General features: G+C 41.4%; 3 protein-coding genes and 1 long non-coding RNA gene across 24 annotated transcripts; 2 read left to right on the top strand and 2 right to left on the bottom strand.

Moving 5' to 3' along the window:
* Positions 1–54,526: 54,526 nt before the first annotated feature.
* On the bottom strand, positions 54,527–87,635 carry LOC102945325 (nuclear receptor coactivator 5). 17 transcript variants are annotated; one of them, XM_037877726.2, is made up of 12 exons: positions 87,391–87,586; positions 83,399–83,465; positions 79,158–79,190; positions 75,884–75,964; positions 75,075–75,157; positions 74,073–74,288; positions 69,491–69,617; positions 66,599–66,798; positions 65,438–65,713; positions 64,429–64,647; positions 60,489–60,626; positions 54,527–54,890 (listed from the first exon to the last, which is right to left on the bottom strand). In XM_037877726.2, the coding sequence occupies exons 1-12, from the start codon at positions 87,581–87,583 to the stop codon at positions 54,829–54,831; spliced, it is 1,695 nt and encodes a 564-aa protein (XP_037733654.2). In that variant the 5' UTR covers positions 87,584–87,586; the 3' UTR covers positions 54,527–54,828. The 17 variants fall into 17 exon arrangements, with proteins under 17 accessions (XP_037733654.2, XP_043382133.1, XP_037733653.2 ...); XM_043526198.1 differs by having other exon boundaries at positions 74,073–74,285; XM_037877725.2 differs by having other exon boundaries at positions 87,442–87,586.
* A 5,098-nt stretch (positions 87,636–92,733) lies between these two features.
* CNEP1R1 (CTD nuclear envelope phosphatase 1 regulatory subunit 1) lies at positions 92,734–101,319 on the top strand. The gene is made up of 6 exons (XM_007059653.4): positions 92,734–92,934; positions 95,422–95,493; positions 97,543–97,616; positions 99,118–99,227; positions 99,333–99,387; positions 99,971–101,319. Exons 1-6 carry the CDS (start codon positions 92,754–92,756, stop codon positions 100,010–100,012), a joined length of 534 nt encoding a protein of 177 aa, XP_007059715.4. The 5' UTR covers positions 92,734–92,753; the 3' UTR covers positions 100,013–101,319.
* Positions 100,009–139,122, top strand: HEATR3 (HEAT repeat containing 3). 5 transcript variants are annotated; one of them, XM_027822132.3, is made up of 15 exons: positions 100,009–100,148; positions 110,657–110,829; positions 111,959–112,046; positions 115,365–115,513; positions 118,008–118,117; positions 118,841–118,981; positions 120,443–120,726; positions 121,938–122,028; positions 125,338–125,495; positions 130,657–130,739; positions 131,060–131,196; positions 134,000–134,088; positions 135,772–135,915; positions 136,016–136,192; positions 137,353–139,122. In XM_027822132.3, exons 2-15 carry the CDS (start codon positions 110,711–110,713, stop codon positions 137,473–137,475), a joined length of 1,893 nt encoding a protein of 630 aa, XP_027677933.2. In that variant the 5' UTR covers positions 100,009–100,148; positions 110,657–110,710; the 3' UTR covers positions 137,476–139,122. The 5 variants fall into 5 exon arrangements, with proteins under 5 accessions (XP_027677933.2, XP_037733309.1, XP_037733308.1 ...); XM_037877381.2 differs by lacking the exon at positions 100,009–100,148 and adding an exon at positions 105,286–105,420 and having other exon boundaries at positions 115,401–115,513; XM_037877380.2 differs by lacking the exon at positions 100,009–100,148 and adding an exon at positions 105,286–105,420.
* On the bottom strand, positions 104,118–105,035 carry LOC122462537. The gene is made up of 2 exons (XR_006285147.1): positions 104,899–105,035; positions 104,118–104,241 (listed from the first exon to the last, which is right to left on the bottom strand). It is a non-coding gene; the product is annotated as an uncharacterized LOC122462537 (long non-coding RNA).
* Positions 139,123–144,179: the final 5,057 nt, after the last annotated feature.

The raw sequence follows: 144,179 nt of genomic DNA, 5'->3' as shown, positions 1-144,179 counted from the left end.
AAAGGATAAAGTCCTAGAAACACCACTGAGGAGTGCTTGCTTCAGGGCTTTAGCTCTAGGCACTGTCTATTGGCAGGGGAGTGGCAGAATCCAGAGAGGGGACATTCTCTCTTACAGTATTTGGAGGTATGGCTGGGTTGAGACTATTGGCAAGAGCAAGATCCAACCCACACAGCTTCATTCTTGCTGAGAACCTACATCCTTCAGCAGCCTGCATTCTTACTGGGCCCATCTCTCCTTGCTGTTGGTCCCCAATAGATTTCACAGGCCGAGAATCAGCCTGGGAGAGGTGATGCTTTTCAGAGCTGGGATCAGATGGTAGAATTGGCATTGGAGACCACAGTGGCTTTGTGCACAGAGGGAGCTGGCAGTCCCCTAAAACAACTGTGGAGCATCTGCCAACTAGAGGTGAGGGGCTCACAAGGGGGGAGAGGGGGGTTCCAAGGAGTTTAACTGGTAATGAAGGCAGGTGCATGGAAACATTTTGCCCTCAGTTACTCTGCTGGTATTTAGCCCATAGTATGGGATGAAAGTCCCAAATTGTTCCAATGAACTGCAACATGCAAATAAAAAATGTGGTTGTAAAGATTCTCTGCTTACAGGGAAGAAACCTACAACTTACTCAGTGACCTTACTCAGGCAAAATTCCTGCTGGGCTGAATTTTGATGCACCCAATTAGTCTATGGTCAAACCACCACTGCAGCCAGTTGGCATTTTGCCTAAGTAAGGACTGAGTAAGAGCGAATTAAAGACCTTAGGATTTGGCCTATAGTGAAAGTGTTCTTTAGGGGAAATAATAAATTTTATTTAGGGGCTTCCCCTAATCCTATAAAGTGCTGTGAGATTTGCAAAAGGTGCTATATAATCAATAACACTATTAACAAAAAGGGGACCAAACGACAGCTACCACCGATTAAAATAAAGCCCCTGGTACATTGCAGAAAAACAACAATGCAACCATTTCTCTAGTATCAGAAGCAGGTCTTTCCTAGTGCCATATAACTCATGTTAAAAATCACAGCAAAAAGGCAGGCTTCCTCGAAGCTGTTCAGAAGTCTTTGGAGGCTGCTGTTATGCTTCACCTTTTTAATGCTTTATGTATTACAGCTTTATTTTCACCTGAGGCTGTGATCCTAAGCTTCCTCACAGCCTTATCTACAACTCATATTTCAAAGCCTAATTTTCTTGCCCCCAAATGTAGAATAAAATAGCTTGCAAAAATGGCTGCAAGTTCTATATTTTCACAGCCTTTCTTCATAGGTTCTATATAGGTACAATTCCTCAAGGGCCTAAAGACTTCCTAGAGAAGTAGTGTAGCTAGAAGATATTGCTTGACCTAGCGTAACACTCTGTCCACCAAAGCTGGTGGAAAGATTATGAAATTTTAATTGGTCTGAGAGCAAGATATCACTATAATTGGAGCCCATGTGTCTGAATAAGCCTGAGAGCCAGGGACCTGTTGGAATTCTGTAACACTCTGTGGTAATTCTAGTGCCAGAACCTACCTATGCCATCACAATAAGCACAATGAGAGTCCATCGCTCCCATTCACATTTCAGTCATTGATGTCTTTTCAGACTAGCTTGTTGGACTGAGAGAAGGATATTAGTCTTTACTGTTTTCAGGCCCGTGCTCTTTTCTATTCCTTACCCTATTATGCAGTGAATTGTAGCACTAGGAAATAACAAAGTTTTAAGAATGTTCAAGACAAACACAATTAGGGCTGAAGTCTGCTATTTGATACACAAGTTTTTTGCCATACAATTAATCTGTGTTTGAGAACTATCAATGACCTCTTCACCAAAACAGTTGTTCCCCTGGGACACTATCATTCTCCCAAAACCATGATAGGCCAGACAGCTATACCTACTGCAGCTGTGACAACACATCAATGGGCACAGGGTGCCTGAAAGTGTCAAGTTTCAGGCCCACCTACTAGCTATTTGTATACCACCATCTGGTGGAAAACAAGAAACATGAATAGCCTCTGACTCTGTGAAGCACAGAGTCCTTTGGATGGAAAGAGCGGCATATTATATATATGCAAAATGTTTAATTTATTATTACTGTACAAATTTAGTCAATACAGTGTCGCCTGGCTACATGCAATCTTACAAATCATTCTGCTGACTCAGATCTAAATATAGACTCCAGAGTGTGGGGATTTGTTATACACTCAGAAGGTCCTTATGTCCAGAAGCTAATGCATGGATTACACTCACTCACATGAGTATCTTCTAAATCTTTGCCAGACATGACCAATGCACTGTACAGGTAAACTGTAGTCTTGATTTCACCATGAAATGTGTCCGCAGTTTTCAGCAAAAACTGATGGTCTGGCAGAGACAGTCTTTATCTAAAGGTCAAAGCAAATTTCACTTGCAAAACATGCTCTTTTTCCCCCCAGATAAGTATAGATTCTAGCTCTGAGTTAGCCAAATGTTTTCACTTCCTAGTAGCTGTCTGCTACTACAGTTGTATGCATCTCTTTTAGCTCTAGCCATCCCTGCTGCTAAGGAGTTATCACATTTCTGCTACAGTGGGAAATCTTGACTCCTGACATCAGATCTATTTAAAAAAAAAAAAAAAAAAGGCTGATGAAGCACTGTCGTTTTTAAAATGCAGCACAGCAAAAGTTTTGGCTTCTTTTCTACTATCAGACATAGGTTCACCGCAACGCCATATAAAGTTAGCTCAATAGAAGTAGCACCCCTGCACTGAAGGAAAGAATTGGGCTCTCTGATTAATTTAATTGGAGTTATTCATGATTTACACCGGTTTGAGTGATAGCAGACTCAGACCCTCTGTGACTGCTCTGCATTTCGTTCAACATGTGTGACTGCCCATGGTCACTTCTGGAACTGGTGGAGTTAACACCCAGGCTGGCAATGGGAATGCAGACACTGATAACAGGTGCCTCTGAAGTACTGACTAGTTTGTCCAGGTCATTAATTGTGCTGAGGAGGTGGCTATTTATTGCTGACAAAACAACAAGCTGAAAAGGTAGAAGGATATTTTAAACTGGTTGCATAGGACAGGAGTTTGCCTAGTGGGGCTGTCTGCTAATGCAGCTTGCATTGTAGTTACTGTTTCCAAACATGATGGGTGAATTCCTGGCCCTGTTTAAATCAATGGCCAACACCCATGGACTTCAGAGGGGTCAGGATTTCACCTCCCTCATATGAGAGCAAAACAAAATGAAAATTCTTCCGACAAGAACAAAAGAAGAGGTTGTAGCATGTAACATGCCTCCCAGTAAAGAGATGAAAGCATGCCACAGACAGCTCTGACAGTAACTTGTCACTGCCTCAGACAGAAAACTGCTCTACAAAAAGTAAGAGGGAGCCTTATTTCTGGAAAGGCCATTCTGATGCAGTTGCAGATTGTGTAACACTTGGAATGAGGAACAGCATTTTTAAATGGCATGAAAGTCAGTCTAGCTTATAGGGTTCAAGAACGTAATTATATTGGGATTGTGGGCCTGGTCTTCTTCAGCGTCATGACAGTTAAAGTGAATTTTTTTTTCCAAAAATAGGAGCTTGGACTGCAGAGTGCTTTTCCCTGCCAGGGTGAAGGTCTGCTGTAGAGGCCAGACATGTGTCTTTCTTGATCCCATAAATGTTTTGTGATAGGAAGCAGGCAGACTTTGAAGAAATGCCTTTTGTGATTCTGACTAGGAGAGATCTGTTCCCTCATGGAAACTGTGATTAGTTTCGGGGTTTTTTCCCCCCTAAAAGTCACCTCCACTGAATTGTTATAACAGAATTTACATGTTGTTGAAAGTGTCCTTATTTACTGTAAGGACTGTTTCTTCTCTAGGAGGAATCCCAGTCACTGATTAAAGTAGCATGTGTGTGCCCTTCTGTAGGATGTTTTTTTCCTAAGGCCAGATGTGTAAGTCATAGAGCTCCCTACGCATAGGTGCTGCCCCAGTTTGAAGAAACATACAGCTCAGTTATCCAGTGTTTCTGTTACAGAACCAACCCTTATCAGAATGAGGAGTACCTTTGCACAAGGTGTGGAAATGGGTCTCTCACCCATCTGTATATAGGATATATTTCCACTATAGAGGGGTTCACTTTTTAAGAGTGACATGTAAAGGATAGATGTTGAGTTTGTGCCCTCTTGGCTTCTTTATGGGCTGTAGAGGACCCACCTAATTTTTATTTTGTTACTCTGGGGGGAGGCTGGGGAAGTGTGTGCAGATCTGCTTAGGGATTGTTAAGAAATTCAGGTCTTGCTTACTCTGCAAGACTGTATGGATGACTGGAGAACCAGAAGTTTATGACATCAGATATCAAGGAAGTCAAACCTGATTAACTGAAAAGGGGAGTGATTTTTATTCAGATTGTTTAAAACTCTTGAACAGATTTGTAACTAAAACGCCCTGGGCAGAAAGCTCTGCTTAAGGCCCCGGTACCCATGCATCCCCTTCACAGTTAAGGGCTGAGAAAGTTCCCAATACTCAGCTGAGTCAGCCAATTGGTCCTCCAACAACAATCAAGCCTTCTCCTCGCTGCACATACTGTTGCCAACCCTCCAGGATTGTCCGGGAGTCTCCAGGAATTAAAGATTAAACTTTAATTAAAGATAATGTCATGTGATGAAACCTCCAGGAATTCATCCAACCAGAGTGGACAACCCTAGCTGCACACAACATGACACTTCCTGGTATTTTTTTAAGGGAGGTGGGCAGAAGCAGAAAAAAAAAAAAACCACCACACACACCACACACAAAAACAAAAAACCCAAGGCATTTTAGTTCATTATAAATGACACCACTGTTTCTCCCCTCCTCCCATTCTAGTCACCTTGGTGTGTGCTGTACATTAGTCCACAGACCCACTTTGGATGGAGAGCCCTGAAGGTGCCTTTTGCCTGTACAAAGCAAACTATTACTTCTTATGTCTATAACACCAATGCCAGTGTTCGTGCTGCTTGAGGAAAAATTAAGCACTCTGTCTTTCATAAGATGACTTATGAAAGATGGTGCAGTAATGACACCACATGATGCTTTCACAAGCTAACGTTCCTGAAGGAATTCTGGTCTTGCCCACATCTTGTATCTTTGTCCCACATCCTCTTCAAATAGATAAACATCTCTTAAAAAATTATCATACTGGAAATGAGTCAGTGACTGACACTGCTGATATAGTCACTGCTAAATCCAAAGTATTTGTAGCAGCCTGACACAGGGCAAGTGCACCCCATCCCCCTTTGGGGGAGGGGCAAAGGCATCATAGCCTCATGGTTAAGTCTACCTAACTACCCTTATCTTCAAGGCAGTGAGGGCAAATGGCCAAAGTCTATATGGTCACCCTTCCTCACACGGCTAGGTGACCTAGTGGCCATTGTCACTATGTCTGCCCTCTTCTTCAGGGCGGAATGGCCTAATGTCCAGAGCCTATGAGGCCACCCTCCTTTGCAGGGCTGTGCAGCCTAGTGGACAGTCGGAGAAGTGGACCGCTACCTAGGGGTGGGTGGCAGCCATGGTAGGGGGTCTGGGCCCTCCCTACTCCACCGAGTCTCAGCCCAGGTCTCTGGCAGTGGCGCGTGTGCTTGCGCCAAGTCATCTGGGATCTGACTGAAACACGCTAATGTCACCTGGACCAAGGGCTAATCTCCCCGGGCTACTTCCTACCCTGTCCCTGATGCTGTGGTCTGGGCATCTCCAGGGTCTCTGGGTTCCTTGATCTGTGCATAGGGTTGCCAGGTGTCTGGTTTTCAACCAGACCACCTGGTCAAAAAGGGACACTGGTGGCTCTGGTCAGCACCACTTGACCGGGCCGTTAAAAGTCCGGTTCGCACGGAGCTGACAGGCTCCTTACCTGGCTCCGAGCGGCCCCTGGAAGCGGCGAATATCCCTTGGCTCTAAGGCTGAGGGATGGCCATGGGGCCTCTGTGCGCTGCACCCGCCATGCCACGAGCACTAGCTCCACAGCTCCCATTAGCTAGGAACCGCACCCAGTGGAAGCTGCAGGGTCAGCGCCTGCAGGCAGAGATAGCACACAGAGCCTTCTGGCCACACCTCTGCCTAGGAGTGGAGGGACATGTCGCCACCTGTGGGGAGCCACATAAGGTGAGCACCACCCAGAGTGCATATCCCAGAATTCCTCCCATACCCCAAACCCCTGTCTCAGCCTTGAGCCCCCTCCTACACTCTGAACCCCTCAGCCAACCTTGAGCACCTTCCTGCACCCCAAGCCCCTCTTCCCCAGCCCCACCCCAGAGCCCGCACCCCCAGCCGAAGCCCTCACCACTACCCCATATCCCAACCCCTGCCCCAGCCCAGATCTCCCTCCCACACTCTGAACCCCTCATTTCTGGCCCCACCCCAGAACACACCACCCAGCCCAGAGCCCATACACTCCCACACCCCAACCCCCTGCCCCAGCCCAGAGTCCCCTCCTGCACTCCAAACCTCTCAGCCCCAGCCCGGAGCCTTCTCCTGCACCTCAAACCCCCCAGTCCCACCCAAGACCCCACACTCCCACCCTACAGCCCATACCCCCTTCCTTACCCCACCCCCCTGCCTCAGCCCAGCGCCCCCTCCCACATCTGAACCCCTTGGCCCCACTCAGCCATAAGCACCGACTTCTGCTGGCACCAGTGGGTGCTCAACCCCCCTCTGCCCCGACTCCATCCTTGCCCCTCCCCCATTCCAACCCCTTCCCCAAATCCCTGCCTCCTTCCCTGAGCACACCATGTTCCTGCTCCTCCCCCCTCCCTCCCGGAGCTTGTTACACTGCAAAACAGCTGTTTTGCAGTGGCAAGCACCGGTAGGTAGGCAGAGAAGTGGGGACATGGCATACTCAGGGGAGGAGGCGGAGGCCAAGGTGAGTTGAGGCGGGGAGTTTGGCTGCCGGTGGGTGCAGAGCACCCACCAATTTTTCCCCATGGGTGCTCCAGCCCCAGAACACCCATGGAGTTGGCACCTATGCCCCCAGCCCCCTTCTGCACCCCCAGACCTCTCATCCCCAGCCCCACCCCAGAGCCTGCACCCCTAGCCAACGTCCTTACCACCCCCCCCACTCCAACTCCCTGCCCCAGCCTGATAAAAATGACTGAGTGAGGGTGGGGGAAGAAGCAGCAAGAGAGTGAAGGGGGAATGGAGCGAGCAGGGGCAGAGCCTCAGAGAAGGGGGGACAGGGCAAGGGGGTTCAGTTTTATGCAATTAGAAAGTTGGCAACCCTATCTGTGCAGCTTCCAGCAGCTCTAACCCCTCTTGGGTGTCCATAGGTATCTCAGCATCCTCTTGGGTCTAAGTGCTGCTGGCTTCCACAGTCTGGGGCTTCAGCAGCTCCCAGGCTGGAGCCTGCAAGGTGCATCCTCTCTCCTTAACAGTCAGCTCAGATTGAGTTTAGTTGCTCCCTTTTATACTGGTGCTACAGTTGGAGCACACCCAGCAGAGACTGGGGGGGCGGAGCTTCCTCCACTCAGAATGTGAAGTTAACCCCTTCTTGGCCAATGTGGGGCAAGTGCACCCTGGCACACAGCCTAAGTTTTGGTGTTATTTATATATAGTACAAGTCGAAAAGAGTAGTGGTTGAGGGGGAAAAAGAGAATGAGGCATTTGGTTAGAATTGTGTTTTTTAACTTGTTCTGTTATGGCACATCAGAGTAGCTCACAATAGGCCTTGAAAGAGGGGTTAAGTCTGACTAATCCTCAGGTGGGAGGAAAGGTCATTGGCAGGATTTTAATTACAGGCTGCTGGCAGGAGGTGCGGGCTCTACCTGATCTGATAAAACATTTTTCTTTCTACATGCCTACTGATGCTTCCCCTTTAAGAGGAACAAAACAAAATGTTCTTTGCACAAAAATGTCTTGATATTATACCTGGGCAAAGGAAGGCCAACCCTCTGCAGCTTGCAGGAAGTTTAGCATTAAGATGACAAAGCAACATAGTGTACTATACTAATGGTAGAGAAGCTGGGATGGAATGTCTACTAAGCCTCCAGGAAATTATAGCAAGCCATTGCTCATACTATCTATGGTACTTCTGTGGCCCCCATAGCTATCCTCAGAACACCCTTGTGATTTAGGGAAGTACTCTTATTTACCTTTTCTTTGGGGGGGGGGAACTGTGGCATAGACACTTGCCAAAGTCACACAGGAAGTCTATAGCAAAGTATGGAATTGAATCCTGGTTTTCTATGCCCTAATCACTACCCCCATCATTCCTCCTCTCCAGTGCCATGACTACTTTAAGCTATTGCTCATACCCCTCTTTACCATATCTCCCTCCCACAACCTGCTCCCACTTATCTGCTTATCTTGCTCTTTCTTCTTGTCAGAATCCAAGATGTGAGCTCTCGGGGCATGGGCTGTCTTTATTTTACTGCAGTGAACACTGCCTATCACAACAGGATCGTGATCCTTCACCGAGGCCTCTAGTCAATACTGCAGTATAAGTAAACAATACTGAACGGAAAGGGAGGAAAATAATAAATAAATCATAAAAATATTTAGCATTTCTATAGCACCTTCCATCTGAGCAAAGTATTTTGTAAATCTAATTGAATTCAGCCTTAATCAATGAAGCCTTCATTTCTTAATTAACAAATTAAAAAAAACCACAATATTGTATATCTTACAAGTGAAGTAGTGGTGTAATAGGATATACTGAGTACATTAAATCTATTTTTTCTTTCTGTATGAGAAAAATTAATAAAAAAGGAAAATAAAAAAACTAGTTTTATATTGAGTGGGAAGAGAGGGAAACTCAGTTCCCTTTGTTGCAATAAATTATATATATATGTACAGAACAATCTTCCAGTCATTCCATTCAGCAGAGTACTGCAAAGATTTCCATTAATTTAAGTATGGACCTTGCTATTGCTGTTAGGAAAGTAATGATTGTGCATGGGCTTCAGAGCTGACGAGTTAAGAGGTTTTCTACTAATGTAACCTTCATGCTCTACCCAGTTTGTCGTAGGTGGTGTGGATTTGTCTAAGCAATATGATGAAGCAGTCAAAACAGTAGGCGCACACCAGTTGGTTTTTCAGCATAAATGCCCAAACGGTTAGTTTCACATTCAGGAACCTTGCGACACTTAGAAAACTGAAGGTTGAAGGTTCATTACTAGGGCAGGGAGAGTATGAAGTCTTTTGCAAAAGACTTCATCGACTGGAATCATCTCTTGACCTAAAAGATAAACTCTTACGAGAGCTGATAAGAAGAACTAGATTCCTGCTGGGGTTTATTGCCATTAGGTTTCATTATAACTGACTTTTTCCACATTATTTCACTTTTTAAGAAACAGTCTTTATTTTTTTAAATAAAGAGCTGTTAAATGTATTTCGTATCAACCAGGGCCTGGATAAAGCAATTCTAATAACAAAGCAAAATAGAATTGCAGATGTAAATGCTATTAATACATCCTTTCTAATTAAATTCCATCAGAAATCATACAGGGTATTTCTGGCCCCATCCTCATTCTAGTCCCATCATTTTTTGATTAACTATCCCCATGCACTAGGAATTAAGGTGTGTCTGCTAACTTTTTTGTGATCGATGTGCTGTTTTTAATATTAACAGCAACATCTTTTCACTGTTCTCTGAGCAGGGTTGGGAGGAGAAATATAATTACACACAATGGGTGTATAATTCATACATTCAAAATAACATTAAAATGATAGGTAGCAAAATATAACAATAGAGCAGCCTGCCTGTCATTCTTTTATGGGTTACTGGCACCCTCCAACCCCATTACAAACAACTCTCTTGAGTGAATATGTCATGAAGATGTGAGATAGATTAAAGCCACCGGTCATCCTTTGGGAACTCAATACATAGGGAATCCTTCTGCATGAGGTTGCAAGATATCTAATTTAAGTTTATGCTGAAACTGTACTTAGGCGCACACTGTCTCTGGAGCCAAGTGGCTGGAGTCCACAGTGTGCTAGAAACAATGTGGGGAAGTGAGCACATATTTTCTGATCTTTCCCCTGTAGTCAATCCTTCTGGAAAGGTATGACAGACCAAATTTCTCAACTGTAATCTCAATGCTCCTATTGGGAGATAACATTATGCAGTTTGATGTATCTGGGGAATCAAAGGCCCAGTACATAGCTGACCTTTTGCATCCAGAAAAGTAATTCTGTTGCCCTCAATATATCCTCTTTCACCAGAAAGACAGAACTAAATTTCCTCTAGTCACCAGGAAAGCTAAGCACTCTCTTAAGTATGGAAGCGTTTAAAAAATTAGGATTCTTTGTGCACAACTGACTTATAATTACACAACCTCTCCTGCTGGCATTGAAAGTTGAATGGGATTGCACAGGGTGTAAATCAGTGGCTAAGGTGCATATCCTGAGTCCTGTCCATTGAATCTAGTCACACAAATCAAGGTTTAGTGCTTTTTATTCCTGTTAGTCCTATGGAGCCAACACAGCTATAGGAGATAGCAAGTTGGATTCCATTCTGTCTTGTGTATCATTAGCCAAATTGTTAACAAAGTTCCAGTTGCAGAACCTTCATTACTGGTTATGATGCATGAACTAAAAAGAACCCCAGCATAACAGTCAGATGCCATCTATTTACTTGTCAACCACACAAATCTGATATGAAGTTACTAAGAACTAACAAACAAGATTATCTTTTACCTACTCAGTTTTCAGAGTTCAAAGGTTTATAACTTGGGGTAGTGGTGTAATTGAAAACAATTTGTTCACCTTTGCATGGGTGGAGAAAAGTTTTAGTGATGGGCCCCTTTCTGAAATCTTGCTTCAGGCTTATAAATGGTTGGGACTTTTTAAAAATTATTTGCATACTGCTTCATACAGGTGCATTTAAGCACAATATTTAATTCACAGATCTCATTCACTTCTTCCAGATTCTGCCCAAAGTAAGACTTATCTAAGATTTTCATAAATCCATTACAGCAAGTTTTCTAGCTCACATAACTTAGTGCATAATATTGGAGATGTACATTTCAGAGTAACTCAAAATCTCGGAACACAAGAAACATGAAATACCAAGGTCTGAGGATAACAATACTATTACATTTTTTCCATGTTTTATCACCTTTTCTTTAAGTATAATTTCACTTTCCATTCTCCCTCTCCCCATGTGTATGTGTTATGTGGACGTGAGTAAAAGAAAGTATGTGTAAGTGGATATATTTTCCAACTTTCAGTAAGCAGACATTCATGTATCCGTGCTCCATGGCACCCTGGAGTTCTTATTGCAATATTTTTGCATCAGCTATGTTTGTTTTGACCAAAATGGACCTTAAAATTCTGTAACACACACTTAGGACTTGATTCATTGCTCCACAATGCAACCCTCAACCCAGAGGATCCAGCCACTGGAGGATTCTCCCTGTGTTGGGGGATCCTTTGGGGGTGTACAGCAGCTGGGATCGGAGACATGGCTGGCAGAAAGAGGTTGTGCACTCTGCCGTCTTAAGCTGCCTTAATAGCCTGTTGATCTCACATGAATTAGAGAAGTTTTAAGATTACTCTAGTTTATATCAGAGACTACCCTGGCATTTGGACAGCCCCAGCGCAGGGGCAGTACAAAGACAGTTTAATCCACTTTTGTACTTCTTTCTGTCTCCTGAGCTGCACTGAGTGCTTCTCAGCCATAGTCCAGGACTGGGCCCTAGAGTTTTGGGATAACGACTTTTCAGTGTTGCAAGACTAATTTAATCCAATTTTATTAACAGAATATTTTAGTTTGTCTTTTTAATACTCTCTGCATTGTATAAATGTAACACATTTAATGACATCAGATGTAAGAATTTGATATGTTAATTACAATAGTTCCAGTGTTTTTACGGAGCTATATGGAACAGTGCTGATTGTAATAACCCCTGTGGAAAATAGATCATTGGAAATGAAAATGCACTATTTCAAATTGCAGCACTGAAAGCAATCAGAAAGAAATGGGTTTTCTTGAAGTCTAAAATTAACTGAAAACTTAATAATTGCCATGATGCCTGTCCCAAGTAAAAGCAACAGACTTTATATGACAGGAATTTAAATAACTCTTAGATTTAATTTGTAATTTGCAGATAAATTAGATCCATCACACCTAAGCTATGGCTCAGCCTCACCAAAACCACAGAACCTATGTGACTTCTTCAATATCTAAGACACTGATCCTGCAAATGGACACTTATGCTCATGTGGGGTCTTGCTTTCGTTATCGGCTCTTGGAGATAAATAATACAGTAACTGGCACCTACCTAGCACTTATCTTCAAAGTGCTGTGCAAACATTAACTAAGCCTCATAAAAACCCTTTGTGATAGTCAGACGGTGCTAATAATATCTGGCTGAAGGGGAAACTGAATCACAGACGGGTTAAATGATTTGCCTGAGGTTACCCAGAAAATCAGTGGAAGAGTTGGGAGTAGAACTGCTGATACCTGGTATAAAGCTCATTCTTTTAGACCGTGCCAGCATTCCAGAAGGTCAGGGCCAAGAGTTTTAGAAGTAGGAACCTCAACTTAGGCTCCTAATTCTATAGTTAGCACCATATCAGCATTCTGACAAAGAAGGATTAAGAAAGACTTTTATGATAATTTTTCCTTCAGTCCTATTCCACTTATCTGTGTATATAAAAATACTGCGTGCCCCTAAAAAGAAAAGTGTGTAAAACACGCTCAAGGGTAGAGATTACAGTCTGTGAGACTTATTTTGTCTCTATGCAGACTCGAGTGAAATACATTTAGCAAAACAATGGGTGAATTTCATGCCTCTGTATTTCATTGCTTTGTACATCACCAAAACTTTCATGTCAGACAGTAAATTGTGATTATTCAGACTGAACTATCCCCATAAAAAGTACATTTGTGACTTTGTTCCAAACAGCACAACTAGATATATTCTAGTTTCTAATGCATGGCACTGCAATAAATGGACTTCCCGTTAATTACTGATGGTCCATTTAAAAAAGGAAAATGTGAGGTCAAAGAATAATTGACTCTTGGAAAAATGGAGTGCTATTGGAATGTGAATACAGGTTCGATTTTGTGATTTATGGCAAGACATAGTTTCATCTGGTATTTGGGTTACATTTCATTTTCCTTGGACTATTTGTTGCTAACAGTTGATTAATTGTTAGTATGCCAAGAAGGTTAGATGAGAGAAAAGTTGGCTATGCTTTTGAACTTCTACAGGAATAGCATCAGTCTGTATTTTTAAATAAGAAAATTGTAAAATGTTTTCTGAGTTCAAGTTTACCTCCAAGTATCTGTTGTTCTTTCCCTCTCCCTCCCCCCAGATCCCCACATACAAACACTTATGGTTTCCTAAAACTTATTTTAGTGTTTTCTTGTGCTACTTGAATAAAGTACTATTTAACAGCATCAAGGCAAAGGGCATGAAACCCTCTCCATTTTACCGGTTTTATGGTAATGTGACACCACTGACTTTACCTGAAGTAAACCAGCAGAAAACGGGTCTAGCAAACTGGAAACTGAGTCCCAAAGATCCCAGCATAACAGCGGGAACAAGGTCCCTGGCAATAAAGAATGAATATCTATCTGTGTAGGCAATGATATCAAAATCATCACTCTGGCATCTAGCAGTAACAGGCGGCTGACAAGTCTGCAATGCAATAATATCCATCAACTGCTTTTTTACTAGAAAAAATTACTATGATTTTTTTTAAAGTATTTGGGGACCAAATCCTGAGGTTCTGTGCTCAGTCTCCATCTGGGGAAAAAAAATACAGTGTTCTTCTTATTAGAGTAAGAACTGAAGATGGATCTCAAAGTTTATCCCAATGGAAGTTTTAGATGTATATCCTCAGCTGGTGTAAGTTGTCATAACTTCATTGACTTCAGTGTACACTACCTGAGGGTCTGCCCCTTTGTCAGAATAGGAACTTCAGGGTTTGGCCTATACAACTTGGAATAAAGTCTGTGATTTCCATATATAAGAGGCTGCTCCCTTTAAACGATCTGAAATTAAAATAATTAGAGCTATATCCTGAGCAGGTGTAAATCAAAGTTGCCTTTAAATCTGAATTTATGAAACAGCTTCCCTGTATTTATTTTATTAGCATAACTTAGTATCTTTAACTGCTCTAGGTATGCTTCAGAGAGTCAAACCGTATATGTGCATTCCAGGAAACAACAAAAGCTCGGCATAAAAACATAATGGGCCGTATTTTCAGTGGCCTCAACCCAACTTCTGCATTTGCACGCACAAGGTTTGGGGGGGTGAAGGGGACTGTGCCTGGATGACAGCTACCAGACCACACAGCTGCCATTTGCACCCAGCCATCAGAGTTCTTGGGCACCCACAATTACTTACCCATGTACTTGTGTGTGCTGTTCATGGCACGCAGATTTAGAGGTTGCTTTTGAAAGCTGGTCCAATAGGGTTGAAATGTAATATCCTGGCTAGGGCTGTGCAAAGCTATTGCATGCTACTGACAAGTACAATTGTTAGGTTAAATATCTTACAAATACAATGTAAATACATTCAGGGTTTATGTGAAAGAATATGGTACTGTAGTACAAAGAATGAAAAGACCGAGGTGGATCCAGCCTGCTGGCTTTGTAGTAGCACAATGCTCTCGCTCTCCAAGGGGGGAAAAAAGATTTGTTTCACTTCTGAGCCTCTCCAAGAGGCTGATTCTGATGGCATTATGTCAGACTTTGAGATGGTTTGGTTCTCTCATTTTCAGGTTCCAGGGAAGTTCAAGTCAGTATCTGCCTAGGGAGGAGGAAGGTTGAAATTCCAGCCCAAATCGTGATTTAAATTGTTCACATTTACTTCAGTGGGAGCAGGATTGGGCCTTTTAAAAGGAAATTGAGCATGGTGAGTGAAATCCTGGTCCCCCCTTAAGTCAATGGCAAAACTCCCATTGACTTCAATGTGGCCAGGGTTTCACCTGTTAGCGTGTAAAATAAAGCCCCGCTTGACTTGTCCACAGCCCCACTTGAATTCTCACTGCCTTCAGGAGGTGCTTTTGATCAGCAAAGTGGCAAAGGAGAGCTAATGCTCAGGCCCCTGAAAAAGAGCATAAGGAGAGCTTTCCACTCACTAAAATGTAAATTGGATTGGGCACTAAAAAATTGTCCACACACCCTCAGCTCCAGGAGCTCCTCCATTTGAATCTTAAGATGTACATTGTACAGCCTGTCTAGCCTGATTCTTCACCACCTTGCTTCTTGTGGAGTCACCCAGATCTGCACAAAGTGAATGTAAAACAATGGCAAAGCCGAATGGCAGCACTTTAGCCCAACTTTACTCAGTGGCAAACCTTTATCCTTCAACATTTCTACCCTTATCTTAACCACGACTGGGTGTGTGGCTTACTAATTCATTATCTTAACATGCACTTCCAGGAAATAATAATAATAATAAATAATAAAAAAAGAGACTCCTGGGCCAGAAGGAGGTTTCCGGCACAGTGCAACTACTTAATAGTGCAAATTCCTTTGTATTTAGGTATCTACATTTAGGAATCACCTCTCTCCATGTTTTGCCAGTTTATTCTTCTACTCTAAAGAAGAGAATGAGAAGAAGTTTATTTTTGTTAGGGTTGCTGAATAGCATGATGAACAGGAGACCAGCCATGTGCCAGCAGGTGGTTTTATCAGCAGGTTTTACAAACAGACATGGGATCAGCACAGCTCAGGAAATACTCACTACAGGTTCAAGATTGGTTTTGTGTACATACTTTGTTCTAAAAAGAAAAGGAGTACTTGTGGCGCCTTAGAGACTAACCAATTTATTTGAGCATTATTTGAGTACTCCTTTTCTTTTTGCGAATACAGACTAACACGGCTGCTACTCTGAAACCTGTACTTTGTTCTGTAAATCCCCAATACATTTCTGTCTATTTAGTTGTACTGTAATAATCATAAAAGTATTTTGCTGGGATTGAATGACTCAGGGGGTTAGGAATGGGCTAGGCTGCAGAACCTTGCAATTTTGGATTGCAGGTTTAAATCCAGCCAAGGTCAGTGATGACCCAACAGCGACACCATCGGATGGCTCTTTGAGCTTTGAGAAATGCGTTGGATATCCTGAATCCAGTTCCCAGCTGGCAAGTGTCCACATCACAAAATGCACCACCACAATTGACAATTTGCAGCTACCTTATTGGTAGTCCTAGCAGAGAGGCTGAAGATTTAATTGGCATAGAGCAGGTCAGGTCTGAGACACAGCAGGGCTGTATGGAGATTCTCACTGCCTACAGAAACCCTTCTAGCTAGGGATGCAAAGAGAGTCTTCTACCCACAGCGGGCAGGAAGACTGTCCCATTGGCCCATGAGCCCAGTGCTCTGCTTGCTGCATAGGCTCCATATGGATCTCAGAATCAAATTCCAAGCTTTGTTCCTGAGACTGGCACAGGTTACCTGAAGAACCTACTACCCACAACAGCTACCTTCCATTGGAACAACAGAATCTAAATCTGGGTTCTTGGCAAGGGCGCATACCACATAAAAACTCAATATGGTGTGAACATCACTTTGCTCACAGATATGTATTTGGTAACAATAAGTCTCATGGACAGACATTCATAGTAGGATGATTTTAGGAAGGAGGTTCAAGGGATGCACAGAGATACTGAGACAGAGTGAGTGGGCTGGGATTGTTAAACATCCTCAGAGACAAGTAGGAAAACAAATCAATTCAGAAAGAGAGGATAATATTTTGGTATAATCCACCTCTATATAAATCCACCTGTTTTTCCACTCTTTCTAATAGAAGGCTACTATACATTGGCTTTCACTTACACTACCCTTTAAGGTCTTCTGTACAGGATCCTGTATTTTGAGGAGATGTATCAAACTTTGTGAGGCCAATTTTCAGAGATGATGAGCACCTGTAACTCTCTCATTGAAGTCAGTGGGAACTGCATGTGCTCAGCAGTCAGCACCTCTAAAAATCAGGCCATGGGCATGTCAGATTTGGCTTCATTTCTCATAAGAAAGAGTGTAAGAGGGAGGGGGAGAAACTATGTCCAAGTCTTATGGTCACATGGTCTTAAAGCCCAATAAGACACTTGTGACCTGATGGGAAAACAGTAAACCCACTGAATTGACTAATACTTCTAGGTCTTGGATTCCCACAGAGAAAATATGATGAACATATCAGAACCAAGAAATCTTGTATCTTGGGATCAATGGAGTGCTGCCTACATGGCAAAATTTCTCATGAGAAGTTACACTTTGTTTTTCAGAACGTGTTCTAGAGAATGGTATATCAAGTTGACCAGGTATGTGCCCAGATGTGCCCCCCCCCCAGTTTCTATTAGCCACAGTAAGTGTGCTGTTGCAACATATTTTCATTTACAGAATTACTTGGTGGCAAAAAATAATCATGTTTTGTGACCCCATTTCCCATGGTATTGGGAGCCAGTGATTTCTTTTATTGTTGTTCATCCACATCTTTGTCTCCACAAGAAACTACATATTAAGGGAAGAGACTATGCAGCTTCTTAGTGATACATGATCACTAATATCTTGTGCCAATTTGTGTTTTCATCTTCTTCTTTCTTAAGCTAGACTTTACTTCAAGAAAAGTGATGATCAGTTCTTGGGTATGCATTATGTAATGATATTTATGAAAGCTGATACTGACTTACCTCTTCTATGAGATCTCTTCTTTTTACTTTCTAATCCTCCCAAACTCAGTGACACAAAGCTCCAGGGTGCATTTTTCCGATACTGTTTTGACAATACCGTTTAGATGTCTTTACAGAATTGGCAAAGCCACAAGAAAGTTGCTAGGAAAAGTTTGCACAATGTTCTCCATCTGATAGTGTATATATAATGGGAGCCCAAGGAGAAACCCACTACAGATGGCCAAGCAGCTAACATTTGGGTTGGACTAACCCAGGGATCCGAATTGTGTCATACATCCACATGCACAGTGCAAGGAAAATAAAACAAAGCACTTTAGTCAAGAAAATTGTTTTCTAAGTTAAGAAATTGATTCAAAACAAAGAGCAAGGGAAGAAAAAGTGGCAAGACACACTATGATTTTAACAAAATCAGTTTACAGCTCTTGTGCATGGAGACTCTTGGTGGCTACTTTTCCCCTTTTCTTCTCACAAGCCTTTGGGAAAGAGCAATTGCGATAAAGGAGATTCAGAATGCTGAGCAAACAGAAAAGTGGAGACTTGTCATCTTTCTTCTGGGGACAGTCTGATATAGTTAGGTTTCAGAATGCCTTGTAACTTTAATTCCACCTCCTCTGGGACATGAGCAACTGCAGTAGGGTGGGATTGTGGGGCTTACCAACTTGGTGGTTGCCAGAATAGGCACCTGACTATTCTATTTAGTGTCTTGCTTATCGACGGTCTGCATTTATGAGTCTATATTATGGAAATCATGGACCGCAATAATAGGTAGCATCCTTGCCTCAGTGGCAGGAAAAGTTTTGTGAGTTTGTTCCCCTCTCATCTCTGTCTGCAGTTACCCTTCCTTGCTCTAGAATAAGAAGGTCAGCCAGACCCACACAATTGGAGGAGATTGTATAAGGTTGACCTTGTACCCTGTCAAATCCTTTCATGTGTGGGCAGTCTTTAGCAGTAGCAGCATAGAAAACAGAGTGAGAGATGTGCTTATAGGTGTGAGAATGAGATTGTTAAGAATTTTTTTCCTCACTCTCCGCAAACTAAGATAGTACCTCTGCCACTTGGGTGAACTTAGGTTATTCCCACTCATATCTAGCAGCCCATGGTTTCTTCCTTTATCTTGACTTCTGCTATTTTTGTTCTGTGATGTCTCTGCTTTTGCACTATTGGGAGTGGATTGTGTGTGGATCACTAACTTTTGGACAGGTCAGCTGTCTCAGCCTGAGCACCACTAGAAGGATACTAATAAGAGGAACCTAATACATCAAAAACAATTCTCCCTTTTTCACTCCATACCCCTCTCCCAGGCACACTGCTTTCTTCTGCTCTTGTTGTTGCTGCCCTTTCTCGCTCTGCGTTTATACTCCTGTTTCTGTAGATGGTACTGTACCAAGAAGAGATGAAGATTGACGTTTTCGGTCTGCTGGTCCTGCCTGAACAAGTCAGAGTGGAGCCTGCAATTCAAAAGGGGCAATGCAGAAAAAGATAATGGACATTACAAAATGTGCAAAATTATTTCAATATATACATTTTTTAAACACGGTTGCTGTTGGAAGAAAAGTGAAGACGCTGTAGGGAATGTACCCAGGGGATTTGAAAATGGCTCTCTGAATGTCAGATCTGATCTCTGGGGTGTTCTGGGCCTCCAGTGCAATTAAGAAGCGGTCATTGACCACTGGCTGTTGCTGAAAAGTTTGGCCTAGTAAGACAAGGAAGCCCTAGGATATATAAAGTGTATCTGTTGATTCCTTGACTGAAGCTGAGGTGCAGAAACCTTGTAATGACTAACTGAGCGTGTGGAGGTAGCAGCTTCATTTTTCATGGCAGGATCACATGGAGTGCTGAGAACAGAAATCTGGGGGTGGGGTAGGGTAACCAGATGTCCTTATTTTACAGGGACAGTCCCGATATTCGGGGATTTTTCTTATATAGGCACCTATTACGCCTTCCCCCCACACACACACTCTGTCCTGATTTTTCATACTTGCTATCTGGTATGGGGGTTGCTTCAGTATTTTTTCATGTGGCTGGGAAATGTCTAAGACCATGCCGATATACTAGCCACACACTCTTCTCTCAACCTGCAAGGAGTTCTTGCGAGCGCTTCACATTTGCTTCAGTTTATAGAAAAAGGACTGTGCAATGCAACCCAAGTCCTGGTTTTTCCATGAAATCTGTAGGGAAAAGTATCTACAGCTAAATCACATGAGTGTCACATAAAAGGAGAGGTATGTGGAGGCCATTAGGACAGGTTTGCCTGGGAGCTAAGTAATGAACCAAGCTTCTGTCTCCAGAGACCTCCAATATCCCTGACCTGTATTGAAAAAAAGAGACTTTCATTCTACTTTCACCTTAGAGGGAATTTCACGCTACCCAGGTTCACTATAAATGGCCAATTCCATACCCCCAAAATAGGCAAGACTACCAGTGAAGTCAGTGGAATTTCAATGGGAATTTCGTCTACCTGGGGATATTGGACTGGTGTCTTTGTGAGTTCTCCTTTATTGTATAGATGGTGGAACCTGATACACCATTGCTCATAAAATCCTTTGCTTATCGTATATTATCCATGCTGGTTGCATTTGTTATTCATTTATCACCATAAATTTGGGCTGGCCACATCACTCGCAATTGGAGAGCTGCACATGTCTTAGTTGGCATAAGAGTCTCTGGGGACTGAATTTGCAGAATCTTTGTTACCAGTGATGATCCATGAAAAGGAAACAGCCCATTTGGACTCTCAGAGCCCAGGCTGTGTTTACAGGGCTGGCAGTTAAAAACAAAAAAACCCAAAAACTATCCTGTTACTTGTATAAAATGAGCAAATCGATTTGGAATCAATCAGCTACACTCAACATGGAACCCCACAATAATATTTCTACAGTCATTGTACGTTAGGGATCTGCCAAGGCAAAAAGCAGGTGTTGTGCCCATTGGAAACCTGAGAATCTCCTCTTTCCACTGGGACAAAGCTCCCACTTTTTGTCCTGATGGATTACAAGTTACCAGACCTTAAAGCTATCACTGGTCCAGCAATCAATATTGTCCATGCTGTAGCCCAGATCACTGAGATTTGGCAGAAATTAGTAAAAATTTATCTGGCAGAACGCTGTGAACAAATTAAAGAGTGGCAGTTTGAAACTACTCAGATTTTTGGTATGTTTGAAGTAGTCTTAGTGGAAATAGGTTAGTACGGAAGTTCTCAAAGTGCGGCCAAGGACCACTAGTTGTCTGCACAACTTTTGCTGATGGTCCACAGAGAGCAAGCTGCTAACATGATACTGGATCTATTGTTTTCCAAACAAGCAGTTGCTGTAGTTGCCCCAGGAATGTTAAGAAATCGCAATTGGGAGGAGAGGTGGTTGTGACTGGAAGGGGAGGTGGATGATAAGACAATCTTTCCACACTAAGTTCCACACTGTGGAGAAGTTTCCAGACTCTTGGTTAGTGGAGAGGATGCAAGGGAAGCAGACAAATGTGCATGATAAAGTAATAGCTTTGTAGTTTGTCATGTGGATAACACCACTATATAAATGGTGTGGATTTATGGTGGAAAGATTAAACAGATACGGAGATCTTGTGCATACAAAACATGCAGGTAACATTTTTGGAAGCCAGATTTGAAAACTAGGTCTGGAATTTTATTTTTATTATAAAGTCCAAGCCTTCTTCAACTATTCATTTAAAAAGGCTTCACTTTATTGTGGAATATATTTTTTGTTTGGTTCACAGAAAGTGTATTCTCTTAATAAGTTTGTTTCTTTAAGCGGAATTAATATAAATGAGTCCTGTTCTACAAAGGTTTCATTTAGATATGTTGTATTTCTTATTCCTCTTTATATGTAAAATACTTGTTTGAAATTGTTTTAATGTAAGTGCTATAGACCATCACCCTCTATGTGATAAAGTATGGGCTAGTCATTCCATGAATGAAATTTTTATATGGCATCTCAATTGTCTTTTCTTTTTATGAAATAATAACTATATCCTCCATTAAGTTCTAGGGCCAGCTGTTAGTTGCAGCTCTGGTTATTAATGAGTTAACAGGAATCACGGCCCATTTATTCTTAGAGAACCTGATCCAAAGCCTATTGAAGTCAAAGGAAAGATTCATGTATATTCGATCTAATCTATACTTACATTGTCAATGTTTCTGCAAGTCATCAGAAATGAAACAAGAAGTTGGGGCAGCTGTGGTTGTTGTATGTATAGACAGTGTGGCCTCGTGGCTAGACCATTAAACCAGGACTCAGGAAACCTGGGTTCTATTCTCGGCTCTGCTGCTAGGTGACCTTCAGCAAGTCACTAGACCTCTCTCATCTTCAGTTTCCCTATCTGTAAAATGGGGATAATGATGCTTACCTCCTTTGTAAAGTGCTTTGAGATCTATGAATGAAGGCACTATGTAAGAGCTAGATATTATCATCATTATGGACGTTTGGAGCCAGAGTGCAGGGAGTTGTTATACTGTACTCTTTATTGAAACCAGGATCCGGACAGGCTATGTCTACACTAGAAGCAACTTGCCAGTATAGCTATACTGGTATGCTATACCTGCAAAGAGCTCGTAGTGTGGACACACCTTACAGCAGGAAAACTGAATTTTTGTCAGCAGAGTTTATTCCAGCCCCGAACTCCTTCCCCCAAGTGAAAAAAACAAAAAAAAACCCCAAACCCCACAGTTTTGCTAGGAGAGTTGCATCTACGCTCAGGACTTCTGCCAATATAGCTCTGTCGGTCTGGGATCACACCTCTTCACGCGCCTGACCGACAGAGATATATTGGCAGAGGTTTGCCGTACTCAGTCACAGTGGTGTTACCATAGCGTTGAGAGTCAGTCATTGGAATCTGTTCTGCTTTGTAGAGCTCATTCCACTTCATTATGACTACATAAGTGGCACTTGCAAGTACATTCTTCACTTTGTGTTACCGACCCATATTTTTGGTTTCAAACAGCACTGTTTCCCACGCAGTATTTCAAAGAGGAAACACTAGTCACCTCTGACACAGTTTCTTTCTAAAACCATGCACGTTTTTATCCAGGGCAACATTTTTATGCAGGGTTATGTTATTCCCCAGCGGCTGTACTGGCAAAGTGCAGTATGTTTAAATTTCTCAACATAGACTGTGGAAGGATCCTCCTGAATATTTTCTGTAAGGCTGCCTGGAAAAGTGCGGGGAGGACCTCTGGAAAATCGCTTTTAATTTTTCATCAGAATTTCAAAACCGTAGAAATTTGCTCACCAGCTGTAATTTTCTGCATTCTAGGGCATTTTCAGCCTGCAGAGGGGGAACTGGCGTGTTTTTCCAGCGCACCCGCGTTCAGTAGCAAAGCAGTTACCGCGTCACCACGATGAAATGTTGCCATTCTGCTGTTGGTACTTCAATAAGTCAATTCATTTAAGCCGTCATGGTGATGGGCAGACTGGAGTCCCTGAGATGCCAAGTAAAACAACTTTCTCCTGGAAGGATGATACGTGGATGGAACAGTCTAGTGAGGGGGGTGGGAAAGTCCATTTCTGGACCTTTTGGCACGTTGAATTGTTCTACTTGTAACTTTTTGTACCAAACCTGTAGCACGGGACTGATGATTCATAGATGCAGTTGAATGAATGAATACAAATTTTGGCCCAGATTGTACAGCTGTGCAGGGATACTCACATAGCAGCAGGAAGCACTGTCAGATTCTTCTTGAATCCTCATGGTGTTTTCTCTGCATTTCTCTATTGCAGGGGCGGGGGAATGGGGATTCGCTGACTTACTGGAAGAGCAAAGGCTCAGATCCACAAATTCTGTGCATCTCCCAAGATCCATGTGGGCTGCATGGACTACAAGGGGACACAGGAGCCCTATTCCTCTGCAGCAGCTCTGGTGGCCCTGGCCCCCTGAGTCCACTGTCAGTAACTTTCTCAGAAGCATCTTTCGGGGAAGTTCCAGTGTGGAGGGGCTCCCAGAGAGTGTAATATATCGGTGAGTCCCCTGCTCATTCCTGGAGTACCCTCTCCCCAAACATGGATCCCCAGGCCTGGAAAACCCTCCTCTCAGGGGCATTGCAAGGCTCCAGAAGGCCCTGGTGCAATAATATGATAAGGGACTCCTTCCCAGGTCTAAAAATCTAAAATTTTGCTTTCCTTTACTACCTTGGAAAATCAAAAGATAGCCTGCACATTGTGTTTATGTATTTATGGGTCAGATGGCTATCCAAAAGGTTCTACGTAGACCTTTATACAAAATGCTCACTGGCAGGGATGTAGTGCTACATCTTATAGTGCAGAAGTCCTGCAGAAATGATCTCCAGCTACCAGGTCTGTCACATGTGAGATATACGATAGATTTTGGAGACTGTGATGTCATCAGAAGATAAAGCACCTATATTCAAAACAACTTTTTACAAGTAAATTTTATCTAACTGAAAATCTGCACAACAGCAGTTGTAAGACTTCACCCATTAGTAATAAATACACACATCATATCAGCATAAAACCCAAGTACCTCGGCTTTTATATGCCAACTTTCAACTAAATAGCAAGGCACATCCAAAGCACACATGTAGTTAGTCAAACAGTCCAAGGGCTTGAGTCACCATTGTATTACTCCAGTTTTGAGTTCGTGCAACTGCTCTGGAACTAAGAGAACAGGGTTACACTGCTTAAAAATAATGCAATGGAGAATCAAGCCCCAAATCTTTAAACCTGAACCCACAATTTTACCCATGGAGCAAAACTTGCAATTTGAGCACAAAGCGGCTTTGACTTGCATTCACAAATCATGTGGCTGGGCACCAAATGCAAACAAGTGTTGTCAGAAGTATACAAAGCACTCTTGAAAATGTGGTGTCAGAGTCACAGAATCCAGAGTAACAGCCGTGTTAGTCTGTATTCGCAAAAAGAAAAGGAGTACTTGTGGCACCTTAGAGACTAACCAATTTATTTGAGCATAAGCTTTCGTCAGCTACAGCTCACTTCATCCACGAAAGGTTATGCTCAAATAAATTGATTAGTCTCTAAGGTGCCACAAGTACTCCTTTTCTTTTTTAGAGTCACAGAAGCAGAACACAAGGATCCATACTGCCATACAACAAACAAACGAACAAAAACCCACCAGTCTAGTAAAACAACTACTCCCTCAGCACTTTTTCAAATATCATGAAATCTAGCCCATTTTACACTGCTATCTAAATCAAGCACTAGGCCTGCAGGGTTTGGAGGCTCCCCTGCGAAGAACCATGCCACCCGAATCCCACCAGGATTGATAGGACCTCGAGCAGAGGTCACTGTAAAGGTTGAAGGGACAGAATGTAGAGCAGTGCTTGACACGGGATCCCAAGTGACTATCATATTCCAGTCCTTCTACCAGCAGATGCTTATGCATCTGCCTATACAGCCCTTGACAGGGCTTGGCCTGTGTGGTCTCAGCATGGATGAATACCCGTATCAGGGGTATGTCATTGTACACCTGGAATTCCCAGAAGAGATCGCTGGGGTAAGACAGGAGGTGGACACTGCAGCTTTAATATGCCCCGACCCTAAAGGTGTCTCTGATGTGTCCGTGCTAATAGGGACCAACTCCAGCCTCTTTAAGGTACTTGCAGATTACTGCAGACAACGAGCAGGGGACCAATACCTGAATACCTTGGTGATACACACACATTGTGCCGCAGCCTACAGAAAAATTGAGGACGCAAAAAGAGTGATGCCTGATTTGCCGGTGGGAGCATTGAGGTACACAGGCCCGATCCCCTTAGTGGTGCCTGCAATGACAGAAAAGGAGGTGATTGTCATGAGTACCTGCCTGAAAGGCAGTAAGAGAACATTAGCAGTGGTAGAGCAGCCGACCGAGGGAGGGCTTCCTGAAGGAGTGCTGGTTCTTGGTGGAGTCATAACCCTACCTGCTGAAGCCCAGGAAGAGGTGACTATACTGATTGCTAATGAAACAAGTCGTGATATTTTTGTGAAGCAAGGACAAAAGATAGCAGACCTCTTTGAGCCCGAGTCAATTGTAACCCCCCAGTGGGAAACTCAAGTTCCAACGATAGACCCAGCAAAGTTTGACTTTGGAGATTCACCAGTGTCCGAGGAGTGGAAAGATCGCCTGAGGAAGAAACTTTGTGAAAGATCCAAGGTGTTCTCACTGAATGAGTGGGATGTGGGATGTGCAAAAGGAGTAGAACACAATATCAGACTCCATGACTCTCGACCTTTCAGGGAGAGATCTAGGAAGATTGCTCTCTCTGAGATGGAAGATGTGCGACATCATCTTCAAGAGCTGGCTGCGAATGGCATCATTACAGAGTCCCGCAGCCCATACGCCTCACCCATTGTGGTAGTACGTAAAAAGAATGGGAAAATCCGGATGTGTATTGACTATCGCACCCTAAACAGCCGTACTGTGGTCGACCAGTACACTATGCCTCGAGTGCAAGATGCCTTAGACTGTTTGCTGGGAAGCCAGTGGTTCTCTGTGTTGGATCTTCGAAGTGGGTACTACCAGATCCCTCTGGGAGAAGAAGATAAGGAGAAGACAGCCTTCATCTGCCCATTAGGGTTTTATCAGTTTGAACGCATGCCCCAAGGGATTTCTGGAGCACCTGCCACCTTTCAACGTCTCATGGAGAGAGTTGTGGGAGACATGAATTTACTGCAAGTGTTAGTTTATTTGGATGACCTGATTGTGTTTGGAAGAACCTTAGAGGAGCATGAAGAAAGACTTCTTAAAGTGCTTGATAGGTTGGAGGATTATGGTCTGAAGCTTTCAATTGACAAATGCCAGTTCTGCAGAACCTCAGTGAAGTATGTGGGTCACATCGTGTCCCAAGAGGGTGTGAGTACTGATCCTGATAAAATAGAAGCACTCACTACATGGCCACGTCCAAGTAACTACAGAGAACTCAAGACCTTTCTCGGATTTAGTGGCTACTACCGCAGATTTGTGAAAAACTATGCTACAATTGTAAAGCCTCTGAATGATCTTACCAGGGGACATCAGTCCAGCAAGAACAAATCTAAGTCCAAGAATAAGGGGAGGTCCCCAAAGCCCCCCGTGCAGAGACACTATGGCCCATTTGAACCATTTGGGCCACGGTGGGATGAGAGATGTGAATGGGCTTTTCGAGAAATCATTATTTGCCTAACTCATGCTCCAGTCCTAGTTTTTGCTGACCCAAGCAAACCATTTATCCTGCATACTGATGCCAGTTTGGAGGGTTTGGGAGCAGTCCTGTACCAGGAAGTGGAAGGCAAACGTAAACCTGTAGCCTTTGCCAGCCGAGGATTGTCTGATAGTGAAACTCGCTATCCCACCCACAAGCTGGAATTTTTGGCCCTGAAATGGGCCATCACTGAGAAATTTCGAGACTACTTGTATGGTGCTCAGTTCCAGGTGTGGACAGACAACAATCCACTGACTTATGTGTTAACAAGTGCTAAGCTGGATGCTACAGGGCAGAGATGGGTGGCCGCCTTGGCTAGCTATGAGTTCAGCATTCAGTACCGATCAGGGAGAAGCAATGTAGATGCAGATGCATTGTCCAGGCGTCCGCAGGCTCCAGAAGTTGCTGTGATACCCACAGATGGAGTGAGAGCTATTTGCAGTGTGAGTCGCCGAGAGCCAGAGGCCCGTGAGAGCCTTCAGGGATGTGTTGCAGAAGCTTTGGGCCTGCCCCCTGAATGCATGCCTTCTGCTTCAGTGAACTATATTGCCTTGGACCAATCTCCTTTGCCCATGCTCAATGCGGCTGACTGGCAAGAAGCCCAGCGACAAGATATTGACATTCGTGATACACTACTTGCCAAAAGGGAGGGGCGAAGCCCAGCTGCGGTTGTCCCACCTAACCCGGAGGGTAAACTACTATTGAGAGAATGGACCAAACTAAAACTGATTCAGGGAGTGCTACACCGAATGACCACTGACCCTTTACAAAAACAACGAGCACAACTAGTGCTGCCAAAAAAGTACAGAGCCCTGGCCATGAGGGCTCTGCATGATGACTTTGGGCATTTAGGGATGGAGAGGACCCTGGAACTTATTCGTAGTAGGTTCTATTGGCCCCGAATGGCTGAAGATGTTCGCAGGAACTGTGAGACTTGCGCTCGATGTGTTCAAAGGAAAACTCTGCCCACGAGGGCTGCATATCTCAAGAACATCACCAGCAACAAACCTTTGGAACTGGTATGCATTGATTTCTTGTCTGTAGAGGTAGACAAGAGGAATGTTGGGAACATTCTAGTAGTGACTGACCATTTTACACGGTATGCACAGGCATATCCCACACGTGATCAGAGGGCCACGACCGTCGCTCGAGTATTGTGGGACAAATATTTCTCAGTCTATGGATTCCCGGCTCGGATACACTCTGATCAGGGGCGGGATTTTGAGAGTCACCTTCTGAAGGAGGTGCTGAATATAGCAGGAATTAAAAAGTCTAGGACAACGCCTTATCACCCCCAAGGTGATCCTCAGCCAGAGAGGTTCAACCGAACCCTATTAGATATGTTGGGAACTTTGCGACCAGAGCAGAAGGCAACCTGGAGCCAGCATGTCGCATTTCTGGTGCATGCCTACAATGCCACAAAGAACGATGCTACGGGAGTCACCCCATATCTGTTGATGTTTGGGCGAGAACCAAGATTACCCATAGACTTGTGCTTTGGTGTATCAGAGGATGGAGATAGCTATGAAACTCACCAGCAATATGTATCCCAACTAAGAGAAAAGCTGCGGGATGCTTATCGCTTAGCTACCGCTGCAGCTCGGAAGAACGCGGACCGCAACAAACATCGATATGATGCTAGAGTGCGTTCGCAGGAGCTCCAGCCGGGGGACAGAGTCCTGCTGCGAAATTTGGGTATTGCTGGCAAACACAAGATAGCTGACAGATGGAAGGCAATACCTTACCTGGTGATGGAAAAGCTGGGAGATCTGCCAGTCTACAAGATCAGCCCCTGAAGTTCTTTTCCACTACTTGCCACACCTCACCACCAGATGTCAGGGTGGAGCCCATCCTGACTCTGCTTACAGAAATGTTAACTGACCTAGATAAAAAGCCCGCCATCACCACCAGCTGTAACATCTTCCAAGTATCTCTCAGATACACTATTCAGATAGGGTTTGATCCTACCCCGTATGGGGCAAGATTCACTACCAAGCCCCAGCTATCTTTGGGCCACTCCATAAACCCAACTAACTGGCTGATCAGACCAGGTTGATGATGGTTTTTTATTGTCAAAAATGTTCCCTGGGAGCTAGAGTGCACCATGAACGTAGCCTTTTTCGGAGAACACATTCTACCAGTAAGGAGACAGATTCTGATCAAGGGCTGCTCGCTATCTGTCCCCTGCAATCCTCCCCTGGCTGCTGCCTCCTCTTTCACTTTATGGGGCCGGGGACCATTCACCATCTGCCCTCCACAAACCTCCTCATCCTGCACCCCAAGCGGGGGGGGGGGAAACCTCCTGCCCTGTTCCCCTGGAGTTGCTCAATTCAACCACAACAGGACCCAGGAACCCCCACCCAGCCCCGTGCCCTTTGCACCGTGCCTGCATGCTGCACCCCCAGCCCACATGCCCCGCCAGGGCCCCCAGCCTGCCCCCAACACCTGTCTAGATGAGCTCCTCCCTGTTGGAACAACGGTCATAGTGTGAGTCCCTGGTGGCAGCCAGGAGCTGCCCAGATAGCAGGGCCCTTGGGGGCTGGGCATTGCCATGAAGCCCTGGCAGGACTGGCAGTGTCACCAGGAGCAGGCCCTAGCTGCTCAGAACCCGAGTCACAGCTGCAATCTTACCCAGGGTGGGGGTGGGGAGCAGCTGAGTTGTGGGCAGCCCAGCAGGGGGGCACTTCCTGCTCCTTGGAGCCCCATCCGCTTAGACTGTGGCATAACTGCAATGGTGCCGAAGGTAGAGAGGGCTCTGCTAGTTGGGTCCCCATATCCTCTTGGGCCCTGGTGTCACTGCACCACTTGCACTCCATCGTAGCTATGCCACTGCTTCCTCGGGGGGTGGAAGGGATCTGCAGGAGGCAGATCACGAGGAGATGATCTGGCCTGTTGTATTAATAACAAAAAAAAAAAATCCCATGTATCCCGTGGTACAATATCTAGGAACCAGCAGATGGGAACTGTTGAAATAAGTGTTTGCTATGGATGGATTCTATTCCTTCCTGCTCATCAGGATCAGAATTGTTTACTACATTCCAGTTGTAGGGCCAATTAGTAAGCCCTGCGGAACCTCCACTGAAAGTAAGGGTGCTGTTCAAGGCCTGAGCAAGGGCATGGTGTGGCCTGCAAAAGCTTTATCGTTAGTAATACATAAGAAAGAAAAAACCTAGCTTGACTCTCAGCCCAGGCTAAATTTCCAGGGCTAATCCCTGGGACGAAAAAACATCGCGTGCAGACACTGAACACACTGGATAGAGAACAATGGAGACAGCCCCACAATGCTATTTTTATCATCCCTTTTCAAAGTAGAGCTGCATTTTCTGTAAATGTACAAGACGGCTCAATTTGGAGATTAAAGTCCTCCTAACCCCCCAAAAGTCCAGCATGAGCAGCAAGTTCCCCTTTTGCTTTTACTGCCTTCTGCAGGGATCACTCCTATACAGAACAGGAATATTGAATTCTGACACCTAGTTCTTCTACAGTGCTCTCCATCAGTGGATCTCAAAGTCTTGTACAAAGAAGGTCAGTATCATTATCCTCACAAAAAGAAAAGGAGGACTTGTGGCACCTTAGAGACTAACCCATTTATTTGAGCATAAGCTTTCGTGAGCTACAGCTCACTTCATCGGATGCATTCAGTGGACAATACAGTGTACAGTGTTTATATACACACAGAACATGAAAACTGTATCCTCACAGTTACAAAACTGGAAACTGTGGCCCAAGGAGGTAAAGCGACTTGCCCAAGGTCACTCAACAGGCCAGCAGCTGACCCCGGTCTCCTGAGTGCTCTATCCAATAGCTCACGTTGCTTCTCATAACATACAGTCACTGCCCTTTCTGCTGAGAATGCCAAGAATGGTGCCAGTGAGTGCCAGTGAGGAATGTGGTTTTGTAATGTGGATGCCTGTCCCCTAATAACTATACGGAGACCAAAAAGCACATTTCACATAAACTACCAAACACCTGCCAGCAAAGCTTGGAAAACGTGATTAAACAAATGAAACAAAGTTCTTTTACCTTCCTAATTTTCTAAATGTCCAGCCATTATGCATTTATTTAGAATTCATTGCCATGAAGTCATTGTGTATTCAGGTGGAATGTAAAGTGAACACCATAGGAGTTTGACAGTAATTCGACATTAGTTAAGCATTAGTTGACAGATGTACAAAGCAAAACCATTATTTCTCCCATACATTCTGTCATGACTTTTTTTTTCCTATTGTGGTTTTCATCCAATGAACTGCCTCTGCGCTCTATATAAAATGCTAAGATGAAAGCCTTAGCTTACAAGAAATGTTAACTATTGTATGGCTATTGTTGCTCAAAGGGTTTTCAACGATAATTAGAGGTGAGCAAGAGGGAAACAATTTTGTTTAGGATGGAAATATTTTGCAAAACATTAGGATTTTTCATTTAATCTGTGTTTCTCTTACCCAGATTTCACCAGCCTGAGTTTCAGGTATATACAACATTTCAAATATAATGCCTTGCCTGGATATACTAGGAGAAGTTGTACAGCTAGATGTATTTAAAAAAAAATTGGAATTCACAATTGTTTATCTGAATCCCAAATTTTATCCAAGTCAGAGTTTATTTGAAATTCAGCTCATGATATTGTGAAATCACCAGAACGCTTTGGAAAATGTTGCCTTTAATTAGCACATTAGTATGTACAGTACACACTGACCACAAACACTATCAATACTGAACTCAGGCATCTTGCACTGAAATAAGCAGGACCTATAATTATATAAAGGATAGATCCATATTATTATTCTACAAAGTAAACTTTTGAAAATATTAAACATAAAAACATTTTTAAAAAATCAATGCAAATTACAACTCCACATGAACTCAGATTGTGGTCACTGGGCACAAAACATGGAGGTAAATTGAGCAAATCATTAAATCTATATGAAGTACTTGTATGTCCCCGTTTACGATAGTATCTGAGTGCCTTGTAATTTTCGATGTATTTCTCTTCATAACAGACATGTGAGATAGGGAAGTGCTAGTATCCCCATTTTACATAATTATTATTATAATAGATCGAGTATTTATATACTGGTATGGAAGGATTCGATTTTTATTGGTAAATGTCAGTAAACATCAATTTCACAACACACAAACTGACAAAAAAAATACTTCCATTGATAATAATCAAAATTTACGGATAGGCAAAGTAAGAAAAATGCTGCTTGAGAACTTAGAGTTTGATTTAAGGGTATTTACTGTGTATATTTTGATATTTGATGCTGACACGGTGTGTTTTAATGGTTAAAATGCTTTAACTTTTTGAATCTCAACATCTACTCATGAAATAATTATTGTCCATCCTCCCACAGTGTCTGACCATCCCTATAATTTCCCACAACTGTGAAAATTTAAAATCTATAAAAAAAAATTTTAAAATGTTGATATTATCCATTTAAATTATTAAAAAAGAAAAAGGAAAATCGAATTCTGCCAAGCCTACTTAGATAGCACTTTACATCCTTAAATCTCAGAGCATTCTAGAGGTGAGAGAACATTATTCTTCCCATTTTACAGACAGGGAAACCAAGGCACAGAGCACGTAAATGATTTGCCCAAGCAAGCCAATGTCAGAGCCAGGAATAATGCCTGTGTCCCCTGACTTTCTGTCCGGTGCCTTAACATCTGACCCAGGTTGTCTCCATAAACTTTGTACTGGTACAAGGAAAAGAATGTATACTTACTGTTGGACCTCAGCCTCAGTAGTATGCTAGGAAAAATAGATTGCACAGTTCATACCTAAATTCACCAGTGAGAAGACAAGTGGAACCAGACCCTGTGCTTCCATGAGAAACGACCGAAAGACTTTACCTTCTGCGTTCATATTGGACTAGAAAGTCTTAAGACTTCCAAGTCCCTATGATCCTACTGGAGTTTATTAAATGTTTCAACCATTTGAACAGGAAAGTTTGTTATATTTCAGCAAGGTCAATCCCTCCTGGTTTTAATTTTTAGTGTTTTCCCCTATAAATTTTGCTGTGTTGTTTCAGCCATTTTTGAAGATACAGATGGGCAGTGCTAGTAATAAAGATATTTGATTGTAATACATCTTTTTGTTTTAGCTTTGTACAAACGCTCATTGGAACAAGAAAATCAATTAGACAAAAACTGGCCAGCACACCTAAGCAACAACAGTCTATTGAACAGTTAGTGAAAGGGTGATCCTGGCATTCCCATTCTTTGGGCAAGTGGAGATCAGGAATATTTTGGCATTTAAAGTTTGATTTCCAAGAGGGTTGTCAAGGTTCCTTCCCCACTCTGAACTCTAGGGCACAGATGTGGGGACCTGCATGAAAAACCCCCTAAGCTTATTTTTACCAGCTTAGGTTAAGCTTCCCCAAGGTACAAACTATTTTACCTTTTGTCCCTGGACTTTATTGCTGCCACCACCAAGCGTCTAACAAATATAACAGGGAAAGAGCCCACTTGGAAACATCTTCCCCCCCCCTCCAAGCCCTACACCCCCTTTCCTGGGGAAGGCTTGATAAAAATCCTCACCAATTTGCATAGGTGAACACAGACCCAAACCCTTGGATCTTAAGAACAATGAAAAAGCAATCAGATTCTTAAAAGAAGAATTTTAATTGAAGAAAAAAAGTAAAAGGATCACCTCTGTAAAATCAGGATGGTAAATACCTTACAGGGTAATCAGATTCAAAACATAGAGAATCCCTCTAGGCAAAACCTTAAGTTACAAAAAGACACAAAAACAGGAATATACATTCCATTCAGCACAGCTTATTTTATCAGCCATTTAAACAAAACAGAATCTAAAGCCTATCTAACTAGATTGCTTATTAGCCCTTTACAGGAGTTCCGACCTGCATTCCTGCTCTGGTCCCGGCAAAAGATAGCACAGACAGAGAGAACCCTTTGTTCCCCCCCCCCAGCTTTGAAAGTATCTTGTCTCCTCATTGGTCATTTTGGTCAGGTGCCAATGAGGTTTTCTTAGCTTCTTAACCCTTTACAGGTAAAAGGGTTTTTCCTCTGGCCTGGAGGGATGTAAAGGTGTTTACCTTCCCTTTATTTTTATGACAAGGGTCAAACACAAACCATTTCTCTAGCAGTGAATAACAGAGCATTAATGCAGTTCTTAAAAAGGCCACAGATTTTGCTCACTAGCCCAGAAAATAAGTGCCAATTAAGAGTGAAAAAGAGACAAGCCCCCAAATGGAATTTGCTCCAGCTTGGGGTTTCCTGCAGTCACACACACACAAAAACCAAAATGGAAGAAACTAGAGCATAGGTTCATCTCCCATGACCACACTTCCTAGTGTCACACTAAATAGCCAACTCAGTAGCACGCCAGTTGATCAAATGTATTCTTAGGGCTTGTCTATACACAAAAGTTGTACTGCTTTAACTGCACCAGTATAGTTAAAATGGTACACACACGCCCTCCCACAGTATGGATGCATTTATATGGGTATAAAAATACTTTATACTGGTAGAGCTATTTCCATATCAGCAAGGAAATAAGGTCTACCACTATAACAGACCTCGATACCAATATAACTGCATTCGCACTAGGGTTGTATTGGTATAACTAAATCAGTGTATCCTATAATACTTAGCCACTTGTGCAGTGAGCTGAGACAAGCCCAGAGCAGAGGCCATAGTGTGGGCTATGGTTTGGTATGACTCGAGTACTAGTGTGGACAGGGTGGGGAACAGAGAGGGGCACTGAGTTCCCTTTAAATAAAAAGCCTTTAAAAATTGAAAATAAATAATGAAGCCCAGGAAGAAGAAAAGCTGATGAATGAGCAGAGGTTTGCTGAGACACAAAAATGCATACAGTCCTCAATGCTTTTTTAAAATGTAATTTTGAATTCAAATACAGGACTCAGGTTGGTGATTTTATGATATTTTTATCTTATCCTGTAACTTTTGACTGTTGTGGTCAGACAAGTTCATTATTTCCTGCAAAATTTGTGTGACATATATCACCATCCTCAACAAAATAAATGAAGAGCTAACAGCGAGTCTATCTCCCCACACCGCACAGGTATCACGTTGCTTTAACTACTTAGACACCAGCTAGCTTTTAATGACTGTCTAGAATGTATTGCTTTCCTTTCCTATTTCATATCAAACTATCCTTTTTCACTTCCCTCCCACCTGGTAGATGCCCCTCTTAATAAATTATTAAATGCATTTATTTAGATCACAGAAGCAAGACAAAGAAATTAGATTAAATTGATCCATGGCAATTTGCTCTCAAGTCATTTCTCCATGAAATCCCTGCCATGTTTTATTCATGAAGACATCACTATCTAACTCTTATTGCCATAGTTCAGTAACATTTTCATTTTGCTCAATTTACAGTTACAGCTGCAAGTTACACTTGGGATGGGCGTGAGTGTCTGTATATAGACACCACAATGGTCTGCATCTCAGTGATGCCTCAAATTGTCTAAGTGATGGTGTCTCAGCCAGGCAAAGGCTTTGAAGCATAACAGATGGTGATTCTAGTAAGATCTAGCAGGCTTTGGTCTAAGGGAAAAAGGTTTCAGAGGGCAGTCTAAGAGAAGATACAGTGAGCTATAATGAAGAAGCTACTGCTCTTGAGGGAAGAAGTGCTGTGGGAGAAGTGGTCCCCACTGAATAAGAAGTTTCAGACAGCTGTTAGTGCTAAAGGAGAGAACTAATAGTAGTCTCTATCATGACCACAGGGTCAGCTTGAAGGAAGATGTCAGCCATGACCAAATCCATTCAGACTCAGGTTCTTACTAAGGCTGCAATGTGTCCCTAAAGAAAGGTTAAGCTTTTCAAAACTTAAAAAGTGATATTTTCTTTTTTCCCCAGCATTTTCATTAAAGCAGAAAAGACCAGACAGTTGGATTTTTTTTTGAGACTTTCCCAAAGAACAAATCTCTCACTGAAGCAAATAAATGTTGACAAATCCAGCTGTGTTAACCTTCAAGGGTATAGTGTGTGACAGCAGACTTCTGATAATGTTTGGATAGCTACATTCCACAGTAATGAGGTTGGTATAGCCAGCCTCAGAACTCTGGTGTTCTAAAATGCAGGCATGAAGAGATATTCTAGCGAAACACTTTTTAAAAAAAATTTTTTTTAATACAAACTTTCTGTTGCACATTGAAGGCTTGGTTTGCAAACATTGGCATCAAAATTAGGCTACCAAATCCTGCAGTTAGGCGCTGAAGTCAGCAAAATATCCGAAGAAGTGTTTTAACTGCAGACACTGCCCAACAAATAACTCTAACAATAGTATTTTACATACACAGATAAATAGCATCTTTCATTAGAGGATTTCTAAGTGCTTTAAACTATTCGTGAAGTCCAACTCATTCATAACCTCCTCTTTTCTAAGGTAACTATTCTAATTGTACAGAAGGACAAAATGAGGCACAGGCAGTTGAAATGTTTTGCTCAGGGTCACATGATACTGGTCATCTCTGGTAAATTGCATTCCAGAAACTAACAGAGTGTAAAACACTCCATGGGGATCAGACCTGTTTAGTTTAACATCACATCAGCTAGTTGTGGTTATTCCTAAGGTATAGTTAGACACAACCAGATAACATGATGTTAAATAGGACAGTCCTTGTCTACACCAAATGCTAAGTTGTGTGTTACACACTGCTAATTAGCATGTGTTCTAACATGTTGTAATTTCCCAGTGTGGGCAAGACCACAAAGAGTTGGTATTAGGAATCCTACTCTGACCACAAGACAACACTTGACAATGGTCCACAATATGGAAAGTAGTCTGTTTTCCACTGTAGCCTTAATGACAACATATCAGTTATGAAATATGCTTGTTTTTAACGCTTGTCATTTTATTTATCTTGGGTCTAATTCTGCTTGCCTGATGCACATCAGTAGTCCTGACATCCAAAAAGCTATTGTGAGAGTAAGACAGACAGGATCTGGGCCTCGTTTTAATATTGCTTTCTAGTGGGATCACATATGTTTTATCATCTCTGTCTTAGACCTATGATATAACAGTATCTTTTTATTACTTGAAATTTAGAACATTGGCCTGAGATTTTGTTTTTAATTTCTAGTGGCAATGGTGTAATGAAGCCGAGCTGGAATACAGTGGGTGACATTATTTCAGACAGCTGAGAATCCAGCTTGATACATTATTTTGATTTACAGTTTGGTCTCTAAGTATATTTATTTTTAAATCAATACATCTCTGCTAAATTAGCATTTTTGGAGGCTAAACACGGGATATTCCACAGGCATAATGTTTACAGGGACGAATTATGACCTCTCCTCTGTACGTGCTCCTTTAGCAGCAAAATCAGTGCAGGGCGGGGCAGGACATAGGGAGACCATGCAGGGGGTGGTCACACCCTGAAAGTGGTTTCTGATCTGCTACACAGAGGGAAGTTGGGAGGTTAATGGGCTGGAGATCTTTTGTTACAAAACTCCCCTAGCCCATCCTCCTTCCCTAATGCAGGCTATGCTGGCCCTCTCTGATTCCTCTCCCCCTGGCTCTTCCCAGACAAACTAAATGTTGGATTGGCAGAAGTATGCAATGACTGTTATTCACAGATGGCAGAGCCACAACTGAGTCATACAGGTCTACCCACAAGTGCTATTGGAAGTTATAAGTCAGTGAGAAGTAGAGGAGAGAGCTGTTAAAGAAAGGGTATGGCAGGGCCTGCCAAAGTGAGTCCACAGGGTTCTACAAAGATACATGCAGCTGCCCTCATCTTTCCTGTCTGTCCAGGTACTTACAAGGCACTAGTCACCTTAGTGTGCGATCACCACTGCTTCCAGCTGAGCCATCTCTGAGTGGAACAAGGTGGATCATCATCCTTGTGGAAGTCACCTGCCCATTAAAGAGGAAAGCAGATACAAGCTGCCCCATTTATGTAAATTAGGTGCAGCTTCTTGTTGCCAGTGTTGTGCTCATTCATTTGGGCAAAGTTTGGACATCCCTGTCGTATAAACGTGAACACCCCCCACACCGCAGCATTTTCCCCAGGCTTCACTGCACCACATCAAGTAAACTCTTGAGATGTCACAGATAGTCATTTTGCTAGCCTTCTGCATTTGCGTCCACATCAGATCACTTTGTTTCATTTTGCCACTTTAGAAACTCATGATAAAACAATATTTTAAGTTGACTTTGCCACTACAATGTGTTGGGTTGTTACAGGAAGGAGTCCACCGTGCCAGCTGAGTTTTCCTCAATGAGGCAGATTCAGTGGGAAACAAATGCTCTAAAATTGTTAAAGCACTTGACAGACAGAAGCCTTTGTTGGGAAAGTCTATGATTCATAGGAGAACCAACACAAATTAAACTACATCTGCTACAGCTCAGCATGACAAATTAATACAACTTGTGATTTCAACCTAGACGTCATCTTCAAATCAACTTAAATTTTGCAATTTCTAGTTGGATGGTACAAGCTCCGTTTGCCTCTTCGAAGGCTTCATGCTACGTGGCTTAGGAGAAATCCTTAAGATGACAGGATTTCATCTGAAAGGCCTTGAATTTGTCCTAGCTGAGGCCTCAGCCTTTTCAGTTCCAGGCTGTTGGAACTGGGCAATAAATGCTATTGTCACTGAAAACATTCAGACAACATGAAAAATTGTTCCCCTTTTTCCACTGACATTTTTAATTTTTTAACAAAAACAAACAAAACCCAAATTATTTGGGTTTGGGGGTTTTCAGAAACCCCCAAGTGTTCAATTTCTGTTCCCCTTCTCCTTTTTTCCCTCCTGTTTTTCCTATTTCCAGTGGCAAAATGAAAAAAGGAAATGGGGTGGGGAGGGGCGAGAAACTTTAAATCCTTACAAGGAAAACTATTCGTTTAATGAAAATTTTCATTTTGTGGGGGAAAAAAAAATGTTTTGGTGAAATTTTTCTTATCAGTGCTTTCAGTAAGCTTTCCTTTGCATTTGATTGTCATAGATTCAGGACCTTGTTTTTACCAAGGTTGTAGCTGCAAGACTCACCCACAGAAAACGGCTTTTACAGATGTCATCGTTCTTCTATTAACACCATTTTCTTTTGGGAAATTTCAGCTTTTATCTCATGCTCTATCTCTGCCCTATTTCCCCCAATCCTGGTTTTCAGATTGTTGCCTTTTAACTCTGTGGTTTTCCCCCTGGTTTTACAGTTTAATTTGAAAAAATCCCATGTTGTGCAGACTTACTTTTCCCTTTGTATTCATTCCATCTGCTCATTATTTTACAGTTTGGGAGAAAGAGCTGTTTATTGATTAAGCACACTGTAGAGTATCAAATCCAGAACAAATATTTACACCAATGGAAAGACCAAGACAATTCCTGCCAGCTTTCCCCTCCCCCACCCCCAAATCTTTAAGCCAGATATCCTAGTGTTATCCTTTTAGGGCCTGTGCCACTAAAATCAGTGACTTCAGAAGACTGGCACATCAAGCAGAAAAATTTGGATGCATTTTTTCCTCCTCCTGGGAGCTTCCATAAGATCAATCTCACCTATAGTACCTTGGAGTATTCATATCACCTCTCTGCAAAGACCACAGCCGGTTCTTCTTATCTTTTCTCCCTTCTATCTTTCTATTCCACTCTGCACTTCTCTACCTTCCTTCTTGGTTAACCTACAAGGAATCACTTAAGTAACCCAGCGAATCACAATAATGGAAACTTTTGGCCAGAGCCCCAGATAAAGAGTAGGCAGGCAAAAACCACCACTGACAATACTGTCCAAAGGGTCAACAGCATGGCACCTTCTCTGTTGTGATTGTTATTTTTACTTTGCTTATACACACACACACACATCCTAGTCTCTCTCCATTCAATAAGTTTAGTGAACATTTTTGCTTTTTTGTCATTTCCTTTATTACTGCACTGTCTCTCGTTTTCTTCTTCTAAAAAAACGGTGTTTGTGGGGGTTTTATTAAACAAACACACTCTTCTCTATAGCCTCTTTCCCCCAACAATCTCATCCTCGGCCAAAAAAACCCTGATGATTTAATTCCTATGAATATATGGTTTGCTGCTTTATCTGTTTTTAAAATGTTGACAATTTTGCCTATATGGAACAAGTGTTTTCCTGTATATTTAGAAAAGCAGACACATAAGAACCTCGTGATTTATTAATTTTAAAGCTGGAATACAAGAGCCTATCACATTTAAAAAACAAACAAACCACAATATGATACAGATGTAATGGTTTGCATTCTTAACTCACACTGCTATTTGTTAAATTGTCTTTTAGTAACACACCTCTGGAATTTGCATAACCCCGCTTTCAAAAATTACAGAAAATACATTTTAAAATACCATCATTTCTTAGAAAATACAATTCTGCTCAGACAGTAACATCCATTCCAGGATTTTTACCAAAGTTAAACATTTTAGTTTAGTCCCTTCTCCCCTTCCCCCCGTGTGCGTTGGCAAGATGAGTGGTATATTTTATTCTCTTTGTTAAGGTTGTCTGATCTTTGAAGCAACCCAAGCTATTCTCTTAATTCACAAAGGGACAAATTTGTGCAACAAATCTGAGATCTCAGAGAAAAACAGCGAGATCCAGAGAGAATTTATGACAGGTTTCCTGAAGTAGATGCACCACAAAACTGCTAAAAAGCAGAGTCTGAGGCAGTTCGCAGCGGGGGAACGTAGCCCAACTGAGCCCAGTTTGGCTGGGAGAAAGGGTAAGCTTATTCCAGTACTATGAGCATCTTACTGGCCAAAACCTGACAGCAATAGAAAGGAACTGTTAGATGTACCTCTGATATTTAAAACATTTAAGAGCTTTTTAAAAAACCTAAACCATAAAGATAAAATAGGGAACGTCATATATCACTAATAGGATTTTTTCCATTGTTCCATGGAATATTTTTCTTATGGCCAGGGAATAATAAAATTATAGTTTGTATACTGAAAAGTTATCATTTCCGCATTACCACGCTGTTTAGTGAGCTCAACAAAATTGTAATGTCATTATTCCTTGCACACAAGTGAATGGTAACTGTCCATATTTTAGTCAATGGATGCCCCCTTCTGGCAGAAAGCAAGTCCTTCTGTAAGCAGAAAGTGTGGGCACTGTGATGTGCTCTCACTTGAATTATGTGCAGTGTGATAGTGTAATTCACACAGGAGTTGTGGCTAAGTTGCTCCGTAGTTCATAGAAATAAAAAGTAAATACTTATCTGTGCAGAGTTCTGAAAACAGGAAGAGCCAGAATATATACTGCCTAGTATGTAAGTATACCTTACATAATAAATGTCTATGTACATTCAGAAATGCTATTTCTAACTTTCTTCCGGGGGAGTTTTGTTTAATATCAAGACTACCCTGTTTCATTCTTATTGTCCACATTTAAATTTTGCATCGGATCTCTCTGTGTGTGGGAGACAGAGTGGACAGATGAAGTCTAAAAGCTGTTTTATCCATCTTTTTCCCCCTCTAAATCACTGCAGCATTCTGTCTTTTCTCCCCAAAGCAGAAATGGCAGAAAAAACATCCTTTCCTGTGTACATCAAGAACTCCTGGGTCCCAATCCAGTGCTTCAGCTACTGGCCCACTCTTCTCTCTTGAAATAACTCAGTGAAAAGGGGGAAGAAAGAGGAAGGGGTGCCAGGAGGAAGGGATGAGAGGACCTTTTGCTTAGTTTGTTTCAGTTCCTTCCTTGCTTCTGCCTTGTTCTAAGGATCATTTACCTGAGAAGAACTGGCTGGAAAATGGAGTTCGAGGGGACCAAAAATTTCACTTTTTTAGCCAAAAACATTTTGGCTGTCAAGTTATTGATGAAAAGTCAAAATTCTCCATGGAAGACAGACACTTTCTGTACAAATTTCAACTTTCCCTCAAAAAACTGATTTTTCATCCAAAAAACTGTTTTAATGAACATTGTTGACCAACCCAGTTGCTAAGGAAAGGGCACAGCAGCCTCTCCCTGATGATCAGAGCTGCCATGCCCTGACAACGGCTATTGTTGGGCACAGGCTTCATCTGGAGCAAATTCAAAGGATCACAGGTGTGAGGATCAGGAACACACAGGAACGGAGGTAAGACAGGGATCGTTGCTGTGCAAAAGACCTTGAACAGACATGTCCTGTCCTGCTTGGAACTCCAGGAAAGGGGGCCAGGGAGAGGAAAGCCTCCACGCAGGTTCAGGAGTGGAGATCATAGTCTAGGATTCTGCTTGTGCCTTTCAAGTATAAAGCGCTCTCTATTTTATTGGTTTTGTTTATGTGAACGGTAAAGGCAAAACAACGCTTGTGCTCTTGTATGCATCTTCATAGCATATAAAAACCCTACAGTTTTAAAGCAATTCTGTTTCATTTTTGTCTTGTCTGGAAACACCTTAGACATGTCAGGTCTTGGCTTCCCTTCCTAGTGTTTGCTGGAGGAGTCCTTGGGAAGGCTAGAGAACTGAAGTGGGATCTTTCGCCTTCCCCAGATGAAAGGGCACAGGGGTTTCAAACAACTTCCACTTCTGTCTCCCCCTTTGCGAACTGCCTTTCATAAATATTTTGTACATTGAGTCTTCTTTGGCAAATATAGGGGCTGGCCGGGTAACACTGAATTATCCTGAACCATCTTAAAACTGCAACCACTGTTCCAGCCCAGCACAGACACTGGAGGTATGAGTGCATGTTACTCTTCTTCATACATTTTCCGTTCCTGGGCACATGCCAGGCTCATCGTTCACATACACAAAATTTCTGCATTCTGGAAAGTGGCAATATAAACACAAGCTGGATATTTTAGGATGGGAAACAGTGTGTAGCTGTCACAATATATATCTATATTTTTAAATACTGGCAGCCCTTCAGGAATAATGGAGCCAAATCAGTTCTTCTCTCAGAAGTTTCCTGGTATCTCTTATCACTAAAAAGCATTTACCATCTTGCCAGTGTTTGGGCTTTTTTAACTGTTATGTGAAAACACAACGAGATGCGCTTAGTCAATGGGAGTTTATCTGCAGGAGTAGGACTGTGGGATTGTGCGAAGTGTTTCCCAGATTAGGATAGCTCAGAGATCCTCATCCGCCCATTCTCCGTTTCTGTTTCTTCTGCTTGTAACACGGTTCTCTTTGTTGCTGGAACATTGATCTGCAGAGCTGGTTTTCACTTTGTTCATTATTTACGCTTGGTCAGGGATTCCATTGGTGTCCATACTTTGTCTCTCCATTTCTGCATCTTCCAATGTCCATTTTTCTCACCATCTTCTCTTCCCTTCTCTCCAGCTGTGCACCCGCTGAGTAATTCCATTACAGTTTAATGGTGACTGCACCACTTGCCATCATTGCCCAGGTTTCCATAGGATGCATGTCAAAAACTTTTTAAAATATCCTCAAACTCCAAATGGGAATGGAGATCGAGGCCATTTACAAATAAAGAGGGGGAAATCAGTCCCCAGACCCTGCAAAAGATCTTCAGTGCCTTGAAATAAGATTTTTACACATATGTAGCACAGCATCCTCACAAAGAAAGGGGCAAGTACTGGTCCTCCTCTAGCAGGTTGGAGGAAGAAGAGGGAATTTTTTGGGAAACAATTTGAAAAGTAATGTTGCACTGGGGAGGTTAGTTTTCATTCTGCAGAGTGGAAATATTTTCCTCCATTTCCTGTTGGGTCACTGCACTTAGGACTGAGAAAACAGGGAGCCATCTTAAGTAGTCAGTAATGAGCTCACTATTCAGTGCTGGGTTTTGGTTCTGCCAAATCGTAAATAAAGAAAAAGACACTGTTTTTCCATCATTTGACCTCCGCTTCTTCAGCTATTCTTGAAAGAAGCTAGAGCCTAATCAAAGTGGCCATCCTCCCCCGCAGGGAAACCCTGCTATAAGCCTATTACTGCACATTACAAGAGGAGCAGACCACTGGCAAGTGCTAGCCTGGTACTGTTTTAGGACTTCCAAATAATGGTTCATTTTATGTATAGAAAAACTAGTTCTAAGAAAGGACTTTTGGCACTAAATGATCTCTGGCCTTGGATTAGAGTGATCCCTATAGAGGCAAGGAACCAGGATGTTCAAAAACATGCAGTCTTGCAATGAAATAGGTGCACCTCTGCAGCACGGGATTTCTAGAGAGAATTGTCCAGTCCCCTTCAAAGGTCAGGTCCGCAGTCCAACTGATCCAATCAGCTTTAAATAAAACATTCCGGGGGTAACAGTCTCTCAGTCTCCCAAAGACGTGGATGGCAATAGGAGACCTGTGGAATGGTCCAGACATAACCATCCCTTAGTAAATTGCTTCTTCACAGCTCAAGTGGAAACCATGGCCTGCCAATCAGTTTGTTTTGGGAGGACTGAAGACAGTGAATGAAATCCTGGCCCTGTTAAATTCAATGGTAAAACTTCCATAGACTTCAACAGGGGCAGGGTTTCATCCAAAGTCTCACCTCATCAACTACAATTAGACACCTTCCAGCACGAATGGCAAGTGATATTTTGTACAGTGGGCTGTGGTGGGTTGGGAGTGCATTTGGTAAACTTGCAAAATTCATGTAATGAATCAGCAATATCATTAAATGGCCCAATAAAGAAGACACTACAGCAAGACACTGCTTCAGCTACAAAGACAAGAATACAGTGAATTAGCTGTGGAGTTGCATTAACACCAAAGAACAGTTTGACCCACTCTAAGAGACCGCCACAGGGAAAGGAGAGGGCTACCTCTAGTGTGTACTCTTTTGCTGTGTGACAGAATACAGTTTTAACGGTGTGGTGGTTGTGTTGTAGAGGAAGTTAATATTTAAGATTATTTTCAATGGAGGAATGGAACAAAAAAAAGTTACATTTTGACACAAATATTAACTAGAAGCACTTTGCAAAGTAACCACTTATAGGGAAGTCCAGGAACCTATTAATTTAATTTTCACATCAACTCCTCTTGCTTGAGGCCCAGCCAGGCAGGGGTTGCATTACGGAAGTTTTTTCCGTCATACTCCCTGAATTATGTAACTTGTCACAAAACGAGACATTTATTTCTGGGTAATATTAGATGTACTACTAACTCAACAACAAAAAGGAAGGGCCAACAATCCTTCAACGCTGTGAGCTATTTTGTAACCTTTGAGGAGAGAATCTGAATGTTTTCAGTGAAAAGTTAAGACAGGGTGGAACCTCACCTTTTCCCTATTAAAAACAGTGATTTATTTGCCCCTGCAATTTCAGTTCAGCTCATGAGGGGAAGCAGGGCAGATGAACTTCCATCATACACATTCTCGTTCCTAAATTGATGGGTCATATTCCCCTCCCTTACCTGTGCCTAATGCATTTTTAAATCACCTCTGGCATTGTCCCTTTTAAAAGTCAGTTTACTAGCAAAGTCATCAACAGAAAAGACACATAGACGAGGAAAAGTTACTTACTCTTCCCATAATTGTCTTGTGCTGTACTACACTTAGGAATTGCCATTGAGCAAATAAAAAATGGATCGTCGCTGTCAAGCACGTTACTCTGACAGGTTAAAAGGAACAGAAACTGTCAAGAAATCTATAAAAAATGAAAGATTGTGACAGTTACATTTGCTCATAATTGGAAGCTGAAGCTTTTAAATTATGCAAAAGTGCATCTTTTAACAGTTTTAACATTAAGCAGTGGCTCTAAAGGCTAATTTCAATGAAGTTCAGGAACAGGGTACGAGTGTCTCAGTTCAGCTCCAATAGCTTCACAATTTTGTTACATTTGACACGAGTTAAAGCAACACACTAACCCATGAACTATTCCTTTAGCAATGCACATCAGACAATTATTTTTAAATGCACGTAGAAAGTCATTGGAGATGGGGCCGGTTGTGCCACCTATTATTTAGGTTGTCTGACACTTCACACAACAAGACTCTTTTTTTTTCAGTTGCTTGTAACTTTGCCAGACTTTAACTGTTTGGACTGAAATTTTGCGTGCTGGCTGTTTGCTTCACACTGGACTTGTCTGAGCAAATGTCAGCCAGAATGGTTCAGCCATTTCCAAGAACAAAACTAGGAAAAAACATAATTTTGCCGATATTAAAAAATTCAGATAACCCTTTCTTTGAACAGCTCTAGTGCCTGCATGCCTCAGAGCAGGGATTTGAAATTTGGAAGGAGGATGACCTTTGCATCAGGGCTGGACGTTTTGTCATCCCCATGAAAATCTGCCCAAATTTGGCCAAGTTATAAACCTCTGAAAAAAAGTCATAATTTGCACATGCTACATAGATACTTGACTTTAACAGCTTAAATCTCTCACTAGTCTCTCTCCTGGGTATGCTCAAGCCTCTCCGATCTCCTAATGCTGACCAGCCTATACACGCACCATCCCCCAAAGCAACTGAGCATGCTTCAACCCACCACTGCTTGTGTGTTGACAAAACTTGACCTGCCCCCACAAAGCAACTGAGCATATGTTCCCTCCAGCCCAGTGCTACAAGGGTGAAGTTGGACTTTCTCTTTAAAGGCTGCTTTGGGCTAGGGTGAGGCCCGGCCCTGGAACATGAACCTGTCTCTTCTCTGCTCACAATGACCTCCCTGATGGCACTCAGGCAGTGTGAAGGAGAAAGCCAAGTGACTGGAATGTAGAAGGAACAAAAACTAGAGTAGGATGGGGAAGGAAAGCCGTAGACAGAGACTGCAGGAGACTAGGACTGGGATGAGAAGCCTGAGTAAGCAAGGAGATTGGGAGTGGAATAAGGAGCCAGGGATGGGAAGACCGAGGACTAGGACAGTGATAGATCAGAGGGGACAGGGCAGAAGAGTGTGTCCACTAGGAGAATTCCAGAGATTGGAATGGAACTCAAGATTTCCAGGTCTCAACATTCTTCTGCTGCTCGCACATATCTGTGAAACTCACTGGCAAAGCACACGTCACATACCATGCAAGTATTGGTCCACATAGAGGATGACAACCTACTACTGCTAGTTACTCTGTTAGCTCAAGTAGCAAAGGTCCGTGAGGTGCATCTAACAGTTTGGTGATGAACCATGTGGGATTCCTGTTTGTATCTGTTTGCTTTTTTAAAAACCTAGTAAGTTATACACCAAACCTGCTATTTTTTCCACAGGACCTCTGCCTCCTGCAGCGCATAGAATAGACCTGCCCTGGGGACGAATCAAGGTTGTGGAGTGAAGAACACTGTTGTCTGAAGGACCCCTGCTTCTTTTGTTGCAGAAGTTGGAAGGTGTGTGGTGAATGAGACAGGGCTTCAGGAAGAGAAAGGACGGTCATATCGCTATGGAAGTTGAATGCTGCCCTGCAGAACTGGAATCTATCCCTAACTCTGCCACAGAATTTGTGTGTGATCTGGGCAAGTCAATTAAACTAAACTTTTCACAGATAGCCACCAATTATTTTCTGGATGCCCAAATTCATACCCCACGGCCTGATTTCCAGAAGAGCTGAGCACTCATAGCTTCAGCTGATGTCAATGGGAGCTGCACATATGACATGCTATATGATGCCAAATACTCTGACAAAGTCGAGTTTAGCAGGGACTTTTCATCTTAACTTCTCTGTGGTTCAGTTTCCCCATCTGTAAAATGGGGATAATACACACACACACACACCTTTGCCTCAGGGGGTTGAAAAGATAAATCAGTTAATATTTGTGAAGCACTCAGATATTATAGTGATGAATGATACAGAACAGCCCAGGAGGAAATTAATAATTTTGTCTTCAGAACAGAGTTTGCACAGTGTGCTGCAAATAAGGCCTGGGGTCACTCACTGACCAACAAGGGAAAAACAAAATATTGAATAGATGCTCACGTCTATTCTGTGCACTGAATGAGGCAGGGGTCCTGTTGAAAAATATAGTATCTGATCATGTAATTAAAGATTTTATCATGATGCATACTCATGCAAGAGCTCAATTAAGGGTGCAGAGGCAACATTAATTCTTGCATTTCTTAACTTTTAGTGCTTGACTTTGCAACCTTAATAATATTCTTTTAACATACAGTGTTTATATGATATATTACACACAGTGCTATAACAATACACAGATAGCAAGCTGATGTCCCCCTTTTATTAATTTCAGAAGCTGCCATTCAGCCTAAGATCTACCAGTGAAATAAGGAATTGTAATTACAGTGTATACAGAATATGAAAGTGAATATGTCTGAATAACTAGTTCTCACTGAAGTGATATTAAGAAACCAACAAGATATCAAAGCAGTTTAAGTACTGCTAAACCAACAATTTACACCATTTCATTCATGACAGACCTGAGAATGGAAATCCTTCTGTCCACAAACACATCCCTTAAATAGGTAGCAATGTTATAGTTCATTAATAGTAAGTAGTAAAATAAGTTGCAAAAATAAAGAAGTACTAAAGAGAAAAATATGCAATAAAATATTTACTTTTACAAACATCAGAAAGTTTACAGTACACAAATGAACACAAAAGAAAGCATAAGGACTTTTTGTTCACACCATTTAACTTAGTCTACAATCCAAGGAAAATCAAGTACCATACAACATAATTACCTGTGTGTAACAAGTGGAAATATCTCTTGCTGGATATTCATGCAGTCTTTCCATCTTTAAAAGAACTTAAGTTTAATTATTACAAGCTTTTTTACTACGTCAAAGTAAAATATTTTGTACAACTGACCCATAAGCCAACTGACTATCACAAATAATTTCCATAAAACTGTTTGGGGAAGAATTAGTAAAATATTTTTAAAAACTATTATAAAAACATTAAAATGCTTATTTACCAAAATTTCAGCATGCATTAATAAATAAAAGTAAACATTCACCTTCTCATAACAAGTACTACAATTAAAATATTAAGCTTCATTTGTATTTTTCAGCATACATTTGTGAAAGTTTCATGGGTGCAGACGGACGTTTACTGCCATGACAAGCTGAATGAAGGTAGCCAAGCTCCCGGCCTGCATGCTTTGCTTTTAAAATAACTTGCAAATTAAAAAGGAAACTTACTCTTTTCTTCTTTGTGAGCCACACAGTTGCCCTATATGTTTGGGGATTTGTTTGTGTGCGCATCTTGGAGGTTTTTCCCCCTAATGTAACAAAAGCATGACAATTTTTGTTCTTAAAATAAGGCTCAGATCTCCTTTCTGCACTGCAAGGAACCAGCAAATGGGCACAAAGTCATTTCCCCCACCTTCACCCTCCAGTTACATTTAAACAACCAGCTCAGATCTAAACTAACCTCTAAGTGAAACAAGCTGTGCTAATTCATGGGTTATTCTGATCATAGACACATGTATCATAAAATAACCATTTTACCCAAGTACGCATTTGCCCCTGTACAAATACAGCATTATGGCTCAAGGTGTTAGCTGCCATTGCCAAACTGCTGAAGCTATGGAAATGTGTTAAAAGCTAGTTTGTGTTTCTTCCCCTCTATCAAAGCTATCTCACAGAGACTGCAGAGGGGAATGAGACTGGTCCCTAAATGCTAATGTCTCTGCACCTTAGGGTCCCCTTTGCAGTGCTGCCTCACTTGGCAGTAGAGTGGAGCTCCCCATCCCAGACTGGTGCACAGCACAGTGACCCCACCACAGGTCATCCCCACACACAACCGTTTTTCCCTGCCCCAAGCCTACCTATATTTCTGGACAACCACTCTCATTAATGCCACTGAACTCCCCTAGATCCCTGCTCAGCCACCCTGACCCGCTTACAGAACACTTCCCTCCTCGTCTTCAGCCATAACCCACACTTTGCTCTCATCCACCAAATGTCCCTTGTGACCTGTCTGCCTCTAGGCTTTCCTAGACTAAGAACACTGACCGGTAGTCACACTACATGTAGAAAATCATGAAAAACAATGCTCTAAGTATCATTTTAATCTATTCTGGGGCTGCAAACGCTAACATTCATTAATCCTAAATGTGTTCTTGCACGGCCTCACTATGGGCAGAGTGAGGGTTGTTTGAGTGCCTAAATAATATATTTTCTCAGCATAACACATTGGAATTTAGGTTTAACCTTAACTCTGAACTTCCTGCATTTGTACCACATGGCTTTGGGAACCATTCCAACATCTTGGTTATGTTTATACCCTTACTTTACTGATATTTACTCTCAACTTTAGCTCCCTCTTAAATTTTTTTGGTCTGGGAATTCAAATAGAATCCTTCAGAACTGGTCCAGGGTATTGCATTCTCTCCACTGCAGCCTTTGGATAATGCAGGCCACCGCTTCTAGCAAACATTCCTTAAACTGTTATGCTGAAAAGTAATTTTGTAAAAACTGGCATTATAGGGTTCTATGCTTTGTCTCACCTAATTCCAACTTTATTTTCTGAGTGAGTTTACAAGAAAGGATGTTGTAGCTGCTAGTCCTGCAAACTCAGCCTGGAATCTGAAAGCCCAACTATTTAGTTTTGCTTACGTATCATAACCCGTAATAAAAAAAATTCAGGCCTAAATTCTTCCTTCTCTTCTTTGAGTAGTTATGGGGACAGAAGGAATTTAGTTAAAAATTCTGCTTGTGATGCACAAATGGACTATAATCCAGCATTCTCACCCTTGGCTCTAGTGAATGAGCAGCTATACAGGAGTAAAACACTTTGTAAAGAATGTGGTTTATTAAATTGGTAAATGATCAATCATGGTCAGTTTCACTTTTTAAACAATTTAGCTCAATTGAGGGTTTATACTCTATTTCCCCTTTTCCAAATTAGGTATGTTAGGTACCACAGCAGCACCTGCCTGCAGACGGGCAGCTGCGGCTCCCAACAGAATGCTGCTCGGAGGGGGGTGTGTGTGTGTGTGTGTGTGTGTGTGATAGAGCAACTGCTCCCAGCTCTCTTCAGCTGGGGGGTAAACATTATGGGTCTTCTTTATCCTCATCAAAATAAATGGACAGCTGAGGGAAGGAAATGATCTGCTTTGTCACACTCGCCCTGCTGAGATTGTAGCAACTGCCAGGTTTTCTCTACACTCCTGGTAGCCCTTTGATCTGCTAGTGCAAGGGAACCCCAGACAGCCTTTTACTGCTCTAGCCTGTGCGTAAATCCCAGATTCATCCTAAAGAGCTGGAAGAGAGGAGAGGGGTTCTGCTCTCTTTGTGTCAGCCCTTTAAACTGAAGTGCCTACAACAGCCCCTACTATCTTTCAAAGAGCTCAGAGGCAGCTTCTCTTTCCCATTTATTTTGGGGGAGGGGCCATGGTTCTTGCCCTTCTCTCCACAATGTCTTCAGGCTGATGTTGCTATTGAAAGCATTAGACTGATGTGGGTCTAGCATCAGAGAGACTGGTGTATTAAGCGATGGGGAAATGGGAAAATGAATCTGATGTCCTAATATTAAGGGCTTTGTCTTATATAGACAACTATTACCCATTGCCCTGTCCAAATTTTTCATACATACTATTTGGTCACCCTATCCCAGAGTGACCTTTTTTTTTTTTAAGTTAAGAAATGTTGGTCATTAAGACACCAGTTTCTTCCCTTTTCAAAAGGGGAGGTCAAGTGAATAAAGCAGTCATTTCCCCACCCCAGATTTAGTGTTAGTTGCCAGAACAGGATCATTGCTGAACAGACTTGGCTTCGTCAACAGGACTTCTGTTTTACTCCAGTTCCTAAACATACAACACTGGGTTCAAAAGCAGACAGGTATCCATCGGAAAACTAGTAAAAAAATCAAGACATACTGCCAGAAAAGCTGACCAGAATATAGATGGGGAAGGGCGAGAAGTCAAATACAGCTTTGTGAAACTATGATACTCAACAGCTAAACACAGAAGTCAACTCAAGTCTTGGTGGTGTGAGGGGTGTTTAACAATTCAAGCATCTCGGTGCATAGTGGTGTCAAGGTCACAGTGAGTGTATCTTCACTTTTTTACTCTAGTCCTAGACCAAGTTTCTGGTTAAATTCTCAGCTAACGTTATTATTTTAAACATGACTGAATATTATAGTCACTAGACACTGCAAAGTAACAGAACTAACCCAATAACTGCAGAGTATGTTGGAAGGACGGGAAAATTGAACAGACTAAATTTGACATGATTTAAAATCAAATTTACTTAATATGGGCATCAAGGACCTTTGACAACTAGCCTGTTGTCAGTTCAGACCCATTTTCAACTTCAACGTACAAACGTTCAAAGTACTGGAGGAAAAATATTTGTTACACTTTCAAGCTTTTCCACTTACCTCTTTCTAAAAAATATGTACAATAGACGCTGCAGATTTGATGCAGAATCTCTAACCAAGTGTCTGAAAGGTGAAGCAAAGCTTTTTAAAAGCCTCCAAAACCCCCTGGGTAGGCTTACGAGTTTACCTGCCAAGACTGTAGCCAAGGTTTGTTTTCACTGCAGCACTTGCACACACCCTGAGGGTAAAGCATTTCCATGGATTGCTTCAGTGCTGAGGGAAGTCAACCTGCACTAGCCTTGGTAGATAGATATTTTGCCATTCTAGGAAGCCTTCCATTTGAGAATCTCCAAGCACTTTCCAAAACATTACTGAAGCCTCACTATTGTCCTATGCTTCAACTGCAAGACCATGCTTTCCAGAAGGGAAGCAGCATCAATTTGTTTAAAAAGGTAGTATTTAAGACTTCTCCTATTTAAGGACTTAGAATTGTTTTATAAAATCCTTGAATTTAATTTGATACATGTTTAGATTCTGTCCTTTTCACACATTGCCCTATAAGATGTGAATTTTTTAAACTATTTTTATATAATATATACACAACAAATACCTGCTAAGGATGGAAATATAAAATCTTATTGGAGATAAGGCATTCTAGATTATACCTTGACGCAGCTAGTCAAAGTAAACTCAGGGCCTTGTCTCCACTAAGATTTTATATTGAAATAGCTACCCTGATGTCAAAACCAAAACTCCCCGCCCCAAAAAAAGAAAAAAAAGTGTTTTTGAAGTGAAGACAGCCTCACTTCCACTGGCTTTCATGGGTGTAGGATCAGACCCTTAATGAATACACACTACATTCATCTTTAAACCCTTCTTTTAAGGAGGAATGATCTTGTGATTAAGGCATTAAACTGGGGTTCAGGAGATCTAGTTCAATTCCTAGTGTTGTGACAGTCTTCCTGGGTGTTTATAGGAAAGTCCTTTAGTCTGTGCTTCAGTTCCTCATCTGTAAAATGGAGATAATACTTCTGTACTTCATAGGAGGGAAGGTACATGTATTAATGCTCAAGGCCCTCAGATACTACAGTATTAGCAGCCAGATAATGACATAGTAGGAACTAAATGGGCTACTATCACTTCAGAGGACCTGTGACAGCAGTTTAGTTACTGACATAAGAACTTTGAAACCCATACCTAGTCAGAAACAAAAAACCCACAGAAGTTAGGGTAAGAGTTGATTAAAGAATAAATCTCACACACACATAATTTAGTTTGAACAACAGGTTGAGTTATCTGGCAACTGGTTCCTAATTCAGGATGGTTTAGCTATTACTAGAAGCAAAAAAGTAGCAATAAGATTGCATAATGCCAACTAAAATAAATTAGCATGCTTTGCAGCACTGTGCTTAATCTGCAGTAAAGATAGGACTATTTTCCTAGTGTGTGTTGGGGACTGTACTTTGTAGCAGCTCTGCTGAACTGAGACTTATAGGTGGGTCCTTAGTTAAGTAGTTAAATAAATGCATTTGTTGAAACAAGTGAATTTTGACACAGCCGGCCAATTAAATTCTTTCTACTATGAGAAGAAAATTGCACTAGAAGTTAGTTTTATAAGCTTCTAATTGATCAAATGCTCTACTAAAGAATCTACAGTGAAAATACTCAAGAGTGGCTATAAATAGGGTAATGAAACAACAACAAAAATAGATTCTACGTTAGTTAGTGCTGCTTTAGCTGGATGTGTTAAGACTTGAAAATCTTGCATCCATAAAATGATTAAGAAAAACAACATATACAACTGCCAAAATTATATGAAAGTAAGAACTCTCCAGGTTAATTCCTATTCTTAGGAAGGTACACCAATATACAAAAGGTCATATTTCTGTCTGAAACGTTAAAGAAGTCTTTTCAGTTCTTTTAACTTGTTTGTCCGAAGTTTAGTTACTGAGCTAGCTGATTGTTTTTGTGTATTGCCATTTCCCCCTTTTGTTTGTGTGAGATGAAGGGTGAGATGAAAAGGAAACCCACAATAGAAAAAAACAAAATTTAAGGGGCTAGTATTGTAATTTTGAACTTTGCCACTATAAGTGGGTAACTGGGTGCTAAACTATTTTTGGCAAGTTAGTTTTTTGTGACAACTAAAAAATTACATGTCAGTTGGAACTATACTTCATGTTTCAGTAGAATGACTGCACACAATTCTTTTTAAAAACATTTTACAAAACATAACTGTATGGCTCTAAATTAACAAATTAAATCTGTTTGTGTGGAACTACATGTAAATTAAGGTAGTTCTCAACATTAATTTACTTAATTGCATCTGGGAGAGCACAATTAGTAGAGCAATTTCCTTAATCCTTTCATATCTTGTCATTAAACTTCAAGTTACAATAGAAATGGATAGACTAACATTCCAACACATTGAAGACATAAGATAGCAAGGCATAATATTGTAATAAACACAAGATCTCATTTTAAAATATTTCAAAAATATTAGAAGTCAGCTAAGCAAGTGACATCCTGAATAAAGGTTGATATATGGTCAGTGTGTCTTCATCTTTACTCAAGGAAGATGCAAGGAGAATAGAGGCAACACTTCTGTATTTTTATTTATTTATATATATATATATATATAAAAAAATCCCAACAACTCATGGACTTTTGAAAGAAAGAAGGAAAGAAAGAAAGAAAATTCTATCCAACTCTACCAAACACAAGTACTGAAATGAAGTCTGACTGGGTCTGCTTATCCTTCTAAAATAATCATATGGAAGAGTCAGGTAAAACGTAACCACAAAAGAATGAGTGCTGAGTTGTGTAAAACAAATAGTTTATTTTGTGATCATATCTATTTAAACAACTTCTAATTTATAAGACCATGAATCTACAACACTGACCTTCCACAAATACCAATTTTGTTTGAACAGAAGAGCGCCCTGAAATTTTAAAAAGTTCCCATAGGAATGTGTATAACAGAAAATGAGATACATTTAAGTTTGTCTGGGTGTACGGACACTAGCAATACAAGTTTATCATGCTCTCTGCTGTCTTGGAAGAGGGATGCCACCATCATGTTTAGTGTATTCCATTATTAGTCATGGTGTCTGATGTCGTCTCAGTTAAGCAAAGGCTTTGGTTTAGCTGCCCGTTGGTGTTGCACAGGTTTAACGTGAACAGCTGTGACAAAGATAAAAATAAATAGTAAGGCGGCTGTTTTACAGAAAAATGCCCCGCCCCTTCCCTCCCCCATAACTAGCTAGATGTACCACACTCACTGAGGACTCTTCACTCTCTTTCACTGGCAAAAGGCTAACAGCTACCTCCACTTTAGAGAGTTCTGTAATGCCCATCTCTGCAGTACTGTAAAGAACTTTATTCCTCTATAACTTTCCCACTACTGCCTTCAGATTTAAGACCAATTGTCCACAGCCTTGGAGTCATCTCAGACTCCATGCCACTGAAAGCCCAAATAGCAGCCAAAGACGACTTCTTCCATCAGAAGAGATTGCACCCCCAACCTTTTGACCATAGGTATGGCCACAGAGATCAATAGAGTGCAAAACACAGTGACCACCATGCTTCATTATTGCAGTTCCTATCTATGAACAAAACCACCACTCAATGAAAAGGCTCCAACATATGCTTGAATAATAAGAATATAGCAGGTAGGGATATACTACTGACCACCTGACCAGGATGGTGATAGTAACTGTAAAATGCTCAGGGAGATTAGAGAGGCTATAAAAATAAAAAACTCAATAATAATGGGGGATTTCAACTATCCCCATATTGACTGGGTACATGTCACCTCAGGACGGGATGCAGAGATAAAGTTTCTTAATACCTTAAAAGACTGCTTCTTGAAGCAGCTAGTCCTGGAACCCACAAGAGAAGAGGCAATTTTTGATTTAGTCCTAAGTGGAGCACAGGACCTGGTCCAAGAGTTGAACATAGCTGAACCACTTGGTAATAGTGACCATAACATTAAGAAATTTAATGTCCTTGTAGTCGGGAAAACACCACAGCATTCCAACACAGTAGCATTTAATTTCAAAAAGGAGAATTACACAAAAATGAGGAAGTTAGTTAAACAGAAATTAAAAGGTAGTGCCACAAGTGAAATCCCTGCAAGCTGCACGGAAACGTTTTAAAGACACCACAGAGGCTCAACTTAAATGTTTCCCAGCTTCTGGCAAACAGAGGCTTGGGACACCATCCCCGCCCATTCTGGCCATTAGCCTTTGATGGACTTATCCTCCATGAATTTATTTAGTTCTTATTTGAACTCTGTTATAGTCTGGGCCTTCACAACATCCTCTGGCAAGGTGTTCCACAGGTTGACGGTGCGTTGTGTGAAGAAATACTTCCTTTTGTTTGTTTTAAACCTGCTGCCTACTCATTTCATTTGGTGACCCCTCGTTCTTGTGTTATTTACTCCCTCCACACCAGTCATGATTTTATAGACCTCTATTATATCCCCCCTTGGTCATCTCTTTTTCAAGCTGAACAGTCCCCCTCTTATTAATCTCTCCTCATATGGAAGCTGTTCCATACCCCTAATCATTTTTGTTGCCCTTTTCTGTACCTTTTCCCAATTCCAATATATCTTTTTTGAGATGGGGCAACCAGATCTGCACACAGTATTCAAGATGTGGGCATACCATGGATTTATACAGAGGCAATATTGTATTTTCTGTCTTACTTGCTATCCTTTCCTAATGACTCCCAACGTTCTGTTAGCTTCTTTGACTACGGCTGCACATTGAGTGGATGTTTTCAAAAAACTATCCACAATGACTCCAATATCTCTTTCTTTAGTGGTAAGAGCTACTTTTATATGTATAGAAGGGCTGTCAAGAGATTAAAAAAATTAGTTGTGATTAATCGCGCTGTTAAACAATAATAGAATTCCATTTATTTAAATATTTTTGGGTGTTTTCTACATTTTCAAATATATTGATTTCAGTTACAACACAGAATACAACGTGTACAGTGCTCGCTTGATATTTATTTTTGATTACAAATATTTGCACTGTAAAAAAAGATAGTATTTTTCAATTCACCGAATGCAAGTACTGTAGTGCAATCTCTATCATGGAAGTTGAACTTACAAATGTAGAATTATGTACAAAAGAATAACTGCATTCAAAAATAAAACAAAATCCACTCAGTCCTACTTCAGCCAATCGCTCAGACAAACAAGTTTGGTTACAATTTGCAGGTGATAATGCTACCTGCTTCTTGTTTACAATGTCACCTGAAAATGAGAACAGGTGTTCGCATGGCACTGTTGCCGGCGTTGCAAGATATTTACGTGCCAAATGCACTAAAGATTCATATGTCCCTTCATGCTTCAACCGCCATTCCAGGGGACATGCATCCATGCTGATGATGGGTTCTGCTCGATAACGATCCAAAGCAGAGCGGACCGACGCATGTTCATTTTCATCATCTGAGTCAGATGCCAACAGCAGAAGGTTGATTCTCTTGTTTGGTAATTCGGGGTCTATAGTTTCCGCATCTGAGTGTTTCTCTTTTAAGACTTCTGAAAGCATGCTCCACATCTCGTCCCGATCAGATTTTTGGAAGGCACTTCAGATTCTTAAACCTTGGGTCGAGTGCTGTAGCTATTTTTAGAAATCTCAAATGGGTACCTTCTTTGCGTTTTGTCAAATCCGCTGTGAAAGTGTTCTTAAAACGAACTGTGCTGGGTCATCATCCGAGACTGCTATAACATGAAATATATGGCAGAATCTGGGTAAAACAACAGGAGACATACAATTCTCCCCCAAAGAGTTCAGTCAAAAAAATGTGTTAATTAAATTTGTAACGAGTATCATCAGCATGGAAGCATGTCCTCTGGAATGGTGGCCAAAGCATGAAGGAGCATACAAATGTTTAGCATAACTGGCACATAAATACCTTGCAACGCTGGCTACAAAAGTGCCATGTGAATGCCTGTTCTCACTTCCAGGTGACACTGTAAATAAGAAGCAGGCAGCATTATCTCCAGTAAATGTAGCCAAACTTGTTTGTCTTAGCGATTGGCTGAACAAGAAGTAGGACTGAGTGGACTTGTAGGCTCTAAAGTTTTCAATGGTTTTGTTACTGACTGCAGTTATGTAACAAAAACAAACAAAACAAAAATCTACATTTGTAAGTTACACTTTCACGCTAAAGAGATTGCACTATAGTAATTGCATGAGATGAACTGAAAAATACTATTTCTTTTTCATCATTTTTACAGTGCAAATATTTGTAATCAAAAAATATAAAGTGAGCACTGTACACTTCGTATTCTGTGTTGTAACAGAAATCAATATACTTGAAAGTGTAGAAAAACATGCAAAAATATTTAATAAATTTCAATTGGTATTCTATTGTTTAACAGTGCAATTAATTGCAATTAATTTTTTTAATCGCCCTAATGTGTAGTTAGGATTATGTTTTCCTATGTGGATTACTTTGCATTTATCAGCACTGAATTTCATCTACCACTTTGTTGCCCAGTCACTCTGTTTTGTGAGATCCCTTTGTAACTCTTTGCGGTCTGCTTTGGACTTACCTATTTTGAGTAGTTTTCTATTATCTGCAAATTTTGCCACCTCACTGTTCACTCCCTTTTCCAGATCATTTATGAATATGTTGAACAATACTGGTCCCAGTATAGAGCTCGAGGGAAACTGCTATTTACCTCTCTCCATTCTGAGAGCTGACCATTTATTCCTACCCTTTGTTTCCTATCTTTTAACCAGTTACCAATCCATGAGAGGACCTTCCCTCTTATCCCATGACAGCTTACTTTGCTTAAGAGCCTTTGGTGAGGTACCTTGTCAAAGGCTTCCTGAAAATCAAAGTACACTATATCCACTGGATTGCCCTTGTCCACACGCTTGTTGACCCCCCTCAAAGAATTCTAGTAGATTGCTGAGGCATGATTTCCCTTTACAAAAATGATGTCGACTCTGCCCAACAAATGGTGTTCGTCTATGTATCTATAGGTTTCAGAGTAGCAGCCGTGTTAGTCTGTACTCGCAAAAAGAAAAGGAGTACTTATGTGGCACCTTAGAGACGAACAAATTTATTTGGGCATAAGCTTTCATGAGCTACATGCTCAAATAAATGTGTTAGTCTCCAAGGTGCCACAAGTACTCCTTTTCTTTTTGCGAATACAGACTAACACGGCTGCTACTCTGAAACCTGTCATTATGCAAGGCACTGACTTTAGCCGTCTGGAATGGAAATCTATCAACTTCATGAAAAGGAATGCATCCGATGAAGTGAGCTGTAGCTCACGAAAGCTTATGCTCAAATAAATTTGTTAGTCTCTAAGGTGCCACAAGTACTCCTTTTCTATCTATGCATCAACAATAATTCTGTTCATAACTAGATTCAACCAATTTTCTCAGTACTGAAGTTAGGCTTACCGGCCTGTAATTGCCAGGATTGCCTCTGGAGCCTTTTTTTAAAAATTGGCATCACACTAGCTATCCTCCAGTCATCTGGTACAGAAGCTGATTTAAATGATAGGTTACATACCACAGTAAAATGTGAAATTGCAGAACTACTGAGTTCCTTCAGAACTCTTGGGTGAACAAACAATAAGTCACTAGGATCAGATGGTAATTTATCAATTTGTTCCAAAACCTCCTCTAATGACACCTCAATCTGGGGACAATTCCCATCTGAAAAGAACAGCACAAGTGTGGGAATCTCCCTCACATCCTCAGCCATGAAGAATTAATTTAGTTTCTCGGCAATGGTCTTATCTTCTTTGAGTGCTCCTTTAGCATCAAGATTGTCCAATGGCCCCACTAGCTGTTACTTTTTGAGTCTTTGGCTAGCCTTCCTAATTATATTTTTTACTCTTCACTAGCCAGAGTTTATGCTCCTTTCTATTTTCCTCAGTATGATTTAACTTCCACTTTTTAAAGGATGCCTTTTTGCCTCTAACTGCTTTTGTTGCTTTGTTGTTTAGCCACAGTGGCATTTTTTTGGTCTTACTATGTTTTTTTAATTTGGGGTACACATTTAAATTGAGCCTCTATTATGGGGTCTTTAAAAAGTTTCCATGCAGCTTGCAGAGTTTTCACTTTTGGCACTGTACCTTTTAATTTGTGTTTATCTAACCTCTTCATTTTTGTGTAGCTCCCCTTTCTGAAATTAAATTCTAGCGTGGTAGGCTGTTGCGATGTTCCCCTCTCATCCCCCAGATGTCAACATTTTTTATGTTATCATCACTATTACCAAGCGGTTCAGCAATATTCACCTCTTGGACCTCATCCTGTGCTCCACTTAGCATTTTGCATAGAGTATAGTACATAAACAAATAGAAATGTTTTTGTATTAAAACATCCTGGTTACTTGGAGACAGTGTAATTAGTACAAGGGTTTTCTGATTCTATGTGTTGCTTTCACACTAATTGCAAAAAGAAAAGGAGTACTTGTGGCACCTTAGAGACTAACAAATTTATTTGAGCGTAAGCTTTCGTGAGCTACAGCTCACTTCATTGGATGCATTCATTATACATAAAGCAAACATATCCCTCGTTAGCAGATTAGCCTTTTTTAAGGAAGATTATTGCATTTTTTCATTGGAAATTTCAAAGCTTTTTAGTTAGGAGAGAAATCTGGCTGGCTAGCATCAGAAAGTTTTTAGCTACAAGTGTTGCATCTACTACAGTAGATATTAAATAGATATTCAGAAAGACAGCAAAGTAGCTAGTCTCAAAATATTACATATTCTAAGAATCTACAAAGCTTTCCCATCCTCACCTGGTGTTGGCAAAAGTCCAGGTTTCTCTCCAAGTAGTGGTCGTTTTGCAGGCTGATGGGGTGAATATCCTAGAAGACCAGGTCTTTTAGCAGGTGCTGCTAGAAGAGGTGGAGGTTTACCCTTTGCACCGGACATCCCTGTTTGGAAATTAGGGTGATTTTTTTATTTTATTTTTAATAAAAAGACCATTTAATTTGTTTGAGCAGGATACTCACATTAATATTTAAACAAACATTGATTTTAATTATAACAATATCTGGAAACATTCAACTTGTAAATGCTGCTCCACTACCTGCAGTTTCTATAAAAAGTAGAATTTCCGACACCAGCAACTCTACTAGCATCATTCAGATTTTGCTAAGACTTCAACCGATGCCAGTAAGAGCATTACTCTATAAAAGATCTAACACTACAGAAGTAAAATCCTTCCAAGCTATTTAACACTACACCTACATGCAGGCATGCATATTGGAAAGTTTTACATCTCTACCACAAAGTACAGTTTTCCGCTGCATTAGTGGTGATCTGTAAACATGTTTACACTACAAGACAGACTGACACAAATTAAATTAATAAAGTGACCTAGTTAGTAAAGGAAGATTGATAAAGACAGTAAGTAAAACAGGACTAAATTACTATGTTACAATTCATGTCAAATATATTTGACAAAAGACCCTAGGCAGACTCAATAACGACTAATTTAAGACAGCACAGCAGGACACCAGTTGTGATGCAAATCTGTGTCTAGTACACCTCTACCCCGATATAACGAGGTCCTCAGGAGCCAAAAAAATCCTACCACGTTATAGGTGAAACGTTGTTATATCGAACCTGGCCCCACCCCTATCCAACCCCCACCTACTTCCCGCCCCCTGACTGACCCCTCAGAACCCCCACCCATCCAACCCCTCCTGCTCCGTGTCCCCTGACCGCCCCCCAAGACCCTCTGCCCCTTATCCAACCCCCCGGCCCAGCCCCCTTAACATGCCGCTCAGAGAAGTGTGTCGGAGCCAGACACACTGCCGCCATAGGCACCGACTCTGGGCTGAAGCACCCAGGGAGAAATATTGCTGGGTGCAGAGCACTCACCAGCAGCTCCCCTCCCCAGCTCACCTCCGCTCTGCCTCCTCCCCTGAGCATGCTGCCGCTTCTCCCCCGTCCCTTTCTTCCTCCAAGGCTTGCCGCGAATCAGCTGTTTGGCGTGGCAAGCTTGGGGGGGGAGGGGGGGAGAGAAGAAGCAGATCACTCTCACAGATCTTGGGAGACAGACCAGTCCTCGCTTACAGACAGCCCCCCAACCTGAAGCAAATACTCACCAGCACCACACACCAAAAACACTAACCCAGGAACCTATCCTTGCAACAAAGCCCAATGCCAACTCTGTCCACATATTTATTCAAGTGACACCATCATAGGACCTAATCACATGAGCCACGCCATCAGGGGCTTGTTCACCTACACATCTACCAATGTGATATATGCCATTGTGTGCCAGCAATGTCCCTCTGCCATGTACATTGGCCAAACCAGACAGTCTCTACACAAAAGAATAAATGGACACAAATCTGACATTAGGAATCATAACATTCAAAAACAGGTAGAAGAACACTTCAGCCTCTCTGCCCACTCAGTAAAAGATTTAAGGGTGGCAATTTTGCAACAGAAAACAGACTCCACTCCACTCCACTTCAAAAACAGACTCCACTGAGAAACTGCTGAGCTTGAATTAATATGCAAACTAGATACCATTAACTTGGGTTTGAATAGAGACTGGGAGTGGCTGGGTCATTACACATATTGAATCTACTTCCTTAAGTTAAGTATCCTTACATCTTCTTGTCAGCTGTCTAAATGGGCCAACTTGATTATCACTACAAAAGTTTTTTTTCTCCTGCTGATAATAGCTCATCTTAACTAATTAGCCTCTCACAGTTTGTATGGTAACTTCCAACGTGTGTGTGTGTGTGTGTGTGCGCGCGCACCTACATGTTCCATTCTATGCATCCGATGAAGTGGGCTGTAGCCCACGAAAGCTTATGCTCTAATAAATTTGTTAGTCTCTAAGGTGCCACAAGTACTCCTGTTCTTTTTGTGGATACAGAGTAACACGGCTGCTACTCTGAAATCTGTCAGTATGGCTAAAGTCATCCAACTTTTTTTTTTTTTAATTTAATACAAAATTACTAAATTCAATATAAACTCCCATGGGTTCAGCTTCTGTTGCTAAGTTTCAAGCTCAAAGTGAAAATCATCTCTGATGCTTCTCTCAAATTTGGAGAATCCAGGAACACAAGACGACCATGGATAGTGACCACAGACGCAATCACAAGTACAAAGTTTTATCTGTACTACAAGTTTTATTAAACCAATAAGTGAAGCTATAATTACCCATGCATACATAAATCCTACAAAACCCATGCAATGACTAAGACTTAAGTCATATTCACATCCTCCGATATTCTAGAGTCCGATGGACCTCTCAACAGATGATCATCGACAGAGGGATGGTTCCTGCTGGATCTTCCCACTTTTACCCAACCAGGAAATATCTTTTATATTGTTGTTCTGACCACACGTAACACTCTATGCATATGCATGAGCGTTTCAACCCTCTTTTCCCTTATCTGTACTTCCACACCCCATGAATACTGGGTGGCTTATTTTTCATAGGTTATTTCTTAGTTCATCTTATTCTCATTAGCATCTACACAGATGTAACCTGTGGTCAGGACATGACATTCCATGATGTTTCAGTCAGGTGTCTCCTGGTCATGGACAATACATTGCAGTCTATTCCAGTTTTCTGTAACATCACCTAGTGCAGAGGTGGGCAAACTATGGCCCGTGGGACCGTCCTACCCGACCCCTAAGCTCCTGGCCCAGACGGCTAGCCCCCTCCCCCGCAGCCATGCCGCCGCGCAGGGAGCACTCTGGTGCGCCACTCCTGCCGGGCAGCAATGCTTGCGCCCACCCACCTCCCAGGCTTTCTAATAAGCCAGTTCTGCCTCTCTGAGCGGCATGGTAAGGGGGTGGGGGTTGGATAGGGCGTGGGAGTCCCAGGGGCCCTGTCGGGGGTGGGGGTGTGGATAGGGGGTGGGGCAGTCAGGGTACAGGGAGCGGGGGGTGGTGGTGTTGGATAGGGGGTGGGGTCCCGGGGCGGGAGTCAGGGTTGTGGGGTCCCGGGAGGGGGCAGTCAGGGGACAAGGAACAGGGGGGGTTGGATGGGTTCGGGGCTCTGAGGGGGGCAGTCAGGGGGCAGGAAGTGGGAGGCGGCGGGGGCCAGGCTGTTTGGGGAGGCACAGCCTTCCCTACCCGGCCCTCCATACAGTTTCACAACCCCGATGTGGCCCTTGGGCCAAAAAGATTGCCCACCCTTGACCTAGTGGCACATCTTTTGCAGTAATCTTGTGACCTTACTGGCATAGAGTTTTTCCTAGATCAGCCACTCATGTCAAGCATTCTTAAGCCTATGGCCTAATATGGTGCAGCTAAAATCTTACAGGCCTCAGCCTGAAGGCCTTTCATTCCAGCCATGCTTTACTTATATACCCAATACACACTCATCACTCCTAAATACTTGTCAGTCTTACACTTCCATAATCCAATGATTTAAATCTATTTAGCATGCACTGATTATATATGAAATAGCACACGAATTGAGCATAAAAACAAAACACAATGATACATGGATGATAAAATAAACTAATTGGCTACGCTATTATTGAACCACCACTCTAAATATTTACAAATGACTCATATTTTTGGGATCCACATCCCCTCACTTGATTATACCTTCTGTAACTCTGATAATATTTCTATTACATTTTTGTGAGCAAATCTATTAAAGTGAATGATCAAATCAGTCATGAAAAAAATCAAGGTAGTAAAATAGTTTTAAATATAAAATTTGACATAGGAGGAAGTTAAATTGTTACTAACCTGGTGTTGGAAGAAGAGCTCCCGATGGCCTATCACCCAACAATGCAGGTTTACCTGGAGGAAGGGGTGACTGGCCTAAAAGAACATTCCTGTTGGGTGTCGGCAGAAGGGGTGGAGGTTTACTTAAGGTATGGGTGGCAGTGCTTGTACTTGGCATCACGTTTGCTTGATACAGTGTGTCTTCAACTTCAGTTGAAGGATCAGTTTGTTCAACAAGGGCTAGTTTAACAGAACAACAACAACAACAAACAACAAAGTAAGTAACTCTTAAGAGTACATCATTACAAAGACTGCGTGACCTATAATGATAAGATTACTTCTAATTATTAACCCCTTAACCTAGAGGTTCAAGAAGTTTCTATAGGGCTGCTCCTAGGGATCAAGAGAACACCAGAATATCTTTCCAAAATACACGTATTCTGCAACTTATGCAAGTTTGTTGGTTTGTTTTATCTGTTTAAGTTGTTCTGCTGAATTTCTCTTGAATACTTTGAAAAAAAATATTATATATATATATATATATATATATATATATATATATATATATATATATATATATATATATATATAAATAAAATGGTTGAATTAATGATTTTTATTAAACCAGATGTGAAATTCTGCATAATGGTTCCTTCTAAGTGACTTTAATTTAGAGTGCTTTTATATGTGTATCTATTATCAAAACTTAAATGCGTGTCAGTGTTAACAGAAGAGCTACAAAAATTTACTTGTAACAGTGAATCTCATGGGAGAGTGATTGCCATTGGGGGCTTGGAGATAAAGATGAAGTGTTTGATGTGTGACCATTTCTATGGGGAATATGTATCTGATTTTAGGATAGATATACATGTGCTTTAATATACATTGACATTTACATGTGGACTTTTGACCTTTATCATTTATATTTGTAGACTATTTATGTGTAATGTACCTGAGAGCTGGTTTCGTAACTCAGGTTGATTTAAAAAAAATGTTTACAGTTGTGTTTTGGGGAAAAAAGCATGAATACCTTCAAGCTCATCTTTCCTGGTCTTCAGGTAGTCACTTATTGAGTTCAACTCCTCACGATATAAATATTTTCCCTCACTTAACAGAAAGAGGAGATGTCTAATGCCTAGAGGCACACTGTAACTCCCACAGAGCTCCCGTTCTAGGTAGTCATCCGCCAGATCAGCTGCTTTGTGTGAAATTTCGGCACGCTCCTGCTGCTCACGCTCAGCAAAAATTTTCCCAAATGCTTTAACTACCAGAGCCAATGCATCTTCCATGGGCATATTACGGTGTACTACAGAGAAGAGAGATAGCTTGCTTTATCAGTCTTGTGTTCCCATCTACTTGACACATTTACAAAAAGACAAAAACAGAGCTGTTAAGTCTGTGCTTAATTCAACTGAATAAAATTTAAAAGGTTTCTGTTTCAGTATTAACATGGTTACCCTGCAATTACAAAAGTTAGTCTGATTCAGCCCAGCTATGTGCAATGTTACTTAACTACAAGTTACATTTTAAAAGTTTCCCCAATTAAAAGATACAGGTCACTTGTCATCTTAATTTAAGTTTGGGCTAAAAAGATTCCTGGTTTCACATTTGAACAGTTATGCACACATCTGATTGAAATAAGAGGAAAAGTAGGATTAGCATAGACTTTTTTCTTAAATTCAGAACATATTTTACCTGAATGGGAGAACAGGACAGTTAGGTATTTTTCATTTAAAAAGAAAGTGCCTTTTTAATAATGACTAGAACAGCTACATTCTTGTTAAGGTGAAAGATGGGAAATCTGAGGTTAAAGTTTTAGAAAACTGAAGACTTAAAATAGATGGATTTTAATTTGATCCATCTATGTAGCAGTAAGATAAGAATGTGAACTGTAATCATGTTATTTATATATAATGCCCTACTATTACTTACTATGCTTGACAGCTTTTGATGACTATTTCATGCCATTTAGGAAACAGAAATTCAGGGCAGATGGATTTGTGTTTTGTGAATTACTGGAAATTAATTCAATGAAGTATTTACAAATTGTCACATCTTAACTAGGTCAGGTTGTGTTACCAAGAGGTGTAATATGTCAGTATTTAATATTTTAACATGTTCAAAGAAAATTAAATTGCAGTTTTGAATGGGGACTATTTTAAGTGACATTTCTACATGAAGCTAAACTTACTTTTGATAGACTCATGAAGCATGATTACGGTGCAAGAGGAAAGTGCTACATTTGACTGTTCAACAAGAATACAAAATGGGGAACCATCATTTTTAACTTCTTGGAGGGCGCGTGTGAGACCCAACTCAGATGTAAGGTATATCATTTCCACCACAAGGCCATGATCCTGCAACCGATGGCCTATGACTGTTGCATATTCCCTTAAAGAAAAAAAAGAGGCTGGTTATTTTACAAATAAAAGTCTGTGTCACTGTTAGTTGTTGCCATGCTGTAGTTCATGTTTTGTATGCTCTAAGTTACAGGTAACAATTCTAGTTATGTGAAGTGTAAGAAACAATTTTCTTTCCACAAATGGCATGTTCCTTAAATCAGACAAGTTGTTCTTTTAGATGACAGAATGGAGATTTTTTTTAAAAAACATATACTGTACCAACTATTTTAGAAAATATTTGTCTTAAGGTTCAACTGTTTGGAAATCTGATCCCTGCATATATGGGAATTTTTTATTGAGGATCCCTGTGTGGTCATGTATTAAGTGCTATTTTTGGAAAGTATGGATATATATTAATACATTAATGATTGAAACTATTTATATTTAGCATTTTATTTATTCTAATTCATCATCTATGTATCATCACTGATATAGTCAATTAAATGTATTCAATTAAAACTTGACTTCTTTTCTCTTTCCACAAGAGTATAAACTGTTATGACTAGCATTAGTGTAAGCCTTTTAGTTACATTAACTAGTTGGCTTTTTAAAAATAAGTGTGTGAAGATAAAGAAAGGGCATTGAGAATTAGCTTTAAAGGGTATTTATGCTCAGCAAATGTATAGCACACATCATACTACATGTACATTTCTCCCTATGTAACTTCTGAGTCTTATCTGCTTATTTTATAGTTGAAAGTTTATTAGTATCAACACTAGAGAATCAATATAGATAGGGAAAAGCAAGCCCTGTTCATTTCAGCTTCCTAATCAGAACTGTTAGCTAACAGCCAATAACTATATTATTATATACCCAAGACAGAAATACAGATAACTTTGTGTACCGCATGGTACTTACTGTTTTGGCAGTTAGGAAGATGCTGCTTTAACATGTAAATTAAGTATATTTGATGTGAAAGCCAGTGAAGGAAAATGGAGATCAAGATGTCAACTTTACACACAATTATTTCTAACTGTATCAACTTTAGAAGTCTATTTTTACACACTGCTTAGAGAATTGAGTATGATCACTGCACTTCAGGCAACTCAACCAACCAGGCTCAGTTGTTCCTTCAGACAAAGCTATAGCAATGGCAGTGTTTTCACCATGATTGCAAGTCTCTCTACTACTGAATACAGAACAGACATTTCATATAGCACTGACCCCTGACATCGTGCTATCCTGGGTACTGACAGAGGATTTGCCAACTGCATTTGAAGTGATCACCCACCATAACATCTTTCAGATGGTGCCACGAATTAAGAGATTAGCAAAATCTCTAGTGTAATCCAAGTAACATCTGAATAACAAAAGACTAATATGTCAGATGGAGGGAGGAAAGAAAGGGGATTCAGGTATAGTATTTACAGCACCAGAATTCAGCATTCGAAGGAGAGCAGCAATATCAGCACTGCTTTAGACTGATGAGTTTGTTGATTCCCTTACTAGAAGTTGTGTAAGATTCTAAAAAGTATGGTTTATTATCTACAAGTTTCCATGTAGTTAACCCATTTTAAAATAGCATATTGGTAATTAATTTTGTATTGGACACTAAATATAAAACATTCATTTCGTTATGGAAATGTAGGAGGAGGCAAGAGAGAAAGGAAACAAACAGAATTTAAGTGGTGATATTGAACATTAACTAAATATTGGGACGCTAAAGTTAAGCTTTCTTGCACCAATCCTCCTTGCCCTCAAATAAATCCTATGACAAATGTATCAATGGATTGTTAAGACCTCCATATCGAAGCTGATCCTGGTCATCTCCAGGAGATGGACAATTATGATATGAAAGTTAATAGTTCTATAATAACCAAGAAGGAAGTTCTTTGCACTCTGCCTCATTTAACTCTTTTGTTTTGCCATATATGTAATTTCATGATGTTTCAAGCCTTTACTCTGTATTTGTTAGAAAATGACATTGAATGCTTTAAATAGAAAATGTAAGGTCTTGCTATGAAGACTTCATTACTCATAAGGATTAATCTGGAAGAAAACCAAGTTACTTAAGAGGAAAAAAAAACTAGAAAGTTTGCTTTAGGTTTAAAAGGATGTTACACTTAAAATTGTCAGAATTTTTTTTTTTAAATTTCTTTTGCTATAAGCACCATTTAACATGACTAAAAGATTAGAGCATAAAACCTATCTGAGTTTGCACATTTGATAGTGCCTTGTATATAGACAGTTTCCCTTTTGTTTATGTGGATCTTTCATTTGGCAGCCGCAGAGAAAAACATTTTTTAAGTTAGGAAAATATGTAAAGTATTAAAAATTGTCAAGGTGACTCAAGAGAAGTGTAGGATCTGAACCTACTTTTAACATTATTTTATATTGATTAGATTTCATGGTTGCTAAGAAGATTCTCCTATTAAATGCTACAATGTAAAGAAAAAAAATTAAGAGTTGAGTCAGAGTTAATTTGCTTTAGAAGTAACTTTTTAAAAGTTCCTCCGTGTGCCCCCATGCACACTTAATATGCTCAGTGGCTTAGGAGACGCAAAACCATTTAAAATACTTTAGAAAAGACTAAATAGAACTATGTTAAGGAACTTCAGAGAGGAAAAAGTAGGCTTAACATTCAATTATTACCTACATCCTCAGCTCTGAGAAAACAGTATCATTAACTGAACGTCTTAACTGGAAACCTTAAACACCTAATTTTTAAATTAGAGACCTACGTTTGTTCCTTGCTGATGGCCACAATGATACAGTCAGAAGGTCTCTCTTTATCATACTCTTTCTGTATCTGCTGGTAAAACTGTAGGTATAGCTTCTCCCTACGATCATCCCTGGTATAGTCATCATCTAAAATCAAAGAACAAATTGATTAAAAGGTAAGAGTGACTGCAAACGAGCATCGGAGCTTCAGGTGTCTTTTCCACTCAGTTAAGTATTGTGGAATCAGAGAAGTCCACTAAAAAGTGCACTGTGAAACTAGTAAAAATGTTCATCAAGACACCAGACCTCTATTAAAAAAGTACTTGCAATGGAAGCATGCAACCAGGAGGTGGCACCAATTAGCTTGGCTACCTCCCCACATCCCTAACCAGGCTCCCACATGTTAACAACTCCTTCCCTAACATTGGCCAAAAATATACTCAGTCCCTGTCAGAGTCTTCCCTGAATAGCCCAGGTAACTCAACAGATTTTTACAAATTTAATCACTTCCTGATTTACATATTTTCTGGCCTCATGAACACGTGGAGGCCTAGTGGCTCTCTGCCATAATCTCTGATGCAATATTTCAAACCAGATTACAGTTACCCATAGGAAAAGGTCCTGATTCTGCCCTGTCTCTTTGCCCTAGTTGTTAAGTTAACCTCCTTACAAGATCCCAAATTGTTTTCACCTTGGTACATAATAACCGTTTCAGGTGGCTACCAAAGGGTGTAAGCGGATATCAGCTAATCGCAGAGCATGCTCCTCCTTCTGTGCAATCATCCCCTCACCAAGGCCTAATATTGTGAATCTTCCGGGCAACTGGCTGCCCACTTCTGGGCCCAATGAACAATATTGTGCCCACAGATCTAATAATTATCTCTTGTCACCTGCTCCCTTGATCCAGAAAACTAGGTATGCAGCAAAACATAGCAAATTCACACCCCTGGTCTCTAATTCTCAACTGGAGGCCTCATATGCACTGAGTATTATGACATCAACCAATTGTATCCCTCAAGCCCTTATTACCAGTTGCACTGCAGAAGTTGCTGCCCTGATCCTGAAAGAATGGCACCCAAATTCACCGCAAGGAACCCTGATAGCGTAAGCCTCTTTTATAAGACTGCCACAAACTGGAATTTTCTTGAGAAACTCCTGTCAACAGGAAGAAAGAGTGGCCCAGCATTAACCACCCTCAGCAATACGTAGGTCCTTAATGCTCTGACTGGGCAAGTCCCTGCCTTCCCAAACTCTTGCAGTACTATAGACTCCCCTTCCCCTCCCTGATCCATTGACATTATCAGAGTCAAAATGACTGATCGTTCCCCCAATATAAGTCCCTAAATTCCAAAGCTCTACCTGAAATACCCCCTTGCTGATCTAGGCACGAGCTCATTGACTAAATTTTTTAAAAAAGCCCATTAAGACAGCTGCCTTGTTCAAGTCTGCATACTGGCTCTATTAACATACCTGATAAACTCCCACCAGATCCCAAAGAATCTGAATAATGATGGCTCGTCAGGGATCTTCTATAAGGCCTGTGGGATGAGACCACCCATCTAACAGCCTCCTAACTAAAACCCGCCACGAGGTTCCAGAAAACCCAACATCCTGCTACAAAAGGTGATGCTGATAAACAACTGAAACAGTCATTGATGCCAGCCCACAGTGTATCAGACACCACGCACTTCAGGAACTGGCCGAATCTCGGGCAAACCGACCCCAAAACTGAGTCAATTCCCTAAAACCCTAAACTTTTATGGGGCTGCTGATCTCTGCATTAATCCAAGCACAGTAATGAGCCAAGGTTCCAAAAGGCCAGCGACATCTGCTCAGGCTCCTTGTCAGCGCCTGGTTCCAAATCTTGAAATCCATCCACCTGCAATCGAGACAGCATGGGCTATGCCATTATTAATCCCAGGCACATGTTAGCAGTAAAAAAGATTTAGCAAGTTAAGCACTGCAGGACAAGTGCCCTCACCAACCTTGTAACTCAGAGTGATCTGGAGGAGTGGGTGTTGGTATGTACCAGTGCCATGTTGTCACTATAGAATTTCACCTGTTTGTGAGCGCCTCTCCTCCAGATCATCACTGCAACTAAAATGGGGGGAAAAAACCCAGTAATGTTATGTCCTTTACTATCTCCCAGAGTATATGATCACTAGACATCTCCAAGCACACCACCTGCCCTGGTAAAGGCCCCAAACCTGGGGTCCCCAATGCTTGAGTGAACTTTCAGGTCTGCCTCTACCCCAGCTAGGCATCTAGCAGGAGACACTCCTCTCTCCAAAAAAGTAACTCCATTAAAGTGATTTAGGAACTGAGCTGTTCCCATGCCCATAAATTCACCTTCATTTTTTTACTCATATTTATAAAATGGTTGGGCCTAGCTATCCCTGACATGTCAGCTGATGGCATGCAAAACGAAGAAGGCAAACAACAGCCTGCAGTTCATGCAGTGTAATCTACTTGGCTGCTCTGTCCTCCTTAATCCCAATAATTCTGCAAGTTTATGCACAGAAAGTCTAGAGATGTCAGTCTCTATATCTAACTTGATCCCCTTTTTTTTTCTGCTAGCAGTAATCATAGGCACTGGTTAAGAGGAGATCAACAAGCTGGCACACTGTAGAATCTGCCCTGCCCATAAACAAGAAGGCATCCTGGTAGTCTGCTATTTGCCGTAAACCCAATTCCCATATCACTGACCTCCACCTTTGGGCTGAGCCCACTATTGAGCATCCCACTGCTATGGCCTTGTCAAAATAAAAGCCGACCGACCAAATAAAACCCCACAGGTCTGAAATCTGAGGGGGTTTACTGGTAGCATCAAAAAGCCAACCTGATGTTACATTTCACTAAAATTGCCTGGGGCTGCAAGTCCTCACCATGTTCATAATGGTACCAAAAGACGAGTAACATACTGAACATAATTCCCGGTCTATTGCATCATACATGGAGCTTCCAATACTCCTTGATGCCTTTTTGGGGCCCAAACCCGAAGGAGAAACCTGCAGGTCAGTGCATGAATAGCCCTGTAATTCTGTTAGAAACAGTTTCTTGTTAAATCTTGCCCCTTATTATGTCTCTCAAACCTTCTACAGATGTCAAATTTTGAAACGTGTGAATTCCAACTCCCTCATATGGTATCCCAAATCCTACTACAAACTCCTCCCAAAAATATTCCCCATCTGTCTTGTTAGGGTAATCCCAGGGAAACACCCAAAGCACCTTGACATGGAGATAAAGCTCCTTCCTCCATTCCTGCTACTTGGTCCTGTGTGTGGGGATAGAGGGAGCATCTGACTGATCCCTCCTTCTACTGGTCTGGAACTTTCCACAAATGCTGTGGCAAATGAGTGCCCCGTGAACACCGAAACACTTCTGGCATGTGATTTTTTTATCTGCAGAAGTTCCAAAAACATCCACCTTCACTGAAGTCCCAGCATACTTTACTGCAAGAATCAGATCTCTGGTTAGCCTGCTGTGGAAACAATAAACTGCTGTTGGTATGTATGAACGGCACTGACCAAGCCAGGATCATCTGCTCTAACCAGAGGTCATTATCAGCCCTGTCACACTCATTTGTGGACATGTTGCATGCAGCCTGTAACTTAAATTCCTTGTCTTAATGGGCCCATGCTATACCCCCAAATGTATTGCAGACCCAATAGAATATGTACATATATTTGTACAAGGCTGAGCTTCTCTGGATATTTGCCAGACATCACCCCAGCACATATCAAAAAGGCAGGTTGTCAGTTTTCCCAGGTTCAAGCCACCCTTTGATACCTCACATTCTCAGTGTCCCTCTTATTCCTCCGCACTCTACCTTCCATCATTGCTTCCCTGTACAATGAGAATATTTCTGTGGGGTTTTTTTTAAGCGGCTTTGAGAAGGTGCACCCCCAACTGGAGATGCATTCCTGTACAAGCCTGTCTTATTTTCACCTGGAAGACAAAAAAACTGACAGCTGCAGTGGAACCGGCCACAGAACCTGCTCCCCACCACCCTGTGATGTACTCATCACTATGGCCTTGCCACCTACCCCTACATTGCAAGCCTAAGTGAGATTCAGCACCTGCATTCCTACCCCTCCTTGATTGGTAGCTCTTACCCTGCTGATGGGACCAGAATCGATTTGGTTGCTGCCATTACCCCAAACCGGAGCCCATGTTGGGTGTGCAGTGGTTCCCATGCTAGACTCCCCAACAGAAGTTAAGGGATAAGGAGAACAAACTTCTGTAACTTGAGGACCAGAGAATCCACAATGGTGTTTAAGTTTGGCCACCTGGCTGGAAGAGTAATTTCACCTGCAGCCTGTATCCCAGACTGCCTGGAGAACCCAGGGCAAGTGGGTTAGAACCCTCTGTGGAAGCCCACCCAGTCTCGCCAAGAGGAGCTCCAGGGGTATCCTCTAGGTCAGAGGCTTCCTCTGTTGTCCCTGTGGAAAAATCTGCTGCCCACCTAGGTCCCCGATTCTGTCCCCGGGGGAAGGGGCATGGCCCTCCACACCGTACTGTTCTGTTCCGCCCCCTACCCCACCTGTCCGGGTGCATCTTCCAAAGTACATGCCCACTGCACTCCCCAGAGCCCAAACTCACCCACTACTGGCAAAGGAGATACCCCTGCCGGGGGGACCACACTTGCAGCCCTTGCTGTTCTCCACGTCTCTCGGGAGCAAGGGGCGGTTGGGCCAACTTCCACTGCTGAGGATTCATGCTCCGGATCCTGTCGCCTGGAAGAACCTGGCTGCTGGGCTGCCACTGCTGCCTCTTGTCTTCCGGGTATCCCTGGGATCTCATGCAGACTGGGACCTGCTGGGACCACCGCCGTCAACTTGATGTATCTCGGGACTCCCTCACTCCAGGAGGCACCCCATGCTCCCATTCTGCTGGACTACTTCCCTGCTAGCATCTAAGCTTTTGCTTTGAGTGTGTAATGATGTCCCAGCCAAGGGGAAAAGGGCTTGGATGCATAGGAGTCCCGGGGCTTCTACTGTGCTGCTCAGACCAGACAATCGTCCAGGATAAACCCAATCATTCCTTCCAAACCCAAGAGGAAGCTGACTTCCCACAGGGCGTGGGAGACCCTTAAAGAAGCGTGTAGACTGCTGGCCTGTCTCCCCAGCCAGGAAGGATTGACACTATAACTAGAGTGTGATTCAGGCCCTTTTCTCAGGCTTCAGCTTTATTTTTCCCACATAAATGAACACAATACTTCAACTATCCCTTCTTCTCAATGCAAGGTCTTTTGGAGAGGCCTACTGATTCCCCACACAATTTTTCCCCCCAGCCATTTGCCAGAGTCATCCTGCTCCAGGGCCTGCCAAAGGCGCCAACCTGCTTCCTGCAGCTCTCCCACATGACCCAGAAACTTCTTACCAGAGCCTCCCTGCTCCGGGCCTGCTACTGAGTCACCTGCTGGCTTTTACAGTAACCTGATCCCTCGCTGATCAGCCACAGGTGAGGTTGGGCCCCAAGTTCCCTTAAGGGCCAAGTACCCTGTGATAAAACCACCGAGTTCCTCTTTCTCCTGCAGACCCTCACAAAGGCTGCAGGGGGTATAGTCTAACAAAGGAATATCAATTAGTTACAAATTCTTACCTTTTTGGGAATACTGGTATCTCTCATAGTAATCTTCATTTCCTGGTGAATAGTCATACTGTTGTCCAAATAGTTCTTCAAAACTAAGGAGGAAATAATATTTTGATGAAAAAAATATATTCAAAACATGATACCAGACCAATTCATACAGATATCCACACAAACTAGGAAGATAAAGGTTTTAAACAGTTGTAGTGTAAAAGTTATCGACATTGAGTTTCAGAATAGATTACTTTAAGCCATGGAGAGGTCAGAAATGTCAGTCTTTCCATACTTAAAGACTAAACTAATTTTCCATTAAAAAGCATTTGACCTCCCAAGTAGCTTCACTAAAACTAAAAGTACATTTAAAAGAAAAAGATTATACAATGATCTATAAAGCCCTGAAAGTTCTTGGATCTGATTGCTAGAGTTCAATCAAGACTGGTGGAGGCATTTCCGCTCTCTGCTCCAGAGACTGAACTCTGAGATCAGTGGCAGGGCATCTTCAACGGACAGCTCTCGCCTCCAAAATTCACCGAAAATTCATATCAAAATGGTCTTATTTTAACTATATTTTAAAACAGCTGTAGTGTGCCCATGTGCTATAGCATTAGATACCATGAACAAACTAGGTGTTTAAAAAAAGCCCAACAACTATTTAGGAAGTTTTAACAGATATACAAATCCTTGTCATGTAAATATCAGACAAAACCATAGTCATTACAAAAGTGAGCTTGTTTATGGACAGAAGTATTTTCCTACAGACACATGGGTTGTTCACAAAGGCTTTAAATAATTTACATAGTTATCCTATTGAAAAGTCTTACCTATTCAGGTCTTCAAAGTCCTTTGAATAACCATCTTGGGGAGAATAAGGACTTTTCTGGTATGGTCTGTAAGGATTTATGCTAAAAGAGATAAGAAATATGAGATTAGGTATGTTCGGTCAAAAGAGCTTTTGCATGGCTACAATGAAAAAGCTTAAGTTTTACATACTGGTACTCTAAAGTACTTAATGGACTTTCCAAATTCCTTTTAGTTTTGGTTTTAAAACAAATGTCATTATAAAACTATCTGCTTAATTCCAGGGCTGCAGTATTATGGTGAAGCAAAACATATCTTCCTTTCAGTCAAAGGAAGACAAAACATTCCCAAAAACTTTCCTTCACAAATCTTGGGCATCTGTAAGCCAGTGACACTTTCATATTTCCTTGTAAGGTTTTGCCTGCATTGAGCTAGGTATACACTGCAAGCTAGGGATGCGATTCCTCTGCTCCTCACACATACTTACACTAGCTCTCATCAAGATAGCTCAAGTATAAACAGCAGTGCAGCCACAGTAACACTGGTAATGGCCATGGAGGCATGGCTGAGCCGGGCCGACTATGCACCCACCTGAAACCAGCTCAGCCATGCCTCCATGGCCGCTATCAGCGCTAACGCAGCTGCACGGTTATTTGTACTTGCGCTATCTCAATGAGAGCTAGCATGTGTGTAGGAGCAGGGGAAAATCACATCCCTAGCTTGAAGAGCCGACATAGTCTTAGAAAAATGCCTTCTAACATAAAACAAGGCAGCTACATTTTGTTTACAGCCAGCTTCTGCTGATGTTTTATTCTTCCTTTTAATGAAATGTTGATGTCATACCAGCTGTCATGAAGTTTTGCAATCACTGATAAGACATTTTAGGGCAAGTGACATTTACATTCTGCTTACACCACCTCTATCTGAAGCTTTGGATGATCTATCATTTTCCCCTGAACCTACAGTTGCTAGTGAGTGTAAAGTCTGAAGCACATGCTGTTAAGCACAAGTTAACACAACTGATTTTGGATCTTGCAGTTACGACTTAACTGATTTGTTGTCCATAAGATGCGGTAAAATTTAAGTATATAAATGTAATTTAAGCAAGGCTTTTGAATGGTAATAAACTTCAGTTTACCTATCATTTTAAGCATTTAATTTGCTTTAAGAATACAATCCTATACACTGGTTCATTTTGTTCTGCAAGAGATGCCTATGCTACCAAAGCCAAATATATTTGCACACAAAGGTCACAGGTGAGTGCTTCACTTTCTTATTCTTAATATTTATATTATGGTGGTAGCCAGAGGCACCAGTGAGGATTAGGGTTCAAGAGTGCTACATGTTGTACAAACTGTTAGACAAGGTTCCTGCCCCAAAAGAGCTTACAATCTACGACAAGCAACACAAAAAGAGTGGGGGAACAGGGAGACAAACATACTGTTTTAGTTGTCTTGATGTAGAGACACCCTGAATTTGCATACAAATTAAGGACAGAAAATGAGTTTAGTTTATGTATTACATAATTAGTTTATGTATTACAGTTAGGACCTTTTTCTGCACTGGCAAGAGGATTGACTAAAAGCCCTAATAGAACTTGATCTCTAACTTCTATAATATTTCAGTTCTACTTCATCAGAAAGAAGAGCAAGATAGAATTTGATATATAGAAAGGACTGAACACACAGAAAGGATCACAAGAGTTATCTGGGAAAATGTTCTTACTCTGAGGTGAATAGGGGAAGGCTAGTATGAGAAACCTAAGTCACGAATAGAACTAGTGCCTGGGAATTTGATAAGGACCACATAGGCTTGGTACAGTTTGTTTTGTGAAGGTAGTGCCAAATATGAAGTTCATAGGATAAAAGGAATAAGCAGATGGCTCAGCCTGAACAAGTCAAAAGCAAGTTGCTTTGAATGAAACACAGGCTGACTAGGATGATGTCCAAAACCAAAATCAGTAGCCACAAAGAAAAACAGCACGATATTTGGATGCCAACCAACCAATAGGAGAAGAGAGATTTTGTCTTAACTTTGCCTTGTCAAGAGATCAGGAATCTTGCAACACCAGTAGAGAGCCAGCTTCACTTGAAATAAACACTGTAGTTGACTTAAGTTATTCATATTTTCAACTATGTTGTCAAAGTTACAAATATTTTATCACCTGAAAAATGGAACTGATAGCTATTCATTATAATTAGAAAACTGCTTTGGAAATCCTAGCACATCAAAAAACTATTCAGGAACTAACTATATATAAACTGGATGTGCCTAATGCTTCGTGCATGCTTCGTTGAACTGCTAACATCTAGAGAGATGTCAGCCATTTGAAATGGACGGAGATCCTGCAACACTATCCTGTTGCACTTTCAGCCATCTCTACCAGTATCAGCACTTTTGGGCTGTGCTATTCCATGGCTGCTGCTGAGATAGCACGAAAAAGACAAGGATGAAAGGATGACTGGATAGACAAGAGTGGTGGTCCAAATACTAGTCCAAAAATTCTTCTGTAAAGAATGAGAAGAGGATACTTCCATATCCAAAAGATTAGAAGTTTAGTTTTAAAAACTTAGTTTCTCAACCTAGTTAGTAAGAATTTGGATTCTCCAGGAGTCTTAATTATTTTGATGGAATAATCTGATATAGCCAGGAATCTAAGGTGGATAATTCTAAATAAAATATTGTTTCCATAAATACAAACCTAGTAACTTCTATAAGTTTTCACCGATTATCAGAAAACTTTTGAGAAAGCCAGTAAAAGAATGCAACCATAGAGTTAGTTCACATTTCAGGATTTCTTCAAAAACAGTCATTCTGGGAAGGTTATTCAAAGTATCAATGTTTATCTCATAATAGGGAGAAACAGACAAAAGTCTTAAATCACTCTGCTGGTAATACAAAACAGAATATGAAAATGTGGGAAGGAAATGAAGAGGGAGATAAGAGGCTAAGGAGGCACTACTTGGGAAAAGAAAATGGTAAGAATAGAATAAACTGGGAAAAATCATATGCACATTGTGAAGACCTGAAGACTAATCAAGAACTCATTCATGCTAGTACTAAAGAAACATTAAGAAAAAGTGAACAAAAACTGTAAGATTGTCCCTCTAACATTTACTAAAGGAGTTTTGTTTACTTTGATAGAAGTAACTTATGAAGACATCTAGAAGGGAAAACAAGTGTACGCTTACAAATAGAATGCACAATAGCGTTTTTACACACAAAACTGGATGAAGAAAAAGTCCACCTTTTTATAATCTACTTAAAAACTCAATAAATCTGTTACATATTACTTACTCCAGAAGGCGTGGAATCCATCCGGGTCTATGCCTGGACCCAAAATGAAAAGAGCTTGGATTAAGTTATATTGAAGACAAACCGTAAAAAAACAGCAGTTAAATCAAGATTAGTAAAATGTGCTGAGTTTCTTCAGCAGCACAGACCTTATGCACCACACTTTCAGATTATCACAAAATGTTTTAAAGAGCGAATGATAAGCTTAAGAAAAAATGGAAATTATGTTGTGTTGTAAAGGAATCTGATTTTTGGAGTAGGTGTTTTCCTTGAAGCTATCTTTTGTAGGCCCCAAGTACCCAGAGGCATATGCAAACCTTACTCACCTCAACTGCAGAAAGAGAAAAAGAGCAAAGAAAGGAGAGTTAGCGATACTGATTAAATGAAATTCAACTACTAACACTAGTAATCTATATTTTATCCCTCACGCCATAAGCCATATAGCAGGGCATTAGATTGTTCCTAAAATTGCTATTTCTAATATTCTATCAAGAGATGTGTACAGAGGAATTCTTTTTTACGTATTTATACACATACCCAAAAAATGATCCAGTTGGATGCTCTGCTACTGTCTAAAAAAAGATTTCCCTTTTTCCAGATGCAGCTAGTTGGTAAAGCTGGCCTTTCCATGACGAACTTCAAAGGGTTTTGAAATATATGATTTTGTTCACCTGGCAAGAATAACTGTTGGCCAAAATAAGAAATCCTAAATTCTGATCTCCTTACCAAAAGACATTCTTGGATCTGTATATTAATTTTACTTAGGGAAATGAAAGTTTGGAAAGAAATAAAGGTAATTGCTTGCTAAACATGAAATTTAGAAAGCCATTCAGAAAAGTATTAGAAATTGAGTAAGAAATTACCCTTGTGTAACTGAACAAAAATTAGGATAATAATCTTAATCCTCCGGAACTTCTGGATGAAGTAGCTGCAATAATAAATAAATGGCCTTATGAAGAAGAGGGCCTGACTGAAGATCTAGTCTCAAACAACTTCTACAACAGCTTGAAACTTTAACACTAGAACTAGAAGTGACATGGTGCATTAGAAGAGTAGACTGTACAGAGAAATAACAAGACTGGCACAGGAGGAAAGTAAGAAACAAGTGAGCCTAATTATCTCCTATAGACACTGCTACCAGATGCTCTTGGATTATGCTCAAAGTACCACTATGAGATTTAGAAATGGATACCAAAAGATCCTGTACCAATGACTGAGTTTTTTTCTCTCTGTACCACAAAGAAAAGACACTTCATATCTAATTCTGTGCTGAAAATCCAGGGGTCTTCACACACTGAGTTTCAGATATTCTGTGCATTTAATTACAGAGCAATCAAAATTTACTCTAGCCTTTCTATTTAGGCTGTTAGTTATAAGGCTTCACACATCACAGCAGAAAGGTACATCTAGGATTACACTGACAGATGTATTACTTAGAGGAAGCAGATTCTTCAAGCTACAATGGTAGTATAATGAGGACAGCTGTTTGGTCTTACTTCATTTACTTTGACTATTCTAAAATGAATGGCATTGGATAGGAGAATGTAAAAGCTACTTAAATTCAACTGATGGTGTCAGGTTCTATTTAACTGCTTAAGTTTAAAAGAAAAAAAAAAAAAAAGAAGCAGCAGCATTTTGAAATATCCTGGAACTTTTACATGAGATTTGAAGATAAAGAAATAGGTTTTTACTTAGTGCCTCCTGGGTCAATTCTCATTGCTCTAAACATTGCTTCTTGGTGTAGGTCAAGACTTTTAGTGTCCCAAAGGTCAGAAAATTGACAAAGTTACTAAATATCTACTAGCTGGAGGAGTAAACCTACTAGTCAATGATAGACACAAAAGATAAGTAGAGAGCCTCCACATCAATGAGCTCCAGGAAGAATCACATGTTGTAAAGTACAACCTCCTGCCATAGGTAATGGAAGTGCTAGAATTCATGCATTGGGCTCCAGCTTTCATATCAGCATCTGGCTATCTGATAAATGTGAAGCTTCAACAACTTCTAGATACTAGAAAGGAAAAGAGGCTCTCTGGCTACTGCAAGGGTAAGAAAAACACAGAAAAAGCTTCTGGTACTCTAGTCTTCTCCCACAGCACAGATTGATTGATATTTGGGGGGGGGGGGGGGGGGTTGTGAAAAATTCTAGCATTGATTTATGCTGATGAGATTTTGCCAGATGCCAGCAGACCAAAACCGATACTCTCAACTATTTCATTGCTGCCCACACCAATAGGAGAGATTAGTCTTGTTAATTTTACATTGCTAGCGGGCACAGCTATGAGGCACTGCAGACTCAGGAAACCACAACCACCACATTGGCTTACGTTCAGTTGGTCATCTTCACAACAGAACTGGTTAGAAACAGTCTGGTTTTTTAAAAAGTTTGAATTCTGCAAAGAACTGATGTTCAGCCTCTGCATGCAGAGAAGGCTTCCCACTGGTGAGCAGGCACATGATTTTTTCCATCTCTACCCTTGATATGAGAATGCTTTGATGTCTGTGTTACCCTGAATAAGTCTGTTCAAAAGATATTTTGTAAAGATAGTCCATCTTTTCTGCTTTAATATACTTTTAATTTAGACAAGTTGCAATCTAGTTTCATTTTGGTCCTTTATTGGACACCTTAACCTCAGCCATAACAACACTTGAGCAAACTAGGGAACCCTAGGCCACACCCAACCCCTTAACCTTTTCTTAAGCAAATATCCACACTGAAAATAGGTGGAAGGCCAAAAGCTTTCAGGACATTGGCTGATAATTAGCGACAGTAGTTCCTCTGTAAGAAAACTGTGAATTATTGCTTCCCAATTCTTGGAGACTAGGCTCCTCAACAGAACCCAGCTCCCTACTTTCACAGTTCATCCATTTAGCTCTGAATTATTATGCCCATTCCTTTGAAATGTTTAACAACAATTACAGAAAGAAGTGTATGAAATTCTTTGAGTCGCAAGCTGACCTTCCACTAGAATGTCAAATTTATCATTGTGCATGAGATTTCTCATGCTTAATTTCAGTGTAAGATTGCTTTTTGTTATGCAAGCACAAAAAGAAACCTCTTTTACACAGTGATTTCTCCCCCATCCTTCAAAAACAAAGAGAGATGAAATTTGAAAAACAACCTATTTTTCATGTACTAGTCCTCATTGATATATATGAAAAAATGTTCGAAGTCTTGATCCTGCACTTTACAGCATGTAGGCAAACTACTGCACCCTCACAGAGCCCCACTGAAATCAACATGGCTCTGTGTGGGCACAACAGTCCATCCATATGATGTAAATTGCAAGATCAGGGCTTAAGGGTGAAATTCACCCCTGTACAGAGGACCAGCAAAAGGTCTGTGTACCACTTAAGTTCTCATAGGATGTAAAGACTGCTTTTGGACATTAACTGGGATTGAAGTGGTACATAGACTTTTTGCTAGTCCTTGGCATAGGTGTGAATTTCACCCCATAGAAGTTAGAATTGAAAATGTAACTGACTGATTGAAAATGTGTTGTCCAAGCACAATATTTTAGGAATGTTTTTGAACACCGACTCGCACAGACATCTGAACGGTGTACTCAGAGTGTGTTCAAACAGTACAGTACTACCAACAACTGGATAGCATAATTCCTTATTCCTCTATAAATTAGAAAAGTGACACAAAACAGTATACACAATATTCATTTCAGAAAATTTTACAAATTGTAGTTCTAATACTGTCTACAAAGTTCCTTTCAATCTATTGTTTCATAACACAAAATGCACATGATAAAAGTAACAATTTCCAGAGGATATCAAATGTTCATATGTTGATTTTTAAATGCTTAGCTAATTTGTTTTCTATTATTATAGAAGTAAAATATCACTGATTCATGTTAAACATAGGCTCCAATTTTAAGCATGTGATTAACTTCACACACTAAGTAGTCCCACTGTAGTCAATGGAACAACTCACTGCATCAGGTTAATATGCTGAAGTCTTCCCAGGAATGGGGCCTTAAAGAATACAATTATGTATTTCATAGAATTATAGTAAGTAGAATTGGGTGTGACTGTTTCTATTTCCCTTTTTATATATTCTTTATATATGCATGTTTGTTCTGTTAAAGACATTCAACTCTTTAAAGTGACTGAATTTTAAAACAATGACAGTGAAATGACCACAATTCTCAGATTCGCATATGAAAATAAGCGTTAGTGTTTTCACAAGTATCTGTAGAAACAATTTTGAAGTGTTTATATTTATTTTACTTTACCTTTTATCCACAATAGGTTTCTGAACTTGACCCCTGGTAACCTTAACCCAAGATGACATTTTAATTCCTAGGAAAACAAAATACTTTGCATTTATTCTCTTCACAAGTGAAGTGAGAAAACAGTCTTAAAACAGCCATAGTACACTGCAATTTTTTTAAACTGACAGCTTGCAACTTGTTAAAAAATAATGTATTTAATAATCAAGCTCGTGGATCATCTCTAGTTGAGTGACATCCCTTTGTATGTTTTTCCAGTAACCTTTGGACTTAACTATCTTGAATAATTTTTTTTTTTAATCATCTGTAAAAACCAGCTCCCTGTTCACTCCCTTTTCCAGATCATTTATGAATATGCTGAACAGTACTCGTCCCAATACAAATCCTTGGGGGACCCTGCTATTTACGTCTCTCTACTGCAAAAACTGACAATTTATTCCTACTCTTGAAGTTTCCTGTCTTTTAACCAGTTAGTGATCCATGAGAAGCCCTTCCTCTTACCCTATGACTGCATATTTTGCTTAAGGGATTTTGGTGAGGGAGCCTGTCAAAGGTTTTCTGAAAGTCCAAGAACACTATATCCAGAGGATAACCCTTATCCAAATGCTTGTTGACACCCTCAAAAAATTCTAATAGCTTGAGAAGGAATGATTTACCTTTACAAAAGCAGCGTTGACTCTTCCCTAATATATTGTGTTCATCTAGCTGTTTAAATTTTATTCTTTACTATAACCTCAACCAATTTGCTTGGTACTGAAGTTAGGCTTCATGACCTGTAATTGACAGGATCACCTCTGGAGCCTCTTTTAAAAATCCAGCATTACATTAGCTATGCTCTAGTCATCTGATACAGAGGCTGATTTAAGTGATAGGCTACATACCACAGTTAGAAGTTCCGCAATTTCATGTCTGAGTTCCTTCAAAACTCTTGAGTGAATAGCATCTGGTCCTGGTGACTCTTTACTGTTTAATTTATCAGTTTGTTCAAAAACCTTCTCTATGGACACTTCAAACTTGGACAATTCCTAAAACAGGTCACCTAAAAACAATGGCTTAGGTGTGGGAATCTCCCTCACATCCTCTGCAGCAAAGACTGATGCAAAGAATTCATGTAGCTTCTCTGCAATGGCCTTGTGTTCCCTGAGTGCTCCTGTAGCACAGGGGTGAGGAACCTACGGCCGTGGATCCAGCCTGCTGCTTCATTTTATCCGGCTCGCAGCAAGTCTCCATGCTGTGGGCCGGAAGCCACGAGCCTCGGTGCCCCCCTAGCGGGGCTGGAGCCACGAGTGCCAGCTCGCCAGAAGTCCAGTTGGTTCCGCGCAGCTCCCAGAGGTGACCGGCATGTCCCCTGGCCAGAGCCCACACCCCGAATCCCCTGCCGCAGGTCGGAACCCCCTCCCACACCCTAACTCCCTCCCAAATCCTGTGCCCCTACCCCAACCCTCTGCCCCAGGTCGGAACCCCCTCCCATACCTTAACTCCTTCCCAGACCCCACACCCCTACCCCAACCCCCTGCCCCAGGTCGGAACCCCCTCCCATACCTTAACTCCTTCCCAGACCCCACACCCCCACCCCAACCCAACCCCTTGTCCCAGCCCTGAGCCCCCTCCCACACCAAAACTCCCTCCCGGAGCCTGCATCCCAAACCTCCTCCCACACCCCAACCCTGTGCCCTGAGCCCACTCCCACACTCCAAATCCCTTGGCCCCAGCCCAGAGCCACCTCCCACGCCCCAAGCCCCTCATCCCCAGCCCCACCCCAGAGCCTGCACTCTCAGCCGGAACCCTCACCCCCTCCAGCACCCTAACCCTCTGCCCGGAGCCCCCTCCCACACCCTGAACTCCTCATTTCTGGCCCCACTCCGGAGCCGAGGGAAAGCCTGGAGCCTTCGCCCCGCCGCGCCCCCCGGGCTGAAGCCGCGACAGCTGGCTTGACCTGCTGCCGGGGGGAGGAAGCCCTGAGCCTTACTGCCCTCCACGGGGCAACGTGTGGCCTGCGACCGATTTTTTCTGTCGCTTGGAAAAAAGGTTTCCCACCCCTGATGTAGCACCTTTATCATCCAGTGGCCCCTCCGACTTTTTGGCAGACTTCCTGCTTCTGAAGTACTTAAAAAAAAATTGCAGTTCAAATTTTACGAGCAACTAGCCAAGAACACAAAAACTTTCTTGGACTGACTAATCATACTTTTACATTTGACTTGCCAGACTTTATGTTCTTATTTTTCTCAGTAAGATTTTACTTCCAATTTTTAAAAGATGCCATTTTGCCTCTAGCAACTTCTTTTGCTCTGCTGTTTAGCCCTAGTGGCATTTTTTTTTTGGTCCTCTTACTGTTTTGGGGGAGGGGGTTGGGGGGGAGGATATTTAGCTTGAGCCTCTATCATGGTGTTTTTAAATAGTCTGCATGTTGTTTGCAGGCATTCCTTTTTAAAGTTAAATGCTACTGTGGTGGGTTTCTCTGGCAATTTCCCCCCTACAAGGATGTTAAATTTAATTACATTATGGCTGCTATTACTGAGTGGTTCAGCTATATTTACCTGTTGGACCAGATCCTGTGCTCCACTTAGGACTAAATCAAAAATTGCCTCTCCCTATGTGGGTTCCAGGACAAGCTGCATTCATTCATGTTCTCCCTGCTTCTAGTGACATTCCTAGTCAATATGAGAATAGTTGAAATCCCCCATTATTATTGCATTTTCTGCCTTTGGAGACTCTCTAATCTCCCTGAGCATTTCACAATCATTGTCACCATTCTAGTCAGTAGTATATTCCTTCTACTAAACTCTTATTGTTCAAGCATAGAATTTCGATTCACAGAGATCCTACGTACAATTTGATTAATTTAAGATTTTTATTTTGACTCTACGCTTTCTTTTAGTGCCACTCCCCAAAGAGCACGACCTACTGTGTTATTCCTATATATTTGAGCCCTTGTATTACCGAGTCCCATTGACTATCCTCATTCCATTAAATTTTCATGATACCCATTATATCAACATACTCATTTAAATGACAGGCACTCTTGTTCACCCATCTTAGTATTTAGACTTCCAGCATTCATATATAATAAGCACTTGTACATTTTATCAATATGAATTTCAAGTCTAGTACTGAAAGGTGACCATATTTCCCCAAGGGAAAGCGGGACACTGTGTGGGGCTGGCCTGAACCCATGCATGTTCCGCCGGACCCCACTTTTTTGACACAAGTGGTCATTTGTTCTGTTTGCTCTTACCAACTGATTAGGGCTTAAAAAAGGGACTGTCCCAGCCAAAACAAGATGTATCGCCACCCTAAGTACTGGCTGCTTTGCAGCATAATTTCAGAAGTAACCAAGCGTGCAAAATGGTCTGGATAAGTGCACACGTGGATGTATTCTCAAAATACGGTTTATGAAAATAGCGTGACCTGATTACAGCAGCATTCTAGACACCAAGCCCCCACCTTGACAGGGGAAAAGGTGTATTTTTCTATCATGTTAGCTCAATTGAATAAGCCTAATACTTACAGAGGTGCCAAGTTCAATGGATCTCAGAACGGTGCAATATAAAAGGAGAGAAACAAATTGATGCATCTCTGCTTGGCTTAACAAATGGGCGGAAACATACAGTTAAAGAGAGAGAACTAACTGAACGGCAGCACTCATTCAATGCTCGCTAAAGAAAAGGCAGGAGCCCAAGCCCGTTACCGCGCCAGCCGGCTCCCTCCAGCCCTGAGATGGCTGCGGGTCGGGGGCGGAAAGGGCCTGGGGATAGAGGATGCTCTGCACACACAACGTAAGTAGAGGCGGAAGGTTTCACACCCGCCAGCTCTTCAGGGCTCCCCGCAGCATCCCGAGCTCGGGCGGGACCCAGAGACAGGGCGCATAGGGGACCGGCCCCCCCTCCGCTGCGCCGGGCTGGGCTCCAGAGAAGGGCGGACAGCCCCTGCTCCAGCTCCCCAGTGCGCCCCCCAGCAGGCCCGCCAGCCAGCACCCCCGCCAGGACCCAGCCGACCTGCCCCGCTCTCGGCCGCGGCCCGGCAGGCCCTGGGAGCCCCGCACTCACGGCTGGGGGACTCCACGCAGCAGCCGCCGCCTCCGCTCCGCTCCTCGCGCACAAAGCAACGGCGGCCGGTTTGCCGGAGGCTGGCTGGGGCGAAGTGGAAGCACCGCCCCTTCCCCCTCGCTGCCAGGAGAAGAGGGAGCATCGGGGCCAGCAGCGGCTGCAGCCTCCCGCCACAGTGGCCCCTGTTGGTGGTTCCGGGGAACTGTGCCCCAGAGAGAACCAGTGGAGCCACCTTCTCTCCTCCGCCCCCTGTGGGACCGTGGTTGCCATGGGAACCCGCCCCAGCACCCATCTCTTCCTTCCCCTTGTGGGACTCCACTTACCATGGGGACCCCTCCCAGCACCCATCCCTCCCCTTCTGGGGCCCTGGTCACCATAGGAACCCCTCCCAGCACCCATCCCTCCCCATCCCTCCCTCTGTGGGACCCCATTTACACTGGGGACCCCTCCCAGCTCCCATCTCTCCTCTCCCCCATGGGACCCCGACTTCCAACAGAACCTCTGCCAGCACCTCTCCTCACCCAGTTAGGTTCAAGGCAACTCATCTCCCCATTCCACTCTGTAAAGCCCTGGGTACCATGGGATACCCTTCAGTCACCTGTCTCCCCCCAAACCCCCATCCCTTTGTGGTCCTGGTTACTGGGAGGGACCTCCCCTCCCATCTCTTCCCATCCCCTCTGTGATGTCCTGGTTTCTATGTAGGATGATTGTATATGTGAATAGGGATCAAATTTATGAATTTGTTGAGGTGCCAGTTTTCTACAGTCGACATTTTACAAACTATATTTGCTCATTTGATAAACATTATAGCCAATATTTGAATGGAATTTAACTGGATAATTGCTCATCACTGAATCCATAGAGTGTTAGATTACTAATGTTAGTTCTAGATTATTTTTAGGTCAAATTTTGCCTTGAACAATACTTTTCAAATCAGGACACTTATCCAGATCCTCAAAGGTATTTAGGCTCCTAACTTCCATTGATTTAAATGGAAGTTAGTAGCCTAAATACCTTTGAGGATCTGGGTAAGTGTCCTGATTACAATGGAAGTTAGGAGCCTAAGCACCTCTGAGGATCTGGACCTTAGTTACTCTTAATCAATCAATATACTGTATTAATTGACCAAGAACCACTTTGGTATATAATCAACAGTTTAATAGATTAAGTTTGGATATTAGCCTACCACACACTATCCTGAAGGCAATGGACATAGATGGCATTGAGATCAAGCACAAGCAGTTATACCATAGAACAATAAAAATCACCAAGATTTCTTATTACTTAAAATCATCAGTTTTTCATTCTTTAGTATTTCTAATAATACATTTATCATACTTCAAGTAATTTGCTAAGGAGTAAAAACGTAGTTGGTCTTAAGGCACTCTTATGAATGGTGTCCCTGTTATTTCTAGTGTTTGGTTTGAAGGGTACTAGTTTAAAGCATCAAAAGAAATAGTTTAGAAAAAGTTTTCTTTGAGGTTCTCTTAGGCCAATTTACTTGGATTTACAAGGAGAAACATATATATACTCTCATAATACAAGAACAATGGGCCACCAAATGAAATTAATAGGTAGCAGGTTTAAAACAAACACAAGAAAATATTTTTTCATGCAACGCACTGTCAACCTCTGGAACTCCTTGCCAGAGGGTGTTGTGAAGGCCAATACTATAATGGGGTTCAAAAGGAGCTAGATAGATTCATGGATGATAGGTCCATCAATGGCTATTCACCAGGATGGGCAGGAATGGTGTCCCTAGCCTCTGTTTGCCAGAAGCTGGGATTGGGGGACAGGGCATGGATCACTTGATGATAATCTGTCTGTTCATTTCCTTTGGGGCACCTGCCATTGGCCACTGTCAGAGGACAGGATACTGGGCTTGGTGGACCTTTGGTCTGACCCAGTATGGCCGTTCTTATTGTTAAACATTGTTTAACATATTTTAACAATATAACATAACAATACATTGTTAAAATCACAAAATATAGTTCCTTGGGGCATCAACAGAAAGACTGCAGATGCAGCAAGATAACTTTCAGTTACTTACATTAAAGAACACAGAGAAATACAATCTCTGAAACAAAGTTTCTTCTTAATCCTGGTAACCTTAAGAGAATGGAAAGGCTATTGGCTGGTATAAGCATCCAATAGCACTACAGGGTTCTGCAGCTTCTTTGATGGGTTCAGCAAACTCTGAAGTTCCACACTGAGGTTCCACTGTTTCAGTTTTAATTGGAGGAGAGCAAGTCACTTATTTTGTACTGGACATTTGTCAGACTCTCACTTTTCTGCTCCCTCAGTTTCTATGCTACTTACCTTGATATCCAGTAGATGGCAATGGTGTATAACACATGTCTTTTATCCTTTTCTTTTCGGAGGCTTTTTATTTTTTTTAATTTCAATTACTGTCTTCCTGAATTAACCCAGACTATTAATTGGAATGTCCCCTTTAAGTAATTTATTTTAATATTTTAAATGCATACACAGAGTAGGTGCTTATATCTTTCAATATTCTTTTTCATTCTCATTCCACACAATTTATATCACTTCTAGAATCTAACAATCATTTAGAAAAACAAAAAGCTTTTACAGTTCCTCTAAATTTAGTGGACATAGTCCATACATTCCTTGATTATATCTCATGGTTTTCATTTCACATCCTTCAGGGCTTAAAACAGAAGAGACATTATACAGTAGTGAAGGAACAAGATAATTAATCATAGATAGAGAGATGTCAGAAATTTCCAGTCAAAAATTTCCAGTCAATTTCCCTGTGTAGACCTTAGACAATGTGTCTCACAAGTTTAAGGAGTGTATTGTTGGTCTTCTATTCTGGACAAACAGAGGTGGAGTAAACAAAGGTACATTTTTTAGCCTTAGTTGTCTTTAGTGAGGAAAGAGTATTTCTTTTCTGATTTAAAGACCAGAAGAATCAACCTATAGTTATCAACAATATATTCATGTCATATTTGACATTTGTATATCTCACAGGACTCTCCAACAACAGCATCCATCTCTTCTCCATTCTCAATATCAGAAAATTAAGGACAGTGCAAAGCAGTCTTCTCTTCTACCTTCCAGCCCCATAATCTACTCTTAGGGCGTAGTCAGTATGGGGAACACCCTTCATTCACTAAGCACTCACTTCTCCCTATGTCGAATCTGCATCTGTAGGGGCTCCCCTTTACCTTCTAAGTACCCAATTTTCTCCCTTTGACTGATACAGGACACCACTCCAACCCCATTATTATGGAACTAAAGACAAAGCAGGTAATGCTATTTTAGATGTATGTGGCATGGTTTAGAGATCTCACCTTCTGAACTGGTCCAAGGAAAATGTGGCACTAACTAGAAAACCTTGCTGTATGTATGGGAGAAAGGGATTAGGCCAAGCACCAACATTTTTGTAGGAGCAGCAACAATTTTAATAAAGTCAGAGGAGGCCATGAGAGCTGACCGCTAATAGTTCAAGAGAGACTCCCAGCCCTAGGAAAATGTAAACTTTAAAAGTTGCTGTTGGCCACTGTCTTTTCTAAGCAGAAATCAACAAGCCATCTTCTGAGTGTTACATTTAAAGAGCAAACAAGTAATCCAGATTAAACTCAGGCATCTTTCATGATAGTGTAGAGGTAGCAGCCAAGCATTTTTATAATTTCTCTACTCTTCAAATGCTTGTCCTCTCTCCCAAGCATATGGCAGCATCTGCAGAACATCATTCTATAGATGCAGTTGTATATCCATAAACCATTTCAAGGCCTCCTCTGTGATGTCATGGGTATCACCCAATTCACCTTTGAATCCACATTTGAGGCACTGCATTATGATTGGATGGGTTGGATGTTCTCATCGCAATTGCATGAAAGGGAGTCTTTGATTTTCCACAAGTAGTTTCATCTTCCATGGTTTATTCGGATGCAGTTCAATGTGGTCCAAAGTCTGCCTGGCAGGTCAAAACCATGAGGCTGGCTTTTTGGGTCCGTAGTAGCATGCTTCTTTGGAACGGTAGATGTGGTCCAGACACTTTGCTATTCCTGACAATGATTAATATCTTTCACAAGCAGATGGGAGACAGAAAAGGAATACATCTGTGTGAATTTCCACCTTGTTGGCTTTGAAAAAATCAAATCCATACATAAAAAATACAGGGAGTTTGGTTTTTGTTTTGCATTCCCTAGTCATTGCACAGGCCACTACTTTACATGGTTGTACAGGCACATGTAAGTTGCTCTGATCCCTGCTGTGTGTTGAAAGTGTCTTCTTTGTAAACTAAACATAATTTCAAATGATCCTGAAAACTAGGCTCTCGCTGTGGAGTTTTGACATTACTCAAAGGGGGCATTTCAACTTTGTTATTTTTACTACATATATTGAAGGCTGACATCAACTCATTAATCCTCGTGACTAATCAAACCTACTTGCAACACTAAAACAAGACTGAGGTTTGATGGTAAAATAAAGTTACCAAAATAAGTTATATCGCTTTTTGGACTACATATTTAAACAGGAACCTATTAAACATACAGTCAGTGTGCCAATATAATAGGTGTTCACAGAATCATATGGTTAGAAGGGACCACAGGGATCATCTAATCTAACCCCCAGCTATAGTGACTGACTTGTCATGTGGATCAGATTGCAGAACTGGAGCCAGTGTATGCCCCCACCGACAGAAAAGAGAGGTATTAAATACAGTAACAAAGAACTATGGGAGAATTTCTCACATTTGTTTGCAGCTGCAACCTCCAACCCAAGCAATTATTCTTCTGGCCTTTTATATTCCACGTCCAAGAATAGTTCATAAAGATTTAGTTTTTTGATTAACATATAATAAATATTTGGTTTAAAATGTATTTCCTCCCCCCCCCCAATGCAGGAATTTACAGTACTTAACATTAAGGATATACCTTTATTGAAATGGGAAATTATCCAGCACACATTTTTAGGGCAATAGTCTGAAAGAATTGCAGAACTGTCCCTAGGGACTATAAGTGTAAGAGACCAAGGAGTCTTTCCATTGATTCCAAATGGCCTTTGGATCAGGCCTCTCCTCCTCGCTCTAGTTTTGCACGTGGAGACCGATGCCCTCAGGGCTGTGACACATACAAAAAAGAGGCAACAACCGCACAGTTTGCTCGGCCGGGCTCCCGCCCGCAGCTCCATCGCGCGCCGCTCTTGTCGAACGCTACAGCGCCGCCACGAGCCGATCCCACCCCCGGCCCTTTTTGGAATCTTTCCTCCTGCAGCCACGCCCCTTCCCTTCCCAGCCAATGGGGATGGGGTTTGCTAGGGAGGGGTGCGACCCGGAGGGGATGCCCAATGAGGTGCGGCGTTGTTGTGGGGGACGGGGGACTGCGGAAGGGGCGCAGGGTGGGACTAGGAGCCGGCCCTCTGGGCTGCGATGCGAGCGGCTTCCAGACGCTGAGGAGGGGGCGGCCGTGCGTGGTGACCGCCCTCCCCCACCCGCCATGAATTCGCTGGAGCAGGCAGAAGGTAATTGGGGTCGCGGGGTCCCCGCCCCCCCGGGCCCAGTGACCCTTCCTCCTTTCCCGGGGGGCCGCAGGGGGAGCTTGTGTGTGCGGCTCCCGCGCCCCAGAGCGGTCTCCTGCCTCTGACCCACGACTCCGGCCCCTTCAGCGGGAGGCGTCAAAGGGCGCTGGCCAATAGCAGCTGGGGGACTGCGAGGCCACCCCACCTCCGCCCCGGAGCGGGGAGGGACGTTCTGCGTCCTGTGGCCCAGTGACAGCGGGAGCCAGCGAAGGGTGTGCGGGGCGGGGAACGGGAGTGAGCGGCGCCCCTCCCCTGGGGGGTTCCGGTTTTCTGTAGGGCCAGAGGTGCGCTGTGCAGACCTGCCCCAGGACGAGGTCCCTGGTGCTCACAGCCTCACGCCCTGGGGAATGGCTCAAAGGCGAGGAGCCGGTGAGTTGTGGATTAATGTTTTGTTTGCTCGCTTATTGATGGAGGAGGGACATGTTCCTGCTATGCAAGCGGCGCTTGGAACAACGATAGAAAGTGGATTCGGTTGTAAAAGGGGAAAGTTCTAACTCTTAACTGAGCCAAGTTATTTGAACGAGAGTGCGTGCATCGGCTTTCTCCACCGGGAACAGACTAAAAGGTCTCCAGTAGTTTGCAAAACTTCCTTTTTGTCATCTTTCTTTGGTTTGGTTGTTTCATGACCGAGCCTGGCTTTTACAGTGTGGTCTATTAAGTCTGTTTTTTCTGCGTTGATAAGAGATTTGCTGTACAAGTTGGAAACTTGTCATAGAATATTCACTAATTCATTTCCTTTTTGAATGTAAGCTATGTATTCAACACAGCTGTAATTCTTTAATTGCATTCTATATCTCAAATACATTGAGATGTAATAATCTAACCAAGGAATTCTTTTCTTCAGGAAAAATACAGCTCACTGAGCTTCACTTTCTTATTTGCTAAAACAGATCCTTATTTTAAGTTTTGGTGCAGATTTGTAGCAAAGGATATTAAAAAGGAATTTAAAGCTGCTTTCTTCAAAAAAATCAATACAGGAGAATATTTTAATAATACACCAGTACTTCAAGATTAGATAGATTAGTAAATGTCATATATAAAACAAACAAGATGTAGATACATTAGCAGACATATTAGAAATTATGGGAATACTGAAGTGACTGTCAACACTTATTCTAACGCTGTAAATATCGGAATTATCTCTTTGGTTAGAACTGGTAGACACGCATTTTTAAAGACCAAACCCATCATTTTTTTGAAAGAGGTTGTTAACAATTTGGGCTTCCAAGACTTATAAAATGTAGCTCAAGCCTTTATTTTTTTATATTCACTTCATTTAAAACACTAAAAATCATATTTAATTTACAAATGCTTTCTGTTGGTTAACAAAGTAGTTACATTTTTTCCAGTTGCTAAACACTGAAATAATCTCTGCGTATATTTTAGAGTAAGTACACACTTCAGTAACAGGCATGCATTTTAATGAAGGTATTTTTCTTGTAGTTTTTGCATTGTCACCTTTATTAGAACTTGACATTCTAATACAACATGAAATTCTTTCAAAGAATAGTAGTTGTTACTTGAAGCCAGCTTACATTTGAAGTATATATACCTTTTATTAATAAAAATATCAAACTTCAAACAATAAATTAGTGGGACAGTTTTAAGCCCAAAACTTCTCTGCTGGAAAAGGAAATCTTCACAGACATTAAAATGAACAGTTGACTCTTTTTTTTTTTTTTTTTATCTGAAAATATTTCTAAAGTAGACTTCTCTTCATGTTAAATAGTTCCCCTGTAATGTTGCAAACCAAACATGCTATTTCATGAGTCAGATTCTAAAGCTGGCTAAAACTTAAATAATTTATTATTGTATTTTCATTTTCCAAGATGAGTGGCATGTAAAAAAATAGATTATTGAAACTGAAAGGACTGTAAAAATCTCAAATGATGCCAACTGAGGTAAGAATTTTTGTAGTGAGTTATGGTGATAAGTGTCATTCTAATCACAAACAAAATACCAAACTTTATCTATCATTAACACAGACCATGGAGTATAACAAGGTTTTCTGACACATTTTACATTTCAAAATATACCTTGTTTTAGAGTATTTTAATCTATTAATATTAATGGCTTGCATTTAGATTAACAAAAGGATATCATGTCAAGGTATTCTAATCTCTTCTGTATATGGAAATACCTGTCACTTAATATATTCCTTCTTGGTGGGGAGCTTAACCAAAAAGTGTGGTAAATTCTAAAGCTAATATGCTGAGATGCAGTGCTAAGCATCTTTCCGTTATCTATTGCTTAATCTGAGGTGCAGGTGATTTTTGATCACTATATCATCAATGCATTACAGCTTTCCTTTGCAAGTTATGAGTCTGAGCTGCACAGGGCATAAGTAACAGAACAGAATCTGAGGCATTAACTCTTAAAGGTCAACTAATAGACCAAGACTTATTAGATCTCTGTCTGTCTTTTCCTCAGATCTCAAGGCTTTTGAAAGAAGACTTACTGAATATATTGCATGTTTGCAACCAGCTACAGGACGTTGGAGAAGTAAGCTTAATATTTTAAAGGAGAAGTTGGATTGACTCTTTAATACTTCATTTGGCATTTACCCATGTATATGCCTATGGATTTGTGTTTACAAAAACAAACCTGTGCTTTAAAAATCTTACTGTATATACTTTGTATATGAGCCTAAAAATCTTTTAAATATTTGAAGGTACCACACATTGACAAATTGTACAAAAAATAGCAAAAGTAAAATAATGGATTTATGTTGTTGCAACTATACTATGTGCACAAAACGCTTATAACATTTGCACAGTTGCTATTCAAAAGTAGATATTGGCAAGAACAACAAAGCTAGAAGTGTAATCAGTATGATGATGATCTTATAGGCAGTCTCAGCAAAGAAGGCCAGGACTGAATTAGTCTTTTTAAAAGGAATTCTTCAGGACAAGTTCGAGGCATATTGAGACTTTGTGATTAAGGCCATATCTACACTACCACTTATGTTAGCAAAACGTATGTTGCTCAGGAGTGTGACACCCTCCCTCCCCCATGAGTGACATAAGTTTCACTGGCATAAGTGGTAGTATGCATGCACTCTGTCAGCGGGAGAGCTCCCGCCAACATAACTACTGCTGCTCTTTGGGGGTGGTTTAATTATGTCAACAGGAGGATTCTCTTCTGTCAGCATAGAGTGGCTACATGAGAGATCTTAGAGGCGTGCAGCTGCATAGATACAACTTTGCCACTGTAAGCTCTCTAGTGTAGGCATAGTCTGCACTACCTTTTTTCATTCTTGTATCTATTTTGTGACTGTATATAGGGGTTTGGTTTCCAAGTTGGGCTATTTTTCACCATGATAACTTAAAACCATTTGTTTATTGATAGCTTTCTCCTATTCCTTAGTATATTTTCCAAAGTTTTCCCCAAAATCAATATATTAAGTTCACTGGTCCTATAGTTTATTTTTTTTAATGGGTGTGTTCACTTTCCAACTGTTGGCAATCTCTTCCAAACTTGTTCAAATATATTTAAATGCAGGCTAAAGTTTTACTGACTTAAAGCACACTCATGAAGAAGTTTTAAATAAACATTGGATGTGGAATCTAGTGACTTCTTCATAATTCTGTTATCTGTATAATAACTACTTTATTCCTGGAAAACTGGTATTGATATAGGTAGATCTTTATTATCCTCCTGTGTGAAACAGGAGAAATACCTTTAATTTTATATGGCATAAAAACTTTTTAAATTCCCCTTCGACTGTGCAAATTCCAGCTCCTAACTGGACCATTTTTATTTTATCAGTATTACCAGCCCCAAAAATAAGACATCACGAGTCTGCTTTACAAGCAATGAGGTTTGAACCTTGAGAATGTGCACTGTTCATGTCTTTCAGGCTTTTATCCACAACTATGAGTGGAGGGTTGGAAATAAAACTTTATTGTAATAAAAGCTGAGATTCTCACATAATCACTTGCCTCCCAGAGCTGGAGTACTGCTACACTTGCAATGAAATTGAAAGAGTTGGCGAGGCTGCCTGCCTCCTTGCAGAGCAGCTTGCAGGACTGGCACTTTAGTGTTATTGGTCCGTGGAAGTTACGTGCAGAATACTGCGTGGGTTTTTAGTGTATTGCTCAAGAAAGATATTCTGTACTACTTTCCCTCAATTTTCTGACTAATGTTTCTAAATCAGTGTATCTAGTAGAAACCTCTTATATCTCCCCCCTTCCCTCCCCCGCATGTCTTTACTTAACAAAACACTATCTGGTACTACTTTTTTGTCCTCTCTAGGAGGCCAATAGAATCTTGAAAGGGTTGCATTATTTTAAACGGTAAAACATTTTTTTTATCTCCTTCCACTTTGACTGCATAAATAGAAAGGTGGGAGTCCAAATGAGAAACAAACATGATATGCGGGTAGAACTCTTCAAATAAATCTCGTTCTTCTTTGGACATTCTTATAAATCAAGAATGGAGAGGGGAAATAAAATAGAATGTAATCTCTTTCAAAGCTGTCTCATGAGACCTTAAATACTTTCTAATGAATATAAACCAGATGTGTTGCTTATGACCTTTATTTTTCATCAGTGATTCTTATAGTGGTATCAGTCTGCACAGCAACGGGTGCTTGGAACTGGTTAATAGATCCTGAGACACAGAAGGTAAGTTATACTCTAATGTTGAAATATTAAATGTCTCATAATGTTTGTAATTTAGATAATAAAAACCAAGTGTATGTAGTCAGGAGTTGTGCACTGCCTTGAAGAGTGAAAAGCTAACAGCAGGGTTATTTCTCTGACTGATTCAAGACACTAGCGACAAAGAGCAAATTCAGTGGATTATTTACATCACAGGAATCACACTTCGAGGGGCAACTAAGAATTTTTGAGGCATTCCACAGCTGTGCTGAATAAGGGTGATTTCCCCAGAAGAATAACTTCATTCTGTCTATCTATAGAGCATAGTCTGCTGAGGCCACCTTCAACTAGACTGATCCATGATCAAGAAAATTGAACTTGTGAGAACAGTAGCAAATTAATTAGTCCTAAAAGTTTTTTCTTATGTACCTCTGCACTTTGGAAATATCTCCCCCTTTCTCCTTGAAATAACTTTTTGTAGCAGTGGAACAATTTAAAATTTGTCACCCTAGATATGTATACACAAGCTATGCATTTAAGTTTTTGTTTAACGTGAATATCCAAGATGATCAAACTTATGTTTTCCTAAACTGTGTGGGTGGAATGGCCTGAGGCTTGGTATTCTAAATTTCAGACCAGAAATTTGCGGCTTGTATTGAAGTGATGGCAGACTTCTAGGCTACATTGTATCTGTGAAACTGAATCTGAAAGTATAGTTGTTCAATGAACTTTATATGGTGCAAGAGAACTTCTGAGTTTTGAGTGGAATATAGGAGATTCGCTTTACCACCAAACTGAAGAAAAATTGGTAAAGGATTCCTCACTTATTTTCATTTTTACACCTTAGCAATAAACTGAGCTAGAGCTATTACATTTTATTCAGAAGTGGAAAGAAAAATACAAGATGAGTGATGAACAATTGATTATTTTTGTGTCATTAACAGGAAAGTACTTTTTAATTTTAGACTGTTCCCATAGAACTTTAAAACAGAAATTTAGCTTAATTGCAGAGACTCAAACAGCACTACTACAATGAGAAATGTTATCAAATCAGAAGCTGAAGATTAAATATCCTCGGATCTCACAGTTTTAAAAACTCTCTTCAGATGTTAGCACTCTATTTGTCCCCACTTTAAAAGGGATAACGTCATGGATAGCAGATCTAAAATTTTACTTAGGTTATTTTTCTTAAACAGTATATATCACTTAGTAGGGCAGCTGCTCTAATTGGGACTTCTCCCAGGAAAATCGGAGACTATTTTCTCTGTTACCTTCCAAAAACCTGAAAACAGAAGGGATATTCATTGGGAGGACGTTTGGCAGAAGCACTTCTTGTAAAGAGTAGCAGGGTTACAAAGGAGTAGTAAGTTCTGAGTAACAAGGGAATTTTTAAGAGATCTATTCCAGTTTACATTAGTGGCCTAAACATCAGGTTTGAAATACTTGGTCTCCAGCTTGATGATGTCCCTTCAATCATGGAATCTTTTAATAATTTTTCTTCAAGATAATTTTATTTCTCTCCTAGGTGTCCTTTTTCACATCATTGTGGAATCATCCATTCTTCACAATTAGCTGTATTACTCTAATAGGCTTGTTCTTTGCTGGCATACACAAAAGAGTGGTGGCACCATCAATGTATCCTTTGATAGTTTGTCAGGTGAAAGTTGAGGTAATTCTTACTGTAACTGCAGCCCACATAAAATCTTTGTTTAGTACTTTTCTTTGACGAAATTCACACAGCATAGCAGCCCGATGTCGAACAGTCTTGGCAGAGTATAATATGTCCTGTGATGATGTAAGTGACTCTAGTCGCACTGACTACATGTACATGTTTAAGGCAGGAATAAATGCAAAAAAGAGGAAATTGCTCTCTTCCTGAACAGACATTGCATTCCCAGCTGGCACGGGTATAAATAGCAATGTAGATGGTGAGATAAGGCTTAGGTGTGTAGACTGGCTTACTTGCATGAACCGCCTGAGCAGTGCCTCCCATGTACTGTGAGATACTATCCTGCTATTTTTAGCAACATAGTATCTTGATAGTGGAGCTTTCTCTGCTGCAGGGAAAGGCCCTGGTGGGGAGGATGCAGCAGTGAGAAGCTCTGGCAGTTCCCTGTTGCCAGAACCTTTTACTGCAGCATGTCGCACGTGTGTAGTACCTGTACTCTACATGCTGTTAAAGGGTAGACAGCCTAAGAGTGCATATTTACATTTTTACAAATAATGTATGGTTAAAATATGAAACTACAAGTTACTTAACGGTTCCATGGATGCAAACTCTTAGTTCTCACCCCTGTTGTTGCAGACAGCCTTATTACAAAGGTGAATGTTATGTTAAATTTCAGGGGTTTGTTTGAACTTGAATTTTTCTTTTGCAGACTGGAAAACTAATTTTGAAACCTAGGCCCCATGTTCAATAATCGCGATCTTCCTTCAACTCTGTCCACTGCCCTGGAAACCAAAAATGACCTTTTCTCAAGGTAGTGTGGCACAAAAAGTCAAACAGGACTGGTTTTCAGTTGCCTAGGAGTGAGAGTCTTACTTACAATTGACAGCGTAAGTGTGCAATATTACTGTCTGGCATATTTGTCTAAATTCTCTTTTGACTATCCTCATGTTATCAATGCTTTTGCTACTTTTGATTACCTCTTTTTCAGTATTAGTGTCACTTTTGTTCTTCAGGTAGAGCAAAACATGCAGGTGAAGTATGTTAATTGGTTACTAAGTTAAACTTGGAAACCAAACCTTGTTTGTTTCTTATAATGTGTTTTTTGCAAACTACTGTAAATAGCAAATCAATGCCAATGTTAAGCAAAGAGTAATACATGCTGTGTGAATTCTTGTTCTCATGAACCAGTATTTAAAGGGATGCTTATCTGCCATTCCCAGAGCTTTTTATTAATTACAGTTGTCTCTTTCATTCCTGGTTACAATATTTTTGGAATCCGCAAACAAAAGAGACTTAAAAGAGAAATCTATGGTGGGGAAAAAAGGTCTTATTATGTTTAAGAATATTACAAATATGTTAAAGTATCACTTGTCTGTCTACCTACAGTACTTCGGCCACTTTCACTGTGGTTATCCTTAATTCAGTGCTTTCATCTAATTCACAGTACAACCTGGTTTTAATTATTTTAAGATTTTAAAAACTCTTAAATATACTTTCAGATTATAAAAGTTCTGCACTGTATCTGAATTCCATAATCACACTGTTTTAAGAGTGGATTTTATCCTGTTATAATCTGGCCATGCAACTAGTATTGCAAATATTTAACGTCGGATTCAGATAATTTGATAAAGGAAATATACGATCGGTGCCACAAATAAATTAATAAAACTCTCTAAAGTGTTAAGAGAAACTGTGTGGCTGTTATGTATACATAGTACAATAGTCCTTGAAATATTTAGAATCATCATAACAGTTTAATTTTAAGTGTTCAAGGTGCCTTTTTACCTGTTTCAGATTTTTGTAATTTAATTGAGCATACATCAGCATAAAAACACAAAGCTATTGCCGGCACAATAACCTCTCACTACAGATAAGATTAGCAAGGCTGCCTCTTAAAGTGAGCATAGTTTGACTTTTATGTATGTTAAATTTTTGCTCAGTTGAGGCAATAAAATCCTTTGCTCCTAAAGGTTTTGTACTTCTGTCCTTCCATTGTTTTTAACTGATGTAAATTTTGTAGGTAAATATGTGCATTAAATAAATACTTTATATATGTTAGTATGTTTGGGTTTTTTTGTATTATATGTTGACAAATGTGCAGATATAGCATGGGAAGTGACAAAAGCTAAACAGTTATGTACTTTAGTTATGAACAGCTGAAGACTCCAGGGACGGAAGTATTGTGGCTTTTGTTTTTTTGTGAAATGTCATGTTTGTAATGCTGGATATTGATGTCACCAAAATAGGGACAGAATGGAAAGCTGCAGCCCATGGTCCCTCTACAATAATCCTCCAGTCTACCTCAACCCTGTTCCAGGCACCTTCTCATGCCTAGAGCAGATATTGTCTCTATCTCCATTCAGTCTTTGTCCTTTCTGAGGCCTCAGGAAGGCCCCAGATTCAACAAGCACTTAAGTATATACTTGGGTGCTAACAAGGGTGCCATAGACATTAATGTGATATGACCACTTGTTGATATGGTGGGTCCTTGTCCAGTTCCTGGTGAACATATTCATGTAGGCTCCTGAGTCATCATCAGATGGAAATTACTTTTAGTCACTTCCAAACTGGGCTGGATTTGAACTAATGATCTGCAGGTCATCCAGCATCCCTGGAATGCCTAAATCAGTGGCTCTCAACCTTTTCAGAATGGTGTACCCCTTTCAGTAGTCTGATTTGTCTTGTGTACCCCCAAGTGTCATCTCACTTCAAAACTACTTGCTTACCAAATGAGACGTAAAAATACAAAAGTGTCACAGCACATTATTACTGAAAAAGTCTTACTTTCTCATTTTTACCATATAATTATAAAATAAATAGATTGGAATATAAATACTGTACTTACATTTCAGTGTATGGTATGTAGAGCAGTCTGAACAAGTCATTGAGTGATTTAAGTTATACCGTTCTAAACGCTATGTCGTCAGGAGACCTGTGCCACTGTAAGTGCTGTAGTGTAGATATAGCCAAGCTTACACAGAGCTCTTCAGGTCTGGGAAATGTCACAGCTAAATACAAGGTTTCAGAGTAGCAGCCGTGTTAGTCTGTATCCACAAAAGGAAAAGGACTACTTGTGGCACCTTAGAGACTAACAAATTTATTTGAGCATAAGCTTTCGTGAGCTACAGCTCGCTAAATACAAGGTGGAACAGATTGTTTAGCATAAGTAGTTAGCACATTTCAAGGGCCATTCAAGGTGAAATGGCTTGTTAACACCAATCCAGTCATGGGGAGCGAGTGCGGAAAGGAAGCATGGAAAGGAAGTGGAGGAGCCAGTTTTGAGGGTTGTTAGTGTTGGGTTACAGATTGTTGAAGCCAGTGTCTCAGTTCAGTTCATGATTTTGAGCATCTAGCAAAGTTATGAATTTAGCTCCCAGGCTCATCTTTTGAAAGTGTTGTGAAGGTTTCCATCGAGGATGAGGACTGATAGGTCAGATATAGAGTGGTCACTTTGTGAAGTGTTCATCCACAGGTGATTAAGGCTTTGTTTACACTACAGCTTATGTCTGTATAATTTATATCAGTTGGGGGGGGTGTGAATAAATTACCCCCCTTGAGTGACTAAGGCTATGTCTACACTGGCAATTGAACGTATTAACCTCTCCCCGCAGACAAAAGTTTTGCCACGACAAGTGCCAGTATGAACAGCGCGTTGTCGGCAGGAGACCAAACGCCGCTTGTTGCACATGGAAGTTTTTTGTCCACGGGAGAGCCAACAAACAGCAGCTACACCGCATGACTTTTAGCAGCACAGCTGTTGCGACACAGCCATGTCACTAAAAGCTGTGTAGTGTAGACCAAGCTCTAACTTACACTGACATAAGCACTGGTATGGATAGCACTATGTTGGTGGGAGAGCTTCTCCTGCTGACATAGCTAGAGCCGCTCGTGGGGACTGGAGTAGTTAAGTAGATGGGAGAGCGCTCGCCCATCGGCTTAGAGCAGCGCAGCTACATCAGTGCAGCTGTAAAGTGCCCAAAGTGTGTTTTTGGTCATTTATCATTTTCCTGTGTGAGTTCATAGAAGAGTTTACTGATACACCGCTACGGTCCACTTAACACATTTCAAGGGCCATTCCAAGTGAACTACTGTAGTGCTTTAATGAAGATACTCTAGGCTGATGGGAGAGAACTCTCCTGTTGGCATAGTTAATCCACCTCCCGGAGCAGCAGTAGCTATGTCGGCAAGAGAAGCTCTCTTGCTGATGAAGCATTGTCTATATGGGGGGTTAGTTATACCAAGCTATGTCGCTCAAGGGTGTGGATTTTTCACACGCCTGAGTGGCAGTTATACCAATATAGGTCTCTAGTGTAAACCAGACCTGAGGAAGAGCTCTGTGTAAGCTCGAAAGCTTGTCTCTCCCACCAATAGAAGTTGGTCCAATAAAAGATGTTACCTCTCCCCCGCCTTTTGTCTCTAATATCCTGGGACCAACCCGGCTACACCAACACTGCATATAACTATGGGAGATAACTTTCAAACATGGTTGCAAACTATAAAATGGAAAAATATTAAGGCTGCAAAAACTAAAACCAGTGTGCCACATGTAAAAGGCAAGGATAATAGCCCTGGATTATTTAGAAAGAATCTGCCTCCTCTCTGTCGGAATCTGGATTTTTTATTTCCTATTGTGTGCTGCTCCACTCTGTGGTTCCAGGGTTGGATACAACATAAGGACAATAATTCAAAAGTATTTACTTTAACAATCTAATCTGCCTTTGCTGCTGTTGTACAAAGTTTTAAAACCTACACCCTCCTTTAAGTCCTGCCCTAGTCTCTATTACTCTATAACAGCCCGTAGTAAATATGCAGCTAAGTGTTAGGGACAGATTAAAAAAAAGCATCCAAACAATTTGTATCTGATATTGCAGCGGTTTATGTGCATGTTTTGTTGCTGTATTATGTAGCAAACTGTCCACTGAATGAAACATCACAGTTGTGCAGAAGTGTCCATCTCCATTAATCACTTATGCTGTCCACCTGTGAACAAATGAGATGCAGTTTACTCCAGTTGATAGGGTATAGTAGTAAACTCAGATGATGTTTTATTATTTATTTGTATTTAGTGGAGAGCCTAGTAGCCCCTAGTCATTGAGTAAAACATGGGGTTTGTAGGAACCTAGAACAAAGACTATTCCTTTGGCTATGTCGACACTACTGCAGTAAGTCAACCTAAGTTACGCAACTCCAGCTATGCGAACAATGTAGCTGGAGTCCACGTAGCTTATGTCAACTTACTGTGGGGTCTGTACTGCCCTAGGTCCATGGTAGATGCTCTCCTGTCTACTTACCTTGCTCCTCTCGTTCCCAATGGAGTAGCGGGGTTGAGCGGAAAGCACTCTGAAGACCCGCTAAATCAACCCCCGGTGCACCGATCACCGGAGCGTCCATCCCGCGGCAGTGAACGCATAGCCTAAGGCTATGTGAGGCAGACACAGGCGACGTCTACACTAGCACTTTTGTCAGTATAACTTATGTCACTCAGGTGTGTGAAATAGACACCCCCTTAAGTGACATAAGTTACACCACCAGAAGCACTGGTGGGGCCAGCGCTATGTCCACCAGGGAAAGGCCTCAAAAGCTGTGACTCTAGGAGTGGGAGCTTTAAGACAAACACCACTGCCCGTCTCTTCTCACCTGTGGAAAATGTCGCAGGGGCAGCCTCGGAAGGAAGGAGTGGAGGGTTTAGCTTCCTTCCATCCTGGTAAAGCAGCAGCCCGGCAGGGCCTAGTCTCTCAAACGGCAACGGGCGCTGCCCGTGCCCCTGGGTGTCCTGCTACCGGCCCGCGGAGCCGGCGGGAAGCTGCGCGGTTGCGCACAGCCCAGGGCGCTATTGTACGCCACGGCGTACGCTGCCTGGGCGGCGCAGCGCCCCCTAGCGGATCGGGAACTAGCCGCTCCTTCTTCTCTGCGCCTGCGCCAGGGTCAGGGCCGGCCGGGCTGCGGCCGCACACGTGGGGGCTGTGCGTTCTCCTCCGGCCCGGCGGGGCAGGGTCGCCGCGTCGCCGTCCGCGGGCGGACACCATGGGCAAGAGCAAGGCCAGGAGGTTTCGGAGAGCCCCGTTCTCCCCAGCCGGCCCGCAGCGGGCGGCTAGCGGGGAGGGGCCGGCCGGGGAAGACGGCGATGGAGGCTCCACGGCCGCTGAGCTGCTGGAGAAAGTAAGCGAAAGCAGCTCCTCCCCTTCCTCCCCGCAAGTCGGTGTAGGGGGGGCTGGGCACAGGCTGGAGCCCTGCTGCTCTCCCCTCACCCCCCCCGGCCAGTGCTCTGCAAGCAGCTCTCCCAGCAAGGGGGCCTCTCCTTTTGTGGGCCGGGGCCCCCGCCCACGTGTGTCAGGGAGGAGGAGAAGGCCTGTGTGGCTTCAGTGGCATGCTTTGAGCCGTGCAGGCACGGGCAGATTGATGGGTAGGGGCTCTTTGAGCCTGGTTTTACCCTCCCCTGAATCTGGGAGGGAACCTGTGGTGTCTGTGCCGGAAGCGGCTGCACTCTGCACCTGGCTCAGGCTTGATTTGTGGTGTGCAGTAGCTAGCCAGTTTCCCACCCGGGATGTGTATGCTAGCCATACAGGGAGATGGACTTTTTTTTCCCTCCCTGCAACATCTTTTCAGAGGGAAAGGAGCTACAATGTGAGCTGTACCTTCTGTGATAGAGAAATGCACAGGTTGTTGTCACATACCAAGTGGTGGGGTGTCATCTGGTCAGTATAGAATCATACAAGTGTATTGAGAAGTCAAGTCCAGTCGGAGGCAGAACCAAGTAAATCTAGACCAGTGGTTCTCAAACTTTTGTACTGGATATTTCTGTTAATCCATTATTACCAGGTCTTGTGTACTGGATATTTCTGTTATTTGGTGTAGAAGTACCTCATTCACCTTCTCTTCTTGATTTGGTGGGCTGTAGTAGCCCCTCCCATGACATCATCCCTATTTGTTATCCATTTTATCTTTCTTCATATACTTTCCACTGGTCTGTCTCTCACCCCCTGGAACTCAAAACAAGAATATATATTCTTGATGTATAACGCAATACCTCCTCCCTCTTTACCCTGCTTGTCTTTCCTGAACAAGCTATACCCTTCTATACCAGTATTCCCGTCATGAGATTTATCCCACCAAGTCTCAGTGATGCCAACTAAGGCATAATTTAGCTTGTGAACTCATATTTCCACTTCTTCCTGTTTATTTCCCATACCTCTTGAATTTGTGTATAGATATCTAAGATGTTGAGCAGATTTCCCCACTAATTTCCCTGTTGTTACTCCTATGGCCCTATTGTAATTTTCCATCTTTCTCCCTCACCCTCCCCCCCCCCGACAACTAGTGCTCTGTTAAGGTCATTTTTTTTTATGCTTACCTGTGAGCTTTTAGCGTAACAGCCGTGTTAGTCTGTATTCGCAAAAAGAAAAGGAGTACTTGTGGCACCTTAGAGACTAACCAATTTATTTGAGCATAAGCTTTCGTGAGCTACAGCTCACTTCATCGGATGCATACTGTGGAAAATACAGAAGATGTTTTTATACACACAAACCATGAAAAAATTAAAAGAAGCTTTTGTCACTTGCCCCTTTTGAATGTAGTTTAAAACCCTCCTTGCTAGGTTGGCAAGTTGGTGCTTGAAGATGCTCTTTCCCTTCTTGGTCAGGTGGACCCCATCTCTTCCCAGCAGACCTTCTTCCCAGAACAGCATCCCGTGGTCGAGGAAGCCAAAGCCCTCCTGTTAACACCATCTGTGAAGCCATCGATTCATCTCCAGGATGTGCATGTTCCTCCCTTACCCTCAACCAGGAGGATAGACAAAAATACAGCCTGCACTTCTGATTCCTTCACCCTCCCTCCCAGATTTTGTTGAACTTTTCATGGTTATACCTGTCAGTATCATTGGTGGCCATGTGGATGAGCGGCATGGAGTAGTGGTCAGAGGGACAGATGAGCCTCAGCAGCCTTTCTGAAATGTCTCAGATGCAAGCTCTAGGCAAGCAGCACACCTCTCAGGACATCATGTCAGGTCTGCAGTTGGATACCTCTGTCCCCCTCAGAAGAGTCCCTGACTACCAGCACCCTACGCTGCCTCCTCTTGGGTGCGGTGGTTGTGAGCCTCCCCGTTTGGGGGCAGCTGGCAGCTCTTCAGCCACTGAGGTCTGCTCCTCACCTCCTGTAGCTGGTACGGCATACCAGTACTTTACCTTGATGAATGCGGGAGCTGGGTTGAGGGTGGAGCAAAGTCTATGGTCTGAGGTGGCCATAGAGTAGCCAGTTCTTCTCTGGTGCAGTCGTTGTCTGTAGTTGGCTAACATTCTCCATCTCAGATGTTTCTATGTGCATTCTGTCAATCAAGTCCTCATGCTCTTGGATGCTATGCAGACAAGCTGCCTCATCCTGCAGCTCTCTTACTTGCTTCCTGAAAGACTCAACGAACAGACACGTCTCACAGCAGGTGGGAATGTGCAAGCTGCATTCTCAGCAAGTCTCCAGGGTATGAAGTCTCCAGGGTCAGTTTGTCTGTCTGGCGAGGGCCCCACAGCTGCAGGTAGAGGAAGATCTAGCAGTGGTATTGGCAACCCATCATTGTCCTCCCATGGCAGGTGGTTCTTTGTAGAGTTAAGGGAACTTAACTTCTTCTACAAGTTAAGGGAAGGGGGGTGGGGAAATGAAAACAAAACCAACAACAGGAAGGGGGGAAAAAGATGTGATTTGGGAAACCACAGTCCTGTTAGTTTGACCTCAATTGTATGCAAGGTTTTGGAACAAATTTTGAAAGAGAGAGTAGTTAAGGACATAGAGGTAAACAGTAATTGAGATTAGATGCAACTTAGTTTTATAAAAGGTAGATTGTGCCAGACCAATCTGATCTCCTTCTTTGAGAAGATTACTGCATTTCCTTTGTCTAAAAAATCAGTTGATCTAATCTACCTGGATTTCAGTAAAGCATTTGATACAGTTCCATATGGGACATTATTAGTTAAATTGGAGAAGATGAGGATTAATATGAGAACTGAAAGGTGGATAAGGAACTGGTTAAAGGGAAGACTACAATGGGTCATACTGAAAGGTGAACTGTCAGGCTGGAGAAAGATTACTAGTAGAGTTCTTCAGGGATCGGTTTTGGGACCTATCGTATTTAACATTTTTATTAATAACTTTGGTACAAAAGGAGGGAGTGTGTTAATAAAATTTGCAGATGACACAAACTTGGGAGGTATTGCCAGTACGGTGGAGGATTGGGATATCATACAAGAAGATCTGGATGACCTTGAAAACTGGAGTAACAGAAATGAGATGAAATTTAATAATGCAAAGTGCAAGGTCATGCACTTAGGGACTAACAACAAAATTTTTTGCTATAAGCTAGGGCCTTATCAGTTGGAAGTGACAGAGGAGGAGAAAGACCTGGGTGTATTGGTTGATCATAGGATGACTATGAGCTGCCAGTGCGATGCAGCTCTGAAAAAAAGCTCCTAAGATGCACCAGGTGACGTTTTTCCAGTAGAGACAGAAAAGTGTTTAGTCCCATTATACAAGGCACTGGTGATACCTCATCTGGAATACTATGTGCAGTTTGGATCTCCCATTTTTAAGGAAGATGAATTGAAAGTGGAACAGATGCAGAGAAGGACTACTAAGATGATCAGAGGAATGGAAAACTTACCTTATGAGAGGAGACTCAAAGAGCTTGGCTTGTTTAGCTTAATCAGAAGAAGGCTGATAGGAGATATGATTGTGCTCTATAAATACATCAGAGGGATAAATACTACGAGGGGGAGGAGTTATTTAAGTGCCAATGTTGAGACAAGAACAAATGGATACAAACTGGCTACCAACAAGTTTAGGTTTGGATTTAAAGGAAGGTTTCTAACAATCAGAGGAGTGAAGTTGTGGAATGGCCTCCCAAGGGTAGTAGTGGGGGCAAAAAACATATAAAGACTGAGCTTGGTAAGTTTGTGGAGGTGATTGTATGATTGCCATCAGTGGCATGTAGCTGATTTGTGACTGCTAGTAGCAGATGTCTCTAGTGGCTGGTGATGGGAAACTAGATAGGGAGGGCTCCGAGTTACTACGGTTAATTCTTGCCTAGGTGTCTGGCTGGTGGGTCTAACTGATCGCCATATTTGGGGTTGGAAAGGAATTTTCTCGCAGGTCAGATTCATAGAGACCCTATTTTTTTTTTTCGCTTTCCTCTGCAGCATGAGGCACAGGTCACTTGCAGATTTAAACAAGTGTAAAGGGTGGATTCTCTGTAACTTGAAAGTCTTTAAACCATGATTTGTGGACTTCAGTAACTCAGCCAGAGCTTATGGGTCTATTACAGGGGTGAGGAGGTGAGGTTCTGTGACCTGCAATGTGCAGGAGGTCAGATTGGATGATCATGATGGTTCGTTCTGACCTTAAAGTCTGAGTCTAATACATAACCATACCTTCCTCCACTGGCAAACTTCCAGGTGCCTTCATCTCACCAGCCACCTGTTTTGCCACATATATCTCAGCTCTTCCCTTGAGTCTTGGTACCATTCTTGAGGAGGGAATGAGGAGGCAACTGAACATCTGAAGTTTGACTCACTCTTTTTTCACCCTGACTGTTGCTTTTCATAAAAGGGAGGGTCATGCAGAGTAAATGGCTGAACTTGCTCTCCCTTTGAAAGAAAAATAGTGTAGTTTAGTCTTTGACATGTAAAGCCCCCTGACCAACCCACTCCTCTATGTTCTTCCTGTTTGCAAGCAGAAGCCCTGCCCTGGGGAACTAGTATGTCACTGGAGAGGGCAGGGGCAGCAGTACTGGCCAGTCTTTGGTGCGTGGCACAGCTGTGCGTCTTCTGCCTCTTTCCACTTCTCTGCTGCTCCTGCTCTTTGAAACAGCTGTTGTTGGCTCAGCAGGCCGTAAACCCTGTGAAAATTTGAGTCTACCTGAGCAGAGCTTTTGCCTGCAGACTGGGAGAGGAGATCATCAAGGACTCGGCAATATCAAGAAACCCCAAAATAGATGTAGCCACTCACCCATCATAACCCTTCACTTTTCACTAGTGTCATTGAAGAGGATTGTACTTAAAGCTCATGTAGATATGTTATGAGTGTGGGTAATCAAATCTGTTTTTTCCATAATCAGACTTTTGGTAGTCCGTGATTACTTGAACTGATTGAACAAATCATTGCTTCCCTTTTCTCTTGTATGCTCATTTTTCTTTTGATACGATTTTTGCCTTTCAGAGTTTAAAATCTAGGTGAAGATCTTTTGATTTTTAAAAATGTTTATTTCTTTTAAAATTTGTTAAGTCTTCTTCCTTTACAGAAATAAGAAAACATGATAACGAGGGGGAAGACAGTGCAGTGTGGGGGTGGGGAAAATGACAGGTTTTGTCTCTTGCTACAGTGTAACTTTCTAATCTCCTTTGTTGTATCTCCTCAGCTGCAGCATCCAAGTGCTGATGTAAGAGAGTTTGCCTGTGCCAGCATTTCCAAAATGTTGCAGCAGAAGCATGCAATCCCAGCCTTTCTGCAGAGAGATGTAGTCCGGTGTTTGGGTCCCATGTTGCTTGATCAAAGTTTAGCTGTTCGTGAGACAGCTGCTGGAGCTCTCCGGTAAGTGATTTTTAATAATGTATTGTAGAAGAAGGAGTTACTGTTGGTACAGTAGAGAAAAGGAGTTTCAGATACAAGGAAACAACCTTGAATATTGTCATCTTTGGGATTTTTTACTTTAACCCTATTATATATATTGTTCTAATCAGAAAAGTCTTGATGTATGAATGCCTACAGTCCTGATCTCACAATGAGATTCATATGGACAGATGCTGATTGCCTTCAGTAAAGCTCAACAAGAGTCTTGTTGCAAGATCACAGCTTGCCTTAGCAGTTGTTGCTACTCTGGTTCCTACTTCTTGTCACATGTTGTTTTCCATCTCTGTAGTAGAAAGAAATACTAAGGGGCAAAATTTTATGGGACTAACTGTACTGCACCTAGACCTACTGTTGTTGTTTTTTTTATTTGCACAGAAACATAATGTCAGTGTTAGTGTTTTCTTTAGAAATGTGTTTAGTAATAGTTTTCTGTAAATATTTTGCACACACATGCTTTAAAGATTAGCTTCCAGGATATCAGAAGGAAGGGCTTGGGGCTATGTTTCCCAAATGAAATCTTGCCATATTTTAGTAGGAATAAAAGTAGGCTCAGGGTACATCTACGCTGGGTGTGGGGGGGGAAAGACTTATGACAGAGTCTGAAAGCCCAGGTCAGCTGACTTGGGTTTGTGCTACAGGACTAAAAATAGCAGTGTAGACATTTGGGCTTGGGGTTGGGGCCTGAGCTCTGAGACCCTTTCTCCTCACCAGGTCACAAAGCCCAGGCTCCAGCCTGAGCCTGAACATCTACATGGCTATTATTAGCCCTGTAGCACAAGCCTAAGTCAGTTGACCTGGCCTCTGAGACTTGCTTCCGTGGCTTTGGCTCATTGCTATGCTATCTACAAAGGTCTGTTTTTTTTTAAACTGAGTTTTATATATTTTTAGATTAAGAAATGTAAGAGACTAAAAGCAGGTGATTCATGCAGTATCACCTTAGTAATTAAATGTTACTTTAAAAAAAAAATAAGGCAAAACCTGTCATAATTTCTAAATCTGTTACTGTAGAAATATTTAAATATACCATCTTTGAAATATTCAAGGCAGGTAACTTTATAATATGTGATCCAAGACATTTAACTTGTTCCAGAAATCTCAGTGCTTGTGGAGGATTTGAAGTTTGTGATGACATGGTGACTAAAGATATCATGACACCCCTTGTAGCACTTTTGAAAGAGGTATGTTAATTTTTTTTAACTTCTATACAATTTTTAAATTGTCCTGGTCTTTCTTTTTTCAAAACTACCGTGAAGTGTTTGTAAAATTGTTCTGAAGGAGTCACTTGAAATTTAGGCAGAAATTCTGGCAAGATTAATGTATCTCATAATGTTAGAATTGTAATTTTTTTTTTCTATTTGTAGTAGATACAATCCAGCAGAATTAGGATATTAGCTGAAAATAAATTGCACATGTGACAATCAGCAACCAGACACACCAAGAGGAGAACAGGGGGGTTGAACCCTAAAGAATAAGCTGTTGAATTAGCTGATTGTATATGATGATGATATACTAGACAAAAATGTCAAATAAACTTCAGCTCCACCTCCCAGCCGGACAGCGAGCGATCAGACAGGGAGAGGCACCTCCCAAGCCAGACTCAAGTAACCATTGCACAATCCAGGAGAAGACAAAGATAGGCCATTAAAGTTAATAGAAAGTCATTGAGACAAGTGGGTATTTTCCCACTTTGAATATCTGTAGTGATTGAAGAAAAAGAGAACCCTGCAAACCCTTTTAAAACGGAAGGGGTTGGAAGTGAAAGGCAACTGAGGGACCGTCTTTAGATGGGAAGCAGTCTGTGGATGCTAATGCCCCCCAATATCTAGGGTGTATGCTAGGAAACTGTTCAAAGGCAATAGGTAACTTGTATTAGAAAAGGGATTTCATTGAAGATGGAAGTGTAAAGTCTAAGGGCACTTCTGCGCTACAAATTTACATTGGCACAGCTGCAGTGAGTTCTTGTGTCCACATTGGTACTGAGCTTAAATAATTCCTCTCCCTCTCCAGTATTTATCCCTCTGATGTATTTATAGAGAGCAATCATATCTCCCCTCAGCCTTCTTTTGGTTAGGCTAAACAAGCCAAGCTCCTTGAGTCTCCTTTCTTAAGACAGGTTTTCCATTCCTCGGATCATCCTAATAGCCCTTCTCTGTACCTGTTCCACGTTTGGTTTCCTTTACTATTTCATCTTTGAATCTGGGGTTTTTCTATTAAATCCACTTTTTTTTTTTAAACCCCCAAGCAGATCTGTTGTACAAACTGTATGGCGTGTGTGCACCAAAGTAAACTGATAACTAGTGGGTCTGTTTCATGCCTTCATGGGAATGGTCCAGGTGCCTGGTATTTACGAACTTGGGGAGGATGGATTTGGGGAGACTCAGGACTCCAAGGGCTGTTGGAGTCACCCCTCAAGGAGTGACTAAGCTGGTGGAAGCCAGGGTGAGACCTTGTGCTTGGTGGGCTAGCTACTGATATCAGGGTTCTGAGTCATACAGCGTTTAAGGCACCCCAAGGTACAGGGTGGGTGGTGACACAGCTCCTTACTCATTTGGATGATCTCCAACATGTCACAGTAGCGTAGTTGGTACAGGAGTTGCACTCCAGTATCAGTGAACTGAGGTTCACCCTCCAAATACTTGCTGAACAAACCCTAGTGGATTCAAAAGTGAGGGAACAAAGTACAAGCTCACAGGTTGTTGTATTCTTTTGTTTATTTTGGGTCAAGAGGAATAATGAAGGAAAGGGGAGAATGAACAAATTAGAGTTCTGGTATGCAATGGATAAAAAGCAGCTAGGGAGCTTATGTTTGAAATCTGAGCCATAACAGCAGAGCATTAAGGCACCCCAAGGTCAGAAGGCAGGCAGTGACCAAGCCCCTTACTGGTTGGGATGATCCCCAAATGTCTCAGCTCCCTAAGGAGTTGCTCCTAATCCCTTTTCACATAAATTATTACACAACTGGAACACTTTATTTCTGTGAGAGTTAACCAAAATGATATGCAAATCTAGAGAGAGATCCCAAGCAAGGACCTGATTCTGCACTCTGATCTGCCAGCACAGATCCCTGTGCCCACACAGAAATCCGTTGAAGTTAATGGGACCCCACACAGCTATAGGGAGGGTGAATCATGCAAGCAAATCTGATTGCAGGATCTTTACAATTTGACATTACATGCCACATCTACTGAGGTTCACAGTGAGTGCTCTAATCCAAATTAATGATTGAATTTACAGTTGGCAACATTGTTATTGTACCAGTCACAGTAATATAAAGTGTTTCTAATACCTCTAATTGTACTATATAGTCTCCATTTGGTCCAGTGAATAAGGACCAAGACTGGGAGTCAAGACCTGGGTTCCATCTATCTGCTGACTTTACTGTGTTTTGGACAAGCTATTTAACCTCTGTGCCTAACTTTCCCCATTTATAAAATGTGGATAACTGTCAATCCCTGTGTAGACTGCCCTTCTGAGACCCTTTTCCAGTCCACTGAGTGCATCCGTTTTAAATGGAAGGTCTCTACCTTCCCTTTGGGATGGGATCCCACGATCCTCCACTCTCCCACTGGGTCTCTGATTTACACCTGCTAGCTGTCAACCATATTAGTAGGCCCATAGCTTGGCACCTGTAAGAGTTTTCTCTGGGGGTTTGTGGACAGGAATAGCATGCTATGATACAGGAACAGATTCTTGAAAACAAAGTATATTTGTTTTGCCAAAGGGTACTCAGCTCTTAGAGAAGTGGATTTAAATTAACAGAGATCTACACATACTGTCTTACCTACACTTGGCATTCCCCTTGAGGCCCCGGATAGACCTGACTTAGCCCTGCTGCCCCTCTCTTCTCTTTGGGCATCAAGTTACAGCATGGTTGCTGCAGACCCCTAACTTCCAGTAAGTCTCCGTGTCCGCCTGACAACTTCCCTCAGCATAGGGGCAATCATTTAAGAGAACACTGTTTCTTGAACCCTAGATTCTGAGCCTTGAGTATTATTTTACCTTTCCAGCCTGGTTTCTTCAACAATCCTTTTTGGTTTAAATATGCATTCAGAAAGGGTGAGTACACAGAGGGGAAAATTACGTTTATAAAAAAAACAACATATTTCCCAGTTCTCCACATTAGCCATGTTTGTAAAGTGCTGTGAGATATGTAGACGACATTCTGTAAAAGTGTTTAATTATTAGCATTAATGGACATTCCAGTGTTTGTGAGATGCATCTGCCATTGTGTTTTCTTGTGGCAGTCAGACAAAAGTTTAACAAGTTTATTTGTCTAGAAGAAAGTGCTTTTGAAAACGAGGGGATGTGTGACAAGACATAGTAAAAGGTGATTTTGTAAAGGTGTGTAATTTCTTTTCTGTAGAAAGGAATAGTTGAATTCGTATATGACCCTGAAGTCTATGACGTTTGCCATGAAGAGTTGCAGATGAACTGTAAATTCTGTCATTAAGTAGCTGTCCTGAGATCTCTGCTTTTAATTTTTTTCTCTTGTCCAGTTCTTTTCCAATTCCTTTTTGCCTATTCGGTTACAGTGCAGTGCTGGACTAGAGGCCAATGAGGTCTCTCCCACGAAATGTCAAGATACAAAGAAAAATTGTGTTGAAGACATAGCCAATGAGGCTGTTAATGTGTTATGGAATGTATGGTAAGCTTCATTTTAATATTAACACAGATGCTTTTCTTATATATCTAGTTCTTTTGAAAAATGGTTTGACTTGATATGTCCCAGTGAAGATAAAAGCAATAATAGCTGGTTATTTCATTCCTGAAAGTAGTTTGTATATTAACATGGTTATCTCTTTTCAAACTTGAAAAATGTATTTATATACTTTTCCCCCATAAATGGCAAATAGCATAAAACATGTTTTTTAAGTGAAAGATCGTGAAGATCCACAAAGTTATTATTTTAAAATTATTATTAATCAAGCAGGTAGGACTGTGCTGAAATCTGACTTCCAAGAGCTACTCAGGCTAAATCCTGATTTTGGCTTTTGTGCAACTACTAGACCATAATCACTTTGAAGGTGAAGACTTTCTGCAATTCATGGGAGACTGAAGACTGCACCTCCCAAAATTCCTGTAGGACCATTCTGTAGTGGAGAAGTAGGGGAACATTATATGCCAACCAGGAGACTACAGTGCTGTCCCAGCCTCAGTGGGGAATGTAGGCCCCACCAGAGTCCCTACTGCCTGAGCCTAATGTTTTGCTACAATTAAACTACTCTCCGTGGGCCTGATCATGCGCTCAGTGGAGCCAGTAGGAGTTTTATATTGATTTTGTTGAGTTCAGGCCTCTTGAGCTCTGGAATGCTCCAAATCATGGATTATATAAATGGGAGTCCCCTAGAATTCATAGCGAAGCCACAGAATGGAAACCTAGGATGGCCTGTATGCTGCTGGGCTCTGCATTCTCCACTGAAGGGGCAGAGTGGAGCTTCCTGATCTGCATATGCTATGCCCATTCTATCAGCGCCTGGAGATCACTACATGAAAGCGTAAAGAGTCCTGAATCTACAGGGAGAGGACATTAAGGAGAATGCAGAATGTCTAGATAGAAATATGGAGTATTGAAATGGGGAAAGAATTAAGACCTATAGAACATAGAGGTTAGTAAACCTTTGGGGTGTCTGTAATGGAGAGAATGCTGCAGAAGAGTAACAGAATAGTGAAGAAAGTGCTGAGGTATGAGCCTTAAAATGACCTATGCAGATCTGCAGTATAAAGAAAGGGAACGCTGACTGGGAACTAAGTTCAGCACAATGTTAAAATCAAAGGCAGCTGAAGCAATGCGCAACACAGATTTGTCTACCATGTGCTTTCCCCAGGTACTGCAATCTCAAGGGGAAGATTAAAATGGTTGATCATGCCACCAATGCTAGAAATAGCTTTCCCCTCCCTCCTGCTATCTGACATTATAAAGAGAAACGCCACTTGTTTCAGGCAGTCATCTCCTCTGTTGGGTCAAATCCTTCCACCTCCTGTGTGGGGATGGACGACCTTGTAGCAGTGGAACACATCCGGTTATGCTATATATAAGAGCCATGATTTTCTAGCTATTAGGCTTCACCATGGAGCCACTCTGCGGCCATGTCGGGGGAAAGAGTGAGGATTTCTTTTCTTCCTCCTCCCTCTGCAGATGTTCCCAGTGCCTGCTAGTGCTCTGATGCAGGAAGGGTGCTTAAGCATATTTAAGCATGTGACTAGTCCCATTACTAATTTACATCCATTTGTGTACCTGACATGAAGAAAATTATAGGTTGCACAAAGAGAAACAGAAACAATATTAATAGAAACTCTAGTGCAGACATTGGTATGACACAATCTGACAAAGACTTGGGCTAAGAGTTCAAACTGAATTTCAACCTAGAATGGTTTTTTGTTGTTGTTCATTTAGGCTCCATCATGTAAGCTGCTCCATGGGGGTGGAACCTTGAGACCATATGAAGCCCTACTGCCTTCATTGGGGCTCCAGGCATCTGCAAGCATGGAGTAGTAGCAGGGTTGGGGCCTTCGTGTCTAACACACACACACAACTATAAAATAACTGCATGCACAAGTCTCTGTGCTGCCACGTAACTTTTTGTTGTGTAACCCTTGCCCTCGATAGAACTGGATTTCTTGTATTCATTTGTCACTTGTCGTGTCTTATTTCAAATGTAAGTGACTTTGAGTCAGGGACCATGTTTTGTAAAGCATTTAGCATATTTTGGGCACTAGACAAATAATAATTATCGCAAGTTTCCTGGCCATTGGCTGGGTTCTGTGGTGTTTCTGATCTGTAGAAGTCATGGTTCCGTCTTAATATTTTAGTTCTAAGTGAAATAAGTGAGGTAATTTAAATACATACAGATAAGATCAGTAAGATAATTAAAGTAAATGGCACCTTTCAGATGGTTTTAGAAAAGTAGTACAGACTTCTGAATGTCAACTATCTGTGCTGAAACAATGACTTCTTATTTCTGAGTGGAAAAGAACCACCCTTCAAAGTGGAAAATGGGTCCTGGAGCTGTTCATTTTTTAAAATGAATTAATAAAAATATAAATTCCAAAACTAAAATGTTTGAATAAATTGTTAGAGCTCTATTATAGTGACTTTTGTTAGAAGTGAAAAATGTTTTATCATTCTTTGTTTTTCTTAGTGAGTGCAATGGTACGGCAGTATCTGTATTTAACAAAGAAGGGTGCTTGGATGTTGTGTTACAATATTTGAAGAAATTTTCCACAAACATAGATCTGGCTATCTCAGTAGGTAAGTGGTGAAAAGGGTAGTGATCATCATGTAGTGTTTTGAGCTACGAATATATACCTAGCCTTTCAATACACTGTATTATATGGTCATATTAATGATCCTATAGATTCACAACTGAAAATAAAGAACTTCAGAAAGCCTTCTTCTAAAAATTACGCTCTGGAGTTTGAAATCTTGTATGCTTGTTTTCATTCCAAAAGGGGAATGGTGTATTGTCGTGCTTGAGTGAGAGGGAAGGTTTTCTGGAGAAAAATAAACTAATTTAGATTTTTTAGGGATGAGTTTGTAATGCAAGGGGGCACCATCAATTGAAAAATTACACTTCTCTCTGAAAATGTTTGCTCTAACTAATATTGTTACAAGTACTTCAAAACATTTCCACTGTTTCTCTTGTACAGTCAGTCACGGCTTGATCCACATACTTCATGTGAGTAACTGAATTCAGTGGGACTGTTCTCTGGGTAAAGTTATTCATGCCCAAAAGGGTTTGCAAGACTGAGCTCCAACATTGCTTTCACCTATTTGTGCGTATCTTTCATGCAACAAAAAAGGAGAAGAAAACCCTTTTTTAGTTGAAAAACGGTAATTGTTGGGGCAGTGTAGTACCGTAAACTACTTTTATCCCACACTTGTGAAATTGAACAGCTTTCATGATGATAGTGTCTATCCAGTTAGCGATCTGAAAACATGACATTTTTGTTTGGTTGGTTTTTGTCACTACAGCACATTGCTTGCAGGCAGTGACGGAAGATAACCCAGAGCTGCTTTCTTCTTTCAATGTTTCTGCGCACCAAGTATTGGAATCCATAATGTTGTCCCAAGACAGTACCATGGAGCATATCCTTTTAAGGACATTGTTGGCAGGTATGATCAACTGGACCCTAACTTTTATATTTGAATATGCTGTATAGAATGTAAAGTGGGATGGGAGAGGCAGAGGTTTTAGTTCTCCATCATGCCAAAGTAATAGCAACAAATTATGTTGTTGTCAAAGTGCGAGCTTAGAAGCAAGAGCTGGGTAGATTGTTCTCAAATCTATTCCTGCCACTGTTATGCCTTTGTCAGGGAGCCTGGGGTTTCATGTCATTTTTCACAGCCACGTAGCATAAGATAGCCAATATCTGAATCATGCCTAAAGGCACTGTCTCTTGATTGTGACTTCAGTTCCAATTTGGTTTGGTGTTACTCATTCATTAGTTCTTACTAAGGAAATAAGGCAGTAATAAATATTAAAGAAACTATGTTGCTCTTGATCTTATCTACACTGGGCTTTCAAGCATTTGGAAATAGATTTTGAACTTTGCTTTAGCAAGCACAACATTTAAACCATTTCTAACATGATTTATCTGGCCACTCTGTGTGAGGCCAACCTATTATACTGTAACAGAGATTTTGAAAGCAGTTTTACAGCAGTTTGGCCTGTCCAGGCTGGCCAATCAAGACTTGTCTGAAATTGGTTTAGCTGGAAGAGTGTTGAAACGGACTTTGAAAATCTGTTTTCAAACATGGTTTTTAAAGCCCAATATAAAGTGCCTGGGCCATTGGATGCTTTGCCTTCAGCTTCACCATCTTGTATTACACCTTCCAGTTAAGATGCTTTAATTTCTGACACTGAAGTACAGTTAACTAGAATTCTCCTATCTAAAGCACTCAGTACCTGTGCTTGGACAGGGAGGGTTTTATTTAATTTCTCTTTATTTTTTGACTGTTTATAGGTCTGACGAATAATAAAATCAAGCAATGTAATGGGAAAGAAAATCTCTCCCTTCGTCCTTTTAAGACCATGAATAGCTCAAAATTAAACTCATTCAGTGTCCTGAAGATCTGCTATATAAATCAGGAAACGTGTCACCAGGATTGCCCTATGGAAATATTTTGTCCATCTTCACGAGATGAGGTTTGCCCCAGCTTAAGGTTTTGGACCTTGAATGTTCGATATAGGTTGGCACTTGAAGAACTGAACAGAAAGGCACAAGTCTATAGGAAACTCCTAAAATTTCAGTTCATAAAGGACTCATGCCTTTCTGAAGGAGGCAGTTGTTTCTCACTTTATGCAAGGGATTGGAAATCAGGGGACATGGGTTCTGTTTTCAGCCATACCATGAAACCTCTGATCATGGGGAAACTTTTATGTGCCTTAGATTCTCCTTTTATAAAATGGGGATCTATATCTGTGTTTGAAAAGTACTTCGAGATTCTTGATGAAAGATGTGGCATAGATACTGAGTACTATAGTTAGCACAAGCTCTGGTTTTGCAATGGCTACAAGAAGGCCGTGCACCATGTAGCTTAAAGGTTTTGACATTCTAATTCTCCCATGTTTAGGCTCTGTCTGGAATATAAAGGACACCATTCCATCCAGTAGCCAGGCAAGCACAATAAATGCTATCCTGAAGATTTTCTCAGAATCACTAGTGGTGGATGCTGGTGAAACAGTTATTCACATGAAGGAAGCTGAAACACAAAGATTAAAACTCACTGCAGAGGCAGAAACTGAGGAAAATGTGGGTGATACAATAGACAACTCTGTATTGAATGAAGATGATGAAATGGAAGAACCACCCAAAGGAAAAATCAAAAGAGACAATGACATTTCAGATCTACTTCCAGTAAGTATGGCAGATTGTGGCTGACATAGCGCTTAGGGCAGTGTTATGCTTCTGATAGTCTTTGGTTAACTGTCAATCTCATTTTCCTGTAACTCATTCGCAGAAGGATGAAACTTTCCCAAAAAATTCAGCCTCAGACTCCTGGCATAGAGAATTTCATCCTGATCTGTTAAAGTTTGGCAAAGTTATAAGCAACTGAAAATGGGATCCTATAATGCAAGGTTCATCCTTAATTATAGGCAGAGCTACCAGGATGGTATCAGTGCTATCTCCTTTTCTCTGCCAGCTGGCCACCCAGACAGGAAGTAGCAGTGACTGCTGGGGCTGGCGCGTGGCTTCCCGCTCTTCCTCTACCCACCCCCCTTTGGCATAGGACCATCATGCTAACCCCCATCATGCAGCCACAGCCTCCCCATGGAGTGGGAGGCGAAGGGAGCCTTGGCATTTGTGCCTGTCCTGTGAAATTCCAACACTTACCCATGACTCTGCTGTGATTTTTTTTTTAATCCCTGCAGTTTACAAAAGGGCCTTACAACTAGACCAAATTTGGGCAGTTTTTCGTTGGGACAGCAAAAGGCATATGCCTGACACAAAGCCCAACCTTTGGCAAGTTTCAGGTCCCTGCTCCAAAGCATGGGGGTGCTAGACCTTTTCAAATGAAAGATTGCCAGAATTTAACAAGGGCAAAACAGTAGCCTCCTTCTCAGAAACCACCGAGTCATTATGGCTGAAATTTTTTAAAATAAATTCAGCCTGAAGCAGACACCCAGCCTGTCAAATTTCAGCCCAAATGGTTAAAGTTTATGAAGTAACTGAATTAATGGGAAGTGCCGGGCAACCTTAGTAGACAGTGGTACCAGTCACACCTATAATTCTTTTTTACAAATTATAAGAATTTGGACATATTGAAAAGGGGGAAAACGGAACAATTCTGAGATTTTGGCAGGTTTTGATGAGATTAGACCTTTCAGGATGATAAGTGATCTGTGTCTATTAGATAGAGGTTCTGTAGTCTGCAGAACGAAATACTAAACAATTTCTGAAGTTTGGCACACACCAGTATTAGTAGAACATTTGATATTCTCTGTTCTGTTAGTTTTTTATGTGACACCTATTCACAATTATCGTATTTTATCTGTTTTGGTTGACAGTCTAGCTGCTTTAAAACTAGAGTGCTATCCTCCAAAATCAAGTTTGTTTGTTTTCTATAGGCTGATAAGTGGGAGCTGAAACAAGTGACAGCCTTACTGATGGCTCAGCAGACAGCCCTGGAAATCATTGTTAATATGTGCTGCAGTGAAGGTATGTAGGCCGCTTTTTCATTATTACCAAGGCTTCCATTTTTAGTAACATGGCAAATTTAGTTGGACTGTTCTGGGATCTTATCTAACTTGACCTGCTAATCCTCCCATTCTTAAAAGTGAACAAACCATAGATTTGCATCCTTTAATGCCCCTTACTGTACATAAAGAATGTCAAGATATTAATTTCTAATCCTTTTTTCTATGTGTTTGACATTGCAGATTTGAAGTGTATCAGTTTCAAACTTCCCTCTTTGTTGGAGTCCTTCAGCAAAATTGTACACAATCTGAAGCCAGGTTTCCACTTAAGTTTCACCAGACTTAGCTATGTTGATTAGGGGTCGTGTTTTTTGCCATGACATAGCTGTGCTGTCAGCAGCCCTAGTGTCTGCAGTTATATTAGCAAAAAAGTGCTTTTCTGGTGTAGCTTATTTTGCTGGCTGAACACAGGAAAACTGTATCAGCTTTTGCTGGGATAACTGCATCTACAGTAAGAAGGTTTTGCCAGGCTTTCAAGTGCAGGCAGGGCCAAAGACTCAACAGCTATTCCGTCTTCAGTTAGGGGCTGGGTGCACTGCAGCTCAGGTTTCAGCTTTTTGTGGTGTTGCTATCCAGGCGCACCATCAAAGAGGGAAATTTGAACCCGATACCATTGATACTTCTACATTTAAAAAAAAAAGAAGGGGGGAATGTTTTAAAGAGTAATGTAGCAAATGTCTTTTTATGGCTCTGGAGCAGCAACTCTTTTGCTTACTCACTGAATGATAAAATCATCAATGGTTGGTTTTAAAAGAAATGGGACAACACCATTGAAATGTGCATCGTTTATCCTTTGGACCTTCTGTGTGAAGAATCTCAGTTTTTCTTATGATTGCAGCAATGCGAGAGAATCATTAGTTTGTTTTTAAATCGTGGTTTATATATATAATATTCTATTTTTTATCTCCATTATTGCTATAGGACTTGCTATAGCAGCTGCAGTTGAGCATCTCAGTTGCTTTCTTTAGATTTTAAATAATTACAATAACTCTATCTCTGTTTTTGTTAATCTGTGCACCAGACATTTTTCTTTTGCGGATATTAAGAACTTTCCCAGTTGTCTTGCAACTATTTAAAAATGTCAGCTTGAACTTCATGAAAGTAATTTCAAAAATTAACTGTCTGATAGAGCCTTTTTTAAATAGTACATCTTGACTTTCATTTTCATTTAATTTGGAGGGGGATAAATAAATAACAAAGGCTTTTCTAATCCCTTGTTTTGCTTATGAGAGTTTCCTGGGCAAGCCTGAGAGCAACACCACTAAACCTACCCAGGCCCACCTCTCCTCCCATCCCCTTCCTTTATGTGCGTAGATCCACCTCTTCAGTTTTAGATTTGCTGCTGTTACTGATAAACACTCTTCTTGGGGAAGAATATGTGGATAAACTCCCCCTAGAGCAATGCATGAAAGTGATGATACTAACCACTAACAAAAGAGAAACTGATTTATGCATGAACTTCTGTGCAAATATACCTAGTACATTGGAAAAAAATAGATTTTTTTCATTAATTTTTTGTTCTAGTAAACTTAATGGATATTTGCAGGAATAGTAGGTACAACATTTTCAGCTGGAAATGTGGTTTTCAGGTTGATAATGGCTCTTTAAGAATAACTTACAAAAACCTCTTTCCCCCCGCTACTCTCCTCCCCACCCCACCCCACCCCCAGTTCTTTATGTCCCAGGACATTCAGTGCTATTAAGGCTTTGATCCTACATTTGGATCTGTACGGAGTGTGCAGGAAGGTGGCTCTTGAGCAGAATCCTGGACCGTAAATAGGATTCCATGAGCACCTGGATCCACTTGCAGGATTGGAGCCTCAGTTTGTTACAGTAGATCGATCTTCTGCTGTGCAATCACATTCTTGTTATGGAGCTATCTTCTTCATCTTGCGCTGGCTTTCTTATTCTCTTTTGTTTTGTTCCATTTGTCCTTTAGTGTCTTTGCATCCTAGAATTATGGAATGCAACTTCAAAAGTGGGAGGAGAGGCAGCTTTGTACTGTGCTGACAATAGGAATTATATGCGCACAGTGTGGTTTGTGCAAGTATTTCACAGGGCTCTACGTACATGAAGCTTCTTTTGAAAACAGGCTGCTTTACTTTTAAAAGGGGGAGGGAGGAATTTTTTTTTTCCGTTTTGACTTCAGCAGTTAGTCTGTCTCTTCTTTTCAATCCTAGTTTATTAGTCATTCTTTTGACAGTTAATAAAATAATCAAATAACTGAGGAGTCCTTAACATGAATATTAAAATAAGTAGCTGAAACTTGTAATCTCTCACACTACTGCCCCTGACCATAACGTAAATTTGATCCCCAACCTACCCACATTTAGGTGATAACTTCTTAAGTAAATCTTGCTGGTTCTGATGAAAACCCTACTAACACCATATATTCCCTTTGGTAATTTCTACCATGTGAGAAAATCTGCACCTAATAAATGAAAGTCTTTTTAAACTGAATATCTCATCTAATGAACAGTAATTCATAGGATTTCCTCATTTAATTAGAAAATCTCTTGTGGGTAGCTGCATATACTGCTGTTTGTTTACTCAGTGTAAAATACAAACCCCTTGCATTACTACAGTACTATCCAGTCCATGATTAGACGGAAATAGGGTCTGTAGGAATTAAGAGGAATCCAGAGACAGGTGTTCATTTAATTTTCAGGTTGCTTAGGGACTAAGATATTTTGATTTCCGAACTTCAGCCAGTGTACTGAATTCAGACATACCCTGCTTACCAGGGGGCCCAGGGGAATTAGCTGAACTGGCATGAGACAGACTCCACACGCCAGGTCCTGGCTTCCTTTCAAGGGGGCATAAGGCAGGGAGAAGGAGTCGTCAGGTGGGGCTGCAAATGTGGGTTTGACGGGGAATCATCTGTAATGAGGAAATATATAAATATATTGTTATATATGTATATATGTAAATATATCCCTTGCCCTCTACAGATGCAGTCTTGAAATGAATAAAAATATACCAAGCTCAGCATTCTGTTCCATCCTGTAGTACTTGATAAATTGAATAAGCTTAACCTAAACATGAGCCTTTTATTAAAATAATTCATATGATATTGGTTTAAAGTGTCTTGCACAAGGCTGTAGGCTTGAAATGTACTAGAGCACTAGTTCCTAGAGACTATCGTGTAATATTTTTCTGGAGTTAAACTGGGCATCAGACACTAGTTTGCACACTAGATAATTCAGGAGTTGGGTTGTCTAGTTTGTGCGTGACTTCAGATTTCATTTTTAAATCTATGTTCTATTCTCAGATCCCTCTGATGACGAATGGGAAGAACTCTCCAGCAGTGATGAGAGTGATCTGTTTATGGAGAATTCCTACGATGAGGGCAGTGGGCAGCCCATGTCACCCCTTTGCCTCTCTGCTGAGGTTCATGCAGCACTCATGAACAACCTCATTCCAAAGAAGGTAGAACTGCTGTATATCATCTGATCACAACTCAAATTCAATCTTTTCACTGTGTTTGATTTAGACCCTAGTTTAGACCAACAAATTATTCTAATCCAACTACAGTACAGGAAGATTTATCTTTAATCAACCTTTAGCGTTTTTTAAAAATCCTAGATATATAGCATCATTCATGCAAGCTGACTTAACTTAAATAATTCTGTGGTGTAAATGGGACTAGAAAATTCCTCCAGTATGTCAGGAATGAGTCAAATATTGGGCTTTTCTGAAACTGTGCAGGATTTTTCAAGTTGGATATATTAAGGGTGACCTGCATAGAGAAAATGGAAATTGTACAAGCCATGGGAATAAATGCCAATTTTCACTCCTATCCAGGCTGGGGGAGAATGCCAGAGAGCAAACTGAAATAAATATAAACTTCTCCCCCTCCCCCTCTTAAATTGTTAATTTCTGTAGTCTACTTGCCAATTCTGAGTTTGCTGTTGAGTCCCCAGAACTCATCTTAGTAGGATTTCACAGGCATCAGAAAATATGAAACATTCATTTTTAAAGTGACTATAGTAAAGATTTTCTTAAACACTGTACACAGTACCTGTGTCTACGCACTTGGAGGCTCTCTGCTGCATCAATGCTTAGATCGATTCTCCAGCATGACTGTTCTGGAACCTCAACAATTAGCCTTTAACTAGTGAGAAGATTTCTATATGAGCTGTAAGAGAGGCAAAATAAACCGTCTGTGCTGACTACCCTTCACAGCCTAGATAGGGACAGGGTGGGTGAGGTAATATGTTTTATTGAACCATCTTCTGTAGGTGAAAGAGAAAAGCTTTTAAGCTCCACCTGAAGCTGGAGGTCACCTGAAGAAGAGTTCCATGGAACTTGAAAGCTTGTCTATTTCACCAACAGAAGTTGGTCCAATAAAAGATATTACCTCACCCATCTTGTGAGTGTCTTCCTGGGACAAATGTAGCTACAACAACACCGAAAACTTCATAGCCTAGTCACATCATATAACATTCTTTCTAGTCTACTAATAGCTCAAGATGATGTTAAACAGTGGCTGTTAAAGGTAAACATTTTTAAATCCAGCAGTTCCAGATAACTAGCACCCAAAAGTTTTAAAGGAGGTGGCTGAGGAGCTTGCAGAACCATTAACATTGGTCTTGGAATGCTGGGGAAGTTCCAGAAGACTGGAAGAAAGCTAACGTTGTGATTTAAGAACATAAGTACGGCCATACTGGGTCAGACCAATGATCCATCTAGCCCAGTATCCTGTCTTCCGACAGTGGCCAATGCCAGGTGCTTCAGAGGAAATGAACAGAACAGGTAATCATCAAGTGATGCATTCCCCACTTCTGACAAACAGAGGCTAGGGTCACTTCAGAGCATGGTTTTGCGTCCCTGCCCATCGTGGCTAATAGTCATTAATGCACCTGTCCTCCATGAACCTATCTAGTTCTTTTTGAACCCTGTTATAGTCTTGGCCTTCACAACATCCTCTGGCAAGGAGTTCCACAGGTTGACTGTGTAGAAATACTTCCTTTTGTTCATTTTAAACCTGCTTCCTATTTTTGTTTGGTGATCTCTAGTTCTTGTGTGATGAAAGAGAGTAAATAACACTTCCTTATTTACTTTCTCCACATCAGTCATGCTTTTGTAGACCTCTATCATTATCCCCCCTTAGTCGTCTCTTTTCCAAGCTGAAAAGTCTCAGTCTTATTAATCTCTCCTCATATGGAAGCTGTTCCATACCCCTAATTATTTTTGTTGCCCTTTTCTGTACCTTTTCCAATTCCAATATATCATTTTTGAGATGGGGCAACCAGATCTGCTCGCAGTATTGAAGATGTGCCAAATATGGTGCCAGTATTTAAAAAGGGTAAATGGGACATTCTAGGTAATTATTGGCCACTCAGTCTGACATTGATTCTGGGCAAGATAATGGAGTGGATGATATGGGTCAATTAATAAAGAATTAAAGGAGGGTGATATAATTCATGCTGATCAACATGGGTTTATGGCAAATAGATCCTGTGCTACTAACTTGATATCTTTTATGGATGAGATTGCAAGTTTGGTTGATAAAGGTAATTGTGTTGCTGTAATAGACTTTTGTAAGGCATTTGATTTGGTACTATATAACATTTTGTTTTAAAATTAAAACAATATAAAATTGACATGGTACATATTAAATGCAATGGAAGCTGGCTAACTGACAGGTCTCAAAATATAATGGTAAATGGGGAATCATTATTGAGCGGGTATGTTTCTAGTGGGGTCGTGCAGGGATCGATTCTTGGTCCTGAACTATTTTACATTTTTATTAATAGCCTGGAAGAAAACATAAAATCACTGAAAGTTTTCAGGTGACCCAAAAATTGGGGGAGTGGTAAATAATGAAGATGACAAATCGCTGATAGTGAGCAATCTGGATTGCTTGGTAAACTGGGCGCAAGCAAGCAATTAACATTTTAGTACGACTAAATGTAAATGTAAACGTCTAGTAACATAGAATGTAAGCCATACTTACAGGATGGGGGACTCTATTTGGAAGCAATGACTGAAAAAAGATTTGGAGGTTGTGGTGGATAATCAGTTGAACATGAGCTCCCAATGTGACCTTGTGGCCAAAAAGGCTAGTGCAGTCCTTGGATGCATAAATGGGAATCTCAAGTAGAAGCAGAGAGGTTATTTTACTGCTGTATTTGGCATTGGTGTGATTGCTACTGTCATACTATGTCCACAATTCCAGAAGGATGTTGATAAATTGGAAAGGGTTAAGAGAAGGGGCACAAGAATGATTAAAGGTTTTGAAAACATGCCTTGTGTAGTGATAGACTCAAAGAGCTCAATCTATTTAGTTTAACAAAGACGAGGTTAAGGGATGACTAGATTACAGTTTATAAGTACCTACGTGGGGATCAAATATTTGATCATGGGCTCTTCAGCCTAGCAGAGAAAGGCATAACCCATTCCCATGACTGGAAGATGAAGCTAGACAAATTCAGACTGGAAATAAGGAATAAATTTTTACGTATAGGTTATCAACCAGTGGAACAATTTACCAAGGGTCTTGGTGGATTCTCCATCCCTGGCAATTTAAAAATCACGATTGGACGTTTTTCTAAAAGATAAGCTCTGGGAATTATTTTAGGGAAGTTCAGTGGCCTGTTAACGGGAAGTCAGATGATGATCACGGTGATCCTTTCTGCCCTTGGAAGCTATGAATCTAGTTATTTTTATTCCTACCCTTCCCTGCCCCAATCTCAGCACCGGTTTCTGTGGTTAGGACAATTTTTGCTTTTGCTCTCTAGGCCACTTTAACAGAAGCAGAGCCATGACTCTCACTGTTTATTTTAAAATATATGTACATATACTTGGATCCTTCTCAAAAATACACCATATTTTGTTAACAGGTTAAGAGATTTGGGTTGTTAAAACTTGTTTCTAATTCATCTTTACAACTGATGCATCCCAGGAAAATAACTTTAATCCTCCAGTACTTAAAAGGACACCAACTTAAAAAATCATGTTTCTGGAACAATATTTCACCTGCTACTTTTACAAGTAACAACTCAGATAACTGTAACTGGCAATATGAGAAAAATATTCGTTTTAGTTTGTTTGTTTTATTTGACAGTGTTTTGGGGGTTTTTTTGCTTAGTCACTCTTGCTTTTTCTGTGTAAAGTCAGGTGAGTTTCCCCTGGGTGTGTAGGTTTTTCTTGCAGTGACAGGGAAGAGGAAACATTTTTTAAAATAAGAAAATGGGACTGTAAAATAACAAAAATTCAAAGGGGAACTTCAAGTTAGGTGTAAAATCTGAGACAAGTTTGAGTACATTTAAAAAAAAAATTGACTGATTTCACATTGAAGGTGTGTTCCTTTGTAATAAAAAGATCAAACTTCCAAACATTTTGTTCAGTGATAGTATGTACTATGAAGTCATATTGGGGACTCTGCCATTAGGGATTGGTGTTACCATAAAGATGCTTCATCTAACTGTGTCGGTGAAGTAGTTTGATTTCTTTCAAACGAGGATCCAGAATGACACTGGAGGATCTGAGTAACATCTGATTTTTTTTTTTTTTTTTTTTTTTTAGCCTTTCCTGTCATTCTTTGATAGTCTGATTTGCTCCCTCTTTGCTACCAAGTTCTTTGTGTGAACAACAGGAAGATCTTTGGAGGGTTCTCTGGTTAATCTTTCTGTCTTTTCAGCTGCGGGAATCTTACCTCAACTTTTTAACCTTAAAAACTTGGTATGAGGGATTGGCAAAAGTTATGGGTTGTTTATTTGTAAAGTGCCTTGCTCATTCTTAATTGTGAGTTGCCAAGGTAACATGCCTCATCTTGTTGTAGTAGTAGTCATAGTTTGGCAGTGTGATAGAATTGAGAACAAAGGGGGTGTCTACATAAGATAAACTGTGTACTCTGTCAAACTGAACCTAAAATATCTGGCAAGATCCCTGGATTCTGCAGCATTGTGGAAATTATGCAGCATATTTATTTTAAATTGTTTAAAGAGGTTTTCGATTAAATATGGAAACAAGTAATTTATAATGTAATTTAATATAAAAAATCTTTATATTATGCGAAACCCAGGGCATAACTTCATTGTAGACGTTGTCAGGAGAGAAGCTGGAGATTCTGGCAGTTGAGTGAATCACGGTTGGAGTTTTTGACATCTGGGGAAGCGCTGGAGGTCGTTTGGGATTGTGGGATAAATATACAGGTTAATGTTTCTGCTGAGTGATCAACAAAGAAATACACATATTGAATCTATTTCCCTAAGTTAAGTGTCCTCTCACCTTCTTGTCAACTGTCTAAATGGGCCATCTTGATTATCACTGCAAAAGTTTTTTTCTCCTGCTGATAATAGCTCATCTTAATTAATTAGCCTCTTACAGTCTGTATGGCAACTTCCACCTTCTCTGTATGTATATATGTATCTCCTTACTATATGTTCCAATCTATGCATCCAATGAAGTGGGCTGTAGTCCACGAAAGCTTATGCTGTAATAAATTTGTTAGTCTCTAAGGAGCCACAAGTACTCCAGTTCTTTTTGCGGATACAGACTAACACGACTGCTTCTCTGAAAGAAATAGCTAACATTAAACTGTCCTTCACCCTGAAAAAACCTGTTGCTGAATTTTTTTTTCCAGATTCTTGAAAAAACAGCTTTTCCGAACAGCGTTGCTGTAGACATCTGTATGCACAGTCCATCTTGGAAGCCATTAATTAGAAAGTAGGAATTTCTTTGACTTTTTTACATTTTCAGTGTATTAATGTAACACTAGATCTTCAGTTTCAAGATCTTTTGTACCACAAACATTGATATTTTGTGTGGTTCATCTTGGGTCACCCTAGAGAACTGGACCTTACAAGTCTGCTACATTGTTTTAATAACAAGATACAAATATTTACATGTAGATACTTTGTGATCCCCAGGTAAATTATACCCCACCTCAACATTGCATAATTAAATTAAAATTCTTTGTTTATATTGATCGTTTTTTAATTAATAGAGCCTCAATAGGCATATTTCTTTTATTTACTTTGTTCCAGAATGAACACAGTACAGTGCAGAGCTCTAATGTGTCTCCATAGCATTTTGTTAGTATCAGATGTGGATTGTCTTGGAGGAGCTTCAACACTTCAGTCACTTGCACAGCACCTCTCCCAGCTAGTTTTTTCTCAACCAGGTAAGTTTAAGGCCATAGTGTTAAAGAAACTTAACTCAGAAGGGTTTGATTGCTTCTATTATAAATACATTTTATACATAGCATTTCATTTAATACTAGTTTATTACTAATCTCCTCCGCACTTCTTTCCAAATGCAAGAAAACCTGATGTTGGGAATATGCTGCCATGCACCGAAACTATCTAAACCCCACGTAATCTACTTACCCAGGAAAGCTCTGATCGAATAAAGTTTTTGGAGTGTGTAGTATATGCAAGCACTAAAATATAAAGTGACTTAACCTGTGAGGGAGCCCCATCCTAACATGAAACCACATCTGTATTGGGTCATCACTACCTGTGATAGTGACAGTTTTTTCCATTGATCACATAAGGCAAGCTGTTGTCAGGGAGAACAGGACTTCTCCCGAGTATGTCTGAACAAATCTGAATTTGAGAGAATTCACTTCTCTGAAATGACATGTCACCACATTATAATTCAGGTTAGGAACCACAGGAAGCTAGTCCCAAAGTGATTTCCAAAGCTGAAACAAACTCAAGTATTTGCATACTTATCAAAATAGGAAATATAACAGGCCTCTCTTTCTCCAGGGCATAAGTTATGTGTGTATTTTTTGTGTACCACTCTTGAAAATGTATATCTCTAATAAATTTAATCATTTGCCCCAAACATTTTACGTTTAGGACTAAACATCAAAGCTGCTTATCAAATTTCCTGGAATGATGATGATTTAATTTGAATGAAGATGATAAACCTGTTGGACAATGTTCTTTTAAAACAGCACTGTTGTGGAGTAGCAAACTTATCCCTGTCTCTAAAAAGCTTCTGTGTTAATTCCACTGAGAGCTATTGTGAAGATTTTCCAGTTACTAATGCTGCTTTCAGATTGAGAGGTGACCAGTTGATAAGCAAGCATGCTGGAAATTAATAGTTTAAGGGCCCATCTACACTACAAGAACAACATTAGCCCATGATTCTCTGCTGTGGATAAGAGTATCTGATGACAGATGCTCCTAGCTGTAGCAGATAATCATGCTAACACGCAATTATTGTTGACAGGCCTAAAAACACTGTAGTGAATTATGTGGACTACTGGTATAAGTAGCTGTTCAAAGCTCTAGTCTCCTAACTGGGATAGGAATCTGTAAGGTGCCACAGCAGGTTTTTACTCTTGCAAAAGCCTGTAAATAGCAACAAAAGCACATTAGGGGAGAATGAAAAGTGTTAAAATACAGAACAATATGCATGCAAGAAGATGGTTGGTATTGGGGAGCAGTTGAGTATTCAGAATTTTGTGGGCACAGTTTGAGTCTTAGGTTTCCAGGGTTTATTGCATGCCAGGGGGAAACTAACAGGTGAACAAACATGTTCTTTGCGTTAACTGGGGAGATGTTAATATTCTGGGTGCATGTTGGAGCTCAGAGTCCCAGGAAAAAGACTGGATGTCTTATAGATCTGCTTAAGAGAGCTAGTAATTGAGTTTTAAAATACGCACTTAGCTCCTTTGCAGTGCTCCTCTTAGTGCTCCAGTGGTGCTTATGGTCTGAAATATTGTTGTGGGACACTTGTGCTAAATTTTCAGTTTGGCCTTAAATAGGCCTTTCTTTTTGCGTGCATAATTTTACACCTATGTTTTATGTCACTTAGAAGTTCTAGTCCTGGATTGTTTGGGAAAACTAGGACTTTAGACATCTGTGGCATAAGTTGTAGGTACAAATACACTTCTACCCCGATATAACAGGGTCCTCGGGAGACAAAAAATCTCACCGCGTTATAGGTGAGACTGCGTTATATGGAACTTGCTTTGGCCCCACCGGTTCTTTGTTCCCTGACCACCCCCTCCAGAGACCCCCATCCCTAATCACCCCCAGGACCCGATCCTACCCTCCCTCTCCTCCCCCCCCCCCCCCTCGCTCCCTGTCCTCTGACTGCTCCAACCCCTATCCACACCTCTTGCCCCCTGACAGGCACTCACCGGCAGCAGTGGGAAGCGGAGCAACACGGCCCCAGCCCACTCCACTCCGCCACGTCCCAGCCGTGGCGCTCCGCTTCTTGCCGCTGGTGAGTGCGGGGAGGTTGGGGAAAGGACGCCCTCCGCACTCACCGGCAGCAGCAGAAGCGGAGCAGCCCGGCCCCAGCCTGCTCCGTTTTCCTTGCCCCAGCCATGTCGCTGCGGGGGAGGGGGCAGTTGGGGAAAGGTCTCGCACTCACCTGCGGTGGGAAGTGGAGCGCCACAGCTGGGAGCTGGCGGAGTGGAGCAGGCTTGGGCCGGGCTGCTCCGCTTCTGCTGCTGCCGGTGAGTGTGGGGGGAATCCCTTCCCCCAAGCCCCCTCCCCTGAGCGACACGGCCGGGGCCGGGGCGAGGGAAGCAGAGCAGGCTACTCCCAGCCCTCCGCTAATCTTCCGGGCCACTCAAGTGTCCCCCCCCTCCCCCAGCTCCTGCCTCCCAGACCCTGGGGGGATAGCCCCTGACCGCGTCCAAGACCCTCTGCCCCTTATCCAACGCCCTGGCCTGGAACCCTTAACACGCTCAGAGCAGCGTGTTGGAGCTTTACCGCGTTGTATGCGAACCCGCGTTAGATCGGGTTGCGTTATATCGGGGTAAAGGTGTATGAACATGAAATTGTTGGCAGTTTCCACCTACAAAGCTAGAGGCCCAGTTTCTGAAAATCTAGGTTTTAACGTAGAGCAGCACCAATAGATGTGGAATAGAAGGAAATTTTTCTCTGCTCTCAGTGCAGAAAGTCTTTAAAATGATTTGAAGTTTGTTCTGACTCTTTGGCTTTGTGTTTATTTTTGAGCAGAATTTCCTACACACACTGAATTCCTGGAAGCCATAACTAGTGCTATGAGGGCTCTCTTGCAAACAATGGCATCAAAGAATATATCTCAGGTGAGAGATTTTTCTACCAAACGTTGGGCATTCTGGTAGATCGAGGTACAGTAAATTTACATCAGATTGTACTTGAATGGTTTTGAAAACAAACCAATCTTTAAAGAGTCTAGATTCTTGTAACTTGATGTTTAATGTTTTAAGCATTGTGACAGTGCTTATTAACACTGCTGGACTTACAGGTTTAACAAAATTCATCCTAATTTTTCTCGTAGATAAATAAGGTTGCTGAAAATAATATGCTCCTGCAGCGGGGGTGGGCAAACTTTTAGGCCTGAGGGCCACATCTGGGTATGGAAATTGTATGGCGGGCTATGAATGCTCACAAAATTGGGGGGTGGGGAGAGGATGAGGGGTCTGGCTGGGGGTGTGGGCTCTGGGGTGGGGCCAGAAATGAGGAGATTAGGGTGCGGGAGGAGGCTCTGGTCTTGGGCAGGAGGTTGGAGTGCGGGGGAGGCGGGCGGATGAGGGCTCCAGCTGGAGGTGCAGGCTTTGGTGTGGGGCCATGGATGAGGGGTTTGGAGTATAGGAGGGGGCTCTGGGCTGGGATTGAGGGTTTTGGAGAGCAGGAGGGGGATCAGGGTTGGGGCAGAGGGTTGGGGCTCAGGGGTGCAGGCTTCAGATGGCCATACCTCAAGCAGCTCCCTGAAGCCGCGGCATGTCCCCCCGTTGGCTCCTATGCTGAGGCGCAGCCAGGTGGGTCTGCGCGTTGCCCTGTCTGCAGGCGCTGCCCCCACAGTTCCCATTGGCCATGGTTCCCAGCCAGTGGGAGCTGCGGGGGTGGGGGCAGTATGCGGAGCCCTCTGGCTACCCCTGTGTGTAGGAGCCGGAGGGGGGACATGCCGGCTGCTTCCCAGGAGCCGCACGGAGCCACGGCACGTGCGGAGCGGGGCAAGCCCCCGACCCAGCTTCCCAGCAGGACCTCGAGGACTGGATTAAAAGGTCTTGATGGGCCGGATGTGGACCCTGGGCCATAGTTTGCCCACCCCTGTCCTAGAAGAAACCTTTCACGCTAATTCTGAGCCTGGTGGTTATTTCATATACATATTTAAAGAAAAACAGTTGGGCTAACTTTTTCAAAAACAAATGTAAAACCGAAGCTGTATCTGTTTGTGCAGCAGCCACAGTTTTTAACTTTTTGTGTGCTAAACTACCAAGGCTAGTGGTGGATTCTTTCTCGCTTGATAGCTTCAAGGCTGTATGCCTTTCTAGAAGATGTACTTTAGCCGTACAAGTTATTGGTTCATTATAGCGGTTACTGGGGGAAATGTGATATTCTTGTCAGACTAGATGACCTAATGGTCCTTTCTGGCTTTAAATGCTATGAATTTATGAATAAAGAGTTTCTGTAGTGTTTATTAATGGCTTAGAAGGAGTTATTGAAATATTTCAGGTAAATATGTGGCTTTTGGTTTAGGGCTTTTTATCTACAGAGACATGACAATGAGTCTCGAGCCTTTCTGGAGGAAATTTCTGAAGGAGTAAAAGGATAGTTTAATAATCTCCATGCTGATTCCATCTTCAGTCTTAACTTTTTTCATAATATACTGATGCTACTTATCTGCTATAGGTTTGTCTGTCTTATATAGACGCAAATGACCTAAAGATTTTTCTTTGAAATAGTGTTTCTCTGGAAATTTAAATTTGTCTGACATTTACTTTTCTTCCCTTTTTTTTAAATAGTGTATGACTCCTGAGCAGCTGATGACTTTATGTGAAGCAGGTATTCATAGCAGTAATATCAGTGTTAGAGTAAATGTAGTTAGCATCCTGGGAATTGCTGGCAGCGTGCTGGCAAAAGTAGAAGATACAGCTGAAACACTAAAGGTAAAAAATACATTGGTAGCAACCCCTAAACTGCTTTAGTGGAAATTACTTGCCATTGTTTTATAATGCCACGTTTTTAAAAATAAGTATCTCTTTTCAGATGATTGGAAAATTTCTTCTTGAGGTTGCTATGAAGGATTCTTCTCTTGTGGTAGCCGGAGAAGCTCTGGATGCTCTCTTTGATGTTTTTGCAGATGGGAAAGAGGCTGAAAAAGCAGCAGTTCAGATTAAATTGCTCCCTGCACTGAAAGAATTCCAGCCAGTCTTCAAAATGAGGGTAGGCATCTCACAAACTAGTAACCAGTCCAAGGCCTCAAAACACAGTGCAAGTTAACACTTGAGATTAATTTAGCTGCTTGTACTACCAGGAATTTTATGTGAAATATGCCCACATGATTTTAAACAATTCAGTGCATAGAAGAGAGCACAAAAACAAACCTCACTTACTCTTAGTATGCTTTAGATGGAAAGAAAAGTTCCTTTCTTGACCGTCAGTTTAACCAGGGGTATAAAGAAATAATCCCATATTTACTACGAGGCACCTTTGGTGTCTAAGTTATTGTCGATCTTTTTCTGAAATCCTGGTAAGTTGATTCTGCCAATTCCTCCATGGGTAGAGAGGGCCAAACATGGTTAACCTTTGAGAGGAGAGAGGAAATCCTCTTCTGAAACTAGTTTGACTTCTTGTTTTAATTTGCATGGGTGTCCAGATGTGCATATATTTATCCTGTTGCTGCTTAGTTAAGATAGTCTTAACCAGAATCCTTTACTGGTAAGTGAAATTATACAAGTGAAACTTCCGATCTCTCAAATTATTATTTTTTTCCTTTAAAAGGGGGTAAATTTTCAAAGCATTGTGTTGCTTTAGCCAGGTGACACCCAGTAGGCTAAAAGCTCCAATATACTTTTAAAATAGATACCTTTTTATTTCTGTAGTTTATTGCTAGATGGCCTAATATCTTTTAGCCCATCATTCTAGGGCACAACAAATTCGCGGCTGTCACACTCCACCAATTGACCCTTCCATAATGTGTGGGTGTTTTGCACTTCATTTTATTTCTGAGTGCAGTGCTAGGTGTTTTCCCTAAAATATCTACAGAGGATAAATACATGTTTATACATAAATACAGATTTAACTCTGAAGTCGGATACCAATAATAGTACTGGTCAGATATCTGGCAGTGACCTGTCTTCATTGTGGGGGGATTCTGTGTTGCAGTAAAATGTCTTATAGTATGAATTGCTAACCATTGTGTGTGTGCGCACGTGTGCTGTGAATTTACTGTTTTTGAATAATTGAAAGGCAGGAGCATCATATCCTGCCAGAGGGTATCAGAGGAGTGCTTGGCTGTCCTAATCTGAAAAGCTGCCTTCTCAATTGTGGGTGTGTGTGTGTGTGTGTGTGTGTGTATATAATTTTTTTTTTTTTTATTGCAGATGCGGAAAGAAGGAAAAGGACAGTACAGTACAGATCAGTTGTGTGTTCTTGACAATGTGAAAATGAATTTGAGAAGATTCATTGCCTATCAAGAGAAATTAGGGGGGGAAAAGACTACTTGAAACAGACTTTAAATTAAGGTTTTCTTTATTGATTGTCAAATATGTAAGTTTTGAATTCTAGAATTTTGGGGAGAGGGAGTTGTTTTTATGTTAACATTGCATTTCTTACATTATGTATATTTTATACTCTCTGGGAAGATGCAATATTAAAGCTGGATTAAGCATATTAAAGTATTGCATTACTTTGAAATTTCATGTTAATGCTTGTAAGAAATGGGGTTGCAATCTTGAGATATGTAAATACAGTTTACTCTCATTGTGTGGAAACCTTCATATACCCTGGCACAAAATTATACCACAAGGAATTAGTTAAAAAAATAAAATCACAGTTACCTACAAAGTTGAGAAAACCCATAAGAAGCCTAGATTTTTTTTTCAGATGATCTAAGTAGCGGCTGAATGCCTAAGAAAGTTAATGTGTACTGTCAGCTGTGTTCAAAATTGAAAGGACAGCTTTGGCGAGTTTCCTGAGCAAAGTATGATAGGTACATAGATTGTGATCAGCATTTGGACTTTTTTTTGTCCTCCGAGGCTTATCAAAGAAGAAGCTATGTCAAATTCACTTTCATCCAGTATAATAAATTCTTATATGACAGGTAATTATTGTGGAAGTTAGTTTAGAAGAAACCGGCAAAAGATATTTGGCCTGATTTTAACTTCATTTTGTGGGTGTTCAGCTTTCTGAAAATCAGTTCAATAGGCTTTACTTCCCTTCTGTAGATCCTACATTAAGGTAAAGTTTGGATTCGGGGAAGTAATACACCTAATAACAAATACAGCTATTTTTGTACTGAAATGTGATATAAAAAAGATTTTTATAAAAATTGTTGAACTGATATCTACTCAAATGTGTTTGTTAGAGATTTTAAACTGAAATGCCTGTAAAATACATTACCTATTTTTGAAGAAGTGTCACTGATTATGGATGCATAAAGACAAAGATGGACATTTATATATGAAAATTTTTTATTAATTTCTTAAAATGTATTTGTTTAATTCATGAAAACGAAAGTATCTCAAATACATGATGTAGAAAAATAAGTTTAGGGGATGTGTGTGTGTGTGTGTGTGGCTTTGGAGAACTGGGAATGCAGACATTACATCTAAAAACCAATCAGTTTTATTCATTATGTGAGGTGGGGCCATATTCAAAGACCAATAAAATTGGGAAGAATTGAACACTTTAAAGATGTCAAATATTGTATAAAATTTTTGGAGGGTGGGGGGGTATTTTTAGAGCTTGCCTGTTAAGCCTTGTTGAATGATTGAAACGGAATATTTGAAGACTTTAGTGTTCTGATGCTATTGTGCCAGTCCACAGAGATTTTAGTAGCTAACACTAAAATGGATTCTTCTAAATACTGAATATTTTAACTCTAATGATCAGATTTTTACCCCTGTCAGCCCAGGAGTTTTTACCAGATTCCAGGAATGGATGTATTTTGCTTTATTGTTCAGTGTCCTAGTCCCAGTGAGGAGAAGAAAAAATATATTAATTCCTCTGGAAGTGGAGATTTTATTAATGGCTTCTGTGTGGTTTTCTTTTTTGGACAATGTTGAGTTTGTCCATAGGAATGATTTGTATATTTACAAAGTGTGAACTAGCAGACTTTTCTTAATAAAATATTTTTTGCAGTAAAAGTTAGAGAAATTAGTGTTGAAAAATTAACTTGGTGGTATTCTTCAAGAATGGTTTAGTTCAAACAGGAATTAATTCGGGAAAGACCTGTGTTATGCAGGTCGTCATTCTGCATCCTACAACTCGGATGCCTCTGTGCTAGTCCCCTCCTGCAGTTTCTGCAGGCAGTGAGAAGCTGTAGCACAACCCATGCTATCCATGCCCCTTTTCCAGCCTTCTGCCAGATCTTCTGCTTCTGCAAAAGCAGTCAAGTGCCTGTTCACTTGGCTCCTGATCTTTCTTTCCATTTTGTTTGGCAGTAGCATGCAGCCTTTCTTTCTTCTCTCTCTTCTGATTCAGATACTGAGCTGTGCAAATATGGAGCTAAATCCAAGCAGTGTTCTGTTTGTGAGGGCAGCTTTTAAAGGCTCTTTGGAAAACTAATTATGCCCTGCCTGTTCTCAGCCAGTTGACACTTGCACTGAATTGGGTAGGCATGTTGGGTATTGTCCCCCGCATCCACTCAAGAAGCCATGACTTCAGCACAGAAAAGCCCAATCTGGAGACTTTGAGCAGAACAAAAAGGAAAAGAAAAGATATAATAATAAAAACTAAAAGATATTTTTCCTCTGACTCTGACACCTTATCCCCAACTGAGGAAGGGGAGCTCTTGGGTTCAGATTCTGAGTAGGACATTCAAAAGATACTATGAAAGTTTTTTTCCCCCTGAGATCATAGAATCCTAGGGATAGAAGGGACTGCAAAGGTCATCTAGTCTAACCTTCCTGTTTGAAACCACGTGCATCCACAGTGTAGATCCAGCCTGAGCAGGCACTAGAGGACAAGCCCAAAGGCAGATACCTACCTTGTAAATCCTTGCTTGAGACAGAAATCCTGCTGCACCCATCCTTTGTGGATGTAATCAGAGAGGAATGGGAAACCCGGATAAGGGTAAATGCATAAGCAGGCATGCACTTAGATATTACAAGTTGCAAGAGCCAAAAAATGCCATTATAGGTATGCCAAAGGTCAATGCTGTAGTGGTATCTCTAGCAAAATATAGGGTAATCCCATTTGAAAGGGATTCTTTCCCAAAAATCCAACTGATAGAAATGTGGAAGCCACTGTCAGAATGGTCTTTTCAGCTTCTTTGGCCATCCACAGAGTATCCCTGATGGCTATGTTCTTTGCAAAAGCCAGTGTCCTGGCTTGATACCCCTAAAGCCATGAAGGACAGAGACTATCCTGATTTTCTGTCTACACTTAAGAAAATTTCTCTAGCGACAGCTTTTAGAGGCAGATGCCACAATGCATGCAATGTGATTTTTCATCCAGAGCCATGGATACAACTCATCAACCAGATGCAACATCTGGCTTTGCTCCTGGAAGGTTGACGTTCGCTCCAAACAAATTCTGTGATCATCTAAATTCACAAAAAGAAAAGGAGGACTTGTGGCACCTTAGAGACTAACCAATTTATTTGAGCATGAGCTTTCGTGAGCTACAGCTCACTTCATCGGATGCATGCTGTGGAAATCGCACAAGACATTTTATACACAGACACCATGAAACAATGCCTCCTCCCACCCCACTCTCCTGCTGGTAATAGCTTATCTAAAGTGATCATCAAGTTGGGCCATTTCCAGCACAAATCCAGGTTTTCTCACCCTCCGCCCTCCCACAAACAAACTCACTCTCTTGCTGGTAATAGCCCATCCAAAGTGACCACTGTCTTCACAATGCATATGATAATCAATGTGGGCCATTTCCTGCAGAAATCCAGGTTCTCTCACCCCCCTCCAAAAACCACACACACAAACTCACTCTCCTGCTGGTAATAGCCTATCCAAAGTGACCACTCTCCCTACAACCTGCATGAAAATCAAAGTGGGCCATTTCCAGCACAAATCCAGGTTTTCTCACTCCCCCACCCCCATACACACTTTGATGGCCCACTTTGATTTTCATGCAGGTTGTAGGGAGAGTGGTCACTTTGGATAGGCTATTACCAGCAGGAGAGTGAGTTTGTGTGTGTGGTTTTTGGAGGGGGGTGAGAGAACCTGGATTTCTGCAGGAAATGGCCCACATTGATTATCATATGCATTGTGAAGACAGTGGTCACTTTGGATGGGCTATTACCAGCAAGAGAGTGAGTTTGTTTGTGGGAGGGCGGAGGGTGAGAAAACCTGGATTTGTGCTGGAAATGGCCCAACTTGATGATCACTTTAGATAAGCTATTACCAGCAGGAGAGTGGGGTGGGAGGAGGCATTGTTTCATGGTGTCTGTGTATAAAATGTCTTGTGCGATTTCCACAGCATGCATCCGATGAAGTGAGCTGTAGCTCACGAAAGCTCATGCTCAAATAAATTGGTTAGTCTCTAAGGTGCCACAAGTCCTCCTTTTCTTTTTGCGAATACAGACTAACACGGCTGTTACTCTGAAACCTATCTAAATTCACAGGCTTTCTCCTCTTTGGGTAAAAACTAGACAAAATAGTGGCAGAAAGAGCTGCTAAACTGAAACAGTCGTTCCCCTCCCCTCCCCACTCACTACTTTGAGAAGGGACGACAAACCCAGCAAGACAAAGATGCTCCTTCCATCTGCCTCACAAATGTACCAGAGGAAAGAGAGCAGATATACTGGGGAAATCCCTGGAACTGGGGATCAAGTGAAAAATCCAGAGTGGATCCACCGTCTCTTAAGAGCCCACTATGACAACAAACGATCATGCCTCCTCCCAGGCCTGAATCTAGGAGGCGGAATTTCCCACTTCTCAGGGCAGGTCTACACTAGCAGCGCTACACTGGTGCAGCTGCACCGCTGAAGCACATCTGGTGAAGACGCTCTATGCTGACGGGAGAGCAAAATAAATACGCCGCCACCACAAGAGGCAGAAGCTATGTCAGCAGGAGAGTGTCTCCTGCCAGCATAGTGCCAGTGGGGACAGCACTTAGGTCGCTTTAACTTGGATCGCTCAGGTGAGTGTCTTTTTCAGACCCCTGAGCAACATAAGTTAGATTGACTTAAGTGGTAGTGTAGACCTGCCATAAGGAGAATGGTCTCAGTCAACCACAGACAGGTGGCTGAGAGAGGTAGTGAGTTGTGAATACTCCCTTGAACTCAGGGCCCTGTGCTATTTCTCTTTCATCCGATCCACTTTCTTGAGTGACCCCATTCAATGTGAGTTGGTGTTAAACAAAATCTCGCATCCTTTTCATAACACAAGAACTAGGGGTCACCAAATGAAATTAATATGCAGCAGATTTAAAACAAAGGAAGTATTTTTTCACACAATACAGTCAACCTGTGGAACTCCTTGCCAGGGGATGTTGTAAAGACCAAGACTATAACAGGGTTCAAAAAGAACTAGGTAAGTTCATGGAGGATAGGTCCATCAATGGCTATTAGGATGGGCAGAGATGGTGTCCCTAGCCTCAATTTGACAGAAGCTGGGAATGGATGATGGATCACTTCATGATACCTGCTCTGTTCATTCCCTCTGGGGTACCTGGCATTGGCCACTGTCGGAAGACAGGATACTGGGCTAGATGGACCTTTGGTCTGACCCAGTATGGCCGTTCTTCTGTTCTTATCTCCTGAACATAGGAGCAATAGAAAGGATTCCCTCAGAAGAAAGATTCTTAGGACTGCTTCATTTTCTTCATTGTCCAGAAGCAAATAGGGGGTGATGGGTATCAGAGCCATCCTGGATCTCAAATGGCCCAACAACTAGATGAAGAAAATGGGATGGAGAGACTAGCATCCCTGTCCCAAGGGACTTCCTCATTTCTGTGGACTTAGCAGATGCATATCTCCACGTTCCCATAAAATCATGCCACCACAGACAGCTCAGATTTGCATATGGCACAGTTCACTACCAATACTAAATGCTCCTATTTTGCGTTTTCATCCTCCAGGGTCTTTGCCAAGATAGGCAGGCTCAGATTTCACGGTAGTCACTTGTATCCCTTCCTAGATGACATCCTGATCAGAGCTCCAACCCAAGTAACATTGCACAGTGCCAGAATCAAGATGCTAGATTTGCTTCAAGCACATGGATTTGTGATAAACACCAGGAATTGCTGCTTGACTCACTCCTCAAAAATAGCTCATATGGGGGTGGAAATAGACACTTTTGTGGTAAAGGTGTACCCATCTCTGGTCGATTCCACAAGATCCAGAACCTGATATCCATGTTGGTAAAGTGTACAAGGCTGACTGTAGCTCATTGTCTGCAGCTACTTGGCCTCTTGTGTTTGTGTTCAGGAATCACCTCATGAGCAAGTTCCCATATCAGGTGCATTTAGGCCTTTCTCCTGAGAGTATGGAACTGGTCACTGGAAAGCATGGTAATGGTTCCGAACTAGGTGCTGATCTCTCTGTAGTGGTGGACAATCACACAGCATATCTGCAAGGGTCTTCCTATAGGCCTTCCAGACCAGGAGGTACAATCAGTGCCAGCCTGACAGGAAGGGGAGTGCACCTGGGGCACAGGAACTGTGCAAGGTGCCTGGAAACCCAGGGAAGGTTACCATAGCAGCATCCTGTTGGAGCTCAGAGCTGTCAAACTAGCCCTACAGATGTTCCAGAACTACCTAAAGGGTGAATGTGTTCTGGTCCAATCCAACAGCAGGATCACTGTGGTGTATATCAACAACTAAAGGGAGAACAAGGAGTGTAACTCTACACACACAAGTGATGGAGATAATGGAATGGGCAGAGAGGACTCTCCCTTCCATGAGAGTAATACAAATGAAAGGAGAGCTGAAACAAAAGGCAGACTGGCTCAGGTGGTGCAGTCAACAACTCGAATGATGTCTGATTCAGGGGGTCTTCACTCTGATTTCATAGGAGTGCAGTCTTCCAGCAGCTGACCAGGTTGCCAATCATAAGAAGAAAAACTGGGTAAAGAACTTTACTGTGGAAGCAGACCCCAAATCCCTGGAAAGGGATCCTCTTCACACAGATGGTCACAAGGCCTGCCCGTTCCTCTTCTGGGGAAGGTGGGTGATCCAGAGGATAAAGTGAGAAGAAGCAAAGGCGATAGTGTGAGTTCCGCACTGGCTAAGGATACCATGGTTCTCT

Source organism: Chelonia mydas, chromosome 12 (assembly GCF_015237465.2).
Source record: "Chelonia mydas isolate rCheMyd1 chromosome 12, rCheMyd1.pri.v2, whole genome shotgun sequence".
Classification (NCBI taxonomy): domain Eukaryota; kingdom Metazoa; phylum Chordata; order Testudines; family Cheloniidae; genus Chelonia; species Chelonia mydas.
Note: the sequence above shows the minus strand (reverse complement) of the source record. Positions and strands in the feature narration are given on the sequence as shown.

What these genes read in the sequence shown, in the direction of transcription:
- LOC102945325 (XM_037877726.2), bottom strand. Translation starts at nt 87,583, where the DNA reads ATGCTCCCTCTTCTCCTGGCAGCGAGGGGGAAGGGGCGGTGCTTCCAC. An exon ending in ATACCAGTATTCCCAAAAAG is followed by an intron (nt 74,289 to 75,074) that starts GTAAGAATTTGT and finishes CGGTGGTCCCAG; the next exon opens with CAGGTCCCAGTCTGCATGAG. An exon ending in AGCTCTTCTTCCAACACCAG is followed by an intron (nt 60,627 to 64,428) that starts GTTAGTAACAAT and finishes ATTTCCAAACAG; the next exon opens with GGATGTCCGGTGCAAAGGGT.
- CNEP1R1 (XM_007059653.4), top strand. Translation starts at nt 92,754, where the DNA reads ATGCCCAATGAGGTGCGGCGTTGTTGTGGGGGACGGGGGACTGCGGAA. An exon ending in TAGATCCTGAGACACAGAAG is followed by an intron (nt 97,617 to 99,117) that starts GTAAGTTATACT and finishes TTTCTCTCCTAG; the next exon opens with GTGTCCTTTTTCACATCATT. An exon ending in AGAGTGGTGGCACCATCAAT is followed by an intron (nt 99,228 to 99,332) that starts GTATCCTTTGAT and finishes AAATTCACACAG; the next exon opens with CATAGCAGCCCGATGTCGAA.
- HEATR3 (XM_037877380.2), top strand. Translation starts at nt 105,286, where the DNA reads ATGGGCAAGAGCAAGGCCAGGAGGTTTCGGAGAGCCCCGTTCTCCCCA. An exon ending in AGATCTGGCTATCTCAGTAG is followed by an intron (nt 118,118 to 118,840) that starts GTAAGTGGTGAA and finishes TTGTCACTACAG; the next exon opens with CACATTGCTTGCAGGCAGTG. An exon ending in CATCAAAGAATATATCTCAG is followed by an intron (nt 134,089 to 135,771) that starts GTGAGAGATTTT and finishes TTTTTTAAATAG; the next exon opens with TGTATGACTCCTGAGCAGCT.